Below are 106,625 nucleotides of genomic sequence, written 5' to 3' on the forward strand. Positions count from 1 at the left end.
TATGGTGCCCAGGTGCCCACCCAGGGGGTATGTTGGCCCCCAATGAATACAAAAGCAAAGAAGGGGGCGTCACTCCGGGGCTGTGAAAAATCCAAACTTTTTATGGGTACCCTTATTAATGCTCCTTGGTAGTTGTACCTTCAGTAGTTCCCCCTTAGTATAGTTTCCCCCATAGTAGTTCCCCCTTAGTAGTTGTACGGTTTCTCCAAACGTACTGTGGTTCCCCCTTAGTAGTTGTAGCCTGGCCTTTAATATAGTTTCCCGCTCAGTAGTCCCCCACTTAGTACATGTACCCTTTCATTTTCCCCGTCAGTAGTTGTCCCCCTTAAGCAGTCGCCATTCAGTAAGGTAGCCTGTTAGTTCCCTTGTTAGTTCCCCCATTAGGTTGTCCCCTTTAGTTTGTCCCTACCTGCAGCCCCCATAGTTTCCCCTCTGCAGACAGCATGGACACATTTGTGCTGTCTGAATTTCACATGCGGACTAAAGATGGCACCGGAAGCTGGGACTTATATAGAATCCAGGTCTGGCAAAAATCCGACAGCAGGAAGATGATGTTCGGCCTCATTTTTGGCTCAGAAAAATGGAGGGACAGAAGCAAACAGCTCAGATGCGCCTCGGATCAGGTAAGTTCAGGTGCGTTCGGATCTCTAGGATCCGACCGCGCTCATCCCTATTTTCAATATGAAACATACTTCATAAGTTTTTGTTCCATCTATTTAGAAAATGAAGATAAGGAATTCAGACAGCGTTCAGATAGATGTACCTTTCAGGGAAGTAGAGGGATTCAGATCTACAATACAGGATAGGATTTTTCTTTCCTTAACATATTAATTTGTGTTTGAAAATAAAAGAAATGGTTGACTCAGGGCCTGATTAAAGGTTCTAGTTGTCCTAGGCTAATACACATGTATCTTCCCATGTAATGCTGCTAAACACACATGTATGGGAGCTCAGGGACCCGCCAGTCATACTGCCCATGTTCATGTAACGAAGGTTATACATGAACAGAGACTTTGGCTTTAGGCTGCCCAGCTGGCGCTGTAGACCTATGACACAAAGTTATGTTCCATCAGTAAGTTACATTGGCACAGGCATATGGCAGTCACCTGAATAACTTTACCCCCCACAGTACATCGGGACATGTGATAACAATCATGGAGTAAATTAGGCCTTCATTTTGGGTGCCTGATGACTGACCAGCAGTCGGAATTCCGACAGTCATTACACCGACGTCAGAATCCGGACTGCTAAAAGCCTGACACAGGGGCAACGGCTATTCTCCCTTGTGGGGGTCCACGACCCTCATAGAGGGAGAATAAAATAGGTGGCGAGCGCAGAGAGCCTGAAAGGGGATTCATTGCACTCCCCCCGCTGTCTGAGTTCCCGCAGTCGGGATTCCGACGTCTGGCTAATGACTCCTGGAATCCCGAATGTCGGTGTGTTATACCATACCCTTCATTGTATTCCTCAGTTGTTGCCTGCAATGCACCCCCACCCCTGGTGCCCTGGGCTGCAGTCTAATCAGCCTATTCGTTAATCAGGCACTGATTTGACCTAAAGGATAATCCTAATGTTGAATTTCGCTTTTCCTGTCATTGTGAAGCAGAATTTTCCAAGCATTAGATTGTTCCACCAATAGGGAATGTGAGCTGGGTTAGACCATCGTAAAACAATTTCATTACACTACTGATGATGTGTTATCATCATAGTAATCCTGCTTTCTAATACTAAAAAAAGGGGATAGGCTTTTGAAAGCTCAAGATGACTTTGAAATCTTTCAAATACTTTAAGACAGGATAAGTATCTCTACAGAACTTTTTCTAACTACTTATCATTGTAATCCTTGACCACTAATGTAAATACTGTAGCTACAGTACATGGAAACATTAAATAAAATGTCAATTCCACTTTGGGTTTAGTTAAGCATTACATAGCTGCCCATTTATTTTAGTCCTTCAGCCTAATATCACAGATAAGAGAGTTTTCACAGTATATGAAAAGAGCAGAACTGTAGCATGGTTATAAAATATAATATATGTATGAAAACTACAATGTGCTGTGACACACATATGTACAAAGGGTCTCATATTAGTTTTTTTGTACACTTTGGGCCTTATTCTAGTTCACTCTTTCTGACAAAATCCTTCTTAGATGGACAAAACCATGTGCACTGCAGGGGGGCAGATGTTACTTGTGCAGAGAGAATTAGATTTGGGTGAGTTATTTTGTTTCTGTGCAGGGTTAATACTGACTGTTTTATTTTTACACTGCAATATAGATGTCACTTTGAAGTAAAACCGCACCCAAATCTAATTCTCTCTGCACAAGTAACATCTGCCCCACCTGCAGTGCACATGGTTTTGTCCATCTAAGAAGGATTTTGTCAGAAAGAGTAAACTAGAATAAGGCCCTTCAATTTTATTTATTTCAACCACACATGTGCACCAATACTTCTTATGGACCCCATTACAATCCTGACTAGAACCTATTGTGAGGAAGTCGCTTCTGATTGGCTGAGAAAATACTTCAATCTCTCCCACATATTGCAATATGGCTTTTTGTATGAATTCACAGTACTATAGTCATATTTGCTATCCAGCCACAGAAAGAAGGCAGGTTTGTAATAGATTTTTAAAGGGGAAGGTGACGAATATGTGTATTGAATTGGACTTATGTATTTTCATTTAGTCTTTGCATCGTGAAGTCATTTTCTTTTTACATGTATATTGAGTAATGAAACTCTAGCATTTATGCAGGCCATACACGCTACGATGCGGGCTGTCCCAACGTGTGCTTTGAGGTGCGCACTCCCGCGGCACCTCATCGCACAGTACAAAAAGTATGTGCTTGCACATACTTTTTGTACTTAGTTCTCATCACATCGCATCGCATTGCATGCACAATGCAATGTGATGTGATCCATGCTATTTAAGCCCACAACGCACGCCCGCATCGGGGCGTGTATGGGCAGCTTTAGTACTATCATTGTAATGCTACTTATACATAGCTCATGGTCATTGATTTTGGGCAAATATATGTATAATTATTCATGTATGATGTGCACGTAAGCCGAATTTCTGTCCAAATCTGTATCAGATCTTAAAGGGCAGATTCAATTAGCTGCGGGATTTACCCATGCACCCAGGCCCCTATTTCTGGTGTTGTGATGTCACATGCACTGGCGGAACTTGTGGGTAGTGAGCCCTGGTAAAAAAAATATAATTTGGGCCCCCCTCCTCCAGACCAACCCAAGATCACAATATGCAACATGACAGTGGGTGACAGGGAGAGGCAGGGGGGAGCTGAGTGTGACAGGGAACAACAGTTGGGGACAGGAAGAGGGTGATGGGGCAGCAGTGGGCCTCTAAGTGCTTAGGGGCCTTGGTGCACTGCATCAGCTGGACCAATGGTAGTTTTGCGTCTGGTCACATGTATAGGGGTCTGTCTGGGAGAGGCCACTGTACAATGTTGCCATGGTTTGGTACTGCTGATTCCTACAGTATGAACAGTATTGGAATCGCACTTCAGTAAAATGTTGGGGATACGTCATTGGGTCACTACAAAGTAGGTCGACAAGCATTAGGTCGACACCACTAGGTCGACAGGCAGATAGGTCAACGTGAGTTTATGTCGACATGGGTTTAGGTCGACATGAGTTTAGGTCGACATGCCGTAAGGTCGATAAGACTTTAGTTCGACATAGGTTAGGTCGACAGGGTCATTAGTTTGACATGGGTTAGGTCGACAGGGTCATTAGGTTGACATGGGTCATTAGGTCAATAGGGTCATTAGGTCAACATGTTTTTTTTTTATGTTTTTTGAGCTGACATATGCCGACAGGCAGTATTTCATGCCCTACCATCCACTAAGGCGTGGTGGGAGAATAAAATAGTGTGCCCGAAGCATGGCGAGCGCAACGAGCCTTGCGAGAGGACGTGGTGGTACCTTTCGATGTCCATGTTGACATAAGGGTTAAAATAATGAAGTAAATAAATTTAGCATCTGATGTGCCATTTTTTACATGTGATAAATTGGCGGGCGGTGGGTGCAGTGGTGGTGATCAGTGCAGCAGGCGTGCAGCAGGCGTGCAGCGGCAGCTAATAGAATAAAAAAAAAATCTAATGACTGGCCGGCTTCAGCTTGGCTGAGATTGAGCACTCTCACCTCCCTTCCGGTGGCCGCTGATTGGCTGAGAGTGCTCTATCACAGCCAATCAGAAGCCAGTCATTCGACACATTATTTTAACATTCTAATAGCTGCCGCTGCTCACCCGCTGCCAGAGGTCGGACGTCATCGTACATGCTGCACGTCCGACCTCCTGATCCAGTCCGATGCGCATGGGACCGCGCACTGGATCGGATCAAATGTCACACACATGTGATTTTTGTCCGATTTTACCCGCATAAAATCAGCCCAAAATCACATCGTGTATGGGCACCTTAAGTGTAAAAACAGATAAAATAAATAAATACTCCCATAAAGTTCTATCTTCAAGTATGTACACTGAGCTTTTTTTTATATATTTCATTATACATACTTGTCACCTCTTATACGTTGTTGCATGAAAAGTATCAGAGATGACAAGTATGTATAATTAAATATATTATATCACTCGTGTCCAAAGTGCCACCAGACTGAAGCTGATGTATACCATTGCTTATGGGGTTACCTTATTGTACAATATTTTTGGTATCTAACTAGACTATACGCCAAAGCCAAACTCATGTTACCGCCCTTCACTCCGGAATGGGTGTTTGACCCAAATTACAAATGACCAGAGACAGTAAAAAAATGTTGTTGCCTCTTTATAGAATTGACTGCGTGGAGGCTATAATAGATAAAGGTAGATGTGTAGAACAATTCTTTATGTTATGGAATTCTTACATATGCACTCTCCCACTCACCATGCGCTAACAGAGACTGTACACAACAACCTCAAAAATACTATGTGGTATTTAACTAGATCAGCAGCTGAGGACCAACTGGTTGACTTAGAGGTTTAGGTGGTGTTTCCTCCAAACTTGGCGCAACAGGATTGCCATAACTTATACACAGTAACTACAAGATACATGACATATTTTGAGTTGTAATGTATTTGTTTATTCTTTCTTCATAAAATACATGTTATAATTTCATTGTATCTCTTTTATTGTAATTTGTATCCATGATGTCCCAATAAAAAAAAAAAATATATATATATATATATATATATATATATATATATATATATAAAATTTTTTTTACAAAACCCGAAATGCTGTCCCCCTGTCCGGAAATTACCAGGCAGTGGCTGAAGGGCTGGTCCTGGTTTCCAAAATATGGGGGTAAAAGGAGTAGCCCCCCCCCCCCCGTATTTTGAGAACCAGCACTGGGCCCAAACAGCCAGCAGGGGAATGCCGCAGCCGGGCATAACTTTTTATACAAGTTCCCCCGCCTAAAGCATTTACCCCCTGACTGTTTAGCCTGAATGGGGCTCTGGGGGAGAGGGGACCCCCCCAATCAAGGGGTCCCCCCTTCAGAATTATCCCAGCCTGGGGCTGTCCACAGTTCCCCAGGGTGGTGGGCACTGAGTTGATTTAAGTGTAAAAATAGAATAAACTATTGTGGAATGTTGTGGAACTACAATTTTTAGCAAGCCTGTACTGCATGCAGGGACTTGGAGAACCAACCACATTTAAGGGCCCGCTGGTACTTGTAGTTTTACAACATAACAAATAGTGAAATAATACACAGACACATCGAACAGTACAATTTTTAACATACTACAAGCATTCACACTATACTTACCTATTGGTCCAATGGTGGCCTGTCCCCTTGTCCAGTAGAAGCCCGTACGGGGAACATGTGGAAGGAAATTATACTTACCGAGCCCTCCGGTGAAGATCGCATCCTCTTGGTTCCATATAGCATCCAGGAAACATAAAAAAAACCAGAGTAACGTACCAGTGGACCTGGAGTACCGAAAAATGTATTGTTTACATTCTCCACTCCTCCCCCAAACTGCGGGATTTGCCCACCCTTAGCCAACCATGACCCGAGTTTTGCTGAAAAGCTTCTGTCAAAATATTTTCGGGTTAAATACTAGCCCTATGTTACATACGGCTGGTTAGTAAATTTGGACTCACGATTCGAAAGAATGATGATTCCTATTCGTATTCTTTTGATGGCGTATGCATTTGTATTCCTGAATAGGAATGTGAATATGCCTCTCAAAAGTATACGAATGGCCATATACTGGCCTTTGCAAATATGCTTAGTCGTAGCCATTCAGCTTAGTAAATTTCCCCCAATGGGGTTTACTTACTAAGACGGGAGTTTTAATGAAGATGGGATGTTGCTCATAGCAATTCAGGGGCCCATTAATCAAACCATATTTGCTGCTAAATCCCCGAAAACACCCGTTTTTGGGGTTTAGCGGCAAATATTAAGTATCACCTAAATGTATCAAAGGGGGACCGCAGCAAGAATCTCTGATCCCTGCTGCGATCCCCCCCTGCAATGCCGCCGGCCGCATCCCCCATAGATTTCTATGGGGGATGCGAAGCTGCCTGATGTATTAACATCGGGCAGCCCGGCTTCGCATCCCTGGACTATCGCCATTCTACGATGGCGATAGCCCATTGTAGCCTATGGCTGCGGGATCGCACTGCCGAGCGGGGCAGTGCGGTCAGAGGGGTCAGCGGGGATCAGCACATTACCGGGTCAGGGCTTCGTAGGGACGGGCTCCTTTCTGAGCCCTGTTCCTGCACCCTTCTAATAATACATCCAGGCGGTATTTCACAATACCGCAATGCAATGTCGGCGATGTCACCGTGCCGGCATCGCACTATGTTGATAAATGCGCCCCTTTACCTATTATCTTCTAGAATGTGCTAAACAAATAAGTAGATTCTGATTGGTTGCCCATAGCAACAGCCCAACTTAGTACATAAATCCCATTGCCTCTTACATGCTTAATTCATAACTGTACACTACATGGAATTCCTTCATGAGAGCTGGGGTGCCTGATGTTTGCTCCAAGTCATAGACTGCTTGCCATCTGTATCCTCCCTTAAACTGTTGAAGCTAGGACTTTACTTTACTGAAAGATTTTGGAAAGCAGAGCTAGGAGCATTCACAAAGGAAATGACTTTTCTGTGCACTTCGGAGGAATGTGACATGCGGAATATGAAGCACTTTTCATGTGGATCTGTAAAATAGGAATTACAGTGTCTAGCATATGAACTTATTGCATGCCAAGATGAATAAAACTTTTTGTTTTTTACTGAAATAGAAGCACAGAATTGGTTTTGTGTTAATTATTAGTTTAGCTTTTTTGCTCAACACTTGGTTGTTGCGTTTAATGCCAAAGTAAAGGGTTAACAGTTGCGCTTAACTGCTGTGGAACTTGGCTAGATAGACAACCACGTGTTTTAAGCCCAATCAGACTAAATCTAAAACATCTGATTAAAATTAAAGTCTTTTATTTTGTCCATCACATGTCTACAGGAACAGTACTAGTATTTCTGTTCAATGAGTTCTACTATATTCAGACACACAACTGCAAGGTTTGCATAAATACTATAGTGTAGTAATTTTTACGGATAAAGCAAAAAATTATAATACAGCAGTAAATAAGTAAGAATCCGGAGAAGTTCCTTTTTTGATCATGTCATCATGGTACAAATGATAGTGGATGACCAGGGATTTTATTGCTCAGGTAGCAGGTGGTTGATTCCTGCTGTAGTACATGGAACAAAAAGGAACAGCAGGATATTGTGGCATCTGTACAATGGGCCAGAGCCATACTATGACCCAAGCAGGGCTGATGTTCTGGACGGGCTGTAGTACAGGGAACAGAAAGGAACAGCAGGATATTGTGGAATCTGTACTACAGGTCAGAACCAGACTAAAGGTGCCCATACACGCACCGATTTTGCCATGCGTTTTAGCTAAATAGCATCGCATTGCATGCGTTGTGCATGCGGTGTGATGCGATGCAATCAAAACACAGTACAAAAAGTATGTGCAGCACATACTTTTTGTACTGTGCGATGAGATGCCACAGGAGCGCGCATCTCATAGCACACATCGCACCGGAAAAATCGGTGTGTGTATGGGCACCTTTAGACCCAGGTAGGACTGGTGTTCTAGATACTGTGTAGGCTGTAGTAGGGGGAACAGAAAGAAACAGCAGGATACCGTGGCCTATGTACTTGGGCCAGGGCCAGACTATTATCTATTATTATGTATTAACAGTTTCTTATATAGCGCACACATATACCGCAGTGCTTTACAGAGAATATTTGAACATTCCCTGCCCCAGTGGAGCTTACACTCTATATTCCTTACCACATGTATACACACATACAGACATTCTAGGGTTAATTTGTTGGGAGCCAATTAACCTACCAGTATATTTTTGAATTGTGAGAGGAAATCGGAGTACTCGGAGGAAACCCACACAAGTGTGGGGAGAATATACAAACTCCGCACAGTTAGGGCCATGGTGGGAATCAAACCCATGACCTCAGTGCTGTGAGACAGTAATGCTGACCATTACACCATCCGTATAGCCCAATATAATAGCATTATATAGCATGGACATCAGCGTCCATCCTGTATTCGGCGATCTGCGGCAGAAATAAAGGTGACATTTCACTGACTTTAATTTCCGAAGGGGAGAGAAATAATTCGATGGTCAGTGACCATTGAATGATTTTTGTCCCCTTCGGCCACATGCTAGGGGGTGCATTCTCGTACACATCCCCTTGCATTTTAGTGAGGGAATTCAGTCGGGCAGGTGGGGTGTGTGTGTTTGTGGTCTTTCGGCAGGGCAGCGCTGACCTGTGCACTAAGCTGCAAGTATACACAGCCTAGCGAACAGGTCTGAATCGGGCCCACTGTGTGGGTCTGGAGTGAGATAGGGCTGTTAGGGAAGGTGCTGTTTCTGGCATTTCCATGCCATTGTGTTGGCACCTGAACCCTCTTGTAGCTTGTTGAATATTCCCATATTGGTCCATCGGCATCCACTGCTTGCAGGTGCTTTATGAATGCAGAAATTGTCCCCCCCCCCCTGTCCTTACTCTTTCCAGGACTGTTGTCCAACAAAACCCACTTGAAAGAACAAAGTATACAATACTTTATTCCTGGCAGTCTCATGACCTGAAGAAATCACTATCGATGAAGGAATGATGAATTCTAAACTGCACCAGCAGAATGTCAGGGCATCTATTTGTGACCTGAAGATTAACAGAATATGGTCCGTGCAGTATGTGAATGATTGCTTCATAGACCAGACAATGACTAGACATGACATTTAAAATAAACAAGTCCAATTGCTGTGGGCTCTACGCAAAATATTATTTAATGCAGGCATTGTTGGTGCAAAATCGGCACCGTTCTATCATGATTAGTTCTGCCTGCACCGACCATTTCCCTTGTTGTACAAAGCTTCTCACACACCAACGCAACTTGACATATAACAGCAATAGGCTATATTAACTTGACATTACAGCAATGCCAAGCAACCTCCCCACATTACATTATTTTGAAGGTGTTGATTCTGACTTGCAAGGTATCAGTAAATGGCTGTATCAGGAACATCAGTATGTTAGAGGTTATCTTCAATTGGAGCTCAATTTGCGTTATGATCAAGATGAAAACTAACACATCATGGAGGGAGGGTAAAGACTTCCATGGTACAGTGAGTGAGCATAGGCTACGTAGAGGGGCAGGATACTGAACAGTGTGCACATTCAAGGTGTGTTGTCAGTAGTTGGATCCTTCCCTCCCACATTAGTGCAAACAGCACTACTAACATACAGTACACAGTCAGTCAGTCATAACATTCAAACCACCTGCCTAAAAGTCCTTCTCGTTCACCAAAGCAGCTCTGACCCATCTGACATGTTAGAACTTAGCAGCAGTTTATTTAAGACCTGCAAGTTGTGAAGTGGGGCCTACTTGGCCTGGACTTGTTTTTCCAGCACATCCCACATACTGTATGCTCAATTGGATGGCAATCTGTAGAAATTAGAGCCAAGTTCAACACATTGAACATGAATGGCTTCTGTACTTGAACTTTTGTCTGAATAAATTAAATGTTACTTGAATTATTATGGTGTGATTGAGATGTGGAAGAGTGTTACAATACCTGAAGTGCAGAGAAAGATGCATGAAATTCAGGCGACAAGATAATGATGAACAAATTACAGCTCTGGAACCCAGAAAACCAAACATCCAAATGCACCTATGTACACCCATGGTCAAGGGTGCCAAAGATCTACCTCATATAACAACTGCAACTCCTCAACCTGACATATAAAGTCCTCACTCAAGTTCGACCTTACATCTTCAAGTGCAACTCAAGTTCTCACCTTAACAGACATTCTTTCAATTTCCATAAAGTCTCTCAGTCCTACTCATAACATATTATTTTACCCCACTGATCACCCACCCTCTCTATCCCAGTCCACCCTCCTGGTTGCACTCCCCATTTAGATTGTAAAACATCACAGGCAGGGCCCTATTCCCTTGTTCTCCATTACTATCATTGTCACAGGTAAACATCTGTTTCCCTCTCTTCTATCAGGAATCAGCAACTCTGTTCGTCTGTGTAAACCATTTTTTGGGATAGATGATCATTAAATGCTGATTTACTTCCAACTCTTCTCCCTCAAGTGGATTTTCATTACTTGCTTTTACAATGTCAGGTCTGTGAGATTTTGTGTTCCCAGCTGTAACCTCAGTGGGCAAGAAGTAGATACCAAGAAATGGAAACTTGGAGGTTTGAGGTAGTTCTTGTGCATGATCAAAAGAATGGAGAACTTGAGATGGATATTTGCAGGCTAACACTGATGCTAGATAATGATGTCACAGGCAGGTACTAGGGAATTGACAAATATCCAGGCCAAATGTGCAGAGTCTAACCTGCCTGTGCACTTCTCCATGGACCCCACAAGGGGATTTGGATTTTGCTGCACCCAATGAGCCCTCTGCCTGGGTTTCCCAGTATGCACACATGTTGAATTCTGATTGATGAGAGGTGATGGTACAAGTTATAGGCTATTGGACTGGAGCCGATAGCACAGGTTATTTGACTTGAACCAATGGCATACTTTATCAGATTGGAACCAATGAAACAGACAGAGTACTACCACATGCTGCAAGAGTTCAGAGTCTTGAGCCCAGGGACATTACTCAGTAATATTGTTCAGGACATCTGCAGTTTGTTTGTGCAATCCTTATATCCCCTGGAGAGTGGTGATTGCTGGATCCAGTCAAATGACCACTGCAAGTCCAGGGATTGATTTGACAGAGTACTGCATTGAACTGGTGTGTAGAGTCCGGGAACTGCTGCAGAGTCTGTGGGTGGAGAATTGGCAATTAATTGATCACAAGTGTTATTGCATCACCCATTTCATCATTTTGGGAGGATGGCATGGAGGAAATATGCCTAAATGCTTGAAAGCAGAGAGTGAGCAGACCACTGTAGAGAGCTGGAACTGGAATTGGCATGCCCTTCGGAGACCACATAGACATAATTCACCACTGAATTCAGAACTCTGCAGATTACTCACACAAGTGACTAATCAGAAGGTTAGCAGCCAGCAACACAGACTGCAGTTTGTAAGCTGAGCAGACCGCTCAGACAATGTGTTCAAAATAGGACAACTTGGTAGTGGGGTTAAAACCCCCAAGCAGAACACTCCTAAAATGCAGGACTGATTGCAGAGGAAAGCCTACGATGAGGAATAAAGTCAAGATCTTTACAGTGCCCCTTTTTCATGGGTGGACTCTGGACACCCATTTAAGGAAAACCTGAAGAATTTTCAAAGGGAAAAAAACTGGAGAAGAACTTCAATTTTCTATCAATGCTATCAAAAAATTTTTAGAGACCATGGGACCTACAGGAAGAGAGTAGCATCATGAACTGGATCATAGTCAGAATCTGGGTCAAAGTCTGATGGGAGTATTGAATCTTTATTCTTGAGAGATTGATTAGCTGGAGAATCCTGGAAGTATCAAAAATATCTAACACATATTTTAAGATTTAAAGAACCAAATAAATGTTGGAACACCAGTAATTGAGTAACTGAAGAAGCCAGAGATTCAGAATATTAGCGATTCAGAATATTAGCAGATTCATAATTCAGAGAAACAAAGTGCATTTGAGTTTTAATCCAGTAAATGGGAATTTTGTGTCAATCTGAGAGTGACTTCTTGATGACCAGCTTTAATGATCTGATGCTTATGGAAGGAGTCACTTGAATTACCCTTGGAATGACTTCCCTTTGAAGACTGTTGAGGTTTGAACAGAGAATAACTGGAATCTATTTAAGACTAAATAGAGTCCAGTATCATTTTATCATTGAAAGTATGTAAATCTTAAAGAACAGAAGCATTTCCTCTGAATGTCAAAAGCAAATATTGAGTAATGTTAAGAGTAATTCCAGATGAAAGGTCTGACTCCATCAGCATGAAATATTGATTGACTAGCACAAAGTGTTGCACTAAATCTCCATCAAAGTGGATGGATAAAACTTTGAGGTTCCGAGGTTGAAACTGGCAAAGCACAGAAGGTGCTTGTAAAGTTCAGAAGGTGAAGTTAAATAAGCTTGTAGACCTCAGGCTTGTGAGAGGGCATCATCTCCCCAGCAAATTTTCTTGCTGTAATTCCCAACTGAGACTGACCAACCACTTGGAATCTCCTCTTAAACCTAGAAGCTTGAAGACACCGGCATCTCTCTGGAGCTGCAGTTCTTGTATCTTCCACTAAAGCAGGCAGATGGTTGTCCTTTATCCAGACAAAGATATATGACTAAATGAAGATCCAAGCAACCTTAAACAAAGCTGAAAAAGCTGTATTCAAACTGGTGTCAACTCTGTGGTGCCAATATCTTTTGCAGATACTGAGTAAATGATTTGTGCCGTCCTAGAACTCTTGGATGACTGAATGACTGGATGACTAAATGACTGAATAGTGCTTAAATACTGAGCTTACAAAGTGGTACTTAGACTAGGGACACTATCCAAAGCTAGAAAACTAGAATGTCTAACTAGGACACTTGGAGCCCTGTCCAGTGTCAGGATGCTTAAAATGGCTGACTCTTACCTGCCGCTGCTCTGTGCAGAGGGGCTGGGGTCATGGCCAGCAGCTCACACAGTGCTGGTCATTGCCCCAAAGTGATGGAAAATGAGGGCATGGCTTTCGCAGCAGAATCCTGTGAGGCCATTCCCCTTCTGTATATGCCACAACCCCCTTTTTGGATGCATGCAACTCAGGGTTGACTACTTTACCCTCTCCTTCAGGGATAAAATGCTCTGTTCCTGGACTTCCCTGGTATCACCTGTGGGGAGCTAGGTAATAGCTAAGAAAGGTGTTTCCCCCACAGGTGATGGTAATCATACATTACCAGGGAAGTCCAGGAACAGAGCATTTTCTCCCTCATGGAGAGGGCCAGGTAGGCAACCCTGGTGCAACTTTGCCTTGCAAGTCTCCTGATTTAGTTGGGGATCCTTTGTGGTGCCATTTCAATAAAGAATAATAATAAACACTAATAATGCCACTTAGTTGTTCCTTTCTTTAACTCAACAGGTGTACTTACACTCTTACAGTATAGTTTTCTTAAATGTGTAACTGAGAACCTACAGCATCTTTCAATGAGATGTAATAAAGGCACAGTTAAAAGGTAGTAAAACACGAAATCCCTGGCACTCATATATTTCCTGCCGGTTGCTTTGGATTTCTTCTTGTTATTATTTGAATAATTGGCATCAGCTCAGGTTTCATCTGTGAAGTTCACATCTGTGATATACGCACCTCCCAACATGACCCATTCCAGGAGGGACAAATGCTCAGTTCTGGGATTTCCTTTTCATTTTTGATTGCCATCACCCCCTGGTGAAACACCTTTCTTATGAATAACTAGTTCAACACAGGTGATGGCAATCATAAATTAAGAAGAAAGCCCAGGAATGTCCCTGAACTTTACACCAGCAGCAACTATAGCTGGTACCTGACAGACAGAAGGCAAATATACAGTACTGTCCCAGTCATTAATATACCTTTGACTCTGCATAATGGTGCCGTTAGTAGGGTGAATCTGTCACAGTACTAAGATTTTTTTCTTTCAAAATGTTCTAATATTGTTCCTAGTAATTAGATGAATATCCTGTTTTGATTTAGAAATAATCATTTAACCTCTGTGGAACTGGATTCACCGGTTTGAAAACTACAGTGATTGCTTTAAAGTCTATACAGAAGAGTGATGAGGATGTGTTTATTTTCTTGATGTTGTAGAGAGGCTGCTTTTTCTGACCTCGAAATTGAGACATCAGCTATCATACATAGACCACATGCAAACAAATAAAACATGCTGCTCCTTTATCTATGCAAATGTCATCTGGCAGCTGTGTTGAGGGCAAGCCAGGGAACAAATTATCCTGCACACAGAAAGGACTGTGTGACTGTGGCTTTATCTTCAAACAGGCTTACGCACAAAGGAAGGAACTCCTTGTTGTAGTTACATTGTCATTGGGGAAGAACTTTCACTTCACCGTAATCTGTCACAAAAGGACTTCCAGTTTGTTACCCTTTCTAGGTATCTCTGTATAATAAATACAGATAGGGATGGCTTCATCTAATGCCAGCCCCGCCAGGGGGTGCGCATGCACGAGACGCTCGCGTGCCCCCTGGGCAATGGAGCCTTCCTCCGGTCCCCGCCGCCTCCACCGCCATCGCCGTCCGTCACCCTAGCCGCCCCGAACGCCCCCCTAACCCTGCCCGTCTCCCTGAAGCGGAGACAGGCAGGGACACGCAGCGTCCCCGCCGAGAGACTGGGACGCGCGTGCGTGTGAGATGCAAGCGCGTCCCAGTTAAGTGGAGCCCCTGCCGCCAGCGCTCACCAGCAGGGAGGGTCTGGCAAGCCCCGGCCAAGGATGGCGGGGGCTCCATCCATTCTCAACTTCTATGCACCTCCAAACTACTTGAAAGACTTGCCTACACTTGCCTCACACACTTTCTTAACTCGCACAACTTACTGGACCTGCTTCAGTCAGGCTTTCGTGCCCAACACTCCACAGAGACAGCACTGACTAAAGTTGTGAATGATCTGGTCACTGCTAAGTCTAAATGCCACTATTCACTACTAATTCTTCTAGATATCTCTGCTGCTTTTGACACTTTTGACCACACACTTCTCATACAAACACTACAATCCCTAGGTCTTAAAGACACAGCCCTCTCTTGGTTCTCATCCTACCTATCTAACCGCTCCTTTAGTGTTCGTTTCTCTTATTCTACCTCCTCTTCGCTACCTCTTTCAGTTGGAGTACCACAGGGTTCAGTTTTGGGTCCTCTGCTTTTCTCAATCTATACCTCATCTCTTGGCAAACTAATCAGCTCCTTTGGATTTCAGTATCATCTGTATGCGGATGATACTCAGCTCTACCTATCCTCCCCAGACCTGTCCCCATCTCTATTGAGGCATGTCTCTGAATGCCTTTCTGCTGTTTCATCCTGGATGTCATCTCGCCACCTCAAACTTTAATATTTAAAAAACAGAATTAATTATATTTCCGCCAATACATAGTAGTTACCAACCTGATATCTCTATTGCTGTTGAGAAGATGACAATCACTCCTACCTCTTAAGCTCGCTGCCTAGGTGTTATCCTTGACTCTGAGCTTTCCTTTGTACCCCACATTCAATCTGTCTCAAAATCATGCCACATTCACATTACACAAGACACTGCAAAAACTCTAATCCATGCTTTTATCATCTCACTCATTGATTATTGCAATGGTCTCCTTATTGACCTTCCCCAATACAGACTCTCATTACTACAGTTCATCATGAATGCAGCTGCAAGGCTAATCTTTCTAGCCAGATGTTCATCGTCTGCAAAGCTACTCTGTCAGTCACTTCATCGGTTACCTGTATTCTACCATACTCAATACAAAATTATTTTACTTACACACAAAGCCGTAAACCAAACTACACCAACATACATATCTTCTCTAAAAAAATATCATCCAACATGACCTCTACAATCCTTCCAAGATCTGCGTCTCTCATCCACACTCATTACTCGCTCCCATTCCTGACTGCAGGACTTTCTTCGGGCTGCACTTACTCTGTGGAATGCCCTCCCAAGCACAATAAGACTCTCCCCTAGTCTCCAAACCTATAAGCATTCCCTAAAAACTTATCTCTTCAGGCAAGCTTATCAAAGTCACAGAACCAATCACGGAACCTTGCATTCTGGTGGAATCGATGCTATAAAGAATACAGTATCTATCCTTATGTATCAATGCCTATTTCCCTATAGATTGTAAGCTTGCAAGCAGGGCCCTCCTACCTTTTGACTGTCTGTAAATACCCTGTTTGTTGTATCACTGTCTCCTTTGTAAAGCGCAACAGAATATGCTGCGCTATATAAGAAACTAATTATTATTATTATTAATAAATAAATCAATAAATGATCCAGAAAATAAACTGTTCATGTTTTCAGTTGGGAAACATGTAGGATTTCTAGGGACTAAGTAAAAACCGGACTCGGACAAGACCCCGAAACGCTGGATCGGATATCAAACTCTGCTTGTAGTGTCCAGTCTGGGGGGGTGTCCGGTCCGGGGGGTGTCTTGTCCGTGGATGCCTGTGATAGCTTTCACCAGGGACATGGGGAAGGGGAGATTACAGCCTCCCCATGTGGTCTGAACCATTCCGGATTTTGCTACATGCACCGGACCATGCAGGGAGGCTTTGTTCTCCCCTCCTCCTCTCCCTGATGACAGCTGTCACAGGAAGCACTCCCTGGACAGGACACCCCCTGGACCAGAAACCATAAGCTCCGGAATGCAGAGTTTGATGTCCCTACTGGCTTTCTCGGGTCTTGTCCGGTTTTTACCCATACCCAGATTACTATTCATTAGGGTAGAACTGAACAAGTCTCTGAGTCCCCAAGCTTTGTTCTGAAAAGGAGCACACCGGCCTTGTCTAAGTTTGTGTGGCTCCGTATATACTGCAGGTAAGCAACTGATTCGCCAATATCCAAACTTTGCATATCAGATCAGAACTATGAAAGCGTGCACACATGGCAGCTGATTGGGGTAAACTCTGAGTAGGCCCGATGCTAGGGTGCCTGGTGCCCCCCTGCAAACTATACATTTGTGCCCTCACTCCCATATATATAATAAAGCATGTGCCACAAATAAAGGATGTATTAGGAATTGAATTGGTGGCACAATAAGGATGTATAGCATGGGTCTTCAAACTGTGGCCCTCCAGATGTTGTGAAACTACAAATCCCAGCATGCCCTGCCACAGTTTTAACACTCCCTTATAGCAAAACTGTGGCAAGGCATGCTGGTATTTGTAGTTTCACAACATCTGGAGGGCCACAGTTTGAAGACCCATGATGTATAGTATAGATGTAATAGATGGGGTACAAGAAGAAAAAGATATTGGCGAGACACAAATACTGGGCAGAGAGAGGATGTGAGTCATATGCTGGACAGCTTTCACTACAGAATGGGGCCTTGCACCAGTAAAGGTGCCCATACACAGAGCAATGTTCTTTTTGTACTAAATGTGATTGCATCAAGCTGTGATCCAGTACAAAAAGTACATCCCGCACATACTTGTCCCCAGGGCCGGAGCCACCACTAGGCAGCTTTAGGCAATTGCTTGGGGCGCCAGCCACTGGAGGGCGGCATGAAGTGAGATCATCCATACACCAGCACACACTGACTCACCGACGTCGCCACATTACCCCCATCTCAGTGGAGCTGGTGCAGGTGCAGCACCCCCTCCCCCCTCGCTGGAGCAGGAAAGTGGCAGTTCTGCTGCACCCCCCATGACCCCTGTAGCAGATGAACCCAGCGGTCAGCGGTTCTGCCGCACCTGGCGCCCCCCGTGGAGCAATTGAGCGGTCGGGTGCTGGAGCATGTGGGCAGTGGGTCGGCGGTTAGCGGCGCCCACAATCCCCCATCCCCCCCCCATTTTGCCTGGAACGATGAAAGGCTTGCACCGGCACTGCAAGTGCCTTGCGATTTTATGTTCATGAGAGCATGCATCGCATCACACCAGAAAAACACCCGTGTATGGGCGGCTTTATTTACACCTCACTATTCCTGCAGAAACAGCACTGAGCTTTGACTTCATTTAACAACCACTATGCAAGAAACACAGTTGTCCAAAGATTATTGCTGTACAGTGTCAAAGGATGTTGTTGCATGGAGCATCCAAAATCTTCAGTCGGTAAAGCTGCGGCAACCCTCTCTAACTACAGCCAGCTACATTTTACATGCTGTCATCATCCATTTCCAACATCAACTTTAGGCTTTTAACATTTGTCTCCAGGTGATTAGATGTTCTCAGTAAAAAGTGCTCTATAAACTTCATCCAGCTGACTATAGAGGGGCCCTGACTATGGAGTCATTTTATAGACACATTTATTCTTTGTGTGTTTAGGTTGCTACAATGTAGTTTGAATTGTGTTTACTTTATTAGTGAAAAACATTTCAAATGTATTGTAGTGAAAGAAAGGCTCCTCAGAATTGTTCCATTGTAATAAAAATACTAAAAGGAAATTGTGTAATTAATGACTTTGTGTAGTGTATTTTGAACTGTATTGTGCATTACCAGTAAATCTTGATCCCTGTTAGATGCCCTTCCTAAAAACTTACCTGCAAATTATTACTTTTCATGATACTTATCCCAGAGTGTTACATGCACACATGGAAGCTCTCCCGATCATCCGCCCTGTGTGTCCTCCGCTCCTTATAATTGGGGTGTAGTTGTACACACTGAGCTATTTCAATCTAAGCTGTAATGAATGTATACCTCCCAACTGTCCTGATTACAGCAGGCTGTCCCTCTCACAGGTGGCAATGTCCTGCAGGCTGGGGGCAGTTGGGGGGAGCCAGAGACTATAACTCCAGCAGCAGTAATTGCTGAAGAGATGCCATGTGCCTACACAGGGAAGATGGAGGGAGGGCAATGAGAGAACCAGGTGTTGCCCAGTCACTAGGAGAGTGCTAAGCAGGCCCCCTAAAATAGTAAAAAAAAATGTGTATCGCAGTTCCAGGCTCTGCCCCCTTTACCCAAGGCTCTACCCACTCTCCACTTAGCCCCACCTATTTTTGGTCTGACCGCACCTTAGGCACAGCAGGTCCCAATTTAGGGATTAGAAAAGTTGGGAATATTGTGAATGTAGCGCTAGTAGGCCTGGATTTCAGTATCGCCACATATGCTGCAGCCTATGGTGACAAAATGCAATGGCTACATTTTGCCTCTTGTTTCACTATTTTATGACATTTATTATTTTCAGTGTGTATGATGGCCAAACACAAGTAACCTTTTACTGTAATTATTTGATAAAGATGATGTGTGATGTTGAGACCATTTGGGTTTTGGGGAACAAATGCAGTGAAGTACAACTGGCTGAACATGGCAAACATACTAACTATTGGCCTGAGGCCGACTAGCACTGTGCCTCCTTTCATCAGTAGCATCTTTTACACACAGAAGAGAAATCAATGTGAATGGAAAGCTCGGAGGTTAGCTCAGTTAGATGCCTCTTGTACATCCTTACATTTCCCGGTCAACCACTGAAGGTTGACATGTATGAAGGTCAGCATCCATGAAGGTGAACATGGCTGAAGGTTGACATGGGTTAGGTCGACAGGGACATTAGGTCGATACAACATTGGTCCCTCCCATGTCGACCTTTTGACTGTTGACCTTCCCCATGTTGCCATAACGATTGTGTCAACCCAACAACCCTGTCAACATAACCTGTCGACCTTCATGCATGTCGAGCTTCAGTCATGTCGACAATCATGCATGTCAACCTGCAGTGGTCGACCTAATGCTTGTCTATCCCATGATCCATACCCACATTTCCTGCTACACATTTCGCAGCTTGGGTGCGGGGCAGAAATCATTAGATGATTGCACTTACAAATCTCTGGTGACTCAGATTTGCGGCGCCCTGGTACAGGAAGAGGGCTGTCAGCTGACATTCGGTGATGTCAGCTGCCCATCCCTGGCACTCGCATCTTGGGAACCATGGGAACGCCCATGAAACGCTGGGCATTCCCATGGGTGCGATCCATGTCTGCTGCCCCACAAACTACTGCTCCATGCGAACGGGCCGGTGACTATACAAGTCACTGCATCCATTTGCAAACGGAGCCTGCACATTCGCATAAACACGCGGGCGCAGTAGCAAAATACTGCTCCCCTTTGCGAACGCACAGGGGAATGAGCAAACTAGAATGATCACCTTAAGCACAAATACTAATATACTGTAAATGTCCCACAAGCTATGAATAAATTACCACTTCTTATCATGAGAACTTGCTTTAAACTTTGCATTGATGAGATATAGAGAATCCTTAATCAGCCTGAGCTACCAGTTTTACAAGCTAGGAAATTGGGTTACATATTATGATCCATCCTTGTTCTTCATCAGATAGACCAGCGATGAGCAGTGATGCCAAGAGATGGGGGGGGGGGGGTGGAAGGTCTGATGGAGGGTCCCAGTGGGGCACCCTCTTCCTGGTAGCAGCTTTTCTCACACCTGTTAATGCTGCTGTGTGCTGAGCGGGGAGCTGCTTAAAGTGCTATATTTTTCTGTATTTTATAATAAGGGTGTATTGCCACTCCTCCCACCAGGCTCTCTACTGCCCTGGTACAGGGCCGGCAACAGAAATCTTGGGGCCCTGTACAATATTTCCGGGGCCCCCCCATCTAATCCCAAATCCACACAACTCTCTTCTGCATGAACCTCATTTAACCTTTCGCTGCTCCAGATCCTGCTTTCAGGTGCGGACTTCTCTCAATCTCAGTCCTGCTGGCTTGGCTCCTGGCTGCTGCTTCCTGCTGGCTCTGGCTGCTGGCCTGTCACTTTCACAAAAGAATGCTGAGCACTACGTGCAGGCAGGGCAGGTCTTTTGCAGAGTACGGAACAGACGACCCGCGCAGTAAAAGTACAGGAGCCAGAGACTGAGGCCACAGCACCAGCGGCGGGTAGGGCTGTGCGCCTGTGGCACCAGGCCGTGCACACACACAGAGTAGATGGCTCTGCACGCCGAGTGGCAGGGCGCACACACAGTAGATGGCAGTGGCACACAGTGAGTCAGTCAGACTCAGCCAAAAACAGATGGTGCACAGTAGACAGCTGGGCCGCAAGGGTCACTGACAGGCCAGCTAGTACAGGCAGTGGCTGTGCCGGGGCATGGAGGCTCTGAGGCCCTTCAGATCTCTGGGGCCTGTCACACTTGTCCCCCTTGACCTCCCCTGTCGCCTGCCTTGCCCTGGTGATATGAGACTACACATTTTAGCAAGCCCTGCCATAGTTGTGTTATCAGGGCATGATTAAACTGGCAGAATGCAGGAATGTCAGTCTTTTGTTATGGAGCATTGTGTCTGATTGATTGATCTGATGTAGATGTTTGATAAAATAATGTAACTACAGGTTACTCACCCCATAAGTGTCACGATCCGGGTATTACGTCAGGCCATCTTACCGGCTAAGTGCCTCCGCAGGCTCAGCTTGCGGTTCAGATCTCGTCAAAGCCGGCGTCCTGGCTGCCGTGCGCCATCATCGCTGCCATCCTCCAGTCCTCTCAGCACTGCTAAGTCTGCTGCTGCGTGGCGCACCGCTTCCTCCACCCGCAGAGACAGTGTCCAGTGCTCGGCAATCCGCCTGTCCGCCGCCATTGCTCCCGGACGCGAGCATGGTGTATACAAACAGTCTTTCCCGCCATAGCCTGACATGGGGGCTGCCATGTTTTCCCAGTCACATGTCAGTCCTGTCCAATTCTGTTTGATCTGATCTCCCTGTCATACCTGCCCGGCCAATCCTGGCCACACAGTGGGTATACGTATGCTGGGAGCTCTCAGATCAATGCTAGTGCTTCAGTTGTTATTTGTCTATGCAAGTGTTACCTGCTGGTGCATGTTCTCCATTGCTGCAGTGTGTTCCAGGTATTCCATCTCCTGAGAAGTCCGGGTGTTCCATCTCCTGTGATCCAGTATCCGCTGCCCAGCAATCCAAGCCTAGCTCAAGGACCTTGGTCCTATTCGATGTTCCACCATCGGCCCTGAAGTCCGATATTCCGGACCCACAGTCTACAGCTTCCGTCCGTTGTTCCGGACCCACAGTTTCAACTTCAGTCCGTCATTCCGGACCCACAGTTCCATCTTCAATCCGATATTCCGGATCCGATGTTCCACCATCGATACCATCATTCCATCCAGCTGTAAAGTATTGCTACCTACAGTGACTGTATATATTCCATCATTGCATACTTTACTGCCTGTACCGTGACAACCTTCTGCATAATAAATCTGGTTGTACTTTTACCTCTGTCTGATTACTGGCTCTGGGTGCACTGTCTCGCATCACATGCAAAAGGGTCCTCTACAACCTCCCCGGTTCAGGTACCGGTCCAGGTCCCCACCAGAGGTCTCAGTCTCTGCGACTCAGACCCCTGGTGTGACAGTAAGCACTAGCCAGATGGATCCAGCTTTAAGCCAAGCATCTCGACCCAGCCCGGTACAACAACTGGCTGTTCGCTTGGATCAGCAAGAAGCTGCGCAGGGTCAAGTGTTCCATTGCCTCCAAGACCTATCTTCTCGGCTGGATAAACTACAGACCACTCTTAGTGGCCCAGAGCCTGTCAGCGTACCCCAAGTTCCAGTTCATCCTCCTGTATTGGCTGCTGCACCTTGTCTTCATCTGTCTGTCCCCACCAAGTATGATGGGAATCCGAAAAACTGCAGAGGGTTTTTCAATCAGTGTGAGATTCATTTCGAGCTGCAACCCAGTAACTTTCCTACTGAAAAGGTCAAGGTCGCCTACATCATCTCCCTCCTGTGTGGAGCAGCGTTGGAATGGGCGTCACCATTGTGGGAAAAATCTGATGCCATCTTGTCTAATTACAAGAACTTTGTCACAGCATTCCGGCGCATCTTTGATGAGCCCGGGCGAGCAGCGTCCGCCTCCACTGAACTCCTCCGTCTCAGACAAGGGTCCCGTTCCGTCGGGCAATACCTGGTCCAGTTTCAGATCCTTGCGTCTGAACTCTCCTGGTGTGATGGGGCTTTATATGCAGCCTTCTGGCATGGTTTGTCTGACCGCATCAAGGATGAACTTGCTACCAGAGACTTACCATCTAGTCTAGACATTCTCATTTCGCTTTGTATTAAAGTGGACCTACGCTTCCGTGAAAGGGCTATTGAATGCAGTAAAAATTCTCCAGCTAAAGTACAAACTCCTCCAGCTCCTTTACCCGCTACTCCGGTGATCCATTCCAAAGAAGAGCCAATGGAGATAAACTGCTTCCGTCTGTCTCCAGGAGAACGGCGACGTCGCAGATTGGCACAGCTATGCCTGTATTGTGCCGATCCAGCACATCAGATTTCTGCATGCCCAAAGTGTCAGGAAAACTCCTCCTCCTAGCCTGTCAAGGAGAGGGCAGGCTAGGAGTAATTAAATCCTCTCCATCAGCAACCGATTGTGTGCTACCAGTGTCGCTACAACTAGGCCAGCATTTCAAGACAGTCTCCGCGCTTCTTGATTCCGGTGCTGCTGGGAACTGCCGAACTGGTCGGAAAGTGGAGGTTGCCCACTGAGTGTCTTGCCAAGGCTGTCTTCCTTACTGCTGTGGATGGCAGTAGGATTCCTGATGCGACAGTCTCCCGCAGAACTTTGCCACTTACCGTTAGAGTGGGAGCTCTGCATACAGAACTTTTGTCCTTTCTGGTACTACCCAGAGCCACTCATGCTCTGGTTCTGGGCCTGCCCTGGCTTCGTCTTCATAACAATCGCCTTGATTGGAAGACATCCGAAATCCTCTCCTGGGATCCTTCCTGCTCCAGTACCTGTCTCCAAAAGGTACTCCCAGCTCGCAACTCTTCTACAGATGCAGCAGATCTTCCGCCTCTTCCCTACAAAGACTACTCAGATGTATTCAGCAAGTCTGGCGCTGATATTCTGCCTCCTCACAGACCGTGGGACTGCCCAATCGAGCTTGTTCCTGGCAAAGAACCACCGAGAGGTAGAACCTATCCCTTATCTCTTCCAGAGTCTCAGGCCATGGCTGATTACATCAAAGAGAATCTTGCTAACGGATTCATTCATCCTTCAACTTCCCCTGCGGGCGCAGGATTCTTCTTCGTGAAGAAGGATGGAGGCCTACGTCCGTGCATTGACTACCGTGGTCTCAACGAGATCACTGTAAAAAACAGATACCCTCTACCCCTCTTTACTGAGTTGTTTGACCGTGTCAGTGGAGCGACCATCTTCACCAAACTTGACCTGAGGGGTGCATACAATCACATCCGCATACGAGAGGGCGACGAGTGGAAGACGGCGTTTAACACCAGAGACGGCCACTACGAGTACCTCGTCATGCCCTTTGGGCTCAGCAACGCCCCAGCCGTATTCCAGCACTATGTCAACGAGATCTTTCGGGACATTCTGTATCGACATGTAGTTGTGTATCTCGATGACATTCTTATTTACGCCAATAGTATCGAAGAACATCGCTATTGGGTAAAAGAGGTCCTGTCCGGGGCGTGGCTACGGCGGCAAGAGAGTAGGACGTGTTGAAGCGGAGCTCCCCGGCTAGATATCCGAAACCCCATCCTGACCCTACTGTGGCACTCGCTTTTGTCACCAGACGCTGCCCGGTGCTTCACCCGTGCCCCGCACCAGCCGCCCGCCCGATTGATCCTGATCCGGCGTGGCAGCCAGCCCGCCGGACCGAGGTGGAGACTGCGGCCTACCTCTCCCGCCGCGCAGAAGAGCAGCCGCCCAGACGCCGGGAGCCGGACACTGCCACAAGCTGCTGAGGTCACCAGACGCTGCCCGGTGCTTCACCCGTGCCCCGCACCAGCCGCCCGCCCGACTGATCCTGATCCGGCGTGGCAGCCAGCCCGCCGGACCGAGGTGAAGACTGCGGCCTACCTCTCCCGCCGCGCAGAGAGCAGCCGCCCAGACGCCGGGAGCCGGACACTGCCACACGCTGCGGAGGTCGCGCCGTGGAGGTGACCCCCCGCGAGCGAGACACCCGCTCCCACCATCCGCTGGTTAGCAGAGCCTGCTGAGAGGGGGACATCCGACTCTAATATCTGGACACTCTTCCCCTGGTGAGTCCTGCGCTGCGGGCGCCATCTTGGGCTCCACGCAGCACACATATCACATACAAGCCTGCAGCAGCCCATCAGAAGTGCTCCCACACACCCTGCCAGCTACACCGGCTCAGGGCATTTTATAAGAGGACTGCCAGTGCCTATAAATCACCTGTGGTAGGGGTGGCCCACAGCAACCCACACCCCCATACTCCCCACTAACAGACCCAGCACTATAATCCTCACCAGCGGCGTCCGTTAACACTGAGGAGGGGGCATATATCAGCCCATCACCATACAGCATGGTGAAGCAGAATCAAAGTGCCTCGGCAGCAAAGCTGGCCAAATTCGCGAGGGGGCAGGAGGCACAGGGCCCGTCGGCACCTCCCGGCGACTCCGGGCAGGGCTCTGGGGACCCAGCTGGCCCTGGGGCCCCCCCTGATGACGCCTCACCTACACCCCCGTCCCTCCAACAAATCCTAGAAGCCATTGCTGGCACTGAGAAACGTCTGTCTGACAAAATGGAGAAAGTGCAGTGTGACCTATCCCTTCTCAGACAAGATGTGCAGCGCATTAGGGAACGTGTGGGGGAGGTGGAGACCCGGGTTTCAACGGTAGAAGACGCAATAGATCCTATGAAAACCACTGTTTCTACCCTGACGCAGCAGGTCACAAGTATTCAAAATAAGTTAATGGATATGGAGGGCCGTTTGAGGAGAAACAATGTCCGCTTCGTCGGCCTGCCGGAAAGGGAGGAGGGCACGGCGCCAGAGGCTTTCTTGGAGGCCTGGCTGATAGAGACATTTGGCAGAGAATCCTTCACCCCTCAATTCGCTGTTGAGAGAGCCCACAGAATCCCTACCCGTCCACTTCCTCCGGGGGCCCCACCCAGAACTTTTATAGCCAAACTCCTACATTATAAAGACCGTGACACGATCCTGCGACTGAACCGCACCAAAGGCCCTATGATTAGAAATGGTGTCACCATCTCCACGTTTCCTGATTTCGCCATCGAGGTGCAGAAGGAGAGGGCCTCTTTCTTCCCTGTAAAACGTAGGCTGCGAGACCTGGGCCTTCCCTATTCCATGCTCTTTCCGGCCCGGTTGCGGGTGGTGGCGGAGGGAGAGACTAAATTCTTCAGCAGCCCTCGTGAGGTGGCGGCCTGGCTAGATAGATTTGCGCCTGGTGCTCGCCAGCTTGCTCAGGCCTGATTCCTCACAAACAGCCAGGGGAAAAGGACTAAACCTACACCCAAAATGGACATTTTATTCCACTCATCCATACGATCTTCAGGAATGCCTGAGACGCCAGAGTGGTTCCGATGATGTCCGGTCAACGTGAATATTATTAGTACATACTACAATTGATCTGTTTTACTATGTCTTAGCGGGAGGGGGGGGGGCGGGGGGCGGCGGGGGGGGGAATGTTACTAATCGCTGTGTATTTCACTCTGTCTGGATTAGCACAGGTGTCGCTCTAGAAGTAAAGGTTAATAGATAGCCGGGGGGCCCCGATGCTTGCATTGGTAGCTATTAACTGACTGTCTCCCATAGTTCGTAGATATTGCTGACCTTTCTTGGTCTACATAGTTAGTAGGTTAGGGATACAAGTATGCCTAGGTTGGGGGAGGTATACAGGGAGGGGGTGTATTTTGTTGGGATTGTTTTTTCTATGTCTTCTAGTTCTTTTTCTTTCTTTTCTTCTATTAGTCATGCAAGGTATACTGATTTGATATGCATACAAATGGAGAGTAAATCGTGTTTTGCAGCAATGGTTGCGGCTTACTCAGGCTCACAAGGTGGCAGCACTGACATGACAGCCCTTTACGGCCATGACGGATCTTAACATCTTAACCTGGAATGTCCGGGGGATAAACGACAGAGTTAAACGTTCCCTAGTCCTAAAAATGGTTAAGCAGTGCGGCTCGGACATCACCTGTCTTGTTGAGACCCACCTGGAGGGAAATAGACTATTGTCCCTTCGCAGGCCCTGGGTGGGTTGGGCATACCACAGCTCCCATACCACCCACTCCAGAGGGGTTTCGATACTGATTAATAAATCAGTACAATTTGTGCTGCTAGATGTTAAAACAGACCCAATGGGTAGATACGTTTTCCTCCAGTGCAAACTATACTCCCAGCCCTTCTTTATCCTGGCGGTCTATGTCCCCCCTCCTTTTAATTATGATGTATTAAAACAAGCAGCTGCTTACGTGGCCCAATCCCCTGACACACCAGTAGTGTGCCTCGGGGATTTTAATAAGTTAATGAACCAACGGCTAGACAGGTGGTTTCCCCCTGGATCCGTCCCTGCTGTCGACCGCCCCACGGGCTTTGCAAGGTATGTGGAGTCAATCGGTTTGCGTGATGCCTGGCGGTTAAAACACCCCGGGGTCACCCAATACTCCTGCTTCTCTAAAACCCACAATTCCTTCTCGCGCATTGATCTGGCCCTAGTCACCCCCTCAGTATTGCCCAGACTTAAAAATATCTGTTACAAAGCGAGGGGTGTCTCGGACCACTCGCCTCTGATGCTGACGGTGGGGATGGAATGCCAGAGGGGACAGACCTTCTGGAAACTGCACCCCTCCTGGTTACTACAAATTGGAGAATCCGCAGACCTCCAGAATATGTGGGACGGGTACTTTGATATTAATACGGGTACAGCCCCTGCCCCGGTAGTGTGGGAAGCATTCAAGGCATATATGAGGGGCACCCTCATATCTAAAATTGCTTCTATCAAACGAACACACAAAGCCAAAGGTATTGAATTGGAAGATGAATGTAGACACACTGAGGTCACACACTTGGAGGAGGGCTCGGAGGAGTCCAGGGCAAGGTGGGAGTTGGCACAAAATACCTGGGTCTCCCATCTAGAGGAACGTAACGCACGCAGCCTGTTATTTAAATCTCACAAACTTTACATGAATGCGGACAAGACAGGCAGCCTCCTGGCTCACTTGGTACACTTAGATCGCCCTGCCAATACTGTGGCCCAAATCTTTGGCACCGACGGTATACTGAGGACATCCCCCCGGGAAATAGCTGACGTGTTTCTCACTTTTTATCAGGAGCTATACAGCTCACGCCTAAGATGTTCGCAGGGGGAACTTACCGACTATATAGATAGTATAGACCTGCCCAAGCTGTCTGAGGAGGCGAAGTCCTCCCTTGAGGCTCCGCTTACAACTGTTGAAATAGAGGCTGCGATCAGATCCTTTCCTGGTGGGAAGGCTCCGGGCGTAGACGGGGTTCCAGTGGAATTATACAGGACACACTTGGACTTATTCGCCCCTAGGCTGTTGAAGCTATTTAATGATCTCCTTGAACTGAATGCCATACCGGACTCTATGTCTGAGGCAGTTATAGTCGTCATACCCAAGCCCGGGAAGGACCCTGAATATCCCGACTCATACAGACCTATCTCCCTGATTACTACTGACATCAAGGTGTTGGCAAAGGTCCTGGCCATTCGACTAAATAGTGTGATACTGACCATTATTCATCCGGACCAAACCGGCTTCATGCCGGGTATGTCCACCAGTATAAATTTGAGACGGCTGTATACACATATCCAGGCCACTCATGAGGAGGAAATGTATTCAGCTATTGTCTCGTTCGATGCCAATAAGGCCTTCGACTCAGTCGAGTGGCCCTATCTATGGCAGGTAATGAGACGCATGGGCTTTGGCCCACAATACTTAAAATGGGTCCAGTTACTGTATCTTCACCCGATGGCCAGGATCTCTGTTAATAGTTATGTCTCGCCCCCATTTGCGCTGGGAAGGGGTACTAGACAGGGGTGCCCCCTTTCTCCTGGTCTTTTTGCTTTGGCTATCGAACCACTCGCCTGCATCCTTAGGACACACCGAGACATAATCGGGCTACAGCTGGGTCAGAGGACGGACACGGTGGCACTTTATGCCGATGACCTACTTCTTTTTTTAAAAGACTATAGACTTTCAGTACCAATTGCCCTGCAGCTGATGGAAGAATTTGGCGGTTATTCAGGCCTCACAGTGAACTGGTCTAAATCCTCCATGATGCCTCTAAGAGGCCTTCCACCACTGGCACAGGGCACCCCTCTTCCACTCAGCTGGGTCCCCCAATTTAAATATTTGGGGATCAATATCACCAACAACAGCAATGATTTTATTCCTAGGAACCTACACCCACTGCTGTCCGTTGTTAAGGACAAACTGTCGGTGTGGACCAAGCTGCCCCTAAATGTCATTGGCAGGGTCAACTTGGTTAAAATGATATTGCAACCTAAGATAACATATGTCTTGAACCAATCCCCGGTTTACATACCTGCCTCCTTTTTCAGACACCTAAATAGCCTACTATCCTCACTGATATGGGCCAATAAGCGCCCCAGAATCAGCATCGGCACTCTCACTAGACCACGGACTGATGGAGGTTTGGCTCTACCACAATTCAGATTGTATTATTATGCTGGCCAGTTCTCGCACCTCAGGCACTGGACACAGGATACTGATCAGAGTTCACTCCCTACCACTTTTCTGCACCAAATTTGTCCTGACATCACACCTGCGCAGCTATTGTTGGGTGGGATGATACCTAGGGGGGCCCCTCCGTTGGTGGTCCAGGCCATCAGGGTGTGGCGGGAGGCCCAATCCTTGATGGGATACACGGCTATAGATCCGGGAGCTCCCCTCTGGCATTCCACCGCGTTGTCTGAACTCGCCTGCTTGTCAGGCAGGAGTCTGTGGTCATCTGGGGGGGTGGTAACGATTGGACAACTATATGAAGCATCTCTGCTAAAAACCTTTCAACAGTTAAGGGAGGAGTACGGGTTATCTCAGATATACTTCTTTAGATACTTGCAGTTGCGCCACGCCCTCAACACCCAGTTTAATAGCTGCCCTCCTGTGCTGTTATCCTCCCCGGCAAAAATATTCCTGGCCAATCTCGGGCAGGTTAAAACCATCTCTTTGACCTATTCATTCCTGCTATCCTTTCTACATAAAGACTCGCTGCCCACCCTGAGGGCCAAGTGGGAGGCTGATGTGGGTGCCTTTGAAGAGGAGGAGTGGGAGGAGGCCTTGGCATCACCTCGGTATGCCACGGTCTCAGCAAGATTCCAACAAGTCCAACTATTTATCATACACAGAACATACCTAACACCGTGCACTATGGCTAAATTTGGTGGACGGGCCTCACCGGCCTGCCCAAAGTGTGGTTTCACACAGGGGAACCTGTGGCATCTCCTCTGGGAGTGTTCCCTGGTTAGCTCTTTCTGGGAGATGGTTAAATCAGCTATTATATCAACTGGCATACCTGAGCGGGCTCTGACGCCCAAAATGTGCATCTTGGGAAGCAAAGAAAATACGCCACTGAATAATGCAGAGGGACAATATGTGACCAACCTGTGCTCTTTAGCTAAAGTTGTCATAGCCAGACATTGGATGGCTACTCTGGGACCTACGATGGCGGAGTGGAAGGCCCTGGTTAACACCACGGCACAACACGAAAAATATGTATATATGTCCCGGGGTACTCTGCCCAAATTCGACAAGATATGGGGTAGGTGGCTGGAGTCTCCGCATTCAGCACACTCCTGATGATACATTGCTGGGCCGTGGTGGTTGACAGTGGGGGGGGTGAACTATATCGCTCATATACCTGGGTGAGCCGATCAACCCAAACCATGCATAGTTATATTACTCTAATCAGGAATGAATCTCATAGTATGCGCATTAATTAATGACTACTAATCTCTTTCTCTCTTTCATCTCTTTTTTACTCTTTACTGTTTCTCTTAAATTCAAATAAATAAACAAAATTATATGCTTAGATACTCAGTCAGAATAAGATGGCAATACCACTTCTCATTATTAACTGAAATGTTTTTAATATAATTTTTAACACAATGTAATAAGATGATAGTGTATGTGAAATGTCTGTACATTCTGTATATCTAATGCCGAAGCCAATGCCGAATTTTGATTGACTGTTCCACATGCACAGTATTGGATTGCCGTTCTGTTCTGTAATTTTGACCTGTGAAATAAAAAAACTCTATTTAAAAAAAAAAAGAGGTCCTGTCCCGGCTGCGAGCTAATCATCTCTGTTGTAAACTGGAGAAGTGTGTCTTCGAAGTGAAGTCGATTCCCTTCTTGGGGTACATTGTCTCCAGTTCTGGTGTACAAATGGACCCAGGAAAATTGCAGGCTATCCGAGATTGGCCATTCCCCTCTACATTGAAAGGTATTCAACGTTTCCTAGGATTTTCCAATTATTACAGGAAGTTCACCCGAAATTTCTCATCTATTGTGGCACCCATCACTGCCCTAACATGAAAAGGGGCCAATCCAGCTAAGTGGCCGGCAGAAGCTATCGAAGCCTTCCATCTGTTATAGCAGAGGTTCACTTCAGCTCCAGTGTTAAAACAACCTGACACCACCTTGCCCTTTATACTCGAGGTCGACGCCTCCTCCGTGGGCGTTGGGGCGGTCCTCTCACAGAAAGTGCCTGATGGACGTCTTCACCCCTGTGGGTTCTACTCTCGTAAGTTCTTGCCTGCAGAGTGTAACTATGCCATCGGTGACCAAGAACTCCTCGCCATCAAATTGGCATTAGAAGAATGGAGATATTTTCTAGAGGGTGCTGTCCATGAGGTCACAATAATCACATATCACAAGAACCTTCTGTATCTTAAGTCTGCCCAATGTCTAAATCCCCGTCAAGCCAGATGGGCGCTTTTTTTTCCCAGATTCCGATTCAAGCTGTCATTCTGTCCAGGGACACAAAACCGAAAAGCTGATGCCCTTTCCCGGTCATGGGAGCAAGAGGGTGAGTCAAAGTCCACAAGTCAACACTTTATTATTGATCCAGTGGCCTTCTCCGCGACAGGAGTAAAATATCTCACGCCCCCTGCTGGGAAAAGTTATGTAAAGCCAGTCTTAAGAAGGAAGATGCTTTGTTGGGCACATTCTTCAAAATTCACTGGCCATGCAGGCATTCAGAAAACTTACGAGTTTATCACCAGGTCTTACTGGTGGCCGTCCCTCAAACAGGATGTACAGGACTTTGTTTCTTCTTGTGCTAAGTGTGCCCAGCACAAGATCAGTCGTCAGTCTCCTCCTGGGCAATTGATGCCATTATCGGTGCCACATCGTCCTTGGACACATATATCAATGGACTTTGTAACTGATCTCCCAGAGTATGACAAGTACAATACCATCTGGGTGATTGTTGACCGGTTCACCAAGATGGCTCACTTCGTTCCCCTCACCGGTCTCCCTTCAGCTTCCAAGCTATCACAGATTTTCATAAAAGAGATATTCAAGCTTCATGGACTGCCTCTCAAAATCATCTCAGATAGGGGGGTCCAATTCGTGGCCAAATTCTGGCGAAGCCTGTGCTCTTTGCTTCAAGTAAAGCTTAAATTCTCCACAGCTTATCATCCTTATGGTCAAACAGAGAGGGTGAATCCAGACCTTGAAGCTTTCCTGCGCATATATATATCTTCTTTCCAAGACGACTGGGCTCAACTCCTTCTGTGGGCAGAGTTCTGCCATAACAACCAATATCACTCTTCTTCAAATGTCACTCCATTCCTTGCCAACTATGGGTTCCATCCTCGAGTTCCTGACTTCAGTTTGCAACCTGTGTCCTCAGTTCCAGCGGTCGACACGACCATCCGGCAATTCACCAAATCCTGGAAGCTCATTCGTTCTTCACTCCTGAAAGCTTCAAACAGGTACAAGAAGTTTGCCGACAGGAAACGCAGAGCTGTGCCAGCCCTCCGTCCAGGAGATCGTGTCTGGCTGTCAACCAAGAACCTCAGATTGAGAGTGCCATCCATGAAGTTCGCTCCCCGTTATATTGGTCCTTTCCCCATTGAGCGAGTCGTCAATCCTGTAGCCTACAAGCTCAAGTTGCCACCCTATTTGAAAGTGCCAGCTACATTCCACATCTCGCTGCTCAAGCCGCTGGTTCTCAATCGCTTTCATTCCAAGCTCTCCAAGGCACCTAAAGCTTGCACCCAGCGTGGAACAGAATATGAGGTCAGTAAGATCTTGGACTCTCGCATTCGATATGGTCGTCTGCAGTATTTGATCGATTGGAAGGGCTACGGTCCTGAAGAACGATCATGGACTAATGCCATCGATGTCCATGCTCCTCGACTCATCCGGGCGTTCCACGCCAAGTTTCCCCACAAGCCGAAAAGGTGTCCTGGGGCCACCCTTAAAGGGGGGGGGGGTGCTGTCACGATCCGGGTATTACGTCAGGCCATCTTACCGGCTAAGTGCCTCCGCAGGCTCAGCTTGCGGTTCAGATCTCGTCACAGCCGGCGTCCTGGCTGCCGTGCGCCATCATCGCTGCCATCCTCCAGTCCTCTCAGCGCTGCTGAGTCTGCGGCTGCGCAGCGCACCGCTTCCTCCACCCGCAGAGACAGTGTCTAGTGCTCGGCAATCCGCCTGTCCGCCGCCATTGCTCCCGGCCGCGAGCATGGTGTATACAAACAGTCTTTCCCGCCATAGCCTGACATGGGGGCTGCCATGTTTTCCCAGTCACATGTCATTCCTGTCCAATTCTGTTTGATCTGATCTCCCTGTCATACCTGCCCAGCCAATCCTGGCCACACAGTGGGTATAAGTATGCTGGGAGCTCTCAGATCAATGCTAGTGCTTCAGTTGTCATTTGTCTATGCAAGTGTTACCTGCTGGTGCATGTTCTCCATTGCTGCAGTGTGTTCCAGGTATTCCATCTCCTGAGAAGTCCGGGTGTTCCATCTTCTGTGATCCAGTATCCGCTGCCCAGCAATCCAAGCCTAGCTCCAGGACCTTGGTCCTATTCGATGTTCCACCATCGGCCCTGAAGTCCGATATTCCGGACCCACAGTCTACAGCTTCCGTCCGTTGTTCCGGACCCACAGTCTCAACTTCAGTCCGTCATTCCGGACCTACAGTTCCATCTTCAATCCGATATTCCGGATCCGATGTTCCACCATCGATACCATCATTCCATCCAGCTGTAAAGTATTGCTATCTACAGTGACTGTATATATTCCATCATTGCATACTTTACTGCCTGTACCGTGACAACCTTCTGCATAATATATCTGGTTGTACTTTTACCTCTGTCTGATTACTGGCTCTTGGTGCACTGTCTCGCATCACATGCGAAAGGGTCCTCTACAACCTCCCCGGTTCAGGTACCAGTCCAGGTCCCCACCAGAGGTCTCAGTCTCTGCGACTCAGACCCCTGGTGTGACAATAAGTAGATATTTCAAATTAAGCAACTATATTGTAACATGAGCTAATGGTTGCATTAAATCATTGTATGTCATTTACACTAGTGGGTGTTTGTACTGCACACACATTGACTCATTACTGGATTCCTTATTTGAGATGATTCTTTGGAAGGATTTGAGTAGAGAAACGCTCTTGATCCATGCCTATGATTACAGGTTCTAAGAACAGCTTGACATAATCTGGCAAACGTCACTGATAGTATCTCCATAATTTACTCTGTTGCTTTACAGACCTAAACAACCTGACTAGTACATACTGGCTCTTATTTTAGTCCTTTCGCACGGACCGTTCATTCATAGGGGGACCAATGTTTCTCTGCATGTGCATACGTCAGGTGCATGGGACCACGGCAAACAGACTGCACCCACCCAAGACTGTGGGTGGGTGGGGAGCATGGGGCAGCGGTGGATAGTTGCACCTATGGTACTGAATAGCGTTGCATGGGCGTTCCCATGGAAATTGCCCGGTGGCATGGGTGCCGGGGGCAGATGTTAGCTGCCCGCCCACTTCCTGCCGAATGTCCATACAGATCTAATGTTACCTCAGATTAACCTTAGATATGTGTGGGCCTTCCACATCATTCGATGGTCGGTGATCATCAAGTGATGTGAGTCAAGGGCGTAACTACCATAGGTGCAAGGGGTGCAGCTGCTATGGGGCCCAGATCTGAAGGGGGCCCATCTTTACTGTTTAAGTAATGTTTTACACGCATTTAACACCATCAGTTGCTAAATAGGGGGCTCTTAAAAACTTTTGCTATGGGGCCTACAAAAAGTACAAATATCTATTTATGTTTATGTTAAACATCCATTCGCAGCCTGTGCATACGAACGTGGTTTGCGAGGGGTGGGGGGGGGGGCATATCGGCATTCACAGGGCGGTATCTGGTGGACTAATTGTGAATCAACCAAAATAATGGCCAATTTACACGAGTTATCATGAATTCACACTTAACATTTGAAAACGAGTGTCTTTTTTTAAGAGAAATATATAAACATTAATCTATCACTTTTGTTTTAAACCATCATGATGGCTGTTTCGTTATTAGGATATACTGACAGCACTGGGTTGATGGTGCTCCTGGATAACTTAAGTATTTTAACTTGCAAACAAAGGGTTCAAAAACTTTTAGTTTTAACTTATTGATTGTTAAAATAAGTATTAAATCTATGTGCATCATTATGTCTTGCCCCAACCAATATTTGAATATTTGGTGACTGATTGGCACCAACCAATATTTGAGTATAGATTCACAGATCTGTGTTACTGTTTTGCTAATTATTAGCAGATTATGGGCCTGATTCACACCGAGTGTATACTCGCAGTGTATATAGTGTATACTTGCAGCCTATGGAACAGGTAAGCACTGCCTGCCCCCCAATTCCCCTCGCATGCAGTCGCCCGGGAGAGAAATCATTTGATGTTCACTGACCATCGAATGATTTCTGCAACCATCGGTCTGAAAAGTAATACCCCATTCTCATTGCAGCAAAAACCCGGAGGCACACACACAGTATGATGCCCACCCTGCACGCCCATTGACACAGCAGCCAATAACGGCAGGGGGGGCAGTGGTTCAGCTCAGCAAAAGCACGCTGAGCTGAACCTCAAGTTCCAGACCAGATGCTGACATCGCTGTGGCAGGACGGCAAACACACATGTGAGCGGGCAGTGGTGAGTGACAAGTGGCACCAACGCCGATCATGACACCAGCAGCACTGCTCATCATTTGCCAATGCCCGCTCCGCTTGGCCAGGCTGCTGCACTGCCGGCCATCTGATCTTAAAGTTGCCCGCTGCCGCCCATACAATGTGCCGCCCCTAGGCCCGTGCCTCAGGGGCCTAGTGGGAAATCCGGCCCTGCTTATCTGTGTAAGCCTGACTCTTCAGTGACAGTCCCTAGTACAATGGGGAATTCTGGGAAGTGAGTGTAGTCCAGTGTGCAGTGTGTTATGAGCTAGAAATGGAATAAAAGAGCACAGCAGTGGACTCACATGCCTCTGTGTCCTAATGATTTGAATTACAAGCTTATGAACAGAACAGTGGTTTTGTACTATGGCAATTTAAAAGTTACATATTTTGAGGCTCACAATATTCCTCATTTATATCTTGGCATGAATTTAGTCTTGGAGAATAAAGGAAAAAACAGGAATTTAGCAAATTGAACAAGGTATAAAAACCATAAAACCTCATACAGGTTAGATCACATAACAATTATCTGGATGAGAAGTAGTAGTTTTTCACATTCAACAGTCTCTAAAGTTTACAGGGAATGGTTCTCAAAACATCCATTGAGTGTAAAGGGCCTACACACGGGGAGATGTTTCTGAACAATCTGAACAATGTAGATCGCTCAGGATCAGTGCTGCACAGTGATGTGTCAGTGATGTGTGCTGAGTGATCTGTCAGAGCCAGGGTTCTCTGGTGAGATCATTAACAGCCATCAGTGACAAAAACATACCATACTATTTTTGTTATGTTCAATAGATTATGTTAAATACTTTGACTATATTTACTACTGTTTTCAGTTGTAATGTGGTAATAAATAGCATTTAACTCAGGGTTGCCGACTTTATAATTCTCCTCTCCGGGAGAAGCCTGGAGAGGAGAGTTCCAGCAGCCACTCAGGGGGCGGGGCTTAAGTGTGACATCACTAAGCCCCACCCCCATGATGACAAACTGCCGAATTCACGGAGCTCTGTGGAGGGGGCGGGCTAAAATGACGCGATTGTGTCATTTTAGCCCCGCCCCCTCCTCTGAGACCCGAGGATTGCGGCATTTTAATGCCGCGATCCGGGGCGCAGGGGAGGTCCCCCCTGAGTCCGGGAGGGTTGCCCACCTTTCCGGGGGGCCGGGAGGGGGTCCCGATTTTCGGGACACTCCCGGCCATTCCGGGAGAGTCGGCAACCCTGATTTAACTGATTTTAGAAAAATGCTGTAGTGTTGCTTTATTTACATATATCCTGTTTGTACTTTTGTTATAGATATTTCCATTTCTAAAATGTAATCCTGTATCATATATTATGTATGACAAGCGCACTGTTATTGAGTATTATTGTGGGATCTTGATCTGTTTACGCTTAGGGTCTGTGTCCATTGCCCCTGACATATCCTTGTCACAATATCCTGGAACTGGGGGGGGGCATTTATTTAGATTAGTATAGCATACCTCCAAACATGACCCTCTCCAGGAGGGACTCATGGCTCTGCTTCTGGACTTTCCTCTTAATGTATGAATGTCATCACCTGTTTTTGAATAGGTTAACTAATAAGAAAGGTGCTGCAACACAGGTGATGGCAATCAAAAATTAAGAGGAAAGTCCAGGAGCAGAGATATGTGTCCCTCCTGGAGAGGGTCATGTTGGGAGGTATGGTATAGTTTAGTAAGGGTAAGGTGGTAGTACGGTTAAAGGGATCCAAATACACCTTAGTTGGGGGTGGGTTGTACAGGGTGGGGGGGTTATATGGGAGGTTTGCTTTGGACTTTTTGGGTGGGTTTCTTTACTAGTATTAGTGGGCTTATCCTCACCATCTAGAGATTTTAAATAGCTTTAGTTTTTTTTGGTTTGATAGTGGGTTAATTTATTGTGGGCAGTAGTGCTTTTGACTGGTGACTCTTCTGCACTGCAATTTGGTGGTGCTTAATGTTTACGTGCTATGATTTTATAATTGTATCTCCCTCCGCCTTTGGATTTTCGTGTACTTTCCTTAGGCTGGGGGGTCGATATTTGCCTTATATATCCTTCAAGTGCATGATTAAATGGATATTTTACTGTATACATACAATGACGGATATCCTATATTTCCTATACGCATTATATGTAGCACTTCTGCCTGTGTTGTTTTTGTTTTCTTTTATGCAAAATCAATAAAAGTACTCAATAAAAAAAAATCCTATATATAAGAATAGCTAACACTGCTCCTCGCCTCTTTGGGGGGGGGGGGGGGGGGGGGGGGGGATTCAAGTGTTGTGCGCCTTCTGTCCCTAGATGGTGCCTGGCAGAGCAATTCAACTGTTGCTTCATTCAGGTGCACGCAGCCACCAGCACTGACATTACTTTTATGATGATCAGTCATTTTGAAGGCTGGTAACTAGTTTATATTTCACATACTGTATGAATTAATCAATTGTAGTTATTAGATGTTGAAAACACTGAATAAATAACTCATATCATGAGGCTCATATCAGATAATTATCCAGCTACATAATTTGAATACAATCATTTTATTTACTTAACAGGGTATTTATCTCATTGGTAATAAAGATATCTCTTGTGAGATAAACAGGGCTTAATTATTTAACAATATACCTATTTCAGTCACAAGATTAGGTCTTCTGTTGGTTTTCCACCTCACATCTCAGTTGAACTGGATTAATTAAAGAATACATTTAAATGATTTATTTAATTAAGCTCAATTATAAATGCAAGTTGAAAATTTGTTGTAAGAACCAGAGTGAATGTACCAGGAAGTGTCTGTTATAAGTAGATGCCTCCGGCATACATGTGTGATTCTCAGTATCTGATCACCTGTGACTGTGGGGTAGATGTATGAAGCAGTGATAAGGGAAGAGAAGTGCCTGGTTCTTTGGGGTAGATTAAGCTCGGTGAAGTGATAAAGTGTCTGGTTTTTATCACTGGCCAATCAGCTCTTAACTGTGAAGTTACAGGCTTGGTTTGAAAAATGACAGGTAGGAGCTGATTGGCCGGTGATAAAAAACAGACACTTTATCACTTCACTGAGCTTAATAAATCTGCCCCTTTATCCCTGGCCAATTAGCTCCTGACTGTTACGTTACAGGCTGGGTTTAAAAAGGGACAGTTAGTAGCTGATTGGTTGGTGATAGAGGGGCAGATTTATTAAGCTCAGTGAATTGATAAACTGTCTGTGATAAAACACTGGCCAATCAGCAGCTACCTGTCATTTTTCAAACCAAGCCTGTAACTTTACAGGTAGGAGCTGATTGGCCGGTGATAAAAACCAGACAGTTTATCACTTCACCGAGCTTAATAAATCTACCCCAAAGTACCATGTACTTCTCCATTATCACTGCTTCATACATCTAGCCCTGTGTAAACCAGTGGTTATGCAGACAAACCGCTACAGCACTGTCCCTGAGGTTCAAGAAAACGCCATCAGACGACAGAGACCATGGTGAAAACACTTCTACAAAATGGAGGCAACATTGCTGCCCCCCTCCCCCCAAATTGCTGAAGACTGTCAATGAGTTATCCACTGCAGCTCTATGTGCCCAAGTATCTTGTACTGAAAATTGGTACATTGCATAATTCCCCACCTTGTGACCAGTTCTGAATCAGGACCATTGTTAATTATAGACCCACTGACTCTAAAAAGGCATTTTATTGTGTTTCATTTAATTTGAGAGAAAGATAGAAATAGCAAGTACTCAGGAGTCTGTGCATCTGTCCAGGGATTAACCATGTGCTTTGATTACTGCTAATAAATAAGCCGCCACGTAAATTCCTGAGTTTACCAAACTCTACACAGAACCACAAAACAATATTGGAAAATACACAATGGCACTGTCTAAAAATGAATGGGTGTAACAAGACTTCTGTTCTTCAAGCGAGATTGTCTGTTTCACTGATATCTTCAAATGTTAATACGGCCTCTCAAGTCACCACACTGACCTTATATTTATGCCCTACATTCACATAACGGTTTCTTTAAAGGGTGGAATCACTTTCTCCCTTCTACCACTTAAATGGTCTGTGTCCCACATTTTTTCCTGCTTTTGATGAAACAATAATGTGATAAATACTGACCTTAAGCCAAGGCCCTATTTTCACATAAAGGTTTCCTTCATGGATATGGTTCCTTCTTCCCATACAACTCCCCAACAATATACTTATCACCAGTCACAGAGATCCCTCTTAGTAGTCAACTCACCTCTATGTGCACCAAAAGGTAAGTCCTGCCTCACATCCATCCATAAAAATGATGATTTGTTAACACCCGGTTGTATGAGAGCAGGTCCTCCGTGACTATTTCAAAACTCGCACCAGAGCACGAGCCAATGCAAACTCATGGTCTGATTGCCGCTCCTGATTTGCTGCCAACCCGCAAATTCCGATTGGCTCACAATGCCAGCTCGCAACGGACCTGCTCTCTTCGCCTGGCTGTTACTACAAGTGCACTCGGCCATGACCAGATTCTGCTTCCTACCTGAAATAACATGTACAGTACATGACCTATTTTCACAAATCGAAGCGTATATTGCGTTTTTTTAGATGGCAAATTATTGTTTATTTATTACAAATGTGCTCTAATGTAGTACTTGCAAGTTCATTTGTTAATTTTAACATTTCTGATTCAATCTCACCCAAACAAACCAGTTCTAAATATGTCCTACTTTAAACAGCTGTTTTGTGTCTGAGTTACAAACGCTGCACCCATTACATTGGCCGAGTTGTATGTTTACCATGGACCAAATATCTGGACCTGACGTTTTACCGTCCACTCGTATTCAGGGCTGAAAGGCTCAGACTTTTCTTGAACTAGGATGCTATTACATTGTCCGATTTAGTAAAATGTCAAATTTTTGCATACAAAATACCTAACTCTGCTTTTGTTACATTCCAGCCTAAGGGATCAGCATAGATCACTTATAGAATTTGCAGTGGATTACGAGCCGAAAGCCGCCGTCCTAACAGAAGGAAAAGAAACCCCTTGCAAAATTGCAAATGCATTCACAAAAATGAAACGATCAAACAGCTTTTTCCCTCTGCGCTAATCTAGAGCTTCCAAGAATCTGACTGGAAGTGGTCTTCGATGATGTCAGGGGCCCTCCTGAAAAACTCCTAGACCTGCCTTAATTTTCAAAAACACACCTAGAAATGCCATGTTTTCCTTACCTGAACGCTGGCCTACTGTCAATCAAACTGCAGCCACTCTGTGACCTTTATGCATAAGGATATTTTTTCACTATTTCAGCACGTGGAATGCAAACTCTGATTAGCGATCCATGCTGAAATAGGCCCTGTCTATATTGCAATTAGCAAGATTCTCCCTCACCCATAACACTCATCCTCTGGGGCACCAGGTTGCTCCAAAAATCCTTGCACTTTAGCAGAAATTTAGGTATACATTATGTATACCTGAAAGCGATTCACATGCAATTTTTTCCAAATTGCATGTGATTGACAGCAGGTCTGATACAATTCACGGTTCCGGGAGCATCGCACCAGACCCTGCGCGTTGCACCGGCTGCAGAAGCAATCTGTTGGATTGCCTCCAAGGCCAGACAGGCTTCACTGGGATTGCATGTTACATATCACATGCAAAAAAGTCCCCATGCAATATATATATTGCCTGCTGTGTGGGATGGTCCCAGGTGACTCAAGGGGGATCACAAGCAACTTGGGGGAGATGTCACCCTAGTGTATCTCCAGCTTAACACTGAGAACAGTACACATTAGAGGTGCTTAACTGCACAATAGCCTTGAAATACATTTAATGAAACTTGTTTAAAATTATTAACATGTTGGGGGTTTTGGTTTCTTGAACAGCAAGAAGAAAATGGTTAGTGTAATGGTTAGTGTAATGGTTAGAATCATTACCTCAGAGAATTAAGGTCTTAGGTTCTATTCTCATCACAACCCTTACTGTGTGAGATTCCTCTGGGTACTGTGGCTTCCTCCCACACTCCAAAAATATACTGGTGGGTTAACTGGCTACTGACAACACATTATCTCTAGTGTGTCCATGTGGTAGCAACATATATTGTAAGCTCCCCTTGGGCAGGGACTGATATGGATGACTAAATGTCCTCTGTAAAGTGCTGCGGAATGTGTGTGTGCTATTTAAAGTGTATATATATATATATATATATATATATATATATAGTGTGTGCTATATAAAGAACTGGTAATAAAATAAATAAGTACCATTTACCTTCTTTTCTGTTTGTTTTATAAAAGCAAACTTGCACTGTTTTATGGTACATTTTTAATGACCTTCCTTTTTATTGTTTTTTCCTATAGTAATCTATAACTCATCAAACCTATTTAGTTCTAGATGGTGTCTGGGGTAGCACACAGTTTTTGCCTATGCATAAATACCTAATAATAACAACCTCCCATAATTGCAAAGGGATACTGATATGCATTTATAAAGGTTAAGTCATTGGCAACTATTAACTTCTATTAACCTGCCTGTATAACTCATAGCCCTTACACACCGCACAAATAAGCCGGGTCCGACCCGGGTAGTTGCCAAGTCGACTCAGGTCACTGTGTGGTGTGAAAGGGCCTTTTCAAAAATCCCGGGTCCAGCGATCCAGCTATCCGAGCGGGTTAAAAGAAGGGTTTTACGCGGGTTGCACCTGGGTTGCTGGACAGTGTGAACAGGTACCCCCGTTCACACTAAAGGACGTAGGCAGCATCAGCTCCAAGTGCTGCCTCCTCCCCCACCCTCCAATAACGCCCACTCCCTTGTGATGTCAGCGACCCAGCTTACTGGCAAGTCGCTGTGGGGGCTAATCATTGCAAATGCTGGGTCGATCCCAGGATGGACCCGTTTCAGAATTCTGTGTGCGACCCGGCATTTGCGATGTGAAAGGGGTGTATAAATAACAAAAATTATTTGCAATCTTTACATTTTTTAAGGAGTACTTTAGGACCCTTTTCCATATGTTAGTGTTATTTTTTTTTTTTTAGGAATGAAGAGTTTAGCACATAAATAAATGTTTGTAAACTTATATTATGTTTGTAAAATCACAAATATCTCTGTATCTACTACGTGGCAGCACTTTACAGTGTAAACCTCCAGTATCTCTTGGTGGCAATCTGTGAAAGAAAACAAATACTACAGCTGCCTTGTTTTTGCCTTTTTCATCTGTTTTGTTTTTCTAGGGTGGAGCTTGGCATTACTCAGGGACATAGTTACTGATCCTACACGTCTCACTGTGAGGGACATGTCTGAGTGCATTTTTTAAATTTGAACGCTGCTGTGGGGTGGGAAAAGCAGAATTTTTCAAGGTTTTTTTTTTTCTGGCTTTATACAGACAGAGTGGAATCTATATTTTTCTCCACACCCATGTTACGTGTGACCTCATAATCCAGGCAAGAAGAGAAGGGGAGGGAACTGGTGTGGTGTGAGGGAGAGGTTCAAAACAAGTCCCAGATTCATAGAATCCACAAGTTGCTCTCTTCTTCTACACTCCTGCTAAATCTGATAGGACCTATCTCCCAGCAATACTTTCTGCTGCCCTAAACTACAGGTTAGTGCACGAGATCTTGACTTTACCTAGTGATGTAGCAGGATGCACCCTTCTGTGCGCACATCTGCACATATTCATAAGCTGTAGCAGGTAATATTAACACTTATATAGTGCCAGGATATTCTGTTGCGCTTTACAATTGCACTTTGCTAGTACAGCTAAGGAAAGTGGTTGCATGTTTTTTTTATCTACCTGTTGTTTAAGTGAAGTTGTTATATTGCTTATTATAGTACGTTGTAACTTTCTTCCTGCTCCACATCTGCTGTGTGTTTTATGTGCCACCTTTGATATACTTGGTGAAACAAATAAAAGTGAAAAAGTTTCTTTTTCTAATCGCTATGTTTTTTTTGCTCTGATTTATGTGGATTCGTACACATGTTGTTCATTATTGAGCGTTCTCCTTTTTGTTTTTGTGGCAGGGAGAGTATTCACACAGCAGTAGGTTTTAGAGTATTTGTGTAGTTGTTGAGTACAAACAATGACTTATCTCCCAAACTGCCCCCAGGGCTGAGTGAGGGAGGGGCATCTTCCTAATGAGGAATGCGCCTCAGGATGGTTTTGCTTATTGCAAATTAAAGCTGAAAATGAATTCTTGTTATTTTAACTCATTGATGTGCAAGTTTAAAAGAATAGTTCCTGCTGAAGAACAGGCGTGACCAGAAGCAGCACCTACAGAGATTACAAGGCTTCCAGCTTCGCACAATCTATATTGTGCGCAATGATATATTAAATAATGACTTTGCTTGGGTACTTCACTTGCCTCTGAAGTTTATTTTTTAAAACTTGCACTCTCCCTCCATCTCCAGCATAGAGGTGTGGCTGACTTATTAAAGGAAAATGTTCCACCTAGTGGCATAAAATATATGGAATGAACTTTTTTTTTTTGTAACAAAGTGGCGTACTTTAGAACAGAAGAAAAATACAGATTTTATTTGGGTTGAGAGGGGGGGGGGTTATTTAGTATTATGTGTTTCTGATCAATGCATTAGTTTGCTTTGTATGGTGCAAATCAGTGGAAAAAGACTCTTGAATTGTATTTCTAGTGGAAGGATTGTTGGTGGGTCTGCATAGTACTACATGGTAAGGGTAACTTAGATGGATGTATGATACAGTGTAACTAAAAAAGGTGTGCATTTAAATACTGAGAGGGGTATTTATCAAAGCATGAGGGATAAAGCTCTATCCCAGTGGTTCCCAAACACAGTTCTCAAGGCACCCCAAAAGTCCAGGTTTTAGGGATAATTGTTCTAGTATATGGATTTATAATCAAACTGAGTCACCTGTCACTAAGGGCGGGATGTTGTAACATCCGCGCCCATTATCGCCGGCTACCGCATTATTAATAACGGCATATGCTGTAACATATGCCATTATTAACGCAAGGGACAGCTCTTGCGATAAGAGCTGTCCCTTGCGATGCGGTGTCGGTGCTGGACTTCCGGGTATGTGACCCGGGAGTCCATCTGCCCATGTGCAGAGTGACGCGCCGCCTGCAGGGCATGCTGAGAGGGATCCGTGACGGATCCCTCAAAACAGCTCTGTGGTAAGAAGCCCATAGGCTTCTGCAGGGAATCGCCAGCTTTTGCTGGCGATTCCCTCCGCAGCGCTGCCACTGCGGAGGCACAACACAGCATACAGAAATGCGGTAAAAACCCAGATAACGGGGTTTTTACCGCATTTCTGTGATAGAGAATCTCCCCCTAAATTTGGATATTGTTGGGGTGCCTTGAGGACCACATTTGGGAACCACTGCATAGAAAAGTACAGTATTTAATGGGAGATGCTTCATTTAGGGCAGGGTAATATACTGTGTAGCTGCTCTGTGTACCAATTTTATCTTGATATTTTTATGGCTGCAAAGTTTTTGTTGTTGTCCCCACCCAAAAAAAGAACACATCTTATTATTCTAAAACTAAAGCAAACTTTACATAATGACAAAGTAAATGGACCCTTAGTGTCCACAGCATGATGAGCAGAAGAGTGGTCCAGTCCAAGGGGATAATTCTGGTTCACTCGCAAAGGCAAATTCCTTCTCAAATGGACAAAACCATGTGCACTGCAGGTGGGGCAGATGTAACATGTGCAGATATAATTAGATTTGGGTGAGTTATTTTGTTTCTGTGCAGGGAAAATACTGGATGCATTATTTTTACACAGCATTATAGATCTAACCCCACCCAAATCTAACTCTCTCTGCACATGTTACATCTGCCTCTCCTGCAGTGCATATGGTTTTGTCCACTTGAGAAGGAATTTGCCTTTGCGAGTGAACCAGAATAAGGGCCCATGTCGTCTGAACATACCACATGCATGCTAGAGACACCTGGACTAATAAAGGCTGCACAGCCCTTATTTAGGATTTCCACAGTAAAGGCGGCAGTGTTCTAGTTAGTAAAGTAACAAGGAGGATCTCTCTTTATTGCAGATGTACTTGGCTAATTGTAGTCCCCCAGTTCCTGATGTACCGGTTAGGCAGAATAATCATTTGCCACTGCCAGGTTTTCCAGTACAGACACGTTCGGAAATACTTGGAGGTGGCAGTGAGCTATTACCTTCTCCTATGCATTGCATGAATGCTACTACATGACAAGACCAATCTTGTTTCCAGCTCTCTGTTCCCTTCCTAAGGGATGCTTTGAATGAATTAGCTTTTGACTATAAATGTATGCTCCTTTAGAAAGAAAAGCATACACTACTGCATGTAGGCGGGCCATAATTACCCCAATAAAAATCCATGGATGCTTTAATTAGAAGTAAGGAGAGCAAAGCAAAATTATAGAAAGAACATTTATATTTTTCATGTATAATGCTTTGTCTGTTATTTCTTATGAAATACATTTGTGTCTGTACCAGCTACTTCTATAGAAATTCTGACGGTACATAAACCAGGTATGCCGGTTCTAAGCAGCAAAGAGGACAGGCTCTAACTATGTAATGCTGTAGCAACACCATGAACTTTGTTTCCCCAGCCTGTTCTCGTATCGTATAGGAGCCCATTCTACACTTATAAAATAATGTACCTAGTGCAGCCAGAAGGGCCGATGGCCTTGTGGGCCGCACTGCCCCCTCACGTTATTAGCATATTGCCACATCATTAGCATATTGCCATGTCATTAGCATATTGGCGGTGGAGGCGCTGGGGAGCAAGCGCTGCTGTCCTCTGCTGGGACTGGACCCAGCCAATGTGTTCAGCTTCCCTGGAGCCGCGGAGAGCAGTAGAATGATTGAGAGCAGAACAGTGATATGGGACCTGCAGCCTCTTACTCGGCCACTCACAAGGACTAAGATCAGTTGCAGGAACCATCCCCAATTTCTGGCACTGAGGAGGGGGTTGAGCCAAGCTGCAGACACCTGTCCCAACTTGTGGAGCCCACTGCATGAAGTGTTGCCCTGGGGCTAGCTGTGCAAGCCATCACCAGGTCAGTGGTGGTGGGGTGTCTGTCCATGCTGTCATCGGGGGCATGCAGTGGGAGATGGAGATGGAGATGGGGGGGGGGGTTGTGGAAGTCAGTGCAAGCAGTCACAGGATCTGGGAGATGTGTGTAGTAGCTGTCTGTACAAGCTGTCACCGGGTCATGTGAGCTTTATAACTGGGCCCTGTCACACTCATGAAGTATATATTGGGGGGGGGGGGGGGGAGGGGCAGCTTTCACAATTTTGCTATGGGGCCCACAAGAATGAGGTTACGCCCCTAGTGACAGTGGTGGAGGATGACCATCCCGGATCAAGGTGTGTGCCATACTATGTAATGGGCATTACGGTGTGTGACATATGTAATGGGCAATACAGTGTGTGGCAATGTGCAATGGGCATAATGGTGTGTTCCATAATGTCTAATGCCTCTATTTTGTGATCGCACGCCCCCTTCCCATTAGACCACGCCCCCTTTTGCCATGCAAGGGCCCCGTCTGTTACGGGTGGGCCTGTGTGCTCAAAATGCCAGGCCCGATTTCTGGTCCCAGTCCGACCCTGTCCCCTGCAAACCCGAGTTTTTGCGATCTCCCGTGCAAAAACCCGGGTCGGGATATAAATGCCACAACTGCAATCAGAAGCAGATTGCACTTTGTCCACAATCCATAATGTGCACCTCTCACCATATATTTATGTCTGTATACATATATATATATATATATATATATATATATATATATATACATACATTTTATATGTATACTAGACAGTAAAACCACCTATGAGTTGTGGTGTAAAATAATTATTATTTTGGTGGATAAAGCTTCTTTGACCTTGTTTGACAATCATATGCAGTGTCCTGTTATTGAGAAAGACAGTAGAAGTAGAAAACATAATAATTCCTAGTTCCCAGACTGTACTAACTTATATTTGTATTAGTAGATTAGTGTTCGTTAGCTTCAGACAGAACAGTACACAGAGACGTGAAGATAAGTTGCGCAAATCTTTAGTAAATATTGAAAAAGGAGTCCCCAGCATGGTGTGACACTGTGACTAGTTTATCACAGCATATATATATATATATATATATATATATATATATATATATATATATATATATATATACTTGTGTTTATAATTGGACATAGCCATTATCTATATGCCAATCTGGTTGTCTTATTACACTTTCACAGTGGCACTAAGGAGTTTTTGCTTAGCTTAATAAAAAGAACTATGTACACCACAAGTGAACAAGCACTGGGTACACCACAAGCAAACCAATCACGTTATCTCTTAGAAACAGGTTCATTCTGCCATGTGCAAAATTAAGGTCGGAATGGTGACCATCTTATCTCTAAGGCCAGAACTTACTTGAATGGAGACTTTGAACATAGCTCACCTGCTCATCCAATAAGTATTAGTAGAAAGTACTTTAGTGGGTGGTGCTTGATTGTTCTATTAGTTCTTGAAAGCAAATAAAGACATCTATAATTGTCTATGATGTTTAGAAGAATAACACAATAATGTTCCGCTAACTGCATTTCACCTGGATTTTGTGTACCATGAAGGGGAATATGGCCCTTCAGGTGCCTATACATGTTGCGATTATCGCAATCATTTTGACCTTTTAAATTCAAAACGCATCGCATGCAGTTCTGATCGCACCGTGTTTATGTTGTGCCTGCAATGTGATGCGATGCGCATCCCCGCGGTACAATATTGTATAGTACAAAAAGTATGTGCAGCAATATACTAGATTGCATCGCATCACTTTTGTAGTACATTGCGATGCGATGCGGGGGGAGCACAGGAGACCATTAGGTGACTATATACTATTTAACTACATGTCCCATCAATAGCTGAAATCGCTTTGCATCGCACCATACAAAATACACATCGCATCGCATACAAGTGGCTAAATCACAGAGCACCATTGTAAAGTACAAAACGCATAGCACACTACAATCGCAACGTGTGTGGGAACCTTTATTCAGATCTGATCGCAGTACAAATTTCTTCTTAAAATGGAAAAAACCATGTGCACTGCAGGTGAGGCAGATGTAACATGTGCAGAGAGAGCTAATTTTGTGTGAGTTATTTTGTTTCTGTGCAGGGTAAATACTGGCTGCATTATGTTTACACTGCAATTTAGATTTCAGTTTCAACAAACCCCACCCAAATTTAACTCTCGCTGCACGTTACAGCTGCCTCACCTGCAGTGCACATGGTTTTGCCCATTTTGAGAACAAATTTGTACTGTGATCAGATCTGAATAAGGGCCAAATAGTGTTCCATTTTAAACTAATAAATGAGAAGAGTTGTGGTTTTAAAGAACATACAGTAGGAAGAACAATAAGAAAATATTTTGTACATTTTATATAGTTTTCAATAAACAATTTCACACCGTCCATTTCTCTTACACTGTTGGTGTGAGTTTGTTGGTATATTTACATCTTGTACGTACTGCAGTTGTAGTAACTAGTGTCTGAGAGCAGGCTACGATCTTATGAATGAGAAGAAGTGACCTCAACAGACATCAGATACAGCGATTAGCTTTGGATTTCCCCCTTTTGGCTTAGTAATGAATGTGGGTTTATCCTTAGAGGTTAGTGGAATTTTATCACTATTCCTTTTGGCACTTATTCAACTATGAGTGATGGTTCCCAGCCTCATTCATCACCACATTTTTCTCTTCTACTAGGATTTCCTAAACAATGTGAATAATAATATACATGTCCCTTGAAAGGGGATTTGAAGAAATAAATCCTAGAAAGTTAGTGGGGTTTTCTTGTACGCCTCTATATGTTATTATCTTTGCTTGTCTGAATTTTACACATTTTATGATCACAAATACTTGTTGCTATGCGCTGTTGGCGGTCTTGTGCCTTTTTTACATTGAAATTTAGTTATTTCTTCCCAATAAATACATGATTTGAACAACTGCTTACTGGAATTAACTGTCCCTTATAGCAGTGTTTTTCAACCACTGTGCCATGGCACACTAGTGTGCCTTGAGCTGCTCTCAAGTGTGCCCCCAGATCTAGAGATGCCAAAACCAGTTTAGAGCCACCACCAGTTCAACTGTTATTTACTGGTCTCTTTTTTTCATGTACAGGGCCAATGTATTTTATTTTTGTTACCTGTGGGGGCCAGCGTGATTGTTTTTCCTGTGGGGGCCAATAGTTTTGCCCTGTGGGGATCTCATAGTGTGCCTTGGCAATTTTAAAATCTTATTTAGTGTGCTGCAAGGTAAAAAGGTTGAAAATCACTGCCTTAGAACTTTGGTGGTGGAACCACTCAAGCCACCTTTACCTTAGTAGAGATGACGGCGCGGGAAAGGACATACCGGAAAGTAAAACTATCTGAACTGGGGGTGTGTAACTTATGCTGCACCTCATTGGACAGCAGCTATGTGTTACAATCACTCCATCTGGATTACAATTACTTATGATAACTGCTGTTGGCATGTATGTGGGTGTGAGGAAGCACACTATTACATTCTGCTCACCTACTAATCTATTTCTTAACACTATTTATTTACACACACACACACACACACACACACACACACGTATATGTATGTGGGTATGCATGCATACAAGACCACAGGCTGCCCATGCTACAGGACCTTATATCTGCAGTTAATGTGACTCACATCCTACACACTAGATGTAAACGAGGGTGCAATATTAGATGCAATACCATTACATCCTTAACCACATAATGATATCCTGCATTGTGCTTGACTTGACATTTTTCATTGAAGATTCTACAGTGACAAAAGGCAATTATTTTATTTACATTATTGTGCCAAACAAAACTGCTAAAGCTTTGGGTATATATAGTTATACAGTATACCATAGTGGCAAATCTCAGTGGTTTTGCCTTGGTTTATTAGTGTTGTCAGCCTCCTTATTCAGTAACTAAGTAATGCCTTCATTATAAGTGTATTGAATAAATATATATGTGTGTGTGTGTGTATGTATTGCAGCAGTCTTGTGGCGGTTTAGTCAACACCCCATCAAAACCGCTGTATAGCAAGCTCAGTAATTTCGGGTAACTTTAACAGGAATGCGATTTTTAGTAAGGTTCTAAAATCGCACCATATCGTATGCCTTCAAATCGCAATTTTTTTTTAAAGAAATTGACTAATGGAATGCGAACTGAGGCATGAAAAATGCGATGTGATGTGATAAAGTGCGAATTTTAGTCATAAAAATGTGCAAATTTTAGTCATTAAAACGAATTAAAGCACATGTGTGATTTGTGTAAAAAAAACGCATTGGGTTCCCCTTACTGAGCAAACTCCACCAACCAAAGGACACTCCTTTTTGGCTTCCCCCAATAAAAAAGTTTCCCCTGGCTGTGGCATTACCCTGATGGCTGTATGGGCACGGTGCTGGTTGTCTAAATATGGGGGACCCCCTACTTATTTTGTCCCCTGTATTTTGGGAGCCAGGACCGGTCCCTGAGCCTGGTGCTGGTTTTAGAAATCCAGGGGATCCCCTACGTTTTTTTTGTCCCCCATAATTTCTAAAACCAGGACCAGTTCTTTGAGACTGGGACTGGTTTGGCTTAAGAGGGGGGACCCCATGCTGTTTTTTATTTATTTATTTTTTTACACATTTTTGGGGGGGACAGATCCTTTCACAGATCACACTGGTTGGTGCTTTGTTCTGTCAAACTCGGCATGTTAAACTCGGTCTATTTGTTTTGCGATTTTTGATAATGATTTCTAAAAATTACATCCTATTAAATTTGCGAGTTGAATACTTTATAATAGGAGAATATCTGAATGCGAAGCTTGCAGTGCTGATTTTGAAAAGACTGGTAGGACTATGATTGGCTGAAGTCTTTTAAAAATCAGCAGCGCTTCCCAACCAGCAAATAGCACTACAAGCTACCAGCACCTCTTCCCGGATCCTGCTGCACATAGGCGTGTGTGTGTTTTTTTTTGGGGGGGGGGGTTATGGCGGAAGTGTATGTGGGGGGGTCATGATAATGTTTGCCCCCCACCAATCTTGCAATAAAATCCAACATCTTTTTTTTAAATCGATGGTCATACGCAACTTGATTGACCGGAAGCCTGCATTTGTGATTATGGTCTGTCAAGAAAAATGCAGGCTCGCCCAAGAGTTTTCAGAGAGTCTGTGTGACCTCAGCTCCGGCCTTGATCAGCCTATTTCTATCACAGATGACGAGTAGGTCCTGGGCTACGCACAGACTGCCCACACTGCAAAAATGATTAGATGGTGAGCGGTTGTGAATGGATTTGCAGCTAATCATAGAGCTTTCGCACTGGGTGGATTTCACTCTTGAGGAGCGGCGACTATCTGATTGCAAGTCTCAACAAATTAACAGCCCAGCAATCAGGTCTGAATGACCCCCTATATCTACTTTCAAGCTTTAGAAAATGTCCACCTTTCCAGAAAGTATTCCTAGCATGATTCACTATTGTTTGTGTAGTGTTATATAATAGAGGAGAGAAGTTATGACCCTTATATAAATTGTTGGAAGCCTTTTGTTTTGATTTATGACTTCTTAAAACTATAATCCTTTCTGCAGCCTTCACTGATTGTCATACTCGATATTACTTCATAAGAAAGCAAAATAGAGAACACTTGTATGGTTTAGATTTGTTTAGGCTAATGTCCTGGTTTTTTTTTCTCATTTAATCATACAATAATAAATCATCACCTTTCTGTTTAGATCCTTCATGAAGGCTCATTTTGCATAATACACTTCACCTGTGAAAATAATGTGCCACTACAGAAATTATACATATTGATACTCCGAGTGTCAAGAAAAGGGTGTGAAATGAAAACATAATTGACTTCTCCATTATCTTCTCACATTGGTTACGAAATTGATACCCGTGTGGGAGAAATTTATGCAGACCAGAAAGTGACAAATTGAATGTGCCGTGATTCTAGTGATGGGAGAGGTTGATTTGGAGGATTATAATTTGTAGTGAAATTATGGAAGCTAATGGTACACACATACACACACACATACACACGCACACACAGAGTCAGAGGAATTGGCAATGAATTTAAAGAAACATATCAGGTGGTCTGTGAGATTTCCATTTGGGTATGAATCTGTGATGTCAGCTGCCCACCCCCCCAGCATGTCCATCACGGCTACATTAGCATGAGAACGCCCATGGAAAGCTGGGCGTTCCCATATGCTAATGGACCAGCCCGGCACACCCCCACTGGAAAAAGATGGGTGTGTACCCCGTGAACAGTTCGTTTGCTGTGGGAGCACGCACCTAGTACATGCGCTAAGCACAAACATCGGCCCCATTCGACCACTCACGGGCCAGCGAATGGACCAGAATAAGGTCCTATGGGTGATATTTAATAGGATGAGAGATTCAGAAAGTGAGAGATTTGGTGAGAAATCTCCAGTTTTTTTTAAAGCGGCAATCATTTACACTGCAAAACCAGTTTGATTTTGAAGTGTAAATGATTGCCGCTTTAAAAAAACTGGAGATTTCTCACCAAATCTCTCACTTTTTGAAGCTCTCATCCTATTAAATCTCGACCTCTGTTTCTAAATCCAGGTACACACTGGATCAATGCTAGGCTGATATGCCATTTCATAGTGACATATTGCCCACATAGCTCAGTGTATAGGATAAATATGCACAGTCCTGAGGTCGCATGAAACAACATCAGGTTTGAGGTGCAGCAAACCAAACAACATTAGTAGCGTCCTGTAGTATGCTAATTAAGAACAGAAAATTATTGTTTCATCCTTCATTAACTTCTATGCTAACGGGCAGTCGTTCCAATGATAGAACAAATGCCTGTTGCTCAAGTGTGTACACAGTGTCGCTCTATCCTTGATGCATCCATCATTTTATAAGCTGGACACATAGGTCTTTGGCTAATAATTAGTCGGAAATGTCTTTGCTATGAGAGAATGCATGTACGTATATTTATCTGTTATGCAGCATATTCATTCCCATTTCCCCATAATCACTTCTCACGTATTCTCTGCAAATTCCATCTGCTTCCATAGTTTACCTGTAGTCCGTATTCTGTAAGAAATATAAACTACATATGGCATGCCATGCACAATTTCCATTTAGAAAAAATGGGTGTGCTCAGTCCACACCGTGATTGTCCCAAGTGGCCCAGTGACCACAAGGCTTGTTTTGTTTCTTGTGATTCAATACAGCACAGCTGGAATCCATATAACTGAACAGAGATGTCTGTTACACACATAAACTTAATCTGTTTCTCAGATGTCTGGAGCTGGGAACCAGAGGCGCACAGGAAACACAATCACTGCTTTTGTGATTTAACTATAAAGTATATGGCTTTCTCTGAGAATCCCATGCTTTCTGAGATAGGGTTACGGCCATTAACTGGGGCTCAGGCATAGTTACCTACCCTTACTGCATTCTGCAGGAGACTCCCTGAAATAGCAGCAATCTCCCTATCTCCCTCATTAGTCTACCAATCTCCCTCATGTCACCTAGCCCACATGACACTGTTACATTTTTGGGGAAAAAAGGACTGAGAGATAGATACATTTGCATTGAATCATCAGCACCATTTCCCAGCACTTTACCAAGTATAGTAGCTCTTACTGATTCAATCCAATCCATCTCCTCCAGTGGCAATCCATCTGGCCACAGACATCGTGAGGACTCCCAGTTTTGCTACTTCTGTGGGACATCCAAATTCGTATCCGGTAATGTGCACTTACCTGGTCTCCAACAAGTGACCCATATATATCACACAGACGTGTCCAATTGAGGTGAGGACCAATTTACATCCTCCTATTTTATCTCTTTATTATTATTTTCATTAATTCCAATTTACGTTTATTTCCCCACCTCACCCCCTTATTTGTTCATTTGTATTATTGTATTATTTGCATGTACTTTTAACAGTAAAAATTGTTACACTTTTTACCAATTGGTACTATTCATTGTTTAAGCGCTGCTCGACTTGCCTAGTGCGTGTCCCCCCTTTTCCTAGTAGCTCTTACTAACTGCTTTGGGGATCATCTACATTTAGATATAAGTCATTTTAAAAGATTCCTCTCAGATGTAACAGTACACACCCACGCTTCTAGGTGCCACGTTCACAATCTCTTTTCACAATCTCTCCATTTATGGATCTAGACACGCCCTTTGGGTGGAGCATGATATGCCCCCTCAATGGGGCACTGTGCAAAATTCTACTACCAACTATAATCTCCCTGAAACTAGTTTTCAAAAGTAGGCAAGTATGGGCTCAGGGGATAAAGCAGAGCTAGCTGCACTGTATCAGTTTGGCCAAACTAGGTGTGTAGAACATAACTAATATGATGTAAGCCGTTGAGTGGCATTGATAAAAGTATATTCTATGATGCACAGAAGTGCCCCATACCAGTCTCTCAATTCTGTGCATAAGAGTAGTGTCCCCAAAATGTCAGGAGTTCTTCATTTGCTTATATTATAATAATGCAGAACAGTCCTGCTTGAATCTTGGCACTGACAGCAATTGGTGCACTGGCATGAGTCAGATGGAAATAAACCTAATACTGTGCAGTGACCCGGTGAGTTTACTCTAACAAAAACTGTGTCCATAAGCCTTATTAAATTCTGGGCACACGTATGGAATGTAGCAATTCTCTTGTCAACGTAGCAGCGGCTGAGCGTTTTACGGATGTGGAGGCAAATACCGGACTTTACATTTTAGGACTTGGTACATTTCTGTGTACTATGCCTTCCAAAATTGCTTATGACTAACATTTACATATCTCAGAACTGCTGTTAACAAGTATATATATATATATATATATATATATATATATATAATATAATAATAATATTTAGGTGGCCGCCTAGTTTAATTCATATGTGTGAAAATAAAATAATTTGTTACTTTTATTAATTGAAACAGTTTCCATTTGGTTATTGTGTATGCGTGTTCATTCATGTTGTTTAGTAATATTTTTATTAGCGCAGTATTTCCACCCTTTGGGTAATTACAACGGGGAAGTCACCATAGTGTATGGCCAGCTTATAAGTTTCTTATTTATAAGTTCAGGTAAAAAAAAAAAAGAATTGTGTTTTATGTCATTCTTAAGCCATGTAAACACTGTGAGATATTGGCTTAGTGCCAATTTTGTTTAAGCAATTTTGACTAAAGCCTTGTACACGCGTGTGATTTGGCCAGGTGATTTTGACTACATGATCAAAATCACTGAGACGTTTAGCTAGAATCTCCTCGTGTGCACAATGCGGGCAATGTTTCCCGCCCAAATAGACTGAAGGCAAGGAAGTTTTCACTAAGCCACTGCACGGATTGTATTTGGCTGCAGCTGGGGATGGCAAGATATAGTTAGCCATCTTGTCTCTGATGGCTGATTTTGGCTTCATGCACAAGCTATTTTTGCTAATGGGGCCTACACACATTGCGATGTTGCAGAGCGATCTGAGCAATGCAAGATCGCTCAGCACACAGCGCTGTGTCAGTGCTGTGTGCTGAGCAATCTGTTAGGGCCAGTCATATCCGGCGAGAACACTGGCGATCGGACTAGATTTATCACGCATGCACCCAGAGTGTCATGGCACCCAGTTTGTGAACCACTGCACTGTGTTGTTTTGTCACTTGGTGTTAAGGGAATTATTTGGTAGATACAGTATAAATGGTAATGACTATTGTTAGAGCATAACAAAGGCTGTGATTTATATAGTGCCACTACCTCTGACTAGAGCTGATGGTTGGTTTGACCTCCTGATAACAGTGCTATTGCCCTTCAAAAAAATGTCACCCTTAAAATGAAATATGGCATACTGTACAGTATGTTTAGATCTATGGTTAAATATTGAAAATGTTCATGAATAAAATGATTGTATGTAGTACAAGAAAATACTGGGTATTAGTATCAGCGCTTGACTTTTGTTAATATAGTCTGCATTAAAATGTGTATGATTAATATGCGGCGGAAGATTTGCACACCCCTGCTAAGCTCGCTATACCTGAAAAACGTTACCGATCACACAAATACGTAATAGTATTTGTTATCCTTGGGAGGGTTGTGGTTAAAGTCATATTTGCTGTGTTTACTCAGCTGTCATCTGCTCGGGTATGAGTATCCATTACTCAGTTTAGTTTTATCTGAAATCTAAATACTCTGCATCTCTCAGTCTACAGAAGTTGTCAGGGTGCATAGTTTGGTCACTGATGGGCGAGTACAACTGAACAAGGTAGTGTCATTTGATATTTGCGTTATTTGCTTTTTTTGGTTATAATCCTTTTAGGTTTTTATATTGGTATTGCTACTATGGCGCACGTTCCCAAATGCAGTCCAGGATTTAAGGATATCCATACTTATAGAGCCTATACACGGGCGATTTCAGGGCATTTTCTAATCGATCTGACTAGATGAGATTCTGCTTATACTGATTGGACAGAAAATTACATCCTTGTATGTATTTTATATTAGCTGCTGATTTGGGACATGTAGAAAGATAGGGGGTGGAGCATTAAGTGACCCAGACCATGTGGCATGCCCGCATGGTAGAGAAAGGACATTAAGGAATGCATGCTTCCCACAAAGCTCCATAGAGATCGTGTTTGGCTAATAAGCAGAGTATTTAAGGGACGAGCTGTAGAGGAAGACCGTTCACCAATACAAATGCTTCAGATTTCTTTACTCTGTATTGTATGTGCTTTATTCCATGTGTACTACATGTTGTTGTGAGCGTGTGTGCAAACATCTATATGAGTAGCTAAAGCAGGGTTGCCGACTTTATAATTCTCCTCTCCGGGAGAAGCCCGGAGAGGAGAGTTCCAGCAGCCGCTCAGGGGGCGGGGATTAAGTGTGACGTTACTAAGCCCCGCCCCCATGATGACAAACTGCCGAATTCACGGATCTCCGGCTAAAATGACGCGATTGTGTCATTTTAGCTCCTCCCCCTCACGTGAGACCCGAGGATTGCGGCATTTTAAGGGGGCACAGGGGGGGTCCCCCCTGAATCTGGGAGGGTTGCCCACCCTTCCGTGGGGCCGGGAGGGGGTCCCGATTTTCGGGAGACTCTCGGCCATTCCGGAACTGTCGGCAACCCTGAGCTAACGTTTTTTCCCCCCCTGTGTGTTTTCCTAGTTTCTATAAGTATGTTTGTCGGTGACAATTGTACTTTTCTGTAATGACAAACAATAGATGTAACACTAATGCCCCATACACACGGGGGACGGAAGCAGAGTCTAGTTAAGCGCAGATCGCTTAGCACACAGCGCTGTGCGCTAAGTGATCTGTCCTGGCCAGTGTTCTCAACTGAGAGAACACTGACAATGTACAGATTGATCTTTGGGTAGAAAGCTGAAAGCGTTGGATCCTGCCCATGAATAACAGCCTAATGCAGGAGTTTTTACAGAAATCTCTAGCAAAAGGATAACTACCACTGCAAACTGTAGTGTCCAAGGGGACTGCATCCGTCTGACCCCTATAGACAAAAGTTCAAAAGTAAGCCTTTTGGAGTTTGATTACTTTACACTATCCTCAGATGGCATACACCACTGTGTGCCTATCGAGGCAATAATGCCATAGAGGAATCCAGGGCTCGAAGTGGAATTTTAGAAGTAGGGGTATGGAATATGGGATCCGAGCGCTGGTACAGTCTAGAATCAGACAAAAATGAAGTGGCGGTGGGAAGTGGCGGTATGTCATACCGCCGTATACCGCCCCACTTCGAGCACTGGAGGAATCTTAATATCTATCACATTATCCGTATTTGTGTTATTTCTGCTGCTTCCTTGCAATGGTAATGCAGCAGGATGTGGCTACTACAAGCAGATGACTCCTGCTACATTAGTAATCCATACCTCCCAACTTTTCATGTCCAGGAGCCGGGACAAAGCTGCTGAAAATTCCGGGGGGGGAAGGGATGGCCTAAATCCGGGGGCGTGGCCTATACTCGATGTTCTCCCATGAGACCACGCCCCCATTTTGCCGCTATGGGGGCATGACCCAGAGGCTCTGTGAGCCTCTAGCCATGCCCCCAGCCCGCTGGCTGCGGGAATAGACGCTGTGCATTAAATAAGGTGTGTACCTATCTAGGGGAGTTTATTACATAGAATACAATATTCATAAAATCATTACTACAAATATTCCTTTTGTATTTCAAATACTCTGAAATAAGCCCTGATGAAGTCTCTGAGAGACTAAACGCTTTGGGGATTGTTTTTTGCTTGATCATCCACACTAATTGGACATTGCTTCTTGTATGATTGTCTATCACAAAAGCTACATATGTATCAACATCAATGAATATTTGTATTAATGATTTATAAATATTGTACTTTATGTAATATATTCCTCTGGATATGGACACACTGGTTATTTGATGATTTGGAATGGGTGTCATTATTCTAGGTACTACAAATGGAGCCCCACTCATTCGTCTCCAGCGCCTGCCAGAATGTCCCCGCTGGCGAGCACTGGCTGAGAGCGACTCGATCAGACTGGGACGCACGAGCGTCTCACACGCATATGCGTCCCAGTCACTCGGCGGCTGGGAAACCCTGCCTGTCTCCACTTCAGGGAGATGGGCAGGGTTAGGTGCAGGGAGGCGATGGGGACCGGCAAACGGCGATGGGGAGGTGGCAGATGGCAGCAGGGAGCTCCATCGAAACGGGCGTGCAAGCGTCTCGTGCACGCGCCCCCTCCCGACAGATGGTGGCTGGCGACAGCTGGCGATTCTATCGATCGCAATTTGTTCTGGTTTCCACTAGTAGAGAACTAAATGATATTAGCAGCCCCTCCAATTCAGTAATAGCGCATTATTGGAGATATTTTTTTATTATATATGTATCTATGTAATTCAAAAATAAAATTATATATATATATATATATATATATATATATATACTGTGTGTGTGTATGTATATATATATATAATATATATATATATATATATATATATATATATATATATGTATATATATATATATATATAGTCTCAGTTTGGGTGAGCACACCTCAAGTAAAACTCACATGGGGTGCCATCGCCTGGATTCTCCCAACAGGGGGGTCCGAGCATATATATATATATATATATATATATATATATATATATATTAGTTTGGAGGGCAGCACTTCCCAACATGTAGATTACTGGCTCTGGTGCCAGTCCATGTAGTACCAAGGTAACCAGAAACAAAGCGATAAATGTGTGGCGGCACCCGGAGACTTTAAAGAAAGCAAAACGTGTGCAACACAATGCAGATCAAACGTTTTCCATGTTTTATTCCATCGTCATCAGGAAATGATGGAATAAAACATTGAAAACGTTTGATCACTTTATATATATATATATATATATTTTGTGTGTAATACTTCTAACATGCATTCCACTAAATTTCCTTTACTGTATCAGTTTCACTACATGTGCGAAATTAATACTTGTCCCCACCCATCGTATTGTTCAAGATTTCCCAGATTTTACCCTAGGGCAGTCTTCAGTTTAATGGCTGTGTGAGCTTTGTGTTCTAGCCCACATCCTTAGTATACTCTGATTGAGGCACAACATTGCAGCGTTGGTTTCTTGCTTTATAAATATACAGTACACAGTTTTTAGAACTCAACAATGCTCATAAAAAGGGACATTTTAATAAACAAATTCCATTCCACTGCAAAAAAGTCAGTGTCTTCAGTAGCAAAGCATCACACTGTTCCATAGGCTGGGAATCCAGCCCATGCTTTGTCCACATCAACAAATACTGTTGCACAATTGTAGTCAGGGTAATATTTCAAATGTTGAAAGTGGTACACTTAAGATAAGTGCAAACAGACTACCTGTGCATAGAGTTTGGAGCAAAAGTTTCACACGCCCAGCATATTTTCTAGAAGCGTGCATGTAAAATTCAAACAGAATAGTAAGCAAGGAGTATACACTTGTAATATAAAAATACATTTTTAGATTTTTTTTTAATATGTGGCCTTTCAAAGGTATACTGTATATTAAACAGGGATAGTGGCACTCACAGGCTAAGTAAAGGCAATTAAGCTCCCTCCTTGCTAAAAAGTTTCAGTTTATTCAAACTTTCATCAGACTAATGTCTGCTATTTTTCGCAGGGTACCCAGGGACTGTTAAGGGGCCTACACACGTGGCGACTGTGCTGAGCGATATGAGCGATGCAAGATCACTCAGTACGCAGTGCTGCACAGTGATGTGTCAGCGATGTGTGCTGAACGATCTGTGTGGGCCAGGGTTCTCCTGTGAGAACACTGTCCCTGACCAGCGATTTAACTGAATTTACTCAGCATGTTGGATATTAATGCCCGGGCGATAGCGACATGTGGGGCTGCACATCGCCCCTGCACACGGAGCAATGTAAGAGGCATTTTCGAAGGGATCTAGTCCGGGATGTATTAATATACATCGCCGCCCTTCGCGTAACAGCCGCCGCGATGCTGCCGCATATGTACCAACATATGCGGCTAGCATCGGGTTGCGGTGACGGAGACCCCCGCAATACCTGTGATGTGGTCTGCGGGGGTCTCCGTCACCTCCTGGCGGCTGCCAGCATCCCCCCTGCGTCTCCTCCTCCCCCCTGAAGCCGGATGTCCTCCCGGCTGTGACACCTGGGGGAGGAGGAGAGATCAAAGGAGGACAGGAGGGGGGGGGGGCGCGCGGACGGCGAAATAAGCCCATAGGCTTCTATAGGGTATCGCCACCCAGAGGGTTTGGGAAAGTCCAATATCTGAAGAGCATGTTCCTACTGTCATATATATTGTCATAAGTTCTGTTATGTTAAACTAGCTTTGTGGAACCCTCACTTGACATTTTTCTAGCTTGGTTTCACCTCTACTCTCCCTCTACTCTCCCTCTCATCTGCTTCCAATATCTGTATCTCCTAATTCCTTGTCTCTCTCTCATGTCTATCTCCCTTCTGTCTCACTTACAGTATCTCTGTTGTCTTGGTCCATATCTCTTTCACCTCTGTGCCCTCTGACCCACCTCTGTTCCCCCCCACCTACCTTGTGTCTCCCTTATCTCTCTATTAACCCAATGATAAGGATGGGGGTTAAGTTGTGGAAGCTGGTCATGGGCTTAGTAGCTCCACAGTCATTGATTTATATGTTATATAGGGGATGGGACACCAACTTAATTTTCCCTTATCTATTGATTTTATCTTCTGGAAGATATTTAAGAAGTATATATTACTATATGGACTTGTTACAATATTAGTACATTCTCTTATTGTAGCCACTTTCCTTTTTTATTTAGTTGCCATGGTTTGACAATAGATCAAAGATAGTTTGTTATAGACCTGCACAGGGAGATATTTTACTAGAGGAGATTGGATGACATGAAACAGTCAGAGAATGAGCTTCATGGCATCCTTGACATTCTCAGAGTAATGGTTTCTTGAAGTCAGGTATTCTCTGGTTATGTTGTAGTGTGTAACCAAGAAAAGAAGACAAATGTGTTATACATGGTGAATCGTTGTGTTTGGTACTTGGTAATTACACTCTCTGGGCCTTCCTCAGATCTGAGCTCAGTACAAATTTGTTCGGAAAATGGGCAAAACCATGTGCACTGCAGGTGGGGCAGATATAACATGTGCAGAGAGTTAAATATGGGTGGGGTGTGCTGAAACTGAAATCTAAATTGCCGTGTTAAAATAATGCAGCCAGTATTTACCCTGCACAGAAACAAAATAACTCACACAAATCTAACTCTCTCTATACATGTTACATCTGCCCAACCTGCAGTGCACATAGTTTTGTCCATTTTCCGAACAAATTTGTGCTGAGCTCAGATCTGAATAAGGCCCTCTATGTGGGTGTATTGGGTATGGATAGACAAGGGATAGACAGTGTCTAGACCAGTGATGGCTAACCTTGACACTCCAGCTGTTGTTGAACTACACATCCCAGCATGCCCTGCTACAGTTTTACTATTTGGCCATGCTAAAACTGATGCAGGGCATTCTGGGATGTGTAATTCAACAACAGCTGGAGTGTCAAGGTTAGCCATCACTGGTCTCGACCGACACTAAAAGGCCAACTTGCACAATGTCAACATGCACAAGTTTGTCATTGACAAAAGCCAGAGACAAGCAAAATTTTGACATGAAAAAGGTTGACACATGAAAAGGTCGACATGGTTTTTTCACATTTAGTTGGAGTCAATGTCGACACCCGGACTGTTGGACCCCCAATTAGCCATGCTTGGGGACATCTCCCAATTGGAGTCTGTGTGGATGCTAAAATATGAAAAAGTCTAAAAACTAGGGGGGGTATCATGAAACCCGGTGTAATGATTGAATACACTGTGGACAAATGATCACTGTTATCTGATGGAGGCTGTGAATACAATAAGGAGAAGACTGTTGAAATAAATGCCGGTGATTCCCCTTATTTCTCCAATATATAGATGATCATCAATCAGAATGATTTATCACACTATGGTTTATTTATCTTCTGTTCATGGTTCCATAATACATCATAACTAGAGATACCTGACTCCTAAATGCCATTGCATTATGGAACCCCTCTTTTCTGTGCAGTACTATAAAACACAAGGGCATCTGTTTTATAGAGTTCTGCATATTTAGAGGTTATAATTGTCATTTTATTTCCATAAGCTGTTTGCAGATGAAGGGAAATGCAGATGCAGTGGCCACTGGTTGTAATTAGCCATGGGGTATATTTTGGTATTTATTTATTTTTAGGTACAGTACATTCTAAATACAGCTGAGGTTTTGAGCACACAGCCTCCTAAATTTATCGTGAATACTATTAATATAGCAAATATTTTGAAGCTTGGAGCCATTTTTAGAAACCTAAGAATACTGTCCCCATCTAAATAATGTCAGATGAAGGGCCTAATTCAGACTTGATCGCAAATCACATTTGTTCTTAAACGGACAAAACCATGCTGTACTGCAAGTGGGCGTTCCCATATGCTAATAGGGCTGCCCGGCACCCCACACCCCTCTCCGCCCCCAGTCTGTTTGCCATGGGTGCACGCACCCTGCATATGCACGTGCACAGAAATGCGCACAGCGCAACCGGGGAACACAGGCAATCTGCTAATGGACCTAAATTAGAGAAGAGAACGGGTATACAGGCTAAGGTGTGTATGGCAGCACAGACTAAATTATACCCTCTTATATCCGTCTTGTTTTGGCCACACATCAGACCAACTTTCCTCCAACCATCCAACTGGTTGGTTGGTTGGATGGAATAAAAACCTGGTACTGGATGGTAGCAAATGTAATTTGTAATTAAGTCATTTGTTTCCCAAATCGGAAAATGGACAACAACTGTCACTCAGACAATGCCCTGTAGTTGGACCTATTTGATTTAAACAATTTCATTGAATGTTTTTGTCCATTGCTTATTGGCATTTGCCCCCATACAGTACCAGATTTTCAGTCCAACCAACCAACTAGTCGGATGGTTGGAAGAAAGTTGGTCTGATGTGTGGCCAGCAGTACTGTGCTTTGCATTTGTTGATTTCATATGCTTAGATTCTGCAACCTGTGTTAACATATTTTAGTCTCTGTAGTAGATTCTCTATATTGCTTTGGAGTTGTGATAATGTGTAACATTTTTTTTCTTATTCTTATTGTTTTATTAGCCAATTAACTGTTCTCATTTATTCTAACTTGCAGTCTTACAATATAATACTGTATATATTTTATAAAAGTGCAGCTTTGGTAGAAGTTTTTTAGTACAACATGTAAACTTTGTTAATACTAGTTTCTGGTCCCTAACTGCATTGCACAGCACAGTGTAGACTTGCAGCATAGCGCACTCTTCAGGACGCTGCATGGTCAGTATAATTTATTTTGTTCACTGCATTGACCCTGTGGAGTTTCCTCTGTTGCCCTCTGTGACTGAATATACAGGGGGACATATTGGCATTTTAAGGGGGGGTACACACCAGAACGATTAGGGCTCAATTCCATCAATCTGGATCCAATTCCAACCGATTGGATGCAGATTGTATGTAGATTGGGCATGTTTAGATCCAATTCCGATCCGATTCCAATCCGATGCGCGTCCCCGCTGTCGTTTGGTCGTTTTACAGATCCTACCTGCTGCAGGTAGGATCTGTAAAAGATCCATTCAACTGGATACAGACTCAGATCGGATTGGGATCAGATTGGATGCAGATCGTTAGCAGATTGTTAGCAGATTGTGTGCTCCAAAAGATCGTGCAACCATCACACAATCTGCTAACGATCTACTAACAATCAGGATCGTTCTCGTGTGTACCAGGCCTAACTTTCGGCATCCAACCTGTAGATCATAGTTTTTTCCTACGGTGGTCATAAATCGTCCTTGCCTATAGCAATATCCTTTCATCTTACAGTACAGTATGTGAGTTGGACATAAAACAGCTTCTTATCTCCATTATATGGTGTTACAAAAATAAACGTTAAGCAGCTGCAGCAGCGACTGATCACAATGTGTCCACAGCTGTGACATTTTCAGATGATCTTTCCAGTTGTTGCAGTTTGCCTGGATGGAAGCATCTGCAGGATAGCGGGAGGCCTGGAAGTCTACAGTATGTTTGGATATCTCCTTTAAACATGCTTTTTTTGTGGTTTGGCCATAGTTTATGCTTCTGTGATTTAGGGAATTTATTATTTTACATTTGCTTAGTTTAATTGACGGTGATGCCTACTAGGGGATATTGTTTATTGCAAGTGGGAATTACGTGTCTGTGCTGCGTATAATCCAGATGCATCTCAAACCACCTAAGGCCAACTGGGCATCAGGAAGATTAGGTGCAGATAAAGCTTATTTTTATGTGATTTTAAGACTCTGTCAAATGTTAAAATTTCAGTATTTTGCAGAAAATAAATTGCAACAATCGGCCGAATGTAATAGCCTCCAAAGTTTGGTGGGCAGCATCACGCACAACCACCGAACTTGGAGGCTATTACATAATATCACTTATTGTCTAGAACAGAACATCAGTTGTGGTAAATGCTAAATTTTACTATAGTGTTCATTCAAGCACCCGCTAAGTTTGAAAACCCATGCAGTTCCCTGCCTGGGGTGTCACTGTTTGCTGTGGTGTTTCTAGCACAGGTCTGGTTTGCATATCAGTGCTGATCTACAGACCGCACTGAGCGAGAAGCACTACAGCAGACAGCAACACCCCAGGTAGGGTAGAGGAACTGCATGGGTTTTCAAACTTAGCGGGTGCTAGAATGAACACTATTACTAAGGTGTAAATGCCTTCATAACTAGGCTGACTTGTCCTAAGGACAAGTTTGACCTGATTTCCCTGGCACTTCGCTGGGAGGGCTCACGTATGATTTGACACTTGATGTGCTATATTTTACATGTGATAAATCGCATGCGATTTATCACATGTAACTCCCGGGAAGCTGCAGGTGGAGGGAGCCGAGAGCTGGGCAGAGGGAGTCAGGCTGAGAAAGTTCACCAGCCAATCAGCAGCTGCCTACTATTTATTTCTATGTTTTTTGTTTTTAATTTGCCTCCTTTTGGGCTTCCTGGCTCCTTCCGTTCAGATCCCCCTGCCCAGCGCTCGGCACCCTCTGCATTGGATGCTAAAAAGCACCCACAAAGTGCTGCTGACAGCTGCAAGATTTATTTTATGTGCAGCACATATGATCTCCGGCTCCGATCCATATGTTGGATGTCATACACATGCCATTTGGGCTGAATTCACCCAGAATCGGGTGTAATTGGGCCCAAATTGCATAGTGTATGGGGGCCTTTAGGCTAATAGACCAAACAAATCTTGGTACACACTATATAAAATCAACTCCATGCCAACATGGATAGTGGGGGTATGAGCTTACTAACTATAGTGGGCGCCCAACTAACATATAAATACCCAAATCGTATATATGGTACAATACGGCCTACTTTAATACTCCCTATCCAGGGCCGGTGGAAGGCTACACTAGGGGGGGGGGGGGGGGGGGGGAGACTTGATCTCGCAAGGTACTCCCTAACTTATGGGGACTGATGCTGAGCTGAACTGCTGGGGAAGGAAAGCAGCAGCAATAGCACAGCATCAGCATGTGTAGGGCTGGGTTGTTGTATATGTTAAAATCCAATTTCTAGAGTGGTGGGAGTCCTATTAAAAAAAAAATGCACATTACACATTCGGAAAGGGGGTGTGACCAGTGGCGGAACTACCGTGGGTGCAGGGGGTGCAGCTGCTATGGGGCCCGGCAGCTGGGGGGGCCCCATGGACAGCAAGCACTCCCCTGCACCATGACGGTGGCGTGTAAGGAGCCGAGCGGGGAGATGAGGGGTGTCGCGCCGTGCTGGTCGGGCAGAGATGGCCTGGCGCCGGCCAGGAAACTGCAGTCAGAGCTGCGAGAGGAAGAAGCTGTGTGAGGAGCCGAGGACAACGGCCGCTCACCTCCTGCGGGAAGAAGGCGGGTAGTGCCAGGCTTATTGGGGTGCATAGAGCGGCGGCTGTATTGACTGCACAGTGCACACAAAACTGTAAATGGATGCGGTAAGAGCAGTGTGTGCATTCTGGGACTGTGATTTCAATCATACTGTGGGACGTGCATGTGCATTATATAGATTGGGGGATATGTGTGTGTATTTGTGTACAGCAGTATGTATTGTGTGGGACATGTGTGTATGTACAGTATATATAGTGTGGGATATGTATGTGTGTTCAGTGTATATATATATATAGTGTGGGACATGTATGTGTGTACACATGTGTGTGTACAGTATATATGGTGGGGGATATATGTGTGTGTACAGGTGTGTGTGTGTGTGTGTGTGTGGGACATGTGTGTGTACAGTGTATATATAGTGGGGGATATACTGTATGTGTGTGTACAGTATAAATAGTGTGGGACATGTATGTGTGTGTACAGTGTATATATAGTGTGGGACGTGTGTGTGTGTACAGTATATATAGTGTGGGACGTGTGTGTGTACAGTATATATAGTGTGGGATATATGTGTGTGCAGTATAAATAGTGTGGGATTAGGGATATATGTTTGTGTACAGTACAAATAGTGTGGGACATGTATGTGTGTGTACAGTATATATAGTGTGGGACGTGTGTGTGTGTGTGTACAGTATATATAGTGAGGGACGTGTGTGTGTGTACAGTATATATAGTGAGGGACGTGTGTGTGTACAGTATATATAGTGTGGGATATATGTGTGTGCAGTATAAATAGTGTGGGATTAGGGATATATGTTTGTGTACAGTACAAATAGTGTGGGACATGTATGTGTGTGTACAGTATATATAGTGTGGGACGTGTGTGTGTGTGTGTACAGTATATATAGTGAGGGACGTGTGTGTGTGTATATAGTGTCGGACATATGTGTGCTTGGGAGCTGTCTGTATGACAACACTCTAGATTTATGTGTCTGATTCATAGTTTTGTAGCAATTCACAAGAACCATTGATTTGTGGGACAGACTGTAGTCATTGCAGTGTGTCCCATAATGTGTAATGGTCATTGTGGTGTTCCGTATAATGGGGCATTGGGGGGGGGGCCATTATAAATTTTGCTATGGGGCCCGCAAAGTTCTAGTTACGCCTCTGGGTGTGACCATGTCCAGTTTAACTGTGTTCACGCCTACTTCACACATGGTCACACCCCCTTCCCGAATGTGTACCGATTTCTGCCCTACAAATGTTGGAGGGTATGCCGCTACACTGGGGGGGGGAGGGGGTGCCAGGTACTCCGGAGCTGCTACACTGGGAGAGGGGGGGGGGGGTGCCGGGTACTTCGGCGCTCACCTGCTCTGGACGCTCCACGAGGGGTTGCCCGGCAATGCGGTGTTCAACGGGAGGGGACAGGAGGGGGCGGGTGTGATGCGGCTAGGGCCGCGGAGTAACTCCACGGGGGTGATGCGGCGGTGGTGGCCGCGGAGTTGCTCCAGGGGGGGAGATGGGGGGGAGAGTTGCCGCTAACCTCCATCCCCGGGGACCTGCTCCTAACTGCCACCCTGCAAATGCCTAGTGGTGGCGCCGGCCCTGTCCCTATCCCGAAAGATGTGATTACTATTAAAAGTATTGCAGTGGTTTATGCAATAATGTGACCAAGTAGGAGTACATCACGATATGAACTCATGTATAGCTGACCTAACTTTAATGAATCTCAATCTCTTTGTGGCCCTGCCATTAAATGTCCAACTCGTTGTGAGAGCAGTAGTAGGTGTAGATACAACATCACTGAAGCAATTCAACGTTACTCCAGTGTACAAACAGCTGCCCTAGTAATCCCAATCACTGCTACTTTAGTGAAACTTCGCACTACCAAGCCTGACTCAGCAGTGCCATTGCACATGCGCAAACTGGAATTCACGTGTCTGCAACTTCCAAACGGGAGCTCTTTGCAGTCCGGGACTCCTTCCAATAGAGGACCGCGGTCCAATAATCGGCACTATCTGAACATGGTGAAGGTTCCTGCGAACATGGCATTTCTGAAGTGGAGAACGTCATGATATCTAATGCATTACCATTATAATGCATGGCAATATCTACAGAAGTACTTTTGTAGAAATTAATGGATAATGAACTGAACATCCCTTACCCAACCAGTCCCCCATTCGGTTGTAGACAAGTATGTGGTGGAAATTGAAATCCATGTATCTCAAGTGCTACTGTGTCGTGTGTAGTAATCTGCAAGGAATGGTTGAAAGGAGAGATGACAATTAAGATTCAGGCTGAGCTGCTTCTTGCTGCGGAGATGTCAAGTGACTTTCTTTTCTTTGTCATTTACTGTAGTTGAATGTCATGTCTCATAAAATGTGTTCAGTGGATACTGTATAACAAGTTTACACTCCCTTAGTGAAATTGATTAGGTCAGCTTTTTTTCTGTACACAAAAAATGCAAGCAAACAACAAATGGAGAGTTGTTAGAAAAATACAGTATGTGAAAATGATAAAGCTATGATGTTATTGCCCTTAAACCAGCAATATTTAACTGGTCATCAGATGTGCCACTGCCCTGGAGATGCCCGGGTGCTGGCTGCCAATATTACCAGTGTCTGACTTGGGCAGCACAGTGCTCTTCCGTGCCCTCCGTGTGGCATGACTCATAGGTCACATGCATGTCATCTTCCTTCCCAGTTCCACTCAGTGTCTATACTGCTCCCTGCTACCTCACAGTGCCCCCGCTGCTGAGGGGAAAAGCTTTTACTCACTATGGCAGGTTAGGTCATGTGCTCTTATTTGATTGCTATGGGGGTGAATTACTATGTGGGACAAGGGGCCAGATGCTATAAGCTTCAAAAGTGAGAAAATGGAGAGTGATAAGCAGCCAGCCAATCAGCTCCTACCTGCCATGTTACAGACATGTTTGAAAGATGTCAGTCAGGAGCTGATTGGTTGGTTGTTTATCACTCTCCATTTTATCACTTTTGAAGCTTAGTGCAACTGGTCCAGAGTGTGCCATTACTATGGCACAGTGTGTGTTAGAATTACTATGGGGCAGTCTGTGAACAGTTATTATGAGTTGGTAGTATGTGGAATTATTGTGAGGAACCTATGTGTTTAATTTCTGGGGGAGGTGCATTTGTTTAGTTATTGTGGATGCCAGTGTGTGTTTTTATTTCCTTGTGGGGTATTGATGGTATGACTTGGCAATTCTATAATCTTGTTTGGTGTACCACATATTGAAAATGGTTAAAAAGCAATGCCCTAATTAAAGATTTGTGGTAGCAGTTTGTTTGGTACTGCTTTCCTAGCACGGCGCCCACGATCTAGATTGTATGTGTGGGGCTGATATCTCAAGCATCTCATGCATCTTATTTGTTTGTGCGGCATAACATGCATGAGATGATGCAATCGACGCGATCGACGAGATTTTTACATTGCAAGCATCTCATGCATCTTATGTGTTTGTGCGGCATAAGATGCATGAGATGATGCAATCGACGCAATTGATGAGATTTTTACATTGGAATCAATGTAAAAAGGCCCCAAAACCCCAATTTTAATTGCTAACCCCCCCTCATGGGTGAAATGGCCCCCCCATTGTTAACGCCACCCCACCATTGACGCCAACCCGAAGCGTGGCGAGCGCAGCGAGCCCGCGAGGGTCGGTGGTACGCGTCCTCCGACCTTTTCATACCCCCACTATCCACGTCGGCGTGGAGTTGATTTTATATAGTGTGGCGAGCGCAGCTAGGGGACGCGGAATATATGTAAAGTAGTCCGCGTCCCCTCGCCACGCTTCGGGCTCGGTGGCTCGCCACACTATATAAAATCAACTCCACGCCGACGTGGATAGTGGGGGTATGAAAAGGTCGGAGGACACGTACCGCCGCCGCTCGCCACGCTTCGGGTTGGCGTTGATAGTGCTGGTGGCGTTAACAATGGTTATTGGGGGCTCACGATTTTTTTATCTCATGGATCTCATGCATCTTATGGATGCATAAGATCCATGAGATTAAAAAATCGGGTCCATCGCGTTGATTGTATGCCTTAAGTACCTTAAACTTAAGGCATACAATCAATGAGATGGGCGCCGTGCTAGGAAAGCAGTACCGTTTGTTTTTATTATAATAGTGATTCTGTTCTATATCACTATCACATGTACAGACTTTCAAATATCACCCAACTCATCCTCGCAAAAATATAAAATAAAAATCAAGGTCCAGCCAAATATGAGGAAATCAGGTGTGCACGGCCCTCTTCAGGCCATTCTATAGATTTCAGTGGGCTCCAGGGCATAATTGCCAACTTCCTGGCTGCTCAATCTGGGAGAGGGCCGGCAGGATGGCTAAGTCGGGGAGTGGCAGTATGGGGGTGTGGTGGCTGAGACATTTCATTATAGCCATGCCCCACTATATAATGCGGGGATACAGACAGGGGTGTAGCTAGGGTGACCAGATCCAGTAAGTAATTGCCTCAGTGGCCACCTAAACCGCCCACTGTACTCGCAAAGTGGGTGGCCAGGTCCGGGGTCTGGGATGGAGGGGAAACATGCCTAACCTTCAGAAGGCCAGGAGGTTCATACAATTTTCAGGAGCATCCTGGGGGATCCTTGAGAGTAGACAAGTATGCTCCAGGTCCATCCAAAGTCTTCAATTCTGCTTTTCTGAAGCCATCACTTACTGTAGGTTGAGTTGTTTGGAACATGGGTCCTATTGGTAAAATTACTCTCCAGCTTTCTAAGAGAAACCAGAATTTCTTCATGATTGAAGCTACTGATTTAAGCTCTCTATCCAGCATAGAGCCAATATTCAAGCAGAACAGAAGCTGCTCCAATGCTTTGGGCTAGCACTCCTCTCATCTGTATGTCCCAATCTCCTGAATTGTGCATAAAAATAATGAGATTCCCTGAATTTTTGGAAAGGTCCTTGCAGACCATGGCTAACCCAGTGGGATAAAACAAAGAATAGAAGAAAAAGAACAGACTGGGACTGATTTGGAGTCGAAAGTCAAAACATTGTACCTCTGCACTTGGACAGTCAATTTTGGTGCAAATACATTTATTTATTTCTCTTTCAATGGTCCTGGTGACACAGCTCAACACTGGGATGTAGGAGGGTCCGAAGGAGCCAGGCACCTATCCTAAAGCTTTAGAGGGTAGGCTCCTCCCCTACTGCATCCCTGGACTCTTCAGTTCGTGTTAGGTGCCCACTGGAGTGGGTGCTATTCTAAAGGGCTGCAGGAGCAGCCGAAGAATTAGAGTAGTTAGGGTTTTTTTATTATTTTATTAACTATTACCCTAGCTAGGTAGGCACAGTGTGAGGATTTTCATAGTGAATCCTCACACTGCTAGCGCAGCAGGAGCTGACAGAAGCGCGTCCTGTCAGCTCTCTGTGCACAGGGTAGACTCTGTCTGGTCTCCCTGTGCTGCGCTTACAGCCTCTATTAAGAGGCTGCCTGGGCTCCGGAGTAGCCTGAAACCGGCTCCACATTTAGGTGGGGATCATGGGGGACAGGCGCTCCGTGATGGCGGCGGCCATTTTATGCGGAGCTTACACGCTGAGCTCCTGACTGAGAGGACAGCAGCGCTGTGACAGGCATGTTCCAAGTGGTCCCCATTTGAGGGGGAGATACTGGAACAAGGAAATCCTACCTAAGGAGCGGCTAGCTGGGGGTGGTTGGCGCCAAAAGGTCACGGACCCCGCAGCAGCAGGGACTTTGGTCTCTTCCTTCACTCTGACTTTGGCGCCTTTCAGAACGCTTGCAGCGGAGCTGAGCTGGCTTATTGATCCTGGCAGAGTGACTTGGATTTCCTGGGCATCGCTTCCCCGCAGTTGAAACCTACAGACAGCTAAGTGATTGGGTGCATTGACTTTGTATAAACGCTTGTACAATTGTTTGCACTGTGTATATTGAGATATATATATATACGCTTCACTTGCATCATGTCTGAGCATCAGGCTGTGGTTTTGGGGGAGGGAGTCCTTAGTGCACTGAGCGCGTGCAATGTTTGCACACAAAAGTTTGTCCCTGAGCAGATGGCCAAGGGGGGCTTATGTATTACTTGCGCTGATGTGAGACCCATGGGCAGTGAACACCATAGGGGAGAGCAGAGTGAACCTGCGTGGGCCAGTGCCCTAGGCAGGTCGGTAAACGCTTTGGTGCAGCTTCTGGACAGGCAGAGTGATGTGCTGGTAGAATCACAGAGACCTATGCCATCATCTCAGCAGTCGTCTGGCTCCTTACCTCTTACCCAGGCAGATCCTGCACTTATTCAGGTGATGCAGGATACTGCTAAGGGGATCAACAGATTCAGTGAAATACTGGACAAAATGGATGAGGTTACAGGGACCCCTAAAAGGTCTTATGCTATGCCTAATGTGTTAGAGGAAGAGGAAGGAGAGTATACTGACACACCCTGGGACCAGGGTGATGATTTTGAAGAGACCTCTGCTGCTGGTATAGAGGATCTTATTGTGGCTGTAAAACAGGCGTTAAAACTGTCTGTTGAGGATAAGACCCCTGTTAAGGGTGTTTTTAAGCGACAGCGAAAGGAGGCTGTTACTTTTCCCTCAGATGAGGGGTTACAGGAACTATTGGAAGGGGCTTGGAAAACCCCAGATAAGAGGCTACAGATGCCTAAAAGATTCCTTAGTCTGTACCCCATGCCGGAGTCTCATTCTGAACTCTGGGAAAAGGTGCCTGTTGTGGATGCTTCTGTGGCACGCTTATCAAAAGCTACGGTATTACCTGTACAGGGTGGTGCAGCTTTTAAAGATGCTGTGGATAAAAAGCTAGAGGGAAACCTCAAGGCTATTTTTGAAGGGGTGGGGTTTACCCTGCGTCCCCTTATTGCTTCAGCCTGGGTCTCTAAGGCCATTATAGAGTGGGCTGGTGAGCTATGCACCATGCTGCAGGCTGACCACGGTGCTTTGCTGGTAGCAGAAAAGATTAAGGCCGCTGCAGAATATGCGGTGGAAGCAGAGGAGGAAGCTCTTAAAATGGCTACCAGAGTATCCACAGTCTCCATAAATGCCAGGAGGGTACTCTGGCTTAAGGCCTGGGAAGCGGACAATGAGTCCAAAAAGGCCTTAGAAATGTTAGCTTTCAAGGGAAAGTTACTTTTTGGTTCTGAGCTTGAGGAGATTATAAAACAAGCCACAGGCGGCAAGAGTACGTTTCTGCCGGCCTCCTCAACAAAGCAGTCATCCAGATTTGCTGCTTTTAGGCCGTCCTTTCGGCCCTCCCCTAGAGGTGGTGCGTCCTTTCGGGGACAATCGTTCAGGGGAAAGTTCCAGAACTCCAGGGGCAAATCCCAAAGGTCCAAGTTTGGCTCTTTCAATAAGAAGCCTGCCTCTAAAGGAGAGGAAAAACCCTCCGCATGACTGCCAGGGGATCAGCCCGGCAGGGATAAAGGTGGGGGGGCGTCTTACACACTTCAGAGACGCTTGGGCTTCTCTAGACCAGGATACCTGGGTCTTAGAGATTATTACCCAGGGTTACAAAATCCCTTTCAGAGGGCGGACTCCAAAGAGGTTCATCCCCACACCCATACCAAAGCAGGCGCTCCTGCGCACAGCTCTTATGAGAGCGGCTCATTCCCTTTTGGAAAAAGGGGTGGTAGTCCCGGTTCCCAGGGCAGAGTGGAAGAAAGGATTTTACTCCACGCTGTTCCTGGTGCCCAAACCAGACGGGTCTTTCAGACCAATACTAAATTTGAAGTCCTTAAATGTTCACCTTTGGGTAGACCATTTCAAAATGGAGTCTTTGAGAACTGTACTCCTGAGTCTGGACCAGGGAGAATTTCTGGCGTCCATGGATGTCCAGGACGCATATCTGCACGTTCCCATTCACCCGGAACATCAGATGCTGTTGAGATTTGCCATAGGAGACCTGCATTTACAGTTCCGGGCGTTACCCTTTGGCCTAGCAACCGCGCCAAGGGTATTTACAAAAATAATGTCTGTGATGGCGGCAGTGCTGAGGCTCAGGGGAATCACAGTAATACCCTATTTGGACGATCTCCTGTTCAAAGCAGAATCAGCAACACTGCTTCAAAGTCATTTAAAAGAGGCCATCAGTTTTTTGCAGGCTCACGGCTGGATTTTAAACTTACAAAAATCTCAGTTGGTACCATCACAGAGGATCCAGTTCTTGGGAGTCATACTGGATACCCATCTCCATCGGGTATTCCTCCCGGAGATAAAGGCCAGGGACCTGGTCAATCTAGTTCAGGAGATCCTCAGTGCTCCGAGCTTGTCAGTATGGAGGTGCCTCAAACTCCTGGGGAAAATGGTGGCGTCATTCGAAACGCTTCAATTTGCCAGGTTCCACTCTCGAGTATTCCAATGGAACATTTTGTCAGCCTGGTCAGGAAACACTTTGACCATGAAGACGGAGTTGATAGTGCTGTCCGCAGACACTCGGGACTCCTTGAAATGGTGGACAGAGGTAGATTCCCTTCAGTGGGGTCGGTCATTACAGACCTGGGACTGGTTGATAGTAACTACCGATGCCAGTCTCAGGGGCTGGGGGGCAGTAGCCCTGGATCTCAGGCTGCAGGGCCTGTGGACGGCAGAGGAATCAGCGTTGCCAATCAACATCTTGGAGCTGAGAGCTGTCTGGAAAGTGATTTCCTTGGCGGGAGACAGGTTAAGGAACTCCCCCTTGAGGATTCAGACCGACAATGCCACAGCTGTGGCGTATCTGAATCACCAGGGAGGTACACGCAGCAGATTGGCCATGTGGGAGGTGTCCAGAATCTTTCTATGGGCGGAACAGAATGTTCCTGCAGTATCGGCTATATTCATTCCAGGAGTGGAGAATATAGAAGCAGACTTCCTGAGCAGGGAGGAGCTCAAGGAAGGAGAATGGAGCCTACACCCTCAGGTGTTTCACCAGATCACTGCAATGTGGGGAACTCCGGATTTGGACCTAATGGCATCCAGGTTCAACCATCAGGTGCCCAGGTTCTATGCCAGAACGAGAGATCCGCTAGCAGAGGCAGTGGATGCCATGACTACCCATTGGCAGGGAGATCTTCTTTATGCATTCCCTCCTATTCCGATGTTAGCAAGACTGTTAAAGAGGGTACAGGACCAGAAGGTCCCGGTGATCCTTGTGGCCCCAGATTGGCCAAGGAGGTCTTGGTATTCGAGGCTTCAGAGGTTATCAGTGGATTCATGGCGTCTACCTCTGAGACCAGACCTGTTAAGACAAGGCCCATTCAATCATCTGGATTCCGATCGATTGATTTTGACGGCTTGGTTATTGAAACCGCCATTTTGAAAAAGAAAGGATTTTCTGACGCAGTAGTGCAGACTATGATAAAAGCCAGAAAGGCTGTTTCTTCTGCAAATTATTATAGAGTCTGGAAGACTTATATTAGATGGTGTGAGAGGCAAAAAGCTCACACATCTCACTTCAAATTATCAAAAATGTTGGATTTTTTACAAGATGGATTTTCTTCGGGCCTAAGCCTTCAGTCGTTGAAGGTGCAGATTTCGGCCTTGTCCATCTATTTTCAAAAAAGAATTGCCATTTTACCGGAGATTCAAACTTTTTTACAAGGGGTATCCAAACTGAAACCCCCTTACAAGCAACCAGTAGCACCTTGGGACCTGTCACTGGTTTTGGATTGCCTTCAGAAGGCACCTTTTGAGCCTTTGAGGTCGGCTGACTTTAAGTTTCTCACGTGGAAGTTAGTGTTTTTGTTAGCAGTAGCATCTGCTAAGAGGGTGTCTGAGTTGGGAGCCTTGTCATGCAAATCTCCCTTCTTAATCTTTCACGATGACAGGGCTGTTCTGAGAACAGTGCCGCAATTTTTACCGAAGGTAGTCTCTGCCTTCCATTTAAATCAGGAGATAGTTCTACCTGTGTTTCAACCCCCAGAGGGTTCCAAGAAAAGGGACAAGTTGAAGACTTTGGATGTTGTGCGTGCCTTACGCATATATGTGGACAGAGTGAAGAGTGTTAGAAAGACTGACACTTTATTGGTATTGTATGACGTACATAAAATTGGTTGGCCTGCATCTAAGCAGACCATTGCTAGGTGGTTGCGATCTGTGATAGCTTTTGCATACACCAAAGTGGGTAGGCCTGTACCGGCCAGAATTAATGCGCATACCACCAGGTCAGTTGCTACCTCTTGGGCGGTCCGACATGGGGCCACAGCGGAGCAGGTTTGCAGAGCTGCCACTTGGTCATCTGTTCACACATTTGCCAAATTCTATAGGTTCCATGAGTTCGCGTCGGAGGACGCATCATTCGGGCGAGCAGTGCTGAGAGCTGCAGACCTGAGCGTACCCTCCCAAAGGACCGGCTCTGGAACGTCCCAGTGTTGAGCTGTGTCACCAGGACCATTGAAAGAGAAAAAGGGATTTTTGTAAGAACTTACCGTTCGAATCCCTTTCTCTGATATGGTCCTGGTGACACAGCGATCCCTCCCTTACGCTCAGTAAGTATGCCAGAATTTCATGATGTTCATGTTAAAATGGTTAAAAGTTAACAGTTTCTGTTATAAAATGTGCATATAATATGTGCAGGCGTTTGTACTGAGTTAATGTATTCCAGTGGCTTTGAAAGTTGAACTGAAGAGTCCAGGGATGCAGTAGGGGAGGAGCCTACCCTCTAAAGCTTTAGGATAGGTGCCTGGCTCCTTCGGACCCTCCTACATCCCAGTGTTGAGCTGTGTCACCAGGACCATATCAGAGAAAGGGATTCGAACGGTAAGTTCTTACAAAAATCCCTTTTTTTTGCATACAGGATAAATAATGGCTGTATTTGCATGTAGCTCACAAATGCTGGATAGCTTTATTTTACACTGCAATTAAGGTCTGCATTCAGGGACACCCAGCTCACATATAAATCTCCCTAAAGAATTTCCATCTGCCCCTCCTACAGTGTAACATGGCTTTGCCATCTTGGGGTTAATGACCCTTCCTTTCATTGCTGGCAGGTGAATCCTAATTCTTTTGAATATTTCATAAATGTGGAAGATGCTTGTATAACCATGTAATAAAATGTCTATTTGTACTTATATTGTTGGTTTCAAGGTCATTTTGAAGTTGGAAAAATGTCTGAAATTAGTTATCCCCCAAAAAAGTACAATTTATTTTCAATAAGGGTGTGTATTCAGATCTATATCCACTGTACTGTACATGGCCTGAAGGATTCCACGTTGTACTTCTCACACCCTGTGTAAAGGTGCTTGTCAGGGCTAGTGCATATTGACACAGTATTTTAAAGTATCTGTTTGGAATCCCTGCATGGAGATGAAAAGTTTATTGTGAGGGTGGGAAGGTATTACAGTGTGAACACCTATATTTTACTGGGTGTTTCCTAGCAAGTGGCATAAGTGGAATCATTGCTCTGTGATGTGTCAATCAGACACCTACTAAAGTGCCACCGTGCTTCTTTTTATGCATTCAGTATTAACCATGTAATGCATATTAGATCATAACCTTTATCTCTTATCGAAATAACTTATGCTGCCAGAACTGGCACATTATGCCCTTCTTATGCTTGGTAACTCCTTTACTATACAGTTTCTATGTGGCTTTTTGTTCATTGGCATTTGTGCACATTCTTGAATCATATTTCAGAAGCATTATACATGTAGGGGAATGTTGCAGCCTCTCATAAGGTACCTAGGTCCTGAGTGATGTGGAGTGATGCTTGGAGATGAAATAAATAAGCATTGAGATGTCACCTTGCTCTCCTTTTTATACAATGCTGCAATTTGCATCTCTGTACAGCAGAGGGAGAGCTCACAATGAGATGAGGAAGTTAGGGTTAAGCTCATAGGGTGACAGGGGCAACTCAAGGGACATGATGGAAGTGCACTGCAGCCTGGGGGCACAACTGCAATCACCCCACCAGCACCATCTGCTGGATGGATGACTGCAATTGAATGTGCATATCTTTTTAGTTATGGCCGACAGCAAAAGTGCACTAGGACCAGTGGCTCTCCAACAGGTGCCTTCTGCTCATTTGTGGGTCACTGCTGGGACTTTCCTTTAAGCCTATTAAAAAAGAAGGTTATTGGATGGGGCTAGGGAGGGGATTTTTCTTGAGGTGACAGAGGAGGCTGGAATGACATGGGGCAGAATATTTGAAACACACAAGTCTTGAAGAGACAGGATGCTGGAGTGACAGGGCACGAGGCTGAAAGACAGGGCTGTGGTGATAGGCGACAGAAGGTTGGAATGACTGGGCGAAGGCCATAAAGAAAGGATCTTTCGTGTTCTGCATAAACACTACAACTAGTTGGATATGCCCCTTTTATGTGCTAAATCTCAGGGTATAGAAAACTAACAGTACATGTTGCAATATGGTCCTATTGGCTGTCACTATTCCTAAATAATACATAGGGGTAGATTCAGTTTTGTGAATAAATGATGAATACACAACAAAAAAAGAGTACAGCTAGGTACACATTATCCAATATTTTTGTTGATGATGATAATTGCCTGAAATCGAGAGGCCTGAATATCTGAGCTACACACAAAGATTTATTTCCTACCACACTGATTTTGTGTATGTCTATCTGCATGGCAAAACTCATAGTTATGGAAAATATGTGGGAAATATTGGCAGATTATCAGGAATGCCCACATACTGCACAATATCAGGAGATTAAGAATACCTCTAAAGGCCCATACACACTGGGCGACTTTGAGCTGAAAGTCGCTCAAAACAGCAGGTTGGAGTGGCTTTCAGCTCAAAGCCGCCCAGTGTGTATGGCCCGGCGATGAGCGGTGAGCACTGCTGCTCGCTCCCGCAACATCGCCGGGAAAGCCGTTTATCTGCTGGTTATACCAGCAGATGAGCGTCTTTCAGGACAGCTTTGCATAGCGTTCCATATGCAACGCCGCCCTCCCCCCCTTAATTGGCGCCAGTCAGGGGGAAAGCGACTCAGTGTGTATGCACTGAGCGGCTTTTCACGCAGCGATGAACGCGATCATCACTGTCCATACACACTGGGCATAGTCGCCCAGTGTGTATGGACCTTAACAGTGTCATTATAGTTCTATACTAATAGCACAGTATACATATAATAAACCCCACATTATTTTGTACATTTATTGTATTCTATACCCCAATATTAATAAAATGTCTGCTGATTGTAATTGCAGCAGGTAAATGTACCTATAATGATGTCAGACGAGATGCCATGTGTAAAGTTTTATAACACCTGCATGGTAAAGTACTCTAAGTAGTGTTACACCTGCCTCAGGATTCCGTAGACGGCATTGGGCCTTATTCGAGTTCACTCTTTCTGACAAAATCCTTCTTAGATGGACAAAACCATATGCACTGCAGGGGGGCAGATGTAACATGTGCAGATAGAAATAGATTTGGTGATTTTTTTTGGTGATTCTTTGCAGGGTAAATACTGGCTACTTTATTTTTACACTGCAATATAGATCTCACTTTGAAGTAAAACCCCACCCAAATCTAATTAGATCTGCACAAGTTACATCTGCCCCCCTGCAGTGCACATGGTTTTGTCCATCTAAGAAGGATTTTGTCTGAAAGAGTGAACTCGAATAAGGCCCATTGTCAGGTGGACATTGTGAATGTCAGCTTCCTCTACCAAACCAAACTATGGGGGTTATTCAGACCTGACCACACAGCTGCTACTTTGCAGAGCCCTCCAATCAGGTATACAATGCCCAGCAAGTGGTTAAAACCTACAAATGCTGGCTTACTTACAATTTGAGTACTGCCAGCATTTAAAAAAAAAAAGTTGCAGTATTTTATCGCAGGATGGTCTTGCACATGTGTACTACAAGACATACGCATGCAAAGTCTATCAGGTCCCCAATACCCCATAGCCCAGGTACAATTACATTAATGTTGTACATTAGGCTGTATGTGTTTCATTTGAAGAATATTTGGAATTTCTGTAAGTATTAGTTAAGCATTCACTACACGCCTGCGATCGTATTGTCCGCCTACAGCTCTCTGCTACAGTATTTTGGCAATCTTCCATGAGTAGTGTACTTAGAGTGTATGTGTGCAGTATTCCACCTGGAGAACCGTCGGACTGTCTGCACGGCAAGGAGTGTGAGTTTGGAGAATAACCATTCTTCCTCCTACAGCATGATATCTAGATAAAGCTGTTCTTAGTACAAGTCTTGGCACATGATTTATAGTTACTATATTTAGGTATGATATGTTTTATATACCAGGATAGATACATTTTCCTTTTAACTTGTTTGCTTTTTACACACACACAAATTAACCATATGTCATGTCTGCTTATGACAATTACTAGACTTCCTTTTTAGAGAGGAAACGTTTCTTAATTTGATGAAAACTAATTAATCTCTGAACAATTTTTTGCTATTTTTATTTTATTATGCAAACTGAGACCAGCCCAGGTAACCTGTTTGAAACTTTGCAGAGCAGGTAGGAGAACTGGATTCAAGTAATCCTGAGGCTCTTTTGATGAGCTGGTTAGGGGTGTGTTCGGTTTTTCTTTCCTTCTCGGGAAATGCTTGCTAAAAATCAGACAAAAGTCACTTTGTATACAGTACATTGAAATATGCAAAGAAGGTGAAGTGTGCAGTATATCTGTTACTACTGTATGTAGAAGACGGGTGTGTAAGCAGCAGCTAGCACTAGCAGCACCAGGTAATGTGAAAGATAGGTGTGGATCATACTGTATTTAAGTGTTATGTAATTAACAATTCTGGTTGCTGCTCTAATAAGAACACTTGTTGCCTACTTACTGTTTTATAAGAGATGCTGTCTGATACCCCTTTCAAACTGAAAATCCCGGTAAATACTGTTACACAGCATTTCAAATGCCGGGTCATTTTGCAGAGAGCAGCCTGACCCCCCTTCACACAGAAGAACAAATTACCGTACTGAAAATTTCTACCCGGTAATTTGCTGAATAACAGGGGTATTTCTTCTGTGTGAAAGGGTAAATACGGGTCATAAATCTGATGTCCTCGACCCATGTCAATTCCAGGGTCGGAGACAGGGGATTTACAACCCGGGTGTGCCCTTTCATACAGAAAAGGGACCCGTGTTATTCCCGAAATTACCGGGTAGAACTGCTTCACCCGGTAATTTTGTATTCTGTCTGAAAGGGGTATTTATGTAACTATATTTCTCATCTTTAACACATTTATATATATAGAGAAATATATTATGAGCGATAATATTTTGAGAGATAAAATACCAGTCAATCAGCTTCTGCCTTACAATTTATAGGTTGTGTTTGAAAAATGTCAATTGTGTGCTGATTAGTAGGTATAACTTATCTCAAATGAGAAAAGCAAAATAGAGTAAAACACAAGTTGTTTTTCGTGGTGCAAAAATGACACCATAATTCTATGAAAGATTTTCCCAGTAAATTTGTACTCATCTGCCTCTTTTTTTTTCTTCTTTGCATTAATTTAGGTGGCAGTTTAAAGCCTGCTCGCCTTGCCTTCATTACAGCTAGATTTGTAAGAACAGGCAATAAACAATCAATGATCATCATACCAGTTATCATTTTATTAGGTGTAGTCCAGTTAGAAAAGTGTGTGTGTGTGTGTGTGTGTGTGTGTGTGTGTGTGTACGCTTAAGTATGGGTGTAGCTGCTTAGGTCAGGAGTCTCCGCAGACGATTCTCATTATGCCCCCTTGAGGGATCCCCTGACAGGCGAAAAGTTGAGTACACAGTAGATGGTATTTTAATTGATATGCGTTAACAATATTTACGTGCATATTGTCTAGTGCAGTGGTCACCAACCCGTCGCCTGTGAGCTACCAGTAGCTCGCTGGAGCAATCCCGGTAGCTCGACCACTGCAGCTTGCCGTCTGCCACCACTTTCCCTTGCACTCCGTCACCTCCTTACCACGCACCCTTCCGCCTCGGAGGAGGCAGACGCTAGAAGTCATATTTGACCTATAGCGCTTGACAGGGGCCACAGCACTTCCAGGTAATGCTGCAGTGCTGGGCTCCCTGTCAGATGCTAGAGGTCAAATATGATTTCTAGCATCTGTCTCCTCTGAGGCGGAGGGTTGCACAGGAAAGGGGGGGAGGAAAGCATTGACCCCTTGGCAATGATCATTAATCCTTTTGCAATTAGCATTGATCCATGGCAAGGAGCGCTGCAAAACTGGCAATGAGCAGGTAATTTACAATTTATTAGAAGCCTTACTGAGGGACATTGTGTGCAGCATATTGTGTCAGGGTCATTGCTGTGGGTGGCATAATGCATACCTCCCAAACATCTTAATTTTTGCAGGACCATCCCGTTTTTTGGGACGGTCCTGCGTCCCACCTGGGACTGGCAGCAATCCGCAGTAGAGTGGGGGGGGGGCAGTTAGGAGTCCACCTTGTCTGCCGCTCCTCTGCACACAGCGTCTATTCAGGCAGACAGAGAGGCTGGGGGCATGGGCAGCAGCTCACACAGAGCTGGCCATGCTCATGCACCAGCAAAAACAGTGCACCCACAATTTTGCGGTGTGTGGCATAATGTGTAAGGGACATTTTTTGTTTATGAGGCAGATTTAAAAAAAAAAAAAAATTTGTGCACAAAGTTTATTTTGTTTTGAGTAGTTTACGCCCCAATTAAGTTTGGTGTACGCACTATATATCATTAACTATACACACTTTCACAGGTTGTTAGCACCCTACTCTGTACATGCAGTAGAATCCTGACTATTTCCTCACTGAGAGCATACTCCTGGATGCGGCCATTGAACAAAATTGTTTGGGAAATCGTTTAATGTGTATGTACTACATAGTTTGTCAGGGAGAACAGTTAGTTCAAAGGGAATTGTCTAATGTGTACCCAGCTAGCAACTGCCGAACAATGATCATACAAGGCCTTTCTTATCTGTGCTGGTGTGCACTGACCCATAGTGTGTTGCTGCTGTTATCTGTCAGGATTAGATTTTTTGCTAGTGATCTTTCTTTAATTAAGCAAATGTGTTTAACAAGAGTATCTGGGGTTAATACTTATTTGGCTAATGCTATATTGGCATAAAAAATGGCATATCCAATAAACATAGGTATGTTCCTACAAGTTGTAGACAGTGCAGCATTAAAAAATGTTTTATTTAATACACTAAAAATATACTTATGTGGTTAGGAATGAATTCACATTGTATTTAAAATGTATTGCATAGGCACCACATTTATCATATATACTGTGCTGATTGAGAAGAACAGAAAAATCAAAGCAAATATATACTGTAGTTGCAAACAGCAGGCAGCAATGTTAGGGTTAAATTTACTAAAATGGCAGTTCCATTGAAGATGGGAGTTTGCCCATAACAACCAATCCGATTCTACTTCTTTATTTAGCACCTTGTAGAAGATAATAGATAGAATCTGAGTGGTTGCTATGGGCAACATCCAATCTTCAGTTCAACTCCCATCTTAGTAAATTTACCCCTTAGAACCAATACTTGCAAAACTTTCCAAAATACTGTATGTTGTTTCTGATGTTGAATAGAAATATTTTGCAACTAAAACCATTTACGCATAGACACGCGCATATGCCTAGGACACACCCAATAAGCAGATTATGACACCGCTTCTTAACGGTATGCCACTCATCCTACTGTAATCTCCCTGATTCTTGTTTTCAAAATGAAGGAAGTATAGGTCTATTGTTTAAACTTCTATAAAGGGGAAATGGTTATTTTGTTTTACACCATTCAATGTTTTATAATACTGTTTAATGTTAAACAAAAAAACTGTCCCCCTAAAACTTCAAATACTACATATGTCAATTATGTCCCCAAAGGAAACTCCCCGCCTCAGGCTGTTCTCATACTGGTTTATTAGTACCTCTTCTTATGGACTCCTATAAAATAATATTGGGTTACACTTACAAAATTTACGGTACTTATGTAGTATCTGGGCTGCCGATTTCTAAATCGGGTCGGATCGGGAGATCGCATCGCATCGCATGCGACCATGCGATTCGATGCGATGCGATGCGATGCGATGACCCGATTTTTCCATAGGAATCAATGTTAAAATGGACTGAGTCCATTTTAACATGGAATTCAATGGGAAAAATGGGTCCTTTTCATACCCCTACTATCCAAGTGGGCATGGAGTTGGATATAAACCTGTGGCGAGCGTAGCGAGCCACCGAGCCCGAAGCGTGGCGAGCGAAGCGAGCCCCGCGAGGGGACGAATACCGTCCCCTCGCGGGGCTCGCTTCGCTCGCCACGCTTCGGGCTCGGTGGCTCGCTACGCTCGCCACAGGTTTATATCCAACTCCATGCCCACTTGGATAGTAGGGGTATGAAAAGGACCCATTTTTCCATAGGAATCATTTTAACATTGATTCCTATGGAAAAATCGGGTCATCGCATCCGATATCGGATGCGATGCGATGCGATATCGCATCGCATCGCATCTGATTGTTTGCCTTAACTTAAGGCATACAATCAAAAAATCGGCAGCCCAGATACTACATAAGTACCAAATTTACTTATATGGAGATGTACATGTACAGTAGATCTACTTTGATAAATCTAAAAGATGGTCAAAAGGCCGATCCCAGGATTCCAATAGAGAGAATCCCAATAAGGACTAACCATAAGTCCCTCCCACTAGTGGCTAAAATTAACCACCCCCTTTCCCAGCCAGATGCTAACCTGCCCTACATTCTTACCGACCAGGATGCCAGCTTCGGTATTCTAGCATTAGGTCTTCTGACGGCATATTTAATGCTGGCATCCTGACCACCCAGATGCTGACTGCATCAAACTATTATAACATCTATAGCGCTGATATGAAATTGCAGCATGACAGTTGAGTGGAGTTTAGACTGCACTAAGCTATAATGGGTACATTTAGAACCCTCTGTTGCCTACTTCCTTGGCAAGGGGTTCCCCCCTCCTCTTACAATCTTATAAAACAGGAATCGTTGGCACTGGTTGTCCTGAAGCGTAATTTATTCAGCAGAAAATGTCATAAGAATCATAATTTGCACATATAAATATAAAGTTCTAAACAAATTAGTGCCATATAGGCTTATAATATATGCAGTGGCACTTCACAAATAAAAATGTAGTTACTAGTCGTTATGTACACAGTGATTTAGTTTCTGAATGCCCATATATTATATCACAATGGGCTATGCGGCACCTTATACGGGCTTCAAACTGTGGGTATTTAATGAGACACTGCAGTCTATGCTGTATTCTAGTGTAAGATGTGTTCACAGAGTAAAAAATAGATTTGTGAACATGTTACATAAATAAAAAACAGTAATATAATATATTATCTATATATTCAAACATATCCTCAATATATTCAATATTATGTGTATGTATACAGACCTGAAGGCTGAGACTCCTTAAGTCTGGATTAGCTTCCCTCCCACCTGTCTTCTGATGTCTTCTAATGTTTTTAAAGTAGGGACATAGCATTTGATGACTGCGCAGTTGTATAGTAAAGTCACAGGTAAGATGCTTGTGTATGACGTGGGGAGCCTCTGATTTCTCTGGCTGGGACCCTTCGGGTCACCACCATTAACATTTTTGATTTGTGTTTGTTTTTAATTGCTGTAAAAATATTGCACATCTATTTTTCACTATTTGAACACTTCTGATAGTTCACTGCTATCCTTTATTTGCTTGGTGCCCGGGGGTGGTTTGGCGGTGTCTTCACCCAGGTGGTGAACAGCTTTAATGTTAGGGACCTGCCTGATGAGGTTACCTCTTGTTTCTTCGTTTTAGTATTCATTCTCAGCTAGGTAGCACATCCCATTATAAGTATATAGCAGTCTATACCCCCTCCCCTCAATAGAGAGGAGGTTCTCCAGCAGAAATCATTGCAGAAACAAGGTGCCATGGGAGAGAAGAAGGGTCCCAGCAGAAAGAGCATTGTGGGGAAAAGGCACCAAGTAAGAGAGTAGGGGTTCCAGCAGAACATGTATAGAGGGAACAAGGTGCCAGGGCGAAGAGGAGGTTCCCCAGCAGAAAGCATTGCAGAAACAAGGTGCCATGGTAGAGAGGAAGGGTCCCAGCAGAAAGAGCATTGTGGGAACAAGGTGTCAAGACAGAGAGTAGAAGTCCCAACAGAAAGAGCATTGTGGGTGCCAGGACATGAAAGTGAGAGGAATAGCAAAGATGGGGGAGGGGTCGAGATTGAAATCCTGGACAATAGCTAGCGACCAGGGAAATTACTTGTCAAAAAACTAGTATGTATAGCTTGATTTCCATGGATGCTTTGTTTTATTTATACATCTCACAACATAGTAAACAGCATACACATAGAGAGTTTAATTGTTTTATTGAAAATAAATTTATGCTTAACGCTGAACCCATTCATTTCAATCAAGGTTAGATCAATTCTAAATACTACATTTTGTAGATGTGCTGGACAACCTTCAGAAGGGTTTTTAAATGCCATAACCTCTTGGAGCAGTTGTGCTTCCTGAGGTGGGGCTGCAGTGCAGTCCAAAGTGCAAACGAGATCCACACCAGCTGCCGCTCCAAACACTGCCAAACCAATCAGGACTCACTGGCAGTTGGTGTGACTCCCCTCTGGAGTCTTCTCTGCTTGGAGGACATCAATGGTCGGTGACCTGTGGGGAAATCAACTAAATTCGGCATGTTAAAAATCTCCGACTATCTGACCGTGATAGTTTTTTGGTCAAAAACAGCAAATCTGGGAGTTCAACACAGATGTATGTGCACCTTTTCTTTATGGTTTCACTCACAATTTGTACTAATGCCATTTTTCTAAATATGGATTATTTGCCTATGCCTCCTGTGCATGGTTCGTCTTATGTGGCATATATTGTTGCTTGGTCAGCACTTCCTTGTATACTTTAAGATCAATTTTACTGGTTTCAATAGTTTTTCCATGCGGATATTCATTTTGGCTTACTTGAGTGAATACGAAGGCAGTTATCGTTCTGAATATTCCAGTGAATACGAAGGCAGTTCTTTATCCTAAGCCACATTATCCTGAGCACTGTCTGGGGCTGCAGTCCTGTTTAATCATTGTATTGTTTGGAGAAAGCGTAAGCAGGTTTTATTGCTCTTGAACAGGCTACAGGAAAAGGAGTGGCTGGCTATTGTAGGTTTGGAGAGGAAAATACTTTTCTGTTTCGAATTAATAAGCTTCACCCAAAAATCAAAAGGAGATGGTAGTTTCATCATAATGTTAGTATTGCTTGCTATTTGCTGAAAGCTGAATGCAGGAGGTATCACGATAGGAAAAGGGGCTTCCAAATTACCAAATTATGAAAAGCATCTAGACTCTTTTTTCGGTAATAGTGAATGCCAACCTGTTAGTGTATGGATGGAAAGATGTCAGTGGATCTGCTCCATCCTTTAATGGGGAGAACAGTTTAATTTGAACCATTGTATAGCAAAAAAATACATTTAATGTTAGCCACATAAACTACCTAAGCAAATATCACAGTGGTTGTTTAAACATGATTTAAATATATAAAAAATGAACTTTTCCATTATGGAAATATATTTGAATGAAGCCTGCCAGAAAACAATAGGGGTGAAATCTAATAGGATGAGAGCTGCAGAAGTGAGAGATTTGGTAAGAAATCTCCAGGTTTTTTTTTTAAAGCGGCAATCATTTACACTGCAAAATCAAACTGGATTTCTTACCAAATCTCTCACTTTCTGAATCTCTCATCCTACTAATTTTCCCCCTAGATGTTTTAATATAACACATCTAGAACCAGACTTCCTCTATTCTGTGGCAGGTTATTGAAAAAAATACAAAGAAACTAATTCAGATGTAGAGTTTTGCTGCCACCTAATGGTAGTTTGTGATAATGATCAGTTTGTGAGTTCAGCGGCATTTCAATTTATTTCCTTTTTTTTCCCCAGAAGTAAGTAAGTAAGTAAGTTTTATTTATATAGCGCACTTTCTCCAACAGGACTCAAGGCGCTTTACAGACAATAAAAATAACAATGCACATACTGCAATACAAAGGGTTATCAGTACAAGGAACAGGCAACAATGGCAGTACAAATGTACATCACACATACAGATATGCACAAGACGCATTCTAATAAGGGACACGGACATGGGGAACATATTTACCGAGCTGTGCAGTACCCAGGCAGCCATTCAGCGGCGCCACATGGTGATTGCACAGCCAGTAACAGTACTGATATATATAAACTAGATGTACTCTAATGAGGAGCACAGACATGGGGACCATATAATTACTGAGCTGTGCAGCACCCAGTCAGCCAATCAGCGGCGCCACATGGTGATTGCACAGCCAGCTAGGTAGCCAGTAACAGTACTGATATATATACTAGATGTACTCTAATGAGGGTCACAGACATGGGGAACATATCATTACTGAGCTGTGCAGCACCCAGGCAGCCAATCAGCGGCGCCACATGGTGAATTGCACCAGCCAGTACTGTACATATAGAACACAAAAGAACAGTACAGGGTACACAGAACTAGTCATAACACAATTAAAGCACAATTCTTAGTACACAATACAGCTGAGATATAAGGAAGTGAATGAGAATAGATGCAGGTATAGATTGTAGATGAGTAAGAGAGCTGTAGTTGAAATACAAGAAGAGTGCAGTGAGAACAGGAGGGAGGAGGGCCCTGCTCTAAGGAGCTTACAATCTAGAGGGAGGGGGAGACAGACAGGTGACATGAGGTGCAGGTAAGGAAACCTGAGGCAAGAAGTGAGCATGGCAGGACACGAGGCAGCAGGTAAAGAGAATGGACAAAGTAGTCCTCTCTCTCCTCCTATCCTCCTCTTCCCCCTCCACCTGCACCCTTGACCCCTAATAGCTTTGCACCGTGGGCCATGCCACAGCACACCCTGCTAGGGGCAGAAAGCATGCAGAGTGAATAGGGAATGCACAGGATTGAGGAACCATGGCTCTGGTACATAGAATGGTTCAGTATGAAGTTCATTGTCCTGGCTGTGCAGACTGTAGGTGATGTTGGGTCAGGTAACTCACTGCAGAATGCTGGATTTTCAGTGGATGATGTTGAATTTTATGTCCTTCTGTGTTCCTCCGGTATTTCTTTATGTAGTTGTTCAATGTTTGTTCAACTGTTTCTTTAACTGTTCAGATGCTACCCTTAGTTAAGAACACCCTTTGCTAAAACAGCCAGCTGCAAAACAGCAAGCTGTCTTGCTTCTAACCCTACAGAAATACTATCCCAAATTAAGAGCCAGGCCAGGCCACACCATTTGCCCACCTGATTGAAATGCTAATTGTACAAAGATCATAAACTAGCCTGATTAGCCAACCAAGAGGTATGCTAATATTGGCTTACTTAGAACCTTCCAATCTATACATACATCTAACAAAATACAATTATCTATTGATGTTACATACATTTATAGCTAAAACATGCCAGAAGACAATGCAGAGGCTAGGCTGGGATCTGTAGTGCAGTGGATGTGGATGTTACATACATTTATAGCTAAAACATGCCAGAAGACAATGCAGAGGCTAGGCTGGGATCTGTAGTGCAGTGGATGTGGATGTAGCTTACGAGTAGAGATATACGAATGTGTAGCACATATTAATACTTGTTTCAGACAGAGAATTTAACTCAGAAATTTGACAAAGCTAGCTGGATCAACCCAGATCCTTTCTCTGTCTGTCTACCTAGGTCAAAATTACTACCAGGGTTATTCCCGAGTCCGACCCTGGTAGCATGCTGTCTCATGGAAAAGCCAGGTCAGTACCAGGATCGCGATCCTGGGTCCGATCCAGCTCCAGAGCTTTCACGCTAATCCCCGGTCGTGAGTTATACAGAGAGCGAGCCAGTTTAACCCGGGTCGAATTTCCAGTTTTTCCATAAATGTGGGCTTGCGGGCTCTGCATGAAAAACTTTGCCGTAAAGCCCCAGTCTGACTCTGACAAAACTGTCTAAAACAGGCATGTCCAAACTATGGCCCTCCAGCTGTTGTGAAACTACACATCCCAGCATGCCTTGCCATAGTATTAGCATTCCCTAATATTAAAACTGTGTCAAGGCATGAAGGGACTTGTAGTTTCCCAACAGCTGGAGGGCCATAGTTTGAACATGCCTGGTCTAAAATATAACAGCAATCTGACATTTGTTGAGTACAATGAAAAATGCTCTGTAATTCCATTTGTTTAAAAACTAAAATTGCGAAATTAATTGTCTGAAAATGTTGGCCTATTCCATAATTCATCATTTTAAAGTTGAAGTGTGGAGATATATTATCGTTTATATAATTTTATATATATACAAAATATACTTACTAGAAGCTGTTTGTCAATCTGTCGGAGTAGAACTAGAAGAGTGTTGAATGGGAAGGTGCTTAGTGGCGATTTTGAAATATAAGGATTATATTACAAAGACTCAGTGGTAAATTTACTAAGATGAAAGTTCTATTGAAGATGGTATGTTACCCATAGCAACCAATCAGATTTGATCTATGATCTTCTAGAAGGTGATAAAGAAATAAGTACAATCTGATTGGTTGCTATGGTCAATGTCCCATCTTCAATAGAAGTCCCATCTTAGTAAATTTACCCAGGAGAGCTCCTGTAGCCAGAGAAGCTGCATGACAGCTCACCTGATTGGCCGCTGGGCTGCCAGTTGCATATTTCTGTGTCCCACTTCAGTGAGAAGCTAAACACTTCTTCCCACAGACATAAAAAGGGAAAGAAACCTTTTTTTGAGGAAGGAAAATGTAGGGTGGTTTCCCTGTCTGTGGCTCCCACCAGGGGTAGCATATAACGAGGTCCATTGCTGCATGCAGCCCTTGTGCTGCAGATTGTACATGGCTGTGTTACAAGATTATTTGGGTTATCATACTATAAATATGGTTGTATTCACATTGCGTTAGTGAGAGTGATGGGTACAGTAATCTGTTATGTAACTTCATTCCTGCTGAGGTGTATAGTTGACGAATAAAAGCGTTTTGACTGGAAATACAGGCTGCTAAGCTGAACGTTTGTGTTTGCAAAGCGTGCATGACCATGTGATCACATATTGGGCGCCAGATGCACTAAGCTTCAAAAGTGATAAAATGGAGAGTGATAAACAACCAGCCTATCAACTCCTACCTGTCATGTCACAGACAGTGTTAGAAAAATGTCAGGCAGGAGCTGATTGGTTGGTTGTTTAACACACTCCATTTTATCACTTTTGAAGCTTAGTGCATCTGGCCCACAGTCTGTGACATGGCAGGCAGGAGCTGATTGGTTGGTTGTTTATCACTCTCCATTTTATCACTTTTGAAGCTTAGTGCATCTGGCCCACAATCTGTGACATGGCAGGTAGGAGCTGATTGGCTGGCTGTTTATCACTCTCCATTTTATCACTTTTGAAGCTTAGTGCATCTGGCCCAAGGTCTGTAGCTGGGATTCTAACCTAGTAGGCTAATGTGGGGCACTATGTTTCCAGGGCAGAAAGATGAGACATAGGAGGGCCCTGCGTCTCCAGAAAAGGTGGTAACCATGTTTGTATCTGGATCTAACAAACCTTACACGCATGCTGACTCTCTGTTCTGCTTGAGTGCTTAGCACCCATATATTTGCTGTACAGGTAACTGAAATCAATACTCGCAACTCAGCGGGAAGGTTCTGCACTAGGATAAATATCATCCGATATTAAAATTAAGGTACTTGTTTCCTAGCACGGCCACAATCGCGGGCATCGTGTGCCTTAACTTTAAGGCACACGATGCCCGCGATGCCCGCGATTTCCTTTGAAAAAAGCACAACTCGGGTACATCGCGTCGGTCGTGTGCCTTAAGAAGGCACACGACGCGACCGACGCGATGCCCACGATTTCCCCATAGGCTTCAATGTTAAAATATTTTAACATTGAAGCCTATGCGCGCCCGACGCGATGCCCCCGATTTCTCCATAGGCTTCAATGGAGTTGAGAATAGTTTAGTGTGGCGAGCGCAGCGAGCGTCCCTCGCGGCCTTGACAGGTATCCGCGTCCCCTCGCGGGGCTCGCTGCGCTTGCCACGCTTCGGGCTCGGTGGCTCGCTGCGCTCGCCACACTAATCTATTCTCAACTCCACGCCGACGTGGATAGTAGGGGAATGAAAAGGTCGGAGGACGCGCACCGCCGCCCCTCGCGGGCTCGCTGCGCTCGCCACGCTTCGGGTTCGCGTCAATCGTGGGGGTGGTGGCCACAATGGGGGCCATTATTTTTTACACACATGACGGGGCCATACCCAATGAGAAATGGCCCATATTGGCCCTTTTACCATTTTTTACTATGTTAAATGGACTTAAAATAATTTAACATTGAAGCCTATGGACACGATGGACCCGATTTCTCCATAGGCTTCAATGTTAAAATAATTTAACATTGAAGCCTATGGACACGATGGACCCGATTTCTCCATAGGTTTCAATGTTAAATTATTTTAACATTGAAGCCTATGGAGAAATCGGGTACATCGCGTCGGTCGCGTCGTGTGCGTTTTGGTATGCAACCGACGCGACCGACACGATTTTTTCCAACACGACCACCACGATAGAAATAGTGGTGGCCGTGCTAGGAAAAAAGTACCAAAATTAATAAATACATTCTTTAACATTTTAATCCTTAATCAGATCAGACATGTTGCCATTAGGTCCAAATACATTATAATTCTAAACGCTACTCACAGTAGTTTTTAAAAATGTCCCTTTGTAATAAGTCTCAATGGTTCTTGGTACCTGGAAGCAAATAGAACAAAAATGTACACGAAAACACTTATCTACTATTTTGTATGCAGATACAGCCGTGGTTGCACACAGAATATAGACATGCCATATATTGTAATCAGCATAAGCTGCTTGTGGGTTGTATTCACATCGCTTTGCGAATAAGATGTATTTTAATGGATTGTGGGTTGCAAAATAGGATCCTTTTAGAATCTTTGTTCAGTGCTACAGATGCCTTATGGCAGGGCCATGTTAACAGCATTGTAGATCCTGGGCAAAGCAATGCACCCACTCACAGAACCATTTCCTAACTTGCCCCTCCTGTGGTCATGTGCTGCCTTGCCACAAACATAAAAATATCCTAAAACTATTGTCTAATGAAAAGAATGCTTTAATTTAAGAAAAATGCAATAAAGAAATTCTGTTGTCGCTATCCTGAGCTTACGATAACAGAAAGATGATAATGGTAATACATGTGTGACTTCATTTTTGCCAGATTTACAGACTTATGCTTTTTCTTTTGCGTTACAGTTTCATCTTGGTCTAGAAGAAGAAAAGAGTGAAGATGTTGGTCGTCCTGGCTTTTATTGTCATTTTCCATGTGACCTCCATAGCATTGCTATTCATTTCTACAATCGACAATGTGAGTCATTAACCTGCTGCTCTGTACGGTCCTGCTGTGTCATCCTCACTCCGAGGCTGGCAAATAATTTATACTTGTGTAGCTATAGTTTCTATCGGTGCTGTTTCTAGACCATTTGGCTCCCATGCACACACTAAAGTTATGTAAAAAAAAAAAATGCATGCCTATGCTCCAGAATGAGTGTGTGGCTTCACAGGGAGGGGTGTGGCCTTGCAGAAAAAGACTACCTGGCACAGATCTCACTGTGACTGTCTTCTGTACAGCACTCTCTGAGATGGTGGCCACTTGCACCCCTGCAGCGTCCCCTAATCAGTGTGGCCACCTACTCTCTGGAGTCAAACCCAGTACTCCTCAGTGGGCGGAGTTACTCTAAATGATGCTTCTGCATCCTAACACAGGAATCCTGTGTAATGATGCATGCAGCAGTGTCATTTATAGTAACTCCACCCACCGAGCGGAGCTCTAGGGGTCTTATGGGAGGCATGACTCGAGAGAGCACCCGAAGCCACTGGCAGCTTGAACTTAGCCGCAACGGCGGGTGGCTAGGATGGAACCTGCGGATGGCCGAAGAGCTAGCGGCCCGGCAGCAATAGAAGTCAGCAGTCATTGCACAAACTGTACAATCGCACAATGGGAGGCACTGCGCCCCGTGAGATTGCACTACTTGCCCCTGTGTAGAAACGGCCCGGGTTTCTATGATTATAACTAGCACAAAACTTCATAATTCATATACAGTACTATAACTCCTACATAAATGATAAAATTATTTCATCTCAAGAGATAAATGAAGTCTGACAGGTAGTTACTTACTAGACAGACATGGATCAGAAAATAGACCCTTGTTTTTGCAATCTGGTTAAAGTACATATTAAATATATATATTCTTAAAATGATTATTTTATTTTAACACACGGTTCTCTTTTGACCACCTCTCTTATCTGCTTATTATGTGACGTGACATATTTTGGTACTGCTTTCCTAGCACGGCGCCCACGATAAGCATCACATTAATCTCAAGCATCGCATGCATCTTATGTGTTTCTGCACCATAAGATGCATGTGATGCTTGCGATTAATGCGACTACAGTGATTTTTTCATCGTATCCATTTTTTATCACATGCATCGCATCGGTCGTACTGTTTTAATATCATAAGATGCATGCGATGCTTGCGATTGATGCGATGAAAGTATTTTTTTTTATCTTGGCCATTGTAAATCGCATGCACTGTATACTCTTAAACATCCATACAATGTATGCAATGGACGCGATTTCATACATTTGGCGCTCACAGGCCCGTGCTTACAATGTTAAATGCAGCCCCACGCCACCCCCCCACACTATAAACGTGAACCCGAAGCGTGGCGAGCCCAGCGAGCCCGCGAGGGGCGGTGGTAAGCGTCCTACGACCTTTTCATCCCCCCACTATCCACGTCGGCGTGGAGTTGAGAATAGAAAGTGTGGTGAGCACAGCGAGCCACCGATCCCGAAGCGTGGTGAGCGCAGCGAGGGGATGCGGATACCTGTGAAGCCCGCAAGGGGACGTAGATACCTGTGAAGGTATCCGCGTCCCCTCGCAGGGCTCGCTGCACTCGCCACGCTTCGGGCTCGGTGCCTCGCCGCACTCGCCACGCTTCGGGCTCGGTGCCTCGCCACACTTTCTATTCTCAACTCCACGTCGACGTGGATAGTGGGGGTATGAAAAGGTCGTAGAACGCGTACCGCCGCCCCTCGCGGGCTCGCTGCGCTCGCCATGCTTCGGGTTCACGTTTATAGTGGGGGGTTGGCGTGGGGCTGCATTTAACATCGTAAGCACCCATTTGGGTGCTTAAAAGCACCCTTTAGGGTGATTATTCAATTTACACCATATATATGCACTTTAGTATTTTGCATCGCACCCATCGCATTCATTGTACATATAAAACTACATACAATCCATACAATTGACTCGACATACAATCATCGCACGCATCGCATACATCGTACATCGCACATGAATAAAGTAAACGATGAGTGCGATGCATGCGATTTAAACGCATCGTAGCTTAATACACTACTGTTTTTCATGCGATTTAAAAAACGAAATCGCACGTATCGCACAGATTGTATGCCATATAAAAATGTACACGATTAATGCGATGGGCCCCGTGCTAGGAAAGCAGTACCCATATTTTAAATGAAAATGGTTACCAAAGTTGCTGGTGTTTTGTCCCCCAAACTATCATCATTATTAACTCATTAAACTGGATAATTTTGTACAAAGAAGCAGCAGATATTATGAGCTCTATATAGATAAAGATTTTTTTTGTAGATCAGCTCCACTGGGGCAGGGACTGATGTGAATATTCAAATATTCTCTATAAAGTGCTGCGGAATATGTGTACGCTATATAAGAAACTGTTAATAAATAAATAGTAGACTTCATATACAATACTGTCATTGTTAGGATTTAAACGAGCTAGGTTCTATGAAGTTGCGCCAACGTGTAAGAGCAGCTAAATGTGTCTTAACGACAAAATGAGCGAGTCCTTTTCGATGCTGTATTTTGTATACAACAATTCATGAGTGCGTGCTGTGATCATTCCATGAGGAGGCGGGGTCAGCTGCCATTATCGGGGTTTCCACGCTGATACAACAGCAACTCACCCCCCTCCCTCCTAAATGACCCGTTAAAATGAATTCTAAATATGTGCTTTTGGTTTTAGCTTTAGGTACACTTTCTTTATAAGATGTTGTGCAAAATTCTTGTGTTATATCTTGTTCATGCATTCTGTTGTCTTGTTAATGATGACAGTGTTGGGTGAATTAGTTAATAATAACATTTAAAAAATTCTTCTAGGGGAGATATGTGCACAAGTTGGATTTAATAAGCAGTTAGTTCGTTTGTGGCATATTATATACTGTAATCCTGGTAGGACTGGACTTGCTGCCATTTTTGTTTGTATTAGGGTTCTGGCCATAAAAGGGGCAAGTTGCGATGCCCTTGTTAGTGTTGTTGAATGAAAACTATAATAGTATGTTTATACCTTTATAAAAGTTACTTTTATATTTTGGTTTTGTAAAAATTCTGGCTTTAACGTGTAATTTATCTTTGTTCCACAGGCTTGGTGGGTTGGAAATGATTTTTATGTAGACATATGGAAAACCTGTTTTACCAATCATACAAAATTACAATGTGATGGAATCAACAGCAGCAACACCTGTAAGTTCTATCTCTTGTGGGAATGTCCTAAGTCTGGAATGGGTGATACATACAAATATCTCCACAGGATGCTCACATTGTTTGTATTCTGTTATTAGCTTTTCAGGCTATCCAAGCTATTCAGGCCACTATGGTCCTGTCTACCATCCTCTGCTGTATTGGGCTTCTAAGCTTTGTTCTTCAGCTGTTTCGGCTTAAACAAGGAGAGAGATTTGTGTTCACTGCTATCATCCAGATGTTGTCATGTGAGTATTGTAGTGATTTTGTGGGTTTGTGAAATGTTTTTATATTTTCCAATTTGTGAATCTTTGAAATCTGAAATGCTTGGGTCCAGAAGTATTTTTTTTTTTTTTTATTATTTGAAATATTTGCATGAGATATTTTAGGAATAGGACCCAAGCACAAAATGCATTTTTATGTCATAAACGCCTCATCATGGTTGGACTGGGTCTGTAAAGCAGCCCTAGCATGTCATTTATATGCATCAGTGGTGTCACAATAGCCCCATCTCCCGGGGATGCTGGACATGCTCCTGGAGTGATGGAATAGATATCCTGTGAGGTCACACCCACTTAAATTAGGTCACACCCTTTTTGGGTGACCTTGCCTCTGGTGCTGGGGAGGTGGGTGGTAATTTAGAGTGTGCACTGAGCATCATTCCTTCAAGTGACACCTCTGGCATTCACAAAAAGGAAGGTGCACCCATGGCTTGCCACAAGTCTGAGTGGGGACAGGCTTCATTGCACCCCATGCTCCCCAGCCTGTCACCCACATCATTGAGCTCCCCAGCCTGACACCCACATCTCGTGCTCATCAACCTGTAGCCAACATCTGTGTGCTCACCATCCGGTCACCATGCTCAACAGCATGTCACCCCTTTCCACATGCACAGCAGCTGCTGATGGTAGTGCTTCCATTTAGCATTCCACAATAGAGTACATAAATCATAAAATGCCACAGTAGTGCCTCTTAATCACAGTATGCCACAATAGTGCATTTCATTCAAATAATGCTACACAGTAGTGCTCCTTATTTACATTATGCCACAACAATGCCCCTCATTCACATTGCGATTGTAGTCCCCCATGTTTACATTATGCGACAGTAGAGTTGCACTTTATGCAATACAGACGTGATCCTTATTCACATTATGCCACACAGTGGTCTCTGTCATGCACATTTTAAAATTGGCATTAGAATGATGTGAAGTATGCCTTTATCTGCTGGGTAATGCACTGCAACTCTGGCCTTATATACAGATTTAAACATGCTACAGTGTCCTGAGCTGTCATCCACTGTGACTTCAGGTCGCACACTTTGAGTTTGCAGTTTGTGCTATCATGACCCCAATAAAAACACATGCCTAATATGAAAACTATCAACACAATTGTCTCTGGGCAATAAATGTTGTTGAATTTGAAAGCCTAAAGGTGCCCATACACAGTGCATTTTTGCCATGCGATGCAATGTGCACTTCCGCACCAGTACAAACCATTTTGCAAGAGGCACAAACACATTTGTTATTTTTTTCACGCAGGGTAAATACTGGCTGATTTGAATATATATTTGAGCCTAAGGGCCTTATTCTGAGTCACGGACAAGATTGTATCACATCTAGTTTAAAGCGCACACTGCTTTAGCATATAGCATGCGTTTTGAACTAGATGCGATCTGTTCCATAACGCATGGTGCACATCGCACCGTGTATGGGCAGCATTTGGAATGGTGTGACATATCAAGGTGTCTAAGGATGCACCAGTCACTATAACAGCACTAAAATTGGGCTTCCCAGTCCTCAAGGGAAGGAGTATATAGCAGATTTGTGGGTCCGGTTGATAGATCAACAGTGTCTAGATAGACAGGATCAAAATGTCAACATGAAAAAGGTAGACTCATGAAAAAGGTCGACATGAGGTTTTTTTTTTAACCAGCTTGTTCTTACTTCACCATCCATGTCAGGCATAGAGGAAGACTTTACTAGGGTGCTCAGCATATCGAGGCACCGAGCCTGAAGCATGGTGAGCACAGCGACACTATGCACTACACTAATTAGGTGTCCTTATCGACAGTTGTCCACATTGACACCAAAAAGAGTGAAAAACCTTGTCGACCTATTGCATGTCAACCTTTTGGGGTAGACATATTCACTGTCTACCTAATATTCCACACCTGCAGATTTGTATAAAGTTGCAGTTGAGCGACAATCAACATACGCTTCTGCATTATATTCAGAATCCGGCCCTAGATGTCTCTGCACGTGACATCCAGGGCCGGCGCCACCACTAGGCAGTGTTAGGCATTTGCCTAGGGCGCCGGCCACTGGGGGGGCGGTGGTTGGGAGCAGGGCAGGAGGGAGAGCTGGAGGTCTGGCTTAGCGGGAAGGAGGGATGGCTCGCTGCGCTGTGTGCAGTTCAGTCCCAGTGCATGTTAACTGACATCTTCCTCCACCCGCACTGGGTACAGCCGCTCAGCCGGGCAGCGTCTGAGGGTGAGCCAAGTGCTCAGCGCTGCCCGGCTTAGCGGCTGTACACGGTGCGGGTGGAGGAAGATGTCAGTCACACTGCGCCGGGACTGAACTGCGAGGCCTCCCTCCTGCCCGCTAAGCCAGACCTCCAGCTCTCCCTCCCGCCCGCTGAGTTAGACCCGAGCGCCGAAGGGTGAGTAATATACACTGGAACAGCACGGCGGCCGCATCCCTCTCCCCCCCCCCCCCCCCAGATCAGTGCATCACCCCCCCTCCCCCCCAGGAGCAGCACGGCGGCCGTATTCCTCCCCACCCGTGGAGCGGGTGAGCGCCGGGGCGCCCCCCCGCCTGGGGCGCTCCGGCGCCCTGCACCGGCACTGGTTACATCTGCCCCACCTACAGTGTAACATGGTTTTTCCAAGGTGCAAATTACAGATGTGTCCTTTAACGCTTCCCGCCCCGTCACCAGAACTAAAATAAATAAATAATGTAATTGTATTTTGATTATTGACTTTCTTCCTCGTTTTCTTCTTTGCAGGTCTCTGTGTTATGGTTGCTGCATCCATCTACTCCTCCATGCACGATCAGTTCCATCCGGAAATGAACATAAACAACGGCACATTTGGTTATTCCTTCATCCTAGCCTGGATCGCCTTTGCTTTCACCTTAATTAACAGCATCATGTACTTAGTACTTAGAAAACGTAAATAAGCCATAGTATCCGCTAGATAAATTCTATAACTACAGAAACCAAATCCAGATAACCATTTTGTATATAATCATTTAATGTGGTTTTGTAGTAAGAGGTAATGTTTTCTAAAACATGTACTGTTTTCTTAGCATGTTTAACGCTAAGACTATGAAACATTATACAAATATCCTGCAACATTGCCCATTTTTTGGGTTAATGGGAAAGAAGGATGATATCGCAATACATGTATAATGTTGTTACAACTTGAACTTTTTGTTTTAATTTTATATATTTTTGTTTAGACGTAGATGTAACAAAAGTTAAAAGTTTTTATTGCGTGGGGAGGGTTTGTGGGTTTGCAATTAACACATCAAGCTTGCAGTACGCGTGAAAGGAGAGCCAGTAATTCATTTACAAGTCAAAGAGAGTAGGCTGATATTTAGAAATAGTAAGTTATATATCATTTTTAATATCATCACAACGTCTGTGTAGGTGAAACACTCTTTTTCATCCAAAACTTGATGAAATAGTTAACTATAAACGTGTGTTTTATTTTATTTGCCCTTGTGGCCAGAGAATATTGATTTAAGAGTGACCATCACCAGTATGATCCAGGGATAGATAAACAGCAGGACCACTGGGTTGCAACTGTGAGACCTGTAAAACTTGAACTGTTTGGGGTTCCGAGGACAACGTTTGATAATTTATGGATTACGCCATAGGTTCTCAAAATAGTTCATGTTTTGCAAAACCCTCTCTCCCCCCTTACTAGTCAAATAATTAGCTCCATCTGTAACTCTTAAAATGTGTCTGTAAACAAGAAATACACTTGTGCTCCTGCTGGGTGTCCTGGAAAATGAACTGTTTGGGGTCCCGAGGACAGAGTTTGAGAAGCACTGGTGTAACCTATTAGGCATACCTTGTTAGTTTAATTTTAGTTTTTCAATTTCAATTGTTTTGTTCTTTCATTATAATTATTATTATTGGAAGATTAGTTACTTTTAAAACAAGATTTCTACCCATACAATTTTGAACTCTGTACATATATACAAAAGCAAATTTGTTTCTAGATCTTTGTTTTGCATGTAGTTTTAGAATATTGGTATGGAATGTGGTCAAGTTATTGTTATAAAACTGTTGCTTTGAAAATGAAATTGTCGTGTTTATTTTTAACTAGCTTACCAGGTAAAACAGGTGAGCAGTAGTATACTGAATCTGTCTATCAGTTAGTTCCAATGCTGCTGAACTGAAAGCTGCCGCAGGATCGGGTTTGTGAGAAGACTACATTGCACAATCCTCCGGAGCATGTTTGCTGAGGCGAATTGGATTCTACTGCTAATTTACATTTTATGGCTTTTTCTTTGCAAAAAATAAAATAAATTCCAATAAAGCTCTGCAGAGCACAAGTCCTCAAGCGTTCTGAACAGCATAAGACCTCGAGTGTAGTTTGTGACATTTCTTAAATATATAAATCTATTTGACTTGGATTTCTGTGGGGAATTGGACCATGGAAGGTAAAGGTGATTGAGGACTTTGTACATAAAAATTGGTCTTCTATTCTAGCTAAGGCAGCATATTGGCTGAATCTGCACACAACGCTGTCTGCTGTTCTTATCCCGCTCCATCCCATTGCTGCATACGTTCTCAGCAAGTTCTCCTCCTTTCAGGGTCTATTCCCACTTGCAGATTAGTATATAGATAGTAATACATACTATTCTAAAAGTATTAGATCCTATTGGGCATACTTGCTAATTCTTCTAGATTGTCATGGAGGATTCGGTATGAAATCTCGACGGTCAAAATCCCTAATGGGTCATAATACCGACAAGGACAAAATCCCAACATTTGAAATCCCGACAAGGACAAAATACCGACATATAGAATGTACAGGTGAAACAGTCAACATGACTTTCGGTCGACAGGTCGCAAGATCGACATGGGCTTTTTCACTGTTATTTGACCCGAATGTCGACACAGTCGACATGGACACAGTTGGAAGTGAACCGCTGCCCCTGCTTCGCTCACAATGCTTCGGGCACGGTGCATCGCTGCGCTCAGCACACTATTTTATTCTCCCACCAAGCCAGAGTGAATGGTAGGGCATGAAATACCGCCTGTCGGCACATGTCGGGTCAAAAAACAGTGAAAAAAATGTTGATCTCTCGTCCTGTCGACCGAAAGTCTTGTAAACTGTTTCATATGTACATTTATATGTACGGTATTGTCGGTATTTTGACCATGTCGGGATTTTAAATGTCGGGATTTTGTCCTTGTCGGTATTATGAACCATTCAGGATTTTGACCCTGTTGGGATTTTGACTGCATCCCGTCATGAAGACTCCCTGAAATAGTGAAAATCTCCCTGAAGAATATAGAAATCTCCCTGATTGCACCTTACCCCCATTATTTAGCTGCTACATTCTTGGAGGATGCAAATCATCCATTCACAGCGGTACGGGGGGGAACGCGAGGGGGGGGGGGGGGGGGGCGGTCAGCTTTGTGGGCAGCGTCTGGCGGACTCGCAAGGCTAAGAATTTTGCAGCTTTGCGAGTCAACCAGAATAAGGGCCTATGTTTGGATGGAAGTCAATTTTGACCCGGCTCTCAGGCACAGAAATACACGTGCACTTTGATGGTAATATTTAATGTTAACCATAAGTTTAAAGATAGTGCTCCCTTGACAATCCATAGCATAGGAGAAAAGCAGCCATTTTCTTTTAGAGTACTTCTAAGCCAGGCATGGCCAAACTATGGCCCTCCAGCTGTTGTGAAACTACAAGTCCCACCATGCCTTGCCACAGGTTTGCTATTAGGGAATGATAAACCTATGGCAAGGCATGCTGGAATGTGTAGTTTCACAACAGCTAGAGGGCCATAGTTTGGACATGCCTGTTCTAAGCAGTGATCAATATTCTTGTAGTACAGATAATTTGCATGCTTAAGTAAATATCACTGAATCCAGTTCTTGGAAAATGTTCTGTTGCTTAGAGGTTACAGTCTGTCAGTGGTTATTTATTAGATCAGAGAATGGCAGCATTGGAAATTAGGCAAATTAACCAGGCTTTTCCCAGGCTGAGCTGATTTGCTTACAATGAAACGTTTATATAAAAAAAAATCTATTTACTAGTTCACATTAGAATTCAACTATACAGTTCATGTATATTATTACCAGTTATTTATATAGCGCACACATATTCCACAGCATTTTAAAGAGAATATTTGAACACTCACATCAGTCCCTGCCCCAGTGGAGTTTACAATATATATGCCCTACCACATATACCCACACACATATACCTACACCCTGATGTACTGTGATTCTGAAAAGCAGATGTGCGAGCAGGCAGATGCCACATTCAGGGAGCTGCTGAGGAAGACGAAGAGCAGAGGATGTGTGCTGCAGCCTGCTGCCCACAGGAGAGAAGACGAGCCGCTGCGCTGTTCAGGGAGCCGGAGCCTGCCGCCCACAGGAGAGAAGACGAGCCGCTGCGCTGTGCAGGGAGCCGGCAGCCGCTGACCCACCAGGGTGATCCGTCTAACACACACACACTTGGGAGACTTGTATGTGAAGGAGTTGGGGGTGGGGTTGCCTGTATACAGTCATTAGGTCGACACTATTAAGGTTGACATGCATTGGGTCAACCACTGAAGGTCAACAGGGCTTAGGTCAACACAAACATTAGGTCGACATTGTGAAGGTCAATAGTTAAAGTGTTGACATGGGTTTTTCTGAGCTGACATGTGCTGACAGTCGGTATTTCATGCCCTACCATCCACTAAAGCGTAGAGGGAGAATATAATAGTGTGCTGAGCGCAGCCCGAAGCATGGCGAGCACACGCAGGGCACTTTTTCAGTGTCCATGTAGACTACTGTATGTCAACATTAGGGCTTTCAACCTTCCCATTGTTAACCTAATGCATGTGTCGACCTTTTTACCCTGTGGAACTTAGCCATGTGTTGACCTTCAGTGGTCCACCCAATGACCCATACACGTTTTGCCGGTGTGCTTACACTCTATGTGGGAGGTGTACCTATACTCTATTGGGGGGGGTGCCTATACTCTATGGGGGGGATGTGTGCCTATACTCTATGGGGGGGATGTGTGCCTATACTCTATGGGGGATGTGTGCCTATACTCTATGGGGGATGTGTGCCTATACTCTATGGCGGGGGGGGGGGGGGTGACTATACTCTATAGGGAGGGGTGCCTATACTCTATGGGGGGATGTGTGCCTATACTCTATGGGCGGATGTGTGCCTATACTCTATGGGGGGATGTGTGCCTATACTCTATGGGGGGGGGGTGCCTATACTCTATAGGGGGGGTGCCTATACTCTATGGGGGGATGTGTGCCTATACTCTATGGGCGGATGTGTGCCTATACTCTATGGGGGGATGTGTGCCTATACTCTATGGGGGGATGTGTGCCTATACTCTATGGGGGGGGTGCCTATACTCTATAGGGGGATGTGTGCATATACTATATTGCAAAGGTTCTCAAACTTGGTTCTTAGGACCCCTAGCACTGCATGTTTCCAGGTCTCACAGAATCACAAGTAAGATAATTAGCTATCTTTTAAAATGTGTCAATGAGTAATGAGTGCGCCTGCCGCGTGACCTGGAAAATGTGAGGTGTGTGGGGTCCTGGGGACCGAGTTTGAGAACCCCTGCTCAATTGCATTTTATTATGTTTAAAGTTTATCCTTAACCCCTTATTAAAAAAAAAAAAAAAAAGGAAATCTCATTAAATAAGCCATTCATTACAAAAAATAACACTTATCACCACCCGACACCCAGGTGAATAAAATGATGAGAAATTGACCAAGTTCAAATGACTATTAAAAGGTGTGAAACTTATCACCAAACATTTGATTACGAAGCCCATTGAAAATTACTGTGAAATAAAAGATGTTCAAAAAACTGTCAACTTTAAAAAGACGGGGTAGAATTGAATAGCAAACTAATATCAAAACATATAAAAGTTGTGAAAAAAAGGGAGAATAGGCATGAAAAAAAGAACAGACCAACATTTGAATACCCCCTTAAAGGCCCATACACACTTGACGACTTTCACCCGCAAGGGGACACGGAATGCGATATCAGGTGTCGCCGTCAAACGACACAAGTACCATAATCCGTGTCCGCTCACCACGCTTCGGGCTCAGTGGCTCGCTCCGCTCGCCACACTATATAAATTCGACTACACGCCGTAGTGGATAGTCGGGAAATAAAGAGGTATTAAATTGCGTTTGATATCGCATGCAAAATCGCATTTCTCCGAATATACTCCGCCCAGCGATCAATTCTGAATCAGGCCCCAAAAACAGAAATGCACTGAAATAAATTGGCCCCTGCTCCCACCCTTGGAATTCAAACCCCGCCCATTATGTATATAGCCTTTTACATGAAAGATTTTCAGCAAAGTCTTCAGGCCCATACACACTTGACGATTTTCAGCCGAAAATCGCTCAAAACAGCCGTTTTGAGCGATTTTCGGCTCAAAATCGCCTAGTGTGTATGACCCAGAGATTGCCCACTAGC

The 106,625-nt window shown here is 44.4% G+C and overlaps 1 protein-coding gene across 3 annotated transcripts; it reads left to right on the top strand.

Annotated features, from left to right (window-relative positions):
• The first annotated feature begins 43,327 nt into the window (after positions 1-43,327).
• On the top strand, positions 43,328-102,505 carry EMP2 (epithelial membrane protein 2). 3 transcript variants are annotated; one of them, XM_083153361.1, is made up of 6 exons: positions 43,328-43,652; positions 54,694-54,836; positions 94,616-94,727; positions 97,829-97,928; positions 98,027-98,173; positions 100,931-102,505. In XM_083153361.1, exons 3-6 carry the CDS (start codon positions 94,650-94,652, stop codon positions 101,101-101,103), a joined length of 498 nt encoding a protein of 165 aa, XP_083009487.1. In that variant the 5' UTR covers positions 43,328-43,652; positions 54,694-54,836; positions 94,616-94,649; the 3' UTR covers positions 101,104-102,505. The 3 variants fall into 3 exon arrangements, with proteins under 3 accessions (XP_083009487.1, XP_083009485.1, XP_083009486.1); XM_083153360.1 differs by lacking the exon at positions 43,328-43,652 and adding an exon at positions 52,299-52,436; XM_083153359.1 differs by lacking the exon at positions 54,694-54,836 and having other exon boundaries at positions 43,329-43,652.
• Positions 102,506-106,625: the final 4,120 nt, after the last annotated feature.

The sequence above is a fragment of the Crinia signifera genome, chromosome 7 (assembly GCF_055691185.1).
Source record: "Crinia signifera chromosome 7, ASM5569118v1, whole genome shotgun sequence".
Lineage (NCBI taxonomy): Eukaryota > Metazoa > Chordata > Amphibia > Anura > Myobatrachidae > Crinia > Crinia signifera.

Coding starts and splice junctions, on each gene's coding strand:
- EMP2 (XM_083153361.1), top strand. CDS start 94,650: ATGTTGGTCGTCCTGGCTTTTATTGTCATTTTCCATGTGACCTCCATA. Junction 94,728..97,828: donor TCATTTCTACAATCGACAAT/GTGAGTCATTAA, acceptor TTTGTTCCACAG/GCTTGGTGGGTTGGAAATGA. Junction 98,174..100,930: donor TATCATCCAGATGTTGTCAT/GTGAGTATTGTA, acceptor TCTTCTTTGCAG/GTCTCTGTGTTATGGTTGCT.